At 29.1% G+C, this 116739-nt stretch overlaps 28 protein-coding genes across 35 annotated transcripts; 14 read left to right on the forward strand and 14 right to left on the reverse strand.

The window, feature by feature from the left end:
• The first annotated feature begins 19533 nt into the window (after positions 1-19533).
• On the forward strand, positions 19534-22256 carry OCT59_024875 (uncharacterized protein). The gene is made up of 4 exons (XM_066134631.1): positions 19534-20452; positions 20566-20890; positions 20999-21073; positions 21144-22256. Exons 1-2 carry the CDS (start codon positions 19783-19785, stop codon positions 20772-20774), a joined length of 879 nt encoding a protein of 292 aa, XP_065991724.1. The 5' UTR covers positions 19534-19782; the 3' UTR covers positions 20775-20890; positions 20999-21073; positions 21144-22256.
• OCT59_024876 (uncharacterized protein) lies at positions 22196-25497 on the reverse strand. The gene is made up of 11 exons (XM_066134638.1): positions 25368-25497; positions 25153-25305; positions 24687-25078; positions 24508-24622; positions 24302-24421; positions 23816-24228; positions 23641-23746; positions 23334-23552; positions 23054-23260; positions 22672-22980; positions 22196-22599 (listed from the first exon to the last, which is right to left on the reverse strand). Exons 1-11 carry the CDS (start codon positions 25464-25466, stop codon positions 22327-22329), a joined length of 2406 nt encoding a protein of 801 aa, XP_065991725.1. The 5' UTR covers positions 25467-25497; the 3' UTR covers positions 22196-22326.
• Positions 25498-25711: 214 nt separating this feature from the next.
• OCT59_024877 (uncharacterized protein) lies at positions 25712-28152 on the forward strand. The gene is made up of 7 exons (XM_025315366.2): positions 25712-25828; positions 25911-25996; positions 26058-26190; positions 26259-26461; positions 26539-26802; positions 26875-27058; positions 27156-28152. Exons 1-7 carry the CDS (start codon positions 25747-25749, stop codon positions 27821-27823), a joined length of 1620 nt encoding a protein of 539 aa, XP_025183009.1. The 5' UTR covers positions 25712-25746; the 3' UTR covers positions 27824-28152.
• Positions 28153-29657: 1505 nt separating this feature from the next.
• Positions 29658-31646, forward strand: OCT59_024878 (uncharacterized protein; the record flags this gene model as incomplete). Its single annotated transcript, XM_025315365.2, has 2 exons — positions 29658-30614; positions 30737-31646. The coding sequence occupies 2 exons, from the start codon at positions 29658-29660 to the stop codon at positions 31406-31408; spliced, it is 1629 nt and encodes a 542-aa protein (XP_025183008.1). The 3' UTR covers positions 31409-31646.
• Positions 31647-31856: 210 nt separating this feature from the next.
• On the reverse strand, positions 31857-33710 carry OCT59_024879 (uncharacterized protein; the record flags this gene model as incomplete). Its single annotated transcript, XM_025315363.2, has 2 exons — positions 31857-33431; positions 33654-33710. 2 exons carry the CDS (start codon positions 33708-33710, stop codon positions 31857-31859), a joined length of 1632 nt encoding a protein of 543 aa, XP_025183006.2.
• Positions 33711-35235: 1525 nt separating this feature from the next.
• OCT59_024880 (uncharacterized protein) lies at positions 35236-36984 on the forward strand (the record flags this gene model as incomplete). Its single annotated transcript, XM_025315362.2, has 4 exons — positions 35236-35787; positions 35891-35974; positions 36065-36618; positions 36707-36984. The coding sequence occupies 4 exons, from the start codon at positions 35236-35238 to the stop codon at positions 36825-36827; spliced, it is 1311 nt and encodes a 436-aa protein (XP_025183005.1). The 3' UTR covers positions 36828-36984.
• Positions 36849-38490, reverse strand: OCT59_024881 (uncharacterized protein). The gene is made up of 5 exons (XM_025315361.2): positions 38318-38490; positions 38162-38234; positions 37725-38077; positions 37532-37633; positions 36849-37460 (listed from the first exon to the last, which is right to left on the reverse strand). The coding sequence occupies exons 1-5, from the start codon at positions 38408-38410 to the stop codon at positions 37011-37013; spliced, it is 1071 nt and encodes a 356-aa protein (XP_025183004.1). The 5' UTR covers positions 38411-38490; the 3' UTR covers positions 36849-37010.
• A 134-nt stretch (positions 38491-38624) lies between these two features.
• OCT59_024882 (uncharacterized protein) lies at positions 38625-42323 on the forward strand (the record flags this gene model as incomplete). Its single annotated transcript, XM_066134684.1, has 17 exons — positions 38625-38795; positions 38879-39084; positions 39158-39311; positions 39388-39431; positions 39508-39547; positions 39626-39820; positions 39904-39960; positions 40037-40274; positions 40366-40441; positions 40518-40684; positions 40762-41034; positions 41108-41299; positions 41390-41532; positions 41646-41751; positions 41829-42062; positions 42196-42215; positions 42279-42323. The coding sequence occupies 17 exons, from the start codon at positions 38625-38627 to the stop codon at positions 42321-42323; spliced, it is 2361 nt and encodes a 786-aa protein (XP_065991726.1).
• On the reverse strand, positions 42213-44382 carry OCT59_024883 (uncharacterized protein). The gene is made up of 6 exons (XM_025315359.2): positions 44227-44382; positions 44038-44151; positions 43480-43966; positions 43358-43399; positions 43133-43280; positions 42213-43035 (listed from the first exon to the last, which is right to left on the reverse strand). Exons 1-6 carry the CDS (start codon positions 44372-44374, stop codon positions 42607-42609), a joined length of 1368 nt encoding a protein of 455 aa, XP_025183002.1. The 5' UTR covers positions 44375-44382; the 3' UTR covers positions 42213-42606.
• A 252-nt stretch (positions 44383-44634) lies between these two features.
• On the forward strand, positions 44635-48300 carry OCT59_024884 (uncharacterized protein; the record flags this gene model as incomplete). The annotated part of the gene is made up of 16 exons (XM_066134698.1): positions 44635-44814; positions 44880-45061; positions 45155-45317; positions 45400-45443; positions 45512-45551; positions 45628-45822; positions 45903-45950; positions 46045-46088; positions 46160-46383; positions 46456-46531; positions 46611-46777; positions 46845-47174; positions 47236-47427; positions 47496-47638; positions 47715-47820; positions 47881-48300. The coding sequence occupies 16 exons, from the start codon at positions 44635-44637 to the stop codon at positions 48222-48224; spliced, it is 2478 nt and encodes an 825-aa protein (XP_065991727.1). The 3' UTR covers positions 48225-48300.
• On the reverse strand, positions 48033-48990 carry OCT59_024885 (uncharacterized protein). The gene is made up of 4 exons (XM_025315358.2): positions 48828-48990; positions 48709-48764; positions 48573-48626; positions 48033-48504 (listed from the first exon to the last, which is right to left on the reverse strand). Exons 1-4 carry the CDS (start codon positions 48922-48924, stop codon positions 48364-48366), a joined length of 348 nt encoding a protein of 115 aa, XP_025183000.1. The 5' UTR covers positions 48925-48990; the 3' UTR covers positions 48033-48363.
• A 235-nt stretch (positions 48991-49225) lies between these two features.
• Positions 49226-50026, forward strand: OCT59_024886 (uncharacterized protein). Its single transcript, XM_025310377.2, has 4 exons — positions 49226-49321; positions 49410-49480; positions 49544-49618; positions 49709-50026. The coding sequence occupies exons 1-4, from the start codon at positions 49245-49247 to the stop codon at positions 49801-49803; spliced, it is 318 nt and encodes a 105-aa protein (XP_025182999.1). The 5' UTR covers positions 49226-49244; the 3' UTR covers positions 49804-50026.
• Positions 49809-51219, reverse strand: OCT59_024887 (uncharacterized protein; the record flags this gene model as incomplete). 2 transcript variants are annotated; one of them, XM_025325073.2, is made up of 7 exons in its annotated part: positions 49908-49970; positions 50044-50066; positions 50186-50365; positions 50431-50610; positions 50693-50806; positions 50877-51032; positions 51117-51219. In XM_025325073.2, 7 exons carry the CDS (start codon positions 51217-51219, stop codon positions 49908-49910), a joined length of 819 nt encoding a protein of 272 aa, XP_025182998.2. The 2 variants fall into 2 exon arrangements, with proteins under 2 accessions (XP_065991728.1, XP_025182998.2); XM_066134718.1 differs by having other exon boundaries at positions 49809-49970; positions 50044-50365; positions 51180-51219.
• Positions 51220-51284: 65 nt separating this feature from the next.
• On the reverse strand, positions 51285-51662 carry OCT59_024888 (uncharacterized protein; the record flags this gene model as incomplete). The annotated part of the gene is made up of 2 exons (XM_066134726.1): positions 51285-51397; positions 51485-51662. 2 exons carry the CDS (start codon positions 51660-51662, stop codon positions 51285-51287), a joined length of 291 nt encoding a protein of 96 aa, XP_065991729.1.
• Positions 51663-52116: 454 nt separating this feature from the next.
• Positions 52117-62290, forward strand: OCT59_024889 (uncharacterized protein; the record flags this gene model as incomplete). Its single annotated transcript, XM_066134734.1, has 10 exons — positions 52117-52948; positions 53055-60415; positions 60488-60679; positions 60753-61077; positions 61147-61388; positions 61467-61571; positions 61634-61750; positions 61825-61943; positions 62020-62128; positions 62195-62290. 10 exons carry the CDS (start codon positions 52117-52119, stop codon positions 62288-62290), a joined length of 9498 nt encoding a protein of 3165 aa, XP_065991730.1.
• A 118-nt stretch (positions 62291-62408) lies between these two features.
• On the forward strand, positions 62409-64036 carry OCT59_024890 (uncharacterized protein). Its single transcript, XM_025308657.2, has 4 exons — positions 62409-62755; positions 62827-63510; positions 63596-63664; positions 63725-64036. The coding sequence occupies exons 1-4, from the start codon at positions 62505-62507 to the stop codon at positions 63936-63938; spliced, it is 1218 nt and encodes a 405-aa protein (XP_025182996.2). The 5' UTR covers positions 62409-62504; the 3' UTR covers positions 63939-64036.
• On the reverse strand, positions 63971-65822 carry OCT59_024891 (60S ribosomal protein uL3). The gene is made up of 7 exons (XM_025323257.2): positions 65764-65822; positions 65482-65674; positions 64843-65403; positions 64747-64765; positions 64481-64666; positions 64297-64405; positions 63971-64232 (listed from the first exon to the last, which is right to left on the reverse strand). The coding sequence occupies exons 1-7, from the start codon at positions 65764-65766 to the stop codon at positions 64134-64136; spliced, it is 1170 nt and encodes a 389-aa protein (XP_025182995.1). The 5' UTR covers positions 65767-65822; the 3' UTR covers positions 63971-64133.
• A 90-nt stretch (positions 65823-65912) lies between these two features.
• Positions 65913-67208, forward strand: OCT59_024892 (uncharacterized protein). Of its 4 annotated transcripts, none has more exons than XM_025315357.2 (7): positions 65913-65976; positions 66046-66082; positions 66148-66227; positions 66306-66401; positions 66484-66604; positions 66769-66902; positions 66976-67208. In XM_025315357.2, exons 1-7 carry the CDS (start codon positions 65947-65949, stop codon positions 67051-67053), a joined length of 576 nt encoding a protein of 191 aa, XP_025182994.1. In that variant the 5' UTR covers positions 65913-65946; the 3' UTR covers positions 67054-67208. The 4 variants fall into 4 exon arrangements, with proteins under 4 accessions (XP_025182994.1, XP_065991732.1, XP_065991731.1 ...); XM_066134755.1 differs by having other exon boundaries at positions 66998-67208; XM_066134754.1 differs by having other exon boundaries at positions 65913-66082.
• Positions 67209-71863: 4655 nt separating this feature from the next.
• On the forward strand, positions 71864-75658 carry OCT59_024893 (uncharacterized protein; the record flags this gene model as incomplete). The annotated part of the gene is made up of 8 exons (XM_066134765.1): positions 71864-72668; positions 72745-72945; positions 73030-73336; positions 73404-73824; positions 73892-74429; positions 74503-74760; positions 74834-75336; positions 75404-75658. The coding sequence occupies 8 exons, from the start codon at positions 71864-71866 to the stop codon at positions 75656-75658; spliced, it is 3288 nt and encodes a 1095-aa protein (XP_065991734.1).
• A 987-nt stretch (positions 75659-76645) lies between these two features.
• Positions 76646-80003, reverse strand: OCT59_024894 (uncharacterized protein; the record flags this gene model as incomplete). The annotated part of the gene is made up of 15 exons (XM_066134774.1): positions 76646-76892; positions 76967-77134; positions 77210-77290; positions 77359-77660; positions 77732-77842; positions 77903-78217; positions 78289-78389; positions 78452-78571; positions 78659-78822; positions 78907-79093; positions 79155-79189; positions 79277-79316; positions 79415-79600; positions 79682-79806; positions 79884-80003. The coding sequence occupies 15 exons, from the start codon at positions 80001-80003 to the stop codon at positions 76827-76829; spliced, it is 2121 nt and encodes a 706-aa protein (XP_065991735.1). The 3' UTR covers positions 76646-76826.
• Positions 80004-80191: 188 nt separating this feature from the next.
• Positions 80192-82258, reverse strand: OCT59_024895 (uncharacterized protein; the record flags this gene model as incomplete). Of its 2 annotated transcripts, XM_025315355.2 has the most annotated exons (7): positions 80192-80438; positions 80517-80686; positions 80754-80937; positions 81024-81280; positions 81343-81572; positions 81646-81911; positions 82151-82255. In XM_025315355.2, the coding sequence occupies 7 exons, from the start codon at positions 82253-82255 to the stop codon at positions 80352-80354; spliced, it is 1299 nt and encodes a 432-aa protein (XP_025182992.1). In that variant the 3' UTR covers positions 80192-80351. The 2 variants fall into 2 exon arrangements, with proteins under 2 accessions (XP_025182992.1, XP_065991736.1); XM_066134784.1 differs by having other exon boundaries at positions 80192-80686; positions 82151-82258.
• Positions 82259-82334: 76 nt separating this feature from the next.
• On the forward strand, positions 82335-83351 carry OCT59_024896 (uncharacterized protein). Of its 2 annotated transcripts, none has more exons than XM_025315354.2 (7): positions 82335-82418; positions 82498-82549; positions 82616-82687; positions 82756-82789; positions 82858-82897; positions 82966-82992; positions 83062-83351. In XM_025315354.2, the coding sequence occupies exons 1-7, from the start codon at positions 82383-82385 to the stop codon at positions 83176-83178; spliced, it is 378 nt and encodes a 125-aa protein (XP_025182991.2). In that variant the 5' UTR covers positions 82335-82382; the 3' UTR covers positions 83179-83351. The 2 variants fall into 2 exon arrangements, with proteins under 2 accessions (XP_025182991.2, XP_065991737.1); XM_066134793.1 differs by having other exon boundaries at positions 83115-83351.
• OCT59_024897 (uncharacterized protein) lies at positions 83177-86013 on the reverse strand (the record flags this gene model as incomplete). The annotated part of the gene is made up of 8 exons (XM_025325071.2): positions 83177-84179; positions 84249-84684; positions 84761-85266; positions 85330-85485; positions 85553-85575; positions 85652-85738; positions 85806-85873; positions 85940-86013. The coding sequence occupies 8 exons, from the start codon at positions 86011-86013 to the stop codon at positions 83367-83369; spliced, it is 2163 nt and encodes a 720-aa protein (XP_025182990.1). The 3' UTR covers positions 83177-83366.
• A 334-nt stretch (positions 86014-86347) lies between these two features.
• Positions 86348-89014, forward strand: OCT59_024898 (uncharacterized protein; the record flags this gene model as incomplete). Its single annotated transcript, XM_025334270.2, has 12 exons — positions 86348-86497; positions 86571-86654; positions 86725-86860; positions 86929-87029; positions 87104-87228; positions 87288-87355; positions 87428-87728; positions 87796-87962; positions 88044-88156; positions 88230-88438; positions 88514-88654; positions 88728-89014. 12 exons carry the CDS (start codon positions 86348-86350, stop codon positions 88969-88971), a joined length of 1839 nt encoding a protein of 612 aa, XP_025182989.1. The 3' UTR covers positions 88972-89014.
• A 3752-nt stretch (positions 89015-92766) lies between these two features.
• On the forward strand, positions 92767-95066 carry OCT59_024899 (uncharacterized protein). Of its 2 annotated transcripts, XM_066134831.1 has the most exons (11): positions 92824-92919; positions 93005-93225; positions 93292-93368; positions 93452-93589; positions 93667-93732; positions 93819-93995; positions 94065-94283; positions 94347-94453; positions 94515-94577; positions 94641-94764; positions 94830-95066. In XM_066134831.1, exons 1-11 carry the CDS (start codon positions 92828-92830, stop codon positions 94995-94997), a joined length of 1452 nt encoding a protein of 483 aa, XP_065991738.1. In that variant the 5' UTR covers positions 92824-92827; the 3' UTR covers positions 94998-95066. The 2 variants fall into 2 exon arrangements, with proteins under 2 accessions (XP_025182987.1, XP_065991738.1); XM_025310376.2 differs by having other exon boundaries at positions 92767-93225.
• Positions 95033-96681, reverse strand: OCT59_024900 (uncharacterized protein). Its single transcript, XM_025330195.2, has one exon. It carries the CDS (start codon positions 96630-96632, stop codon positions 95361-95363), a length of 1272 nt encoding a protein of 423 aa, XP_025182986.1. The 5' UTR covers positions 96633-96681; the 3' UTR covers positions 95033-95360.
• Positions 96682-96860: 179 nt separating this feature from the next.
• Positions 96861-99813, reverse strand: OCT59_024901 (uncharacterized protein; the record flags this gene model as incomplete). Its single annotated transcript, XM_025315352.2, has 5 exons — positions 96861-97114; positions 97186-99055; positions 99128-99237; positions 99345-99659; positions 99763-99813. The coding sequence occupies 5 exons, from the start codon at positions 99811-99813 to the stop codon at positions 96881-96883; spliced, it is 2580 nt and encodes an 859-aa protein (XP_025182984.2). The 3' UTR covers positions 96861-96880.
• A 247-nt stretch (positions 99814-100060) lies between these two features.
• On the reverse strand, positions 100061-101561 carry OCT59_024902 (uncharacterized protein). Its single transcript, XM_025315351.2, has 5 exons — positions 101487-101561; positions 101290-101411; positions 101159-101215; positions 100988-101069; positions 100061-100897 (listed from the first exon to the last, which is right to left on the reverse strand). The coding sequence occupies exons 2-5, from the start codon at positions 101359-101361 to the stop codon at positions 100320-100322; spliced, it is 789 nt and encodes a 262-aa protein (XP_025182983.1). The 5' UTR covers positions 101362-101411; positions 101487-101561; the 3' UTR covers positions 100061-100319.
• Between the last annotated feature and the right edge of the window lie 15178 nt (positions 101562-116739).

The following is a 116739-nucleotide window of genomic DNA, read 5'->3' on the forward strand; positions in this document are numbered from 1 at the left end:
AGATCGCGATCCAATTCTAGATCCCGCAATAATAATTCCTCTTCATCCCGTTCCGACAACAATAACAATAATACTAACACTTCTCGTCCCAATACTTCTCAAAGTACCAACCGGACCAACAATAATACTAATAATCACAGGAACAATGAAAATTCTTCTGGCTCTACTCAATCTCCACATAAACCTCATTCTGTCAGTTTTACACCACCTACTTCTCCATCTGACAATTATGCCCATACACTTCCTCAACATATTATTGATGAATTAAAAGCGCAGATCAAAGAGATCGCTAAAACCCTACGTACTCTAGAGGAAACTGTCTCTTGGATGAATGATACTATCACGTCCCATGAGTATAGGCTATCTGAGCTTGAATCAATGATGAATTATGACAACCCTAATGACTCTGATTTGTATCCGCCTCGTGATGATCATGAAAATCAAAATCATTCTTATGATATAAATGGATGGGATGATGCTCCAACCCAAGACACGAATTCTGAATTCAATCTTCCTCCCCATACTTCCCCTTCTCTTATGGACACTTCTCCTGATGCTTCTTTCTCAGTCCTGAATCCTAATTCCGTCTTATCAAGAAGACATGTCCCGTTACCTAACTCCCGACCTACTATTATTGCTCCTGATGCTAATACTTCCCGTTTGCAATCGGAAATTTTTAATGTCACCAATACACAAAAGAATCTTTCTGCCCAACTTGGTTCGATTATGGAAAAATTGGACTCTTTCTCTCCCTCAAAACCCTCCCCTTTCAATGATTGAACACCAATTTATATCGGGTGCTTCACAGGGATCTCACCCCCCTGATAGTGCGCTACTTAATATTAATAGTCCTAATAACTGTCCTTCTTCCTTTTCTCCTCTTATTAATTTTGGACAAATCAATGTTAATGGTTTGTGCTCCCCTATTCGACAATTATATTTGTTAAATTATTTTCTTCATTCTTCTTTTGGCGTTTTATCTTTAAATGATACTCGTCTTACTTCTTCCAGTGCTAAATTTATTTATCAAACTGAACATTCCCAACATAATTTTAAGTCCTATTAGGCTCCTTCCCCTTCTAATTCACGACCTCATGATGGTGTTGGTCTTTTACTTCGCCATCCCTTACATAAACATGTTCAGAAGATTGATCCTTGGAAAGGTCGTCTTTTAAAATTAGATCTTTTTTTTCATCAAACTAAAATTTCTATTATTTCAGTTTATATTCCTCCTTATCATTCTATTCATTACAAAGAACGTGATGCTATTTCTGCACAACTTAATTTATGGCTTGATAGAGCCCGTTCTAATAATTATCATGTAGTTATCCTTGGTGATTTTAATGCAGATGAAATTTCACATTCACATCTTCCTCAACATCATTTGAAAATTTTGCGATCACTTTCTTCTCGATATTTTACAGATCATCAATCCCATATTTCTTCAATTTCAGGTCCTAGTTCTACCTTTTATCATCAGAATGGTTCTTCAAGACTTGATTATATTTGGTCATCACCTGGATTTCCTGCTCCCAGTCTTTTCTCTTATGTTGAATCTTGTCCCAAGTTGAATGATAACCAATTTACTGATCACCGTGTCCTCATTGCGGCCTTCGACTTTAATTCTTGTTTCGCTACTTTAGCTAAAGCTAGACTAAAACAGAAAAGCGAACAACGCACCATTTTTCTTTACAAGAATTTAAAAGAAGACACTTGGGACACATTTTCTAACGAAGTAAATTCACGTCTCGAGTTGTATTTGGCCACACACCATCCTTCCGTATCTTCACTTTCAGCTATTTCCTTAGACAAACTTTGGCACGCTTTTAAACGCTCTATTCTTGGTGGTGCCATTGATTCTCTTCCATTTCAACATGTATCTAATACTCATCATTATAAATATTCTCCGGAACTTACGATGCTTATTGCTATCAACAAATTCTTGGATAGATTATTGTTTAAATTGACCACATCTAGGACTAATCGTCCCGCTCAGATTTCACAAATGATTAATTCTTTACCTACACAATTAATTATTTTGAAATCCCTTTAACAGATTATACTATACCTATTTATAGTACTACACCACTTCCTGCTTTTGTCAAATTTTTGCGTTCACAAAAAGCTTTGGTCTCTGCTTATCTTTCCACGCTATTTCATCAACATCGTGTGGATTCCATTGAATATTATACTGCTCTTAGAGACGAACAATTCTCTATGTCACCGGGTTCCTTTATTTCTTCAGCCCTGTCAGTGGAACATCGCTCTATCGTTCTTGATAGAGTCTTGGTTGTAATTGACTCCAAACCCACGTTACTTACCAAGCCTTCAGACATCAAACAAGCTGCTATCAAACACTTCCAATCGGTTGTTACTCCTCCATTGGTTCAGCATTCTTCTATTGATGAATTTCCTCCACGCTGGCAAAGAGCATATACTCCTATTTCTGACATTGACTTGTCTTTATATACTTCGGTCTTGTCTCCTATTCTGGAAGAAGAATGGAAGAACACTATCCAGTCTATGCCTAATAACAAAGCCTCTGGTCCTTCAAAAATTTCTTATGAAATGCTCAAACATTTAACTGGAGAAGCTTTCAATTTGTCTCTTGTTTTAGCCAATGCCTGCCTTACTCATGGTGATATTCCTGCGGATTGGTGTGAAGCGCTTGTTTATCCCATCCTGAAGCCTCATGAATTTGATGCACAATTAAAGAATACACGACCTATCACTTTATTAGAAACTGTTCGTAAATGTGTGGTCAAGGTCGTTACAACTCGTCTTTCAAAAATCCTAGCTGATAATCAAATACTTCAGGGTGGTAATTTTGCTGGATTACCAGGTGGATCCACTGACATTCCTATCAAAATGCTTGATGCGATTATTCATCAACGCCGCTTTGACAAAACTGATGACCAAGAGTTATGGATTGTTTCCCAAGACATTTTTAAGGCCTTTGACTCGATTGATTTAAATATGCTCAAGTTGGCTTTAATCCGTTTACATATTCCGCCCTTGTTGATAAAATTTATTATCAATCTTTTCACAAGACGCAATAATAAAATTATTACTCATTATGGTGATACTTCCGGATATAGAGTTAGAATCGGTATTGATCAGGGTGAAATTATTTCCCCATTATTATGGGTGATATATTTAGATCCTTTGCTTACTACACTTAATCGAGAAGCTTGTGATCCCTTCCTTTTGAAATCTTCTGCGTTATTAGATTATTCCCCGATTGAATATGAACAACATAACCTTCCTGTTTCACATATCACATTTATGGATGACTCTACTTTGATTGCTTCATCTAAACGAGGAATTGAAGATCGCCTTTCCATTACAGCTGAATTTTATACTTTAAATAATACTCAAGCTAATTCAGCTAAATATATCTTTCTTTCTTCTGAACAATTCTCTCAACCTGTAGTGTTTGATCTTTTCCCATCTTCTTTAATCCAAACTTGTACTCTTACTTTAAAAGCTTTAGCTTTATTCAAGTCTTTTCGCTTTTTAGGTGTCTGGTTTTGCCTTTCAGCTTCTTCTCGCTTTGTTCATGATCAAAGTACTTCCATGGTCAAAGACATGGCTGCTCTACTCAGTCCTAAGAAACTTTTGGCACAACATGTGGCTTATCTTTATAACGTTGTCTTACTTCCAAGGCTAGAATTTCGCCTACAAACCACATTATTTGCTGAATCCACCATTAATCGCATAGTTTCTCCAATGCTTTCTCTCATTCGACAAAAGGCTGGTTTAGCCTCAGTCACCCCTCTTTCCGCGCTTTTCACATTGTTGCCGTTCTCTATTCAACAAGCATTTGGTCGATTTCTATCGTCTCATGTGGCTTCATGGCAAAGAATTTTTTCTCACCCCTTACATAAAACCTTTGCCAATTATATGATTACTTATATCCAAAGCTTCCTAGATTGTGATGCCTGTCCTTCTACTATTGACTTGGAACCATGATCCCATACATTTTCCTTGCGAACACATTCTTTGTTTAATTCTTTATTATTCTCTTCTCGATTAAATATCACATGGTCTTTATTGTTCCGACCTCCAAGAAAGGATCAACGTTCGGTGATTCCACTCTGGTCTATTTTACCTAAAGAATTATTCACTTCCATGAAAAATGTTCGAACCAATTTTGGTACTCGTTTCCTTGCCCAACTGGTTTCTCCGTGTGGCTCCAGATTTCTTTCATGGAAAGATTTACGCTTTCTTAAACGAGTTTCGAACAAAGGATCTGTGCCTACTTGGTTTACTTATTTATTTAATTTAGTTGTTATTTCTAATTCTTCTTCTTTTTTTCTTTTACCACAATTTAGAATACCTAATTCCTATACTGTTGCTTCTATCTGTTCTATAGATATTAGTCGAAATTATTTGTTTAATCCACAATGGGCAATTTTTTTTAATCGCGATACTAACTCTTTCCTTGTTGGTTGTGTGATCATTACCTATCCTGCTCCGTGAAATGAAGCTCTTATTTCACATTGGATTGCGTCATCTGTCAATGACTTATTATCAGAATTCACTGCATGCCAAGGTTGTGCCTCTGCTATTCCATGATCCTCTACTTCCAAAACATTGCTTAAACGATGTCCTTCTAAAAAGTGCTTCTCTTATGTGCCTTTATCAAGTCTTATCCGTTACCCTACGAAGCCTCGTACTTATATACATGCGGATACTCGTTCGGTCTCACTTTCCGCTTCGTTAGGCTATGCCAAATCTCTTTCTTTTTGCTCCAGTTCGGCTACCTCCTATGCTTAACCAAGTGTCTAGGATTTCTGATCTCCAACTTCCTTCTTCGGTGTCTACACTGTATATTGATGGATCCTTCCTTCCTCCTTCTAGTCATCCGACACCTTCGATGGCTTATGCATGGACTGCTATCAATTCTGATGGTTTTATTCTTGAATCTCATTATAATACCATTCCTTCCCTCTTTCCCTCTGCATTGCGTTCCGAAATTTTTGCCTTATTGCATAAATTGGATTCCCTCCCTCGGTATTCCAAGATTACTGTCGCTACTGATTGTGCTCAATTAATTTCCTTATGGTCTACGTATGTGGATGCTCCGTTCATTTCTAAAATGCTTAAAGAATTCAATCACCTTCTATGGTTTTCGGCACGAGCTATTATCTCACAAAAGAATCTGGAAGTTACTTTAATCAAGGTTCCTGCTCACGCTGACGATTCTTTGAATAACCATGTTGATGACTTAGCGAAAGCTGCTCATACAGACTCACGTCTTTCCTCTATTTCGCCTGCATTCTTGGCTCCTTGCATTTTACAATTTGATTCTTTACCTGTGGATATGAATATCCGGAAATTCATTGGAGATATTTTTGACGCCAAGAGTCTTTTGACTCTTGCTTTATTACCAAGATTCAATCTTAATTCCTCTATTTCAGATATTGATTGGGCTTGTACCAAATTTTGTTTTAATAATAAACAATTACAATCCTCCCATCGAAATGGCCGGTCTGAATTTTGTGCTTTCCGTATCAAGATTTTATTGGATATGCTTCCGACACTTACAACTCTTCAAAGATGAAAGCCTCATATCTATGATCCGAGTTGGCTCTGTCCTCAGTGCAACTCCTCTCCTGAGACTTTAGACCATTTATGGACTTGTCCGTATATTTTACCTGAATTTAGTCCTTTTAATACTTTTAAAACACTTCTGATGAACCTTAGAACCGTTTGTCTTGGAAAATTTCTCTCCGTGACTCCTTTGAAATCTTTACCGGACTCCTTCGCTGTGGAATTTACGGCTATGGATTGTTGGAACTGTGACCCTCCTTCAAATTCTTGTCTGCGACTTGCACGTGGACTTATACCGATATCTCTTACTAGTTTTCTTGAAACACATTTTTCATTATCCACTGTTTGTTCTATTTTTGATACACCTTTACATGATTTTCATTTTGATCTCTACGTGCAAATCTGGTTGTGCTGTTCTGTTTTCTTTCACCATTGGGAATCAGCTCAAGGCATAACCAATAAAATGAAATCGTCCACTATTGGACCTTCTCCTACTTCTCATCCTTCCTCGCAAATTTCTCCTGCAATTTCGACACCTTCCTTGGCGACAGCTTCCTTGGATTCCTGGGTTTCTTGGGTTTCCTCTTATATAATCCATGGGGGATCTTGGATTTCGCATTTGGATTTTTGGCGCCGCTTAACAGTTCAGCCTCTACTTAGGATTTCTTTTTGGTAACGGATTGGATCTTCAGATATGCTGGATAGTTGACTCACACTGGCCTTCGGGTAAAGTTGAGGTATGCGTTTCTGTAATAGTTTAGTTTTCTTTACTTAATTTTATTTTGTTTAGATTTCTTTACTTGTATGAATCGTGAAGCTAGTTCTTTTTGTTTTTTATGTTTAATTTTCTATATTATATTTGTAATATTGTTCGATTTGAGTTTTGTACTTTTCATTTAAAATTTATAATAAAAGATAATGTCATAAGACTGTTTGCTCATAATCACCAAATATAGGGTTGGTCACCCTATCTTAGTGGTTAGTCACTGAGACCCTCATTAAGCTTGAGTATGGTGAGGTCGCAGGTTCGATTCCTATGACCACGGAAATAAAAAGAATTTTACTGCGGACGCTACAACCAATAGCGTGAAGGTACAGGGATTAGTGTAGTTGGACTGCATCATGGTGAATTAGTGTGTACGGTTAGGCCGCACATTTCAACTAAGGGTCATGGTGTCTTTCTAACGTTCCCTAAGAGGTCATTGGTATGTTCAGAGTCCTGTCTTTAAGGTCACTGCATAGTATACCTTAGAGGTGGTGTCCTGTCCTGGTGGTCATTCTACGATACCACTGGGGGTACGGTTCGCTGTGCTAGATGGTCCCAGTAGATGGTAAAATCGTAGGGTGCAATGTCTTAATGGTAGTTGACCTTCTAATAGGTCTTAGACCAACCGTGATGTTCCTGAACAGAACAGATAGCTTGGTGATTGGGTTCGATTCCCTTCTCTGATAGGCCCTGGTTGGTGATTTCTGGTGGTTGATATCCACCATAAGGGATGATCCTGGGTAACACCTACAAGCTTACTGTCCAGGTGGTCACTACAAAGTATACCGCTTGGGGATTACAACTGTACTATTGGTGGTGTGTAATCGCGGGCTGTAGTGGTCTTTGAGTGAGACCTAGTACCTAATATGGTGGTATGAAAGGGGTCTAGATGTTTGAAGGTTATCTGATGAAAGTCCTCCGTGACAGTAGTAGTGGTGAGGGGTTTATAATAGTAGCCATTACAGTATCATGCAACGGATTAAAGGACGAGTAAGGTGGTGTTCTTCCGATCCAAAGGCCTTCGGGTCCCTGGGGTATGCCTGATTATGGACGTGCTGGATAAGTTGTCTTGGTTAATAAAGGTGGCCTTGATGACATCTAGTGGTTCAATGATGGTGAGGATACGAACGACCTACCTCCATAACCTTCAATAGAGGGTGCGGAAAGTAGTGGCCACTAAACGTACAATACACTTGTAAAATAATCACCAAATATGGACTGTCCCAAATGTGTGACTATAAAGAAAGTTGACTGTAGATTAAATTCTGTTAAAACTGATTTTATTGCATTTGCTATATTGTTTCCAGTATGATGGGTAGTAAAAGAAATAATATCTAATAAAAAGTTTTTTAGGTTCCAATTATTGTCAACATAATGAATTGTCAGACCAAGAAATACATCATTATTACATGTAGAAGTCTACATATCTGTTGTTAAAGATAATTTGCCCAGAATTGCATTTAGATCTTGTATATTTTTACGTTTTTCTTTAAAATAATCAACTACCAAAGTTTTTACTGTTTTTTTCATCTGGAATTTGATATTGAAAATCAAATTTATTGATCATTATTTTAAATCGCAAATTTTTAACAAATCATTTGTGAAATTATGCTTGTATATCGGCGGATTTGTTTACTTTTGCATAATGCTAAATTTTGAATGATTTTCATAATATCCGTCACCCAAAACTGGTTTATAATGTCATGAAATCACCTGATTGAATATCACTTGACTAAATAATAAGTCAAGTGAAAATCTACATTTGTGAAACTTAAATTATTTAACGTAAAATAGACACAAAAAAACCCATTTCGTTAACAAAAAACCCATTTCTCACCTGCATAGTATTTTTAATGTGTATTATTAGAAAGTAAGTATGTTTTAATAAAACAAAAAGTAAAATAAAAATTTATATAGACACGATAGCTATGAATATTTATAAAAGTATTCTAAGACTCATTTAATATTTAAAAAATTTTTTTTTTTATAATAACTTTCATAAAATTGTCCATTTTTTGCATTTTTCAAAACATATTATTAATTCTTATTTATCTTGCTGTAGACAAAATAGGAACTTTATATCCAAACAAATTGTAAGCATATGTATTATTGATTTTTACACAATAAAGATTTAGAAGCTATTGTATAAAGTGAGATTCCACAACAGATATTATCAGTATTGCTAAGAATAATATTTATTGTATTTTGGCTTAAAAGAATTATTTATTAAATTTATCAAATTATTGTATTAATAAAACCAAATAAAATTTTTTTAATGTTTATCCCAGGTCCTACTGCGCCATATGTAATAATTTGTGTAACAAAAGTACCTTAAAATAAACATGTTAATTAGAGGGTGAACAAATCCGCCGATATGGTGCAAAGAAAATAATTTCACACATAAATCAATTCTCTAAAATATTTCAAACTTTTTTTTTACAACATTTAGCGAAATAGCATGATATGTATTAATATATATATTTCTTTGAAGTTATGGGCTATTTCTATTATATTTTAAGCTGAATATATTTATATATCATTATCAGATTTTAGTATTAGTAAACGATTAGGCAAAAAAAGGTATATGCATTATTCTCAATATCTTTATATTTGTTGAGATCTTTAATGCATATTCCACATACCTTTATTCTCTAATATAAAGGTTTAATATAAAAGTCTGTTGTATACTTTTCTGCTTTAAATAAATTCAAGCTCAAAAAAAACATAAATGAAACATAACAAAGACTTGTATATAGAATTTATGACTATTCTTAGCTATCAGTGCCTATTTTTTTGATTACCATATAATAATCCTGTAATGTATATTTTGTAATAATTGACAATATAATTGCTATTATAATTTAATATATATTAAAATACCATATTACAATGAAATGTAAAAAAACAATAATTTTGTAATATACTATGACAATTATCCTTTTATATTAGTTATAATCAGTGTTGGCATTGGACTCATTCCAATTGATTTAATTGGACGATTTGGACAATTGGACAATTGGATATAGACCAATTGCGTCCAATTGTCCAATTGGTCCAATACACATTTGTTGGATTTGGACCATGACCAATTCATCCAATTAGGCAATTGGACGTACAATTGGACTTGGTCCAATTCATCGTCCAATCAAATTTTCGTAACACATAATGATAATTGATAAATCGTCAAACCTGAATTTCCGATAATCTTTTTTTTTAATTGCGATATTAAAAATGACGCGCGAAAAACATAAACTTAGTGGATATTTTTTAATGTTAGAAGAAAAGTCCAATAAATATAATAATTATGCAGTTTGTCAAGAATGTGTTAGGGGTTTGGATCGAGAGGAAGCGATGAAACAGAGGTTTACAAATACAAAACGTGCATGTGCAAAGCATCTTGAAAATTGTCCTTATTGGGCTGAAAGACACTCTTCGGAAGAGACTCAAGCTATAATTCAGAAAGCTATGGAGTATGGTTCGAAAAAACCAATTAAACGACAATGATTATCAATAGATAATGACTTTGATGAGGGTAAAACTGAAGTATTAACACCGCTATCAAGCACATCAACACCTTCCCAAGGTTCTTCTAATTTGAACAATTTTTTTTATAAATCATCACGTGCAAACAGCATAAGTAGCATATCAGATATTTCATTTCGAAGCTTTGGTCCCCTTGATAACTATATGTATCATGAATTGAAGCCAGAACAAATAGAAACATTTGAATGTTTACTATTAGATGTTACTGTAGCTTGTGGTTTTGCTTTTCATTGGGTTGATAATCCAGCAGTTAAAGAGCTCTTTAAATGGCTTAATCCAATGTTAGAGTTACCAGATCGTAAGCAGCTTAGCGGCAGAATTCTTAAAAAAGCATCCAATAACCTTAAAGATATTGTTCTTAATGATGCTATTAATGATGATCTTGGGATTATGCTAGCTTTTGATGGTTGGAAAAATGTTTCTCGTCAAAATTTATTAGGGTCCGTTTTATTTACTTCAGAATGCAATATGATTATATGGAAAGTTGAGGATATCAGGTGGAAAAAGATGTACTAGTGATATTATAATAGATGAAACGAAAAAATCATTTGATGAGCTTGAAAAAAAGAATATTAAAATTAATGGATTAATTACGGACTCTGCTTCAGAAAATGTTGCTGCAAGGTAATCAATAATAATTATTTTTAATTTTAGGTTTATAAAATTATTTAAAATTATTTATTAATTTTATTGATTTAGAAAACGATTGCGCCTCCAATACCGGGACAAGATATTTTTGCCGTGCTTTGCGCACCAGATGAATTTGTGTATTGGAGATATATTTAAAGAGTCATCAAGTCTGAGTGATGCTGCTGAAGGGGCTATTAGTTTAATTACTTTTTTCAGTCGGTCAAAAGTATGGCTTGGACGACTTCAAATTAACGCGCAGCTATTTACAAAGTTCATATTGCATTAGTAACCTCAGCTACTACTCGATGGAACTCATACTATTACTGTTTTGCTAGTTTATTAAAAACAAAAAGGGCTTTACGTGTATGTATTATGCAATAAAAATTTTGGGTTGATCTTTGTTTTTACTTTTTAATTAAACAATTTTATTTTTTTTTAGAATCTTGCAACGAAAATAGATGAAAAAATTATTTCTGATGGCTATGATTTTCCCGAAAAACATTTACAATGCATTTTAGATAATAATTGGTAGATTTCTATTAAAAAAATTGAAACCTTTTTAATTTCATATTGTGCAACACTTAATAAACTTCAACGACAAAATTCACGATTGCACGAAGTTCTTCACGGATTTGGTAATGTAGTTATGACACTTAAAACATTTGAAGATCAAGAATTAGCCACTACTCTTCTTTCAAAAATTGAGCGACGATGGAGAGATTGGGAACAGCCTTTCTTGTTACTATCATTTTTGCTACATCCATTTTATCGTGATACAAAATTTAATCCTGCATTAAATTTATCATTTCCTCACCTAGCAAAATGGGTTTTATATTATTATTGTGCATGGTTTAAGGAGGAACCAACAGTTTTACTAGCTGAACTTGAAGAATATAGATCAAAAAAATATCCTTATACTGATTCTATTTCTAAGCAATTTAAAAATAATATTTTAGATTATTGGAATTTTACAAAAGGTTCTTCAAAAGAATTGTATAGGGTTGCTCAACGAATTTTTTCAATTACTGTATCAACAGCTTCATTGGAACGATTGTTTTCAACAATGGGATGGTATCACTCAAAACGGAGGAATCGATTAAAGGTACAACATATTAGCATATTTATTTATATAATTTAACTACAAAGTTTTTTGCAATGTTTTTTTTGGTATTTTAGGCGGAAAAAGTGTTAAGTTTAGCCCAGATTCGTGCAAGTATGCAAAGACAACAACAGCTTTACGAGTTAGATTATCATGCAAAACAATATCAAACAACTATAACAAGAACTTCAGATAATATAGAATTTGCAAGATTAGAAAATGATGATGAAATTTTCATTCTATCTAATAATGAAGGTTCTGATACTGATAGTGAAACAAATGAATATGATAATGAAAGTATAAATAATATTTATACACAACCATTAGCATCTGCTAACGAATGGAGAAAAACAGTAATGGATTGGATAGAAATGATTGAAAATGAATTACAGGACCAAGATAATGAATTAGCAAGCATTACTGATACATATGATATTTCTATTGAAAATATTGAGCAGATACAACATCCTGCTATTGATCCGCAAGCAAAATGGGAATTAAAAAATATTTTTATAGAAAATTTAGAGTTACCAGGTTACTTAGAAGATTTTATTATTGGTAAAGCTTAATAAATAAATTTAATAAATTTGCAAATTTCGAACTTTAATAAATCATGTAAAATTTATGATGTCATTTGCTAAAATTATTTTTATTGGTTAATAATTTCAGTTGGAATTGGACTGAGTCCAATTGACCAATTGTTTATTTGGACTAATTGGTGCAAGTCCAATAAGTCCAATGTCCAATTGGTCCAATTGTCCAATAAGTCCAATTGCCAACACTGGTTATAATTAAAGCTCCTAATGGTTCGGGCTAAACAGGAGAACCGATCCGAAACCGGCTCAAAATTCGGTTCAGTTCGGTTTGGGTATTAGAACTGAAAAACCAGCGGTTCAGTTCAATTTAATCCGATTTTTTATAAAAATGCGAAAAATCAAATAGACGCTCATCTAGTGATCGTATAAAGTCGAGCCATATATCATTGGATTCGTCTCGACGAGATGTGTTGAATGGTGGTAAGATCATATCTCTAGCATCGATAGATTATACGTTAGTCCACGCTAAATGATTTATCAATAATTGGAATTATTAAGCTATCTATCGATGCTAGAGACATGATCTTAGCGTCATTTGACGCGTTTCAGCGAGACGAATCCAATGAATATAAATTCGTCCGTATACGACTACTGGATGGCGAATAATGTCAAGTTTCGCATTTTTTTAAAATTTTTGAGCGTTAAAAATTAAAAATTCCGATATATGAATTTATTCATCGTCCAATGGTCGTACAAATATGAATTAGGACTCATTGGATTTGTATCGATGAGACGAGTCGAATGGTGGTAAGATTACGTCTCTAGCATCGATAGATAGCTTGCTAATGCCAATTTTTTATAAATCATTTAGTGTGAATTAACTTACGATCTATTAAGACTACAGACATGATTTCACCACCATTCGACTTGTCACATCGAGACGAATCAAATGAATCCTAATTCATATTTGTACGACCATTGGACGACGAATAAATTCATGTATTGGAATTTTTAATTTTTAACGCTCAAAAATTTTAAAAAAATGCGAAACTTGACATTATTCACCATCCAGTGGTCGTACACGGACAAATTTATATTCATTGGATTCGTCTACCTGAGACGCATCGAATGACGCTAAGATCATGTCTCTAGCATTGATAGATAGCTTAATAATTCCAATTATTGATAAATTATTTAGCCTAGGTTAATGTGTGATCTATTGATGCTAAAGACATGATCTTACCACCATTCGATGCGTCTCATCGAGAAGAATCCAATAATATATGGATCGACTTTGTACGATCACTAGATGGACAGCTATTCAATTTTTTGCATTTTTATAAAAATCAGATTAAACCAAACCGAACCGCCAGTTTTTCGGTTTAGTTTTTACAGATTTTGGCTCTAATCCGAACCGTCTATAATCTGGACCAAACTGATCTGTTCAGAGTTTTAGTTATAATATTAATATTAAATATCATACTTGTTAATAGACTTATTAATATATATGTTATTAAATATGATATTTACATGACATGTTAAAAATTCCTATTAATATTATTTAAAAAGCATTATAAATTATAAAATACTACCAAAAAAATCACCACTGATAGCAAAGTTTATTATTTCACTATTGGTTTTATTTTTCATCGAAGCTAAATAATCTAATAAACTATATATTTTTATCAAAATATCTAATAGCTTATCTGGAAAAATCTTTAATTTTCTTACTACTTCTTTATTAAAATATATTACCGTCTTTTCTATTATCTTTCAAGCTATAAAAAAAGAACTATTGATTAAACAAGATGTCTTAAGAAATATAGTAAATAATGCCGTTAACTTAGTAACAAATACTTACTCTAATAATATATTAGCGTAAAATAAGCTTTTAATAGTTTTCATGCAGGTTGGTTAATAAGTTTTATAAAAAATAGTATTTACTAATGGCATATAATGATTGATACACTTCTAATATTAGAGTTTTGAACTTGTAAAGGCTTTAGTTAATAACTGGAAGAATTATTTAAGAATCCTTTTTCGATTGGAGTATATCTGATATAGGATAGGAGATCAGCAGTATAGAAAATTTTAATAAGGCATATATCTTACTTCTTGCAAATATCCTGTCACATATCTTTTGTATTTCTAAAGTTTCATTTTCCTGATGATATAGACTATTATGATGATAATGTTGAGGACCCTGGTATTTGAATGCAAGATACAATTTCTTATTATATCTATTGAGTTGCATTCCATTCAAAAAATTTGGCTTGCGTGATGGAAATTTTTTGCTTAGCAAATTTCAAAAATATATTAACATTGATGTTTACCACTTTACATAAACTTCGATATAGTAAGACATCATTCAAATTTTTTCATAATATATTTTAGTGGATATTTCTACTGATACGTACTATTTTTACAAGACTAAAGATACATATTATGATCATTTATCCGTCCAGTCCTTTTTAGACACTGACTACTACGTTTTCTGGTATAATCAATAACTTGATCTATCTCTTTATTAGTGATATAAGCAATATATATAAATAATATACTTTGGGTGAACATCTAACTTTTTTTGAATCATGAGTTTTTTTTGCACAAACCTATATGATGGAGCATATTCACTATCAAGATAATATAAAATTGGCTTATTCTTTATAACAACAACTTTTCAGATTTTATGAAGGTTTGGATTTCATATTGAATCAGTTACCTACCTTTGATTTTCCATACCCCTTTTCATTCCGCATTGGCAAGTAAGTAATAGGCAGTATTATCTTTCTTTAATGCTATTTCATTTTTTTTAACCAGGTGCTTTATATTTTATAGATATCTGAATTTAACTTGATCTACAGTGCAATTATTCTATAACCAACCCAATTTTATAGTTATAATGCGACATTTTTCAAAGATGTACATTAGCAAAAAATAATATTTTAAAATTCTAACCAATAATTTTAATAAAGCATATCAAGAGCTTTTAAACTTATCAGGTTAGATTAAAAAATAATAAATTTTGCTAATGTTATATAAGTTTGAAGTTCAGGTAATTTATTATGATGGGAAAAATTTGAGAATAAGTGATTTTTGTGTAACATAAAAAAAACAATCATTTGATAATACTTATTTAAATAAATCATTTTAGTTTATAAACTTACCCATGCTTTATTAAAAAAATTTTGAAAAAAAATTTAAAAAAAATTTTGGTAGTTTTTATTTATTGCAAATTATATTATGTTTATTTCTCAAAAAAGAATTACAGGAAAACTTGCTAAAAAAAATATAAATCCTATAGAAAAGTTCCTGATGATATGCTTAATCAAATTACTTTAAATAATTATAATGAATAATAAATTATATATAAAAAATTATGCATAATTCTAATTAACATTAAATATTGTATTAGCCAATCAAATGTATTTAAGTCATGTGATTTTGTATTATGTCAGCAAAAAAAAATTGAGAAAATTTTTTTATTTGCTTAATGTATTTATCTTTTAAAAGCTATCTAATTTTAAAATTTTATAAAATTCTGATCATTGGGGAATTACAAGATATAATGATCTATTATGGGATGCCGCACTGTAATATAATGTCTTTCACTAGTTTGAGTTTCCATTTTTCTGATTCTGGTTTTCAAATAAGGCGTATGGGATAATTATTTAAATAATTAATAAGCTACGTCATGCTTGTTATAACGACACGCAGGGAGTCAAGCTTGCTTATAAGATATAATAAAAATTTTAAGAGATTTGATTGGTTAATTCATTATAGCTAGGGGAAATTTATTATAATTGTCTGAAAAATTCACTATATTAAGGGTTCGCTATATCAAGGTTTGACTGTACTGGTTTATATTTAACCAATACTCTTATTAATTCAGAATTGGAAGATATTGATTTAATAGTATACTAGATTTTATATAGAATTTTTAAGAGTGTCTGATTGAAACACTTTACAAATACAACTCTTTTGTGAGACTGTGACTATATGAGCTGACTACTTGAATAGTAACATCATGTTTTTGCATTAGTCAGGAGGTTTTGCCCATAAATTCATGATTTCTGTCATATTATAAAAGCTTTAGCCATGTCAATAGATTATTTCAAGTACTATATACTTTTCTAAATGCTCTAGCAACTTCTGAACTATTTTTAGATATGCGCGGAACTGAAGTTTTATATCAGAAAGCACAGTCTATAATATTGAGTACTGCTTTATATTTTTTTACCTTTATAATGATCATGAATAAGAAATAGTATATCACACTGATGTACACAATTAGGACATGTTATTCATCTATAACTAACTCTAGAAATGTATTTCAAAAAGATTTTATTTGTTTGGTATAACTCCTGATTTTCTAAAAAAATCTTTACATTCACTTAGGCAGAATTGATATCCTTCTTTCTTATATGCATTTTTCAACAATTTGGGATTAAAATAATATCCAGTTGGATGATAATACTATATATTACGCAATATGATAATAATATAGATTTATTAAATCAGATATTTTAATAGTTAATTATTATTACATTAATTATAACTAGTTCAATTTTCTACAAAAGATTTATTTATATAGTTTATTATTTTATTAAAATAAAAGCATAAAAAAGAAAAATTAGCCAAGAAAAAAGTAATAATTACTGATTTTTTTGTTAATTAAATTAAATGAAAAAGTGCTTTTTTTATAAACTAAACTTAAAAATACAAGACAGTAATGAAATAGTAATCTATCTATTAATTTCAAATAAAGATAAAAAAAAAGAAAGAAAATCAGTTATTAAAAAGAAAGCTACACATATAATTATAAGATATTAGCTAATAAAACTTATGTTTATATATATTAATGATATTATTACTATGTATTTCCTTTGATTTAAAAAAATATAGATTTATTATACTACCTAAAAATCTGAAGTAAAGTTATTTTAGTTAAACTATATAGTAGAAAAAATAACTTTAATAGTTATATCCAATTATAAAGTTTTTAAAGTTATCATTATGAAAGTAATATAGAAGAAAAAAAGTACAAATTTGTAATTTACCTAAAAAATAAAAAGATCTTAATAATTTTATAGATAAATAATTTAAGATTAAAAACAAGAAAATAGATTATTACTATACTTTTTCTGTTTTATTATGAAATCTAAAGCCAATTAAAAAAGAATAAGAAGACTAAAAATTTTAAAAAAAAAACCCTTTGCAAAGAATTCCAGTCTAAAGAATAAAGTTATTATAAGTATTAATCAGATTTTTTTGAATACATACAAGTAATATTAGTATAAAATTAAGAAAGATAATATAAAAGAATTTTTCAACTAGAATTGCAAGTTTTAATTTTAACATAAAAAAACAAGAAGAAGAATTTCAGAATTTCTAAAAAAAATTTTATAAGAAAGTAATAAAATTAAAAGAAATACTAATAAAATTAACAGATAGAATGTAACTGTAAGGATGCTTATAATTAATTTAATAAAAAGTTAATTCTATAATTTTAGATATAGTTTTAACTTTTAATCCTTATTTTTTAGATAGAAGTTTTAGATTTCTTTCAGAATTTTTTCTTTTAGTTAATTATACACTTATACTTTTTCTTATATAGAATTTTTTTGTTTTAAAGATTAATTTTTTTTTCTTTTAGTTTGTTATTTATGAAGTATATTTTGCTTAGTTCTTGTAACTTTATAAGATAAAGTACAAGTTTTATTGATAAAATATACAACTTGATTCTTTAATAAAATAAATACTGCTTTTTTTAAGAGTAATTTTCAAAAACAAATATTGTATAATATTATTATAATTCTATACCTTATTTATGCAAATAATCCAATATACTTACTATAAGAGTAAAAAAAAATAATATTATAATTCACTAATTTTAAAATTTTAAGCTAAAATTTATTATAATTTAATTTAATTTATTTGGTTTAAACTAAAAATTATTATAATTTAATATGATTTTATATTAAATTAAACTATAAAATTCATAGTTTAATCAAATTTGAATTAGATTTTAATCAGTTTAACTAATATGAATATTAAATTATTTTTTATATAAAAGTAAATTTTTTATATAAAGTAAATTTTTATATTTTTTGTTTTATTTATATATATATATAAAGATTAGATAAAAATTTGAAAATTTAAAAATTTTAAAAACTGAATTCTAAATATTACAAAATTACAAAATAATTATTAAAATATAAAAACTTTTGCTTAACTTAATAACTTATGATAAATATTACTATGTACTAAAATAAGTTAAAGAGCATTATTTAAGAGGGTGTTAGCACCAAAATCATAATGGAATTTTTGTGGTTGACTTACAGATCATGAGATAATAATCAGAAAAAAGATTTAATATATTAATTTTTTTTTTGTTAAAAAAAAAATTTAAATGAAAAAAAATATACAATATATATAACAGATAGTATTTGTATTAAATAGGAATAATTGATTGATTTATTGCAAAATTAGCATTATCGGATCTTACTGATGTAATTATTTTCGTATTACAAGAATTAAAAAAAAAATCTACAATTATTTCAAATAAGCAATGTCCGAAAATATGACATCAGAACCATAAATTATTTGATCTAAATTACAGAAATCTTTGTTGATAGAACTGTTGATAGAGCTAAGTGCCATATATGAAATGGACATCTTTTCGAAATGGTTAAACGCTAAATTTTAGTCTTGATAAAATTCGTAGTATACGTTGAAATAGTTTTTTTCTATAACTAATAAACAAGATTTAAAAGTTTTCGAATCAACATATAAATTATAAACTAAAAAGTTTGTAAAGCGTGTTTTAAAGATGCATTAACTATAGAGACGTACACACTTTAACAATGGACTAAATTATTGAATTCCTAGAAGTTTTTTTTTGTTTCACTTATTATAAGAAGATCATAACTATTTAGACGTTTAACAAGATAACAAAAGCAAATTTCAGGTATTTAATTCGGCGAGTCTAAAATTAGATTAATATGATTAATTGGTAGATATTGCCGATTTACAAAACTGCAGTATTGTTTATTAATGAAATTATGGCAGAGTTTCATGTCATAAATTCGGATTTTTTTTTGAAATAATATGATTGGTTAAATCTAAATTTCAAATGCCTTTTTCGGCCAGATCATCGTATAAATTTACGGTTAAAGGCATGTTACATTAACATCTGATCTTTACCTTTTGTATTTCACAAATTTTCACAACTGGCGTTTGAGGTCATGATGATGTTATCGCACCGAATATCAATATTGATATCACTTCAAAATTTCCTGCCACATTATTATTACACAAGGGAGACAAATTCTTCTCGAACCAAATTTTAGCATAACATTAATAAAAAAGTAAATCTTTGGTAAATCCTTATAACTTTGATATTTCAAAGTTTTCTTCATTTTTTTTTTTAATTTTTTGTGCTAGTAAAACAAAAAAAAAGTGAACAAAGAAAAAGTTTTTATTAACCTAACAGACTCAACCTATAAGTTTTCTGGAGTTAAAGCAGAGTACTGTTGTGGTATAAATAGACTTATTTCTTAGTTACTACTATACATTTTTTCGAGTTCAAATCTCTTCAAAGTTTGAGTATAGATTGTTAAATAATACCATAGTTTCTCTACACAAATAATATGGCCCCAAATTTTTTTGGCACCACTTCAGGTGGAATTTCACAAGGATCTGATACAAACTCTAACGAGAGTGCACAATCGGGTAAAATTACTTCAGCATTACAATCTTTCTCACAGACCTGGATAGAGTGGACAACAATAGTTTCTCAGCGACATGGGTCAGTAATAAAGTCTTTCTCACTGAGTTGGTCAGAATGGATGTTAGAAGTTTCTAAACAAAAACCTCAACTACCCGAACCTCCAAATGATGTGTTGAAATTACAACAATATATTGTCAATAATCATGGATGGTGGCCAATTTTTGGCGGAGAGCCAAGGCTTAAAAGAAAACATGGTGCTTCGACTTCATTACACATCTCATCAAAAAAAACGCCCCATAATTTAATACATTATGAGCTTCCAAAACGTCGGAAAATTCATAATAATTCACATTTTTCGTCGCAATTTTCATGCAAAAACTATCTTGCTGTTGAATGGATCCCTGAAGAAGATTTTTTTCTAACGGCAAACCCACCAAGAACTACAACATCGGCATTGCCTCAAGAAAATTTCGCTGCAGTTACTAGCAGAGTCTTATTAGTACGCAGGTTGAAAGCAAAACAGGGAAATTCTTTTAAGGGTGATGCTGCCACGAGGTTTCGAAAAAGCGTTCTTACAAAAGAACATAATGGTAGATTTGACATTTTGTCTTGATAATTTTATATATAGTTTTAGAGATTTTATATAATTTGTAGATAAATAAAGTATAATTAATTTCGATTCTCAACGATCTTTTAATCATAGCTACAAAAAATTGGGGTACTTTAAAATCCCTTGTTGAAACATCAAATATAAATCATGCGATTGATGCAGATGTGATTGTAAAGCGACCATGGAAAGATGGGACAACAGATCCCGTTAAAGGTACGCTTGATGAACTCAAGCGGTTTCGACTTCAGCGTGCTGGGGATTTGGGTCTTATAGCTCGTACGTCTTATTATGATACTTGTTAATTAAAATAATTAAAAAAGAAATAGCGTTAAGATCAAAGTTGTATTTTTTTGTAATTTTTGTATAATATATATTTATTTGGAATTAATGATAAATTATATTGGATCTTTTGACACTTGTTAGTTTGTCTGTTAAATTTTTTTTTCCTTTTTGTGGTTTTTGATATCTTCGAATCATATTTTATTCTTTTTTTAATTTGCTCAACGGATTATAATTTAAATTGTAGGTTCGGTGTTCGACGCAACACGACCGGATCGAGAGCTTTTGGAAAAAGCTCGTGAAAATTATCTTACTCATAAAGGTAAGAATTAATCGTTTTTTCTTAATTATGAAAAATTTTAAACATTTTTTTTTTTACATATTTCTTTCAGGCAAATGTCGACCCATATATGTACCTCCAGTGAGAAAGGTTGGACCCCCGCCTCCACCCCCCATAAATACTAAAATTGAGACATCTATGTTTGGAGTTAACTCTTCGAATCTAAATACAGATCATCAGAGTTTAATTTCTGAGATGGAATTGGTTTTAATTCCGAATGATTTTGAGTCTGATGACGTTACTGTTGATAATCGAGATAACCGAGATTCTACTATTACATCTTCTAATTAGACCTATATTATAAGATTCAGTAAAAAGCCTAGAATGTGACACAAAATGTTTCCTGAGTATAATTTAAGTTATACCTTACTCTTTTATAGTAATATAAAGATTCCTTGGAATGTTCTATTTCTCTAGGTTTTTTTTTTAAAAAAAAAATTTAGCTAAAAGCGCCTTCAAGGAATGCTTCTGCGAATCAGAAACTTAATTATTCAAAGGATGATACAATACTTCGTCTTGGGAATATCTTGATCACTTCAGAAAGGTTTCCAAAAAATTTTTTTATTAGGAAAAAAAATTATTTGACTGATAAATTAAAAATTTCTTTTATTATTCGGTGAAATATCGGGCTCAAAAAATTGTCATTTTGGAGAGTTTTGAATGTTATTGTAATCTTCTTTATAGTACAAATTTGGTGGGAAAATTACAATATATTAAGATAACTCCATTTTATTTTTTTTTTTCTCTCTATTTTTACTGTTTATGTATATGTATATATGTAACAGCAAAAAATAATTTGTATATAGTTTTTTTTTTTAATTTAAAGTGATAGAATATTAATGTTCACCCTTTTTTAATTAATTTATTTTACTGTAGGAGAAAATCAAAACAACAAATCGAAGAAAGAAAACACATTTGGTTTAGTAATAAATTTCACTGTTTATCTTTAATCTTTTTTTTTATTTATTATATGTTGATTTGTCTTTTTTGTATATAATTCCCACTTAATTGATTTTTATTCATGTGTAGAGATTAATTTGTTATTTAAAGGAAAACTTTAATACTTTTACAATGTTTTGTAGTTTATTAATGATTGATGTATACTTTGTTTAGAATTTGTAAAATAGAATAAATTTTACATTTAAATAAAAGTTTATTACTTTTTAAATCAATTGCATTTTTAAAAGCTTTTACCAAACCAACATCAAATCAAAACCTTTTATAAATTCTTGTCGTCATATATCCATCACATCATCATCTTCAGATGAGAATTCATAGTTCTCCATGAAATCGTCAATATCATCATCATCATCCTCTTCATTCTCAAGATCCGAATCTAAATCAAATGGCAATTCGGATTTCATGGCCTTCCAAATTTCATTTTCGTCATCGCTTACTTCGCCAAGTTCAACAAAAGGAAAATCGTCTTCGGTATCTTGTTTCTTTTTCTTAACCTTTTGTATATCTTTACCAGTATGCTTTTGTGTAAAATATTTGTGGAAGAAAATCTAATGCGATATAATATAATTAAATTAGATGCAATTCATAAAAGACTACAACAGGAATTGATCATATGGTACCTGATCTACTGGCACATCTTTTAATTCCATTGACCAAAATTCTTTGGAATTTACGTTCAACTCATCCTTGGAAATTCCGGTACCTTTTTTGATTACAACTTTTCCTGGCTCTGAAGTTTTCGTAGGTTGAAGTAAAGGATTACTACCTTTAATTTTGTCATGCTTCTTTGGATTACGGAATACAAATTTATCCAAGAAATGTGTTGTTGTATGGAGATGAAGTTCCGGTTGACCACTGATAGGTTGTTCATTAACTATTTGTGTTGCATATAAAGCAACTGTAGGATGAAAATGGTTGGTAAAAGTAGTCTAAATTAAAAAAAAAAAAATTAATTCCAAAGCTTCTCGTGTAATACTTAATAGTGGATAATTCACGCTTTACCAATTCCCAAAGTCTCGATTTATCGGCGTTACTATACTGAGGATCTCGTTTTCGTGGATCATATTTTTTATTCTTTTCACTCTCCGCGGATTCATTTTTTGAACTTGAATCATGATTCTTTTCGCTCAACTTATCGTCAGTATTTTCCTCTTCGTGATTTTCAGGTCGAACAACGAAAGGACGAAGACTCGGCCGTGCAATGATTAGCTATAAGATTAAGCGTATTTTATTAATTATTAATATTATCTGATCATTAAATAAAGTTATGATAAATAATCACCTCAGCTAATAGATATAAAACACCGCAGATGAAATGTGGTTCATGATGTCCACAAATTTGTACCAATCGTTTTAGAAAAGCTTTGGTTCTTGTAAGTATGGGGTCAGATTTCAAAGCTTTATACAGAAGATTCAAATACAATGCGTGTTTCGAGCTTTTTATTAAACGGGGATCTAACAAGGAATGATATAGAGCCCGATAGAAACGATCAGAAAATGACTGAAATATATTAAAATACAAAACTCGATTAGAAATATAAAACAAGATATTGGCATTTTTAGCTTGATAAAATCTATCGAAAATATACTTCTTTCTCTGACGATACTCGGTATATAAGCATAAGTGCTTGTATGCTGATATTAAATGTTCCAACATATGTTATTCGATATAATACATCTAAATATTTTTCGTAACTAAAGGCAATCATAAAAAATTAGTGCTTAATTCACCTTAGTAAGATTTTTTATTTAATTGGAACTTACACTGTATTATTGATCTGAGCAAAATTATAAGCTCTATTAATGCCTGTTAAGAGAGCTGCAATCATTTTGGAATCAACCGCATCTTCAAATTCCGTTACGTTATTATCCTTGTTTTTAGTTTTAGAATAAGAAATTTTACTCTTTTTGATTTCTTTATCCTTTTTTTCCAACAACTTTGCAAAAAGGACAAAATAGATATCTATTAATTTATTAGCCACTTCGGTATCACGTTTTGCTAGGATGATGCGACTCAATGCGATTATTCCGTAGTATTGAGCATGACGATTGGCCGTGGGAAGCAAAATTAATTGTTCTATCTCTTGGATAACAATCTTTTTCATGTGAGGATGCTTTGGAAATATTTGATCGATAAGATAAGAAGCTTTCGACGCCACTTTCCTTTCATTATCTCCCTATAAATAAATATAAGTTTATTAGTATAAACTTTTTAACGATTTTAATAATTAATATGTTTTAACCACTTACTAGTCTATTCACCAATAATTTCAGCAAATTAGATTCTTGTTCAGGTTTCTCCATAAATAGAGTAAAAATTATTCCTAAAATTTGAAGCTTTACGTATATTACAACATCATGTGATAATATCTGTTCGAAAGGGAGTTGAATAAATAATTTACTATAATTTTAATTAAAAAGAGCAAATGGACCTATTTCTATAAAACTGTAATTACTTCGATCACGCGAATTAATTCGAAATATTTTCGTTTCAAATAATCTTCAAAACTCCATAATATTAAATCCTTACTCGATATGTTTGTCTTGTCTATAGGTTGGTCCCGGAAAAATCTATATCGCGAAATAATTTTAATTATCCATTAATGAATAATTTTACATGTTAATTCTAACTTACTTTAATTTCCGGTCAGGAGGTAATAGTAGTTCAACCATTAAATTTTTTAACCCTTCAACAGTTTGAATAGCTTCATTTCTATTTTCTTTACAAGCCATTTTAAATAACGTATCTAGCGCTTTTATTGCATGTACAGGAGATTCCTCTACAAGGACCGAAAGAGTCGATAATCTATCTTTCAAAGTTCCAGACTTTAACATAGTTGTATAAAAAGCACGATCCGATGCATTACGACGTGAGCGAATAGCTTCATATACATCGTTTTCTTTATTCAAAAGACGCAATGCATTATTATATAAATCGGAAATGTCTTTGTCAGTTAGTTTTCTTTTTTTCGAATCCGAAGGAGGTTGGATTTTAATATTATACCAAAATCGATTTGGTTCAATATTCTTAATAATAATTTACAATATTAATAAATATTTAGTTAAAAATATGTACAATAAATATATTTTATTACAATTACCAATTTAGATTTCGATTTAGAGTGACTAGAAGTTTCAATTGCTTCTTCTTCCGATATTTCCATTTCTTCTTCATATTCGCTATTTTCACAATCTTCACGATTACGATTTTTCATATCATTTATTAATTTTTTCAAATCAGTCTTCAATTCTTCCTTAAAATTAAATAGAAAATGAGATACGTAGGGTATATATGAAAAATACTCTGAAAACTCACGTCGTTATTCGTTGACAAAAATTTCTTTTCAGAATTCGATTTAAAGGCATCATTTTTTTTATTAAAAGCTCGTGCGGATTTTTTCTTGGTTTTACCCATTTAAATTTTCCGACCAAAGAAAATATAAGATGCACTTTATCCTGAATTTTTTTTTTAAAAAAAAAAACTGATTATCACTTTGATTTATCCGCAGCTCACAATATTACGACTATTACGGAAAAATTCAAATATGTTTTTGCATGCATGACGCATATATTACCGAAATCGTTCCGTAATTTTAACTGAATTTATTTCTCCTCCAATTTTTTTAATTTTTTTTTAATTTTTTTTTTACTTTTGTCTTTCCTTAAAATTTTTGTATAAAAACTAGATTTTCAAGATGGCTTCTCTCAATATGGACAAAGCAGTTCGGGGGGCCACAAAGCCTAAACGGGCGGCTCCCAAAAAGAAATACCTCGATGGTATATATATCGCTTTCTTTTTTAAGCTCTATAAATTGGCCCAATATATTATTATTCATTTTTTTCCTCCTTGTATAATAAGTGTTGATTCCAGCCACTTCTAGGGACGACACTTTAGGGACGATGTTTATGTCTCTCGATTGTAGGCTAAAGGAGTCTTCATGGACGGTAAGGTTCAACATTCTTTTTAGAACAAAATTTATATTTATTGACGTTATATTTAAAATAGGTTGTTTTCAAAAGTCTCCTGGTCGTTCACACTTTAATAAGGAGTGGTAAAAGCGATAGAGTTTTAAACCATTTGGTAAGGTATCCTGGCTTGTTAAATGTTTCAGGCTTTAAAGATAAATCAAGTGTTCATGGTATGTAAAAAATTGATTTTTTTCTTATGGTGATAATATATTAAATATATTTGTTTTAATTCGAGTAGGTGCGGAGCAAATTAAAAATATACATTCATATGCTATTTATCTTGAAGAGAAAGTAGCCGTATATCGCGAATTGAAAGTCGACTTTGCAAAGGCTACAAATGGAGAAAGTGGTGGACGATTGAAAAAACTTACTGTCGCTAAAGGACTTTTAAGAGAAGTTAATATACTACAGCGTCAATTGGATACACTGTTGAATTGCAAGGTTTGTTGTGTATCAATATTATATATATTTATGTATATTTATGAAGTCTAAAATGGCAATATTATTTTCTTTTTTAGTTTTATTTGGACGAGATTAATAATGAAATTACATTAAGTGCTTTCAGTCTTTTGGTTAAAGATTTATTAGCTGTGTTTAAATCTTTAAATGAAGGCGTCATTAGTGTTCTAGATCAATATATCGAAATGTCAAAAATTGATGCTAAAGATGCTCTTCAAATTTATAAGAAATTTGTTAAGCAGACTGAAAAAGTTGTAGAATATTTAGGAGCAGCAAAGAAAATGCAAAATCGTTTAAGCATTGTTATTCCCAATTTAAAACACGTAAATATTTGATTTTATTAAAATCAATAAATATTTTAAGCATAATTTTAACTCTTTCAATTATGATTTTAGGCACCTACTTCCTTAACAGTATCTCTAGAAGATTATGTCAACGATCCAGATTTTGAAACTAACAGGCAACAATATAAGCTTGCGAAAGAAGAACGAACCAAAGCACAAAAAGCACAAAAAACACCACCAGTTTCGAAAAAATCGTTAGAAAAGAAGCCTTCTAGTCAACCGAAAAATGATTCAAGTAAAAGATTTTTTCATTTTTTTTTAATATATTATATACAAATTTTTTTAATTTCATTATTTGTAATTAATACTCGTAAAATCTTTATCAAAATTAGTTGCAAGGTCTAACACTTCTTTACCTACTTCAAGTGATAAGGAAGTTCCAACCAAAGAAAATGATTTTATTGATTTTTTTGCAAGCATAGAACAAGAGCAAACTGTGATATTTAGCAATCAGCATTATCAGAATGCGGATACAAATATTTTACGAACGGATTCGTTGCGTTACAGTACTGCTACTAACCCTTTCTTATCCATGCAAAATCAAGGAATTCAAAGTCCAATAAGTCCAACAAGTCCAATAAGTCCAATGCAACAAAATTTAAATCAACCTACATCTATAATACAGGATACCAATCCATTTCGCTCGTCAGTATATGTACAAGATCCAGCTCCTGTATCACAAGCTGTTGTACCTTACCAGAATCCATTTCTACAGTCATTACCTTCTGCTACAAACACTTCAAATCCATTTGACTCATTATCTGGAACAAACTTCCAATCTCAATTATCTCAAAAGACCATACAATCCTCCATTTCTCCTACAACTTCAACAACTTTAGATAGTAATCCTTTTAGAAGGTTAACTATGTCTCCAGAGTTTGCATCACAACAGAATCATTTAGCAGGTTTTTCGCAATCAATGCATTCTCAAGATTCATCCACTTCAAGTTTCCAATCGACGAGTTCAACATTTTCTCAAAACGTATATTTAGGATATTAAATAATTCGGGGTTATTTATACCACATCTGTCGAAGTTTGTATTTTGTTACTTATTTTGTGCAAGACTTTGGGTGTAAAATTTAAAAATCAAAATATTTTATTGTTGTAATATAATAGATGAAACATTTGCGAGAGTTTTAGAATATCTTTAACGAAGCCAATTAATATTTTTCTTCATTAGTTATAATTAGACAATCTAAAAGCGTATTTTACAAAAACTAACAATTATTTTTATATATTTGTTTATTTGTGTTAAGATTGATCTATTTTATTAATTTCATTTTTTTTTAAAACAATCATTAAATTCAATAAAAGAATTTTACCGCCATAACAACATGAGTCTAGGTCATAACTTATAGTTTGATAAGGTAATTACTCATAAGCATTAAGCGCCATTTTGTCTAAAATAAATCAATTAGCATGATCGAATGATCCGCTTTAACAAAGTGAAACTAACATAAAAATGAGAGGTAATTGTTAACTTTAACAAATCGCGACGCGCAGTATATGATGATTGTGTGACGTGAAATATTGGTCAGAACCAACGCATACATTCCATATTCGTTACATTAGTTATTTATATTAACCTTATTTAAAAAACTATTCTAGCTACGACAACCCTAAGTTTATTTACACTTCAGATCACCCACGCCCGATATTTTTCTTATTGCAAAGCCATATAAATTACTTAATAAGACGGCAAATTAATAATTAACTCGCTAAAAAAAAATTATATAACCAATAATCATATAATGATTTACTTATCAAATTTACATATTGTATCAATTCATATCGTATTCAATGTGAACATGATGCAAGTAGCTTTAAAAGTTGTAGATTAACGATTTAAGTAATGGTGGCTTACTAAACACCGAAACATCATAATCCGTTATAGATATAAAAAAAGATGCGTCAGATGCGGATATGCAAAACTTGTCATCTTTTGGCTAAGGAATTTTGGTATTCTTTTATATACAGTATTATTTATCAACTTTGTTCGCAAAAAAAAAATAAATCTTGTCCCATTTCTTCTTTGCTCCCCTTTGCGCATTCTAAAATTTAGTGGGTCCTCTTTTTTTTCATAACCACATACACTTTTTTTTGTTCTTTATTCGACAAAAGTTCTTCATTTCATATTTCACCTTTTTACGCTTGCGCTTCTTACTTTTAAAGGGGAGTAAAAAAGAAATCCAAACCTTTCGAGGTGCTATTTTTAAAGTAGAATTATTATTTTATTAAAACAAAATTCTTGTTTTCGTTGGGACAATTTTTAATAACAATAGAATAAAAATAGAAAAACTTTGCACTATAACCATAAGTCCATAACCCTTTATTTCAAAACATACCATAAACATTATTTTGTATCCACTTTTTTTTACGCGGTTGCTATTTCTCAAAAACAAATAGTGTAAAAGAAAAAAAAATCGAAAAAAAAGGAAATAAAAAAAAGAATCCCGAATATTTCGGATATTTCAAAAGAAAAAAAAATTAGTCTGTCATTGTGTCTTTATTATTGGTATATATATTATACCCTTTGTTTCATTTTCATTTCCTCGTGTGATATTTATAATTCCTTTCTTTTATAAAGAAAAAAAATTAATTTTTTTTCTTTCCAAAATCAATTATTTAAAAATATACACACACACATATATTTAAATTTATAAGGTAAAACGAAACTTTAATTTTTTATTTTAAAAAATTTTTTTTTCTGAAAATTATTTTTTTTTTTTTGACAATTTTTCTCTCGGATCAAATAATTATCAACAGTTAAAAATTATTCAGTATCCGTAGTGACGCTAAAATTCGAATTGTTTCTTACCGAAAATCACTGATAATGTCTGTAAAAGCGATGCAAATCTTGTCCGATTCATCAAAAAGTATCGTTTCAGAAAAAGGAGCAAGATCATCTTATGATAATGTGATTTTTAATTCTCCACCAGCTGAAATTAAAAAACGACATACATGTGGCAGTGCTCAAGGAAGTCCACATCCAATGTTTCATACCACTTCTTTCTCAACATCATCTCCGTCTATACCATCATATACACTTCCTGAACATTCTTATTCTGCTCCAACTTTACAAACCAATATTCAAACCAATATTCAGAGTTCTAATGCAATTGATTCAACGTCAGATAATATTTTGACTACATCAGATCTAAAGTCGCAACAACAAAACAATGACAAAATTACTACAACCAAATCATCTGAAAAAAAGCTTTTACCATCAGATCTACCAAAAATTGCTACGCATTTTGTTCAAGAACCAACAATTTCTTCCGAATTTCTAAAGAAGTCTCAACATCAACGTGTTGCTTCGGACGATTCATTAGCGTCATTGACTGCATTACCAAGTCCTGCTACTTCAGTTAATGACTTTCCCATTGCGCATAATGTAAAACACGTGCCACTGGCTCATAAAATAAGTTCATCGCATTTAAATGTTGATAGTAAAAATTATCCACATCATCTTTCACATTTTGAAGGTCATTTACAAAACGATCATCCAGAAAAAGATCATCATACAAATCACTTAAGCGATAATGGACCAATATTTGCACATGATACATTACAACGAAGATTATCGAAATTTGGATTATCAAACACTACGGAATTAATCGGTCATTATGCGATCTTAGAGACAATTGGTACAGGGGCTTTTTCTGAAGTCAAATTAGCGGTAGATTTGAATGGTTGTAGAAATGTTGCAATTAAAATGATTTCAACGAAAGGAATTGAAGATAGTGAAAGATTAAAGACTAGCATATTGAGAGAGGTCGAAATTTTGAAGGTGAATTTAAATTATTTAATTACTTAACAATACTTTAAAAAGATCGAGATTATTTCATACTTAAAAAATTTATTCGAAATTTTTTATGAATCTTTTTTTTAACAATTTCGTTTTTTTTATAGTATATTGATCATCCAAACATTGTTAAACTTTTGGATACCGTTGAAACGTCAACACATTATTGCCTTATTCTTGAATATGTTTCAGGAGGAGAACTATTTGATTATGTAAATGATCATTACGAAAATTCAAATGAAGATGAAAGTAAACGCATATTTATTCAATTAGTAAACATTTTAGAATATTTACACGAAAACAATATTGTGCATCGTGATTTAAAATTAGAAAATATTTTAATAGATTCATCAAATCAATCATCAAATGGACCAATCATTAAATTAACAGATTTTGGATTGGCAAAGTTTATTGATAAATCACCTATATTAACAGCACGATGTGGGTCAGAGGAATATGCAGCACCTGAATTAATGTCAGGAAAACTCTACGATGGACGTAAGACCGATTTGTGGTCTTTAGGAGTTGTTTTATACGCTTTATTGGTTGGGTATTTACCTTTTAATTTAGAAGCTGGTCAAACAAGAAGACAATTTTTTAGTAGAATCCTTAGAGCTGATTTTACTTTTCCGAATAGTGAAAAAGAGACAGGTAGAAAGTCTATGATTAGTAATGAAGCCAAAGATCTTGTTAAAAAAATTTTACAAGTTAATCCTCAAAAACGTCTTAGTTTAAGCGAAATTAAAAATCATTCCTGGTTAAAAGGTGTTGCTGTTTAAGTATTAGAATTAAGATCGTTTTAGAGGGAGGATATTATTTTTTTACTTTTTTATCTTCTTTCCTTTCTTTTTTTTTTACTTAAAATAGACTATGGAGAACAATTGATACATATAACATTTTTTTTTATACGTTTAAAATGTGTGTATATATATATTACCGTTCATTTTCAAAAAGTTGTATCATTTCGTTAATATTTAACGTATCATAATAAAGAAAATTGATTTAATTTTTGAATGTTAAAAAATGTTTTTTTTTAATTGACAAAAAAAAAAATATACAACATTTTAGATACAATTTTGATTGATGGATACATTGTCCAATTTAAGTTGGCGATGTTTCCCGATTGAAATTAGTACAATAAATAAATATACACAAGAAAAAAAAACACGTAATTTACAGGTTTAAGGTAAAAAATACACAATAAGATAAAATACAAAGGTGTTTTCTTTATATAAAAGAATGTTTGTTGAAAGTATCCGTAGGATTATCATTATTAGTTTTAGTTTGAGAAGTAGAATTAGTCATAATAGAAGTATTACTACCACGTCTAGATTGAGGAATATAAGCAAGTGAAGGTAATAAAGCCTCAGAATCATCTTGACTAATTTGTCTTTGATGATACTGATTAGTGTGTTGTCTTTGTGGTTGAGTGAATTGTCTATGTGGTTGATTAAATTGTCTTTGATCTTGTAATTGTATAGGTAAAGGAGGAACATCAGGAATTTCTTCAATAATAGGAGTAGTAGGAGATGAATTATTATTATTTGTAAAAGTAGAACATTTTGAACAATTACTACCATTATTATTGTTGTTGTTGTTATTATTATGACCAGTAACCATATTAGCCCATTCAAAAAAAGTCAGCCGTTGCATTGAAACCACCACAAATTTTCCTTTATCTAATTGATAAGAAGCTGTATGTCTTAAGGTATCAGTAGGTCTTCTTATTTGTCTAGTAGGTGAATTAGGTTGAACAGAATTTTGATTATTTGATGATTGATTATGTTGTGGAGAAGTTGGAGTAGTAGGAGAAGAAGTAGTAGTAGTAAACCATGAATGAGTATTATTATTACGAGGACGATTTGAAATATTATTAATATTATTTGAACTTGTAGTTCTTTGTAATATTCTATTATAAATAGAAGAGACACTTCTAGAAGAAACTTGATTTCTTGAAGAAGGGATAGAAATTACGGTTGTAGGAAGATTATTATTATTATTTCCAATAATCCCATTACCATCTCTATTTAACCAATCCAATTCATTTTGATTAAATTCATTTAAATTCCTTCCTTCAATAACTTTAACAATTTCAGCATCAACAGTTATTAAATAAGATTGAGAGATAGTAACAAAACATAATAAAGATTCTATAATAATAATATTAATCTCATGATTAAATAAAGTTAAAACAGTTATCCCATTATATAAAAAATCTATAACTAAACGAAGAAAATTCCAATATAATACAGCAGTGAATAAACTAGTACGTCTAGATGGAGAATTATCACGACCAATTATAGAAGTTACTTCAGCTGAATTACGATTCCCATCATTTAAAATTTGTACCAAACGTATAGTAACAAAAATGTCGATTATAAAATCCAAACAGATAAAACCCAATTGAAAAAAAGTTGATTTTTCATTAACTATTTTACAAGAAATTTCAATACCTCCAGCCAAAGTAGATGGATAACGAAATATACTTATAGCCAAAATATTTAATATTGTTCTAATAAAAAATAGTCCAAAACTTATCCACCTATCCCAAGTAGAATATTCAATTTGTTTAAGTCTCCATAATAAAAAAGCTGATAATGATGATCTATAAAAAAAGTTTGATAGAGCGTTTAAATCATTTAATAATGGACATTGAGCCACTACCATTATTGTTACATAAGTTATTACGCTACGTGATACTCCGCTTAAATTAAATATTATTTTTAACATATTTGATACATTTACATTAGGATGGCCGGATTTATACAAAAATATCGATACGAAAACATTATGAAAATATGCCTAAAATTTGAAGGTGGAAAAGAGGGTGGTGGGAGAGAGAAGAAAAAGAGAGCGAAAGAAGTCGAGCGAAGAGAGTGAGAAGAAAGAAGGAGTGAAGGAAGTGAGGGAAGTGAGGGAAGTGAAAAAAAAGAAGTAGAGGAAAGAATAAAGATAAAAAAGAGAGAAAAAAGGTTAGCATTGATCATTGAATGAATTATAGTTTAATAAAGAATTTTAACTTACCATCGATGCTAAACCCAGTAAGAATGATACTAGGTGACTAAGATATTGTAATTCCATTATTTATATAAATTTCGTTTTTCGTTTTTGTGATCAACACAGAAATATAATTTTTTTGAGCGAAATTTTTTTAAGAATTTTTAAGAAACTTTTTCTTTTCGAACCGATTTAATTTGAAAATAAAAATTTAATCGGCTAATTTTTTTTATAAAATAAGAAAATTTTTTTTTTATATACAAATTTAAAACCTTTCCGTTTTGATTACAATGCAGAAAAAAAAAATAAGGGGATGGGGGGAAAAAGGATAATCAATTGTTTAAAAAAAAAAAGAAAAAAAAATAATAATAATATTTTCATTAATAAAATAAAATGAACATGATAAAATATAAAAGTAAATATATATATATATAAGTATATAAAATATATATAAAATATAAAAGATGAAATTTTTTTTTTCTTTTTTTTTTAGAAGAAGAGAAGCATCAATTGTTTCAATAATCTGGACATTAAATACTTTTTATACATTTTTATACAAATCTTAAAAAGGGAAAACACAGAAAAAATAAATTCCGAACATACATCTATTTTATTTTACCTAGTAAGTAAATATCCACAAACTAAGACAATCATAACCATTCTCTGAATTAATACGAATCCTTTTAATCGAGTTTTAAACTGTTTAAGAAAAATTTATTTGATTTCAAAATTACAATTACGGAAGTTTATTACTGTTTTTACTATAAAATGAAATATACTAATATATTTTGGAAGATCATTGAAAAAAAAGGGTTTTCCTTTTAAAAAATATGTTGCGATTGCGCCAAAACTTTATTTGTTTCCCTCCCACCCCTGTAGTAAAGTAAAATCTTTTTGATGACGAAAATTAATTTCTTTAACTCAGATAATATGAAACAATTATTATTTCGTCGTACAATTAACATAATATAAACAAGTTTAGGGATGAACAATGGATATTTTGATATTAGGGAAAATAAAGTTGCTTTTTTATTATTATGATATAAGTATTATCTTTAATGATAATAAACCTAATAATAGATTTTTGTACCATATCATGTGATCATGTGATTTTCAAAAATTCCATAATTCAATTTCTATTTCATGCCCCGAATTTTCGGTTTAAATCAGATGATGAGCCTTTATTACTTTCATTGCTTTATTTGCTCTAATCTGAAATTGAAAATTTAATTTATCTTTATTGATTCTGATTAAATGAGTAAACCTTAAATGCCAGATTTTTTCAAGTTCATAATGGCTGAGTATTTTGGGGGCTGTTCACTATAATTACTATAATCGCAATAATCTTCAAAGTACCCAATTTCCTTAGAATTTCTTAGTGGTCTTAATCTGCATATATTCGAGCATCGCGAAAGAAAAGTTGTGTGACAATATCATTAAATTTTTAACACGTTACACTTGTGACTTGTTACACTGCTGCGATCTGCATCTTTTTGAATCTTTGATGATGTGTTAGCTTTCTTACTAAGATACGCCTTTACTTAATTGTTAAAATAATAGATCTTTTTTTCGCTTTTATAAAAATCGTACGTTATTTATTAAAATAATCATGGGAGATGTTGATGTGATTAGTCTTCAACCGTTAAATCATAATAAAGAGGATAATTTTAATGCTTCACAACTGTCAACAGCAAGATCTACTTCTGTTGGAAGAGGAAGCGGTGATAGTGTAAAAGGTGCAGGTTCTGGGTTGATTTCCTCAAATTTGGGTATAAATTCATCAACTTCCAATACTTTAACTACTATACCTCCAAATGATTCGGTGATAACAATAGATCGTCCAAATAATACGGTGTCAAATTTCTTATCAGAATTAGATACGAAAAGTAATGGTGAATCACTTAATATTAGCTGGGAGGATATATTTAAAAATTTAAGTTATATATTAGCTTGGTATTTTTTTAGTACTGCGTTATCATTTTATAATAAGAATTTAATGGGAAAAGAAAATTTCAATTTAAATTTACCTTTACTTATAAGTGCAATGCATACTGGTATGCATTTTATTATTACTTCAATTTTGATGAATGGTTATTGTTCTTGTATTTTTAAAAAACCCGAAGGTAAATCCGTTTCTGTTCGTTCTTATTTTACTCGTGTGGTAAGTTAAAATCTTTTTAATTAAATAGAAGGGAGAACAACATTTCAAATGTGAGGTGATTTTTTTTTTTTTTATGATAAATCAAGTGATTATAATTAATTAGGTTCCTTGTGCCATAGCATCAGCGTTGGAAATATGTATGGCAAATGCTTCTTTTGTATTTATCACTCTAAGTTTTTATACTATGGTAAATATTACTAAAAGTAAAAATTATTATTATTTATTGTTGTTATTTTTATTATTTTGAAGTTTTATTAAATCCCTACTCTTTGATTAGATAAAATCTTCTACACCAATATGGGTATTAGTGTTTGCGTTTATATTTGGATTAGAACAACCAAGATTGATTCTTATTTTTATAATATCGATTATAAGTTTTGGGGTTATCTTAACGGTTGCGGGAGAAACAAAATTTAATTTAACGGGATTTCTTTTAGTATTAGGAGCGGCAATTGTAAGCGGATTAAGATGGTCATTAACACAAATGCTTTTACAAAAAGAAGAAGGAATGAATAATCCAGTAGCAACATTATATTACGTTTCACCAATAATGTTCATTCTTATGATTATATTATCCTTAATATTTGAAAACCCTTTATTCATATTTAGAACTTCAAAACATTTTGAAGATGTTAATACAGGGATAGAAACTTTTTTATTGATGTTTTTGGGAGGATTTTTAGCTTTTTGTATGACTATTGCTGAATTTGCTCTCATTAAAAATACTAGTACTGTTACTTTATCTGTTGCTGGTATTAGTAAAGAAATTCTTGTTATTTCTTTGTCTGTACTAATTTATCATGATGTATTAACTCCTATAAATCTGCTTGGGTATGTATATGAATTTTCCTTAATATTTAATTTGATAATTTTAACGAATGAGTGAAATTAATTTAATTTACATACATATTTTTTTTAGGCTGGTTATATCCATTTTTGGAATTGCTGGATACAATTATTATAAAATACGTAAAACTAGTGAGGATAAGAAAGGTCGTTATCATGTTTTACCTTCTCATAAAAATGAATCATTGGATTAACAATCAAAGGAGGAAATACTACAAATAGATTTATTAATTAGACATTTATTTTATAAATTGTTACCTTCAATTTTATGTATACATACAATTTCATCTTTCCATCAAAATGTTATGTAATTTTTATTAAAAAAAAAAGTAAATAACATTATAAACTTACAAGAAATAAAAAATTTACCCTTTCTTTTACATGTACCAAACTTCGCTAGCAGTTTTATCATAATCAAAAATACTTTCAATGGTTTCACCTTCCCAAATAAAACCAGAAGCATTCCTATGTCCACCTCCACCAAATACTTTGGCAATTTGTGATACATCGGCTTTTTCATCTAAACTTCTTAGACTAACAACGTATTGTTTCTCTTTTGCATCATAATTCCAAACTAATCCAAAATCCGCATCTTCTATTTTAGCTAATGCGTTCCCTAGTTCCGATTGCATTATTATACTATTTATAATATATACTACAAATTGTTTGGTAACAGATTGTGGAGGCTTATTGGGCGAAGCGGGTAATTGATTTACTGTTAATGTTAGATTACGTTTTACAGCATGTTTTTCAACCAGCTGTTTTACTACTTCATTTTTATAATTTAATATGTGTGTACCAGATTCTATTACTTTCTTGATCAATCCCTATTTATTTTCATATATAAAATTAAAATTGATAATTATTAATCACCACTATAAATCACTTTTATACAAACCTCATCTTTAACATATTGATCATAAGTTTCAAATTCCCTTGGTACGTTATGCCAATAAGCAGAAAATTCTTTCGTATTAGGCAACGCAAATCTCCACAAATCCTAATAAAAAATTTTAAATTAAAAATTATAACCACATTCCTCAATGAAACAAATAATAATAAATAATACCAAAAAAACTTAAAATGCTCACTTTATCTTCAATATGACGAATTAGTAAAGGAACTTCTTTATTAGGATAAAAAAATTCCCAAGCTAATCTAGCACCACTTTTATCCATATCAAAATGATAATTCCGTTCTTTTTCATCTCCCCTTCCAATTAATTCTCCTTTAGCAGTAATATGATGATCCACTATAATCAACAATTCGGCTTGTTTTTCAATTTCTTTAATAATTGAATTGGAATATGAAAAATCAAACATTCCAATACGTTTTCCTTTGATTTCTGAATCAGAAGGTCTTTCTGCACCATGCGCTGCTGCAAAGTAGGTCGCGTTAGCACCAAGTCGAGTCCATGCTGAATAAGCTGCACCAAATCCATCAGCTAAGAATTATATAGTAGTTTACTTAATTAAAATGATTTTTTGATTTGATATAAAAAGTAAAAGGCTATGATAGTTGTACTTACAACAATCCTTGTGATATATGATATAATTCAAACTTCCGGGATCGACATGTGATAATATTTTTCCCGAATTATTCTGTATTTTTATATTTAAATTTAATGACCAAAATTTTTTCAAAGAAAAAAAAATATAATAAGAAAATTTTAATTAATAAATACCGTTGAGGTAGACATCCTACGATATTTAAAAAATAATTTGAAAGTTGTTTTAAAAGAAAACGTAAAAGAATTTATTTGATAAACTCTAAACATAGGGATTAAGGAATTTTATTTTTATCAACGATAAAAAATATATTTGTCTACTGTTGTTCCATTGCACAAAAAGTCAAAATTGGAGGATCGTCATACTAAAAAACCTAATTTCATTATCTCATCTGAAATAATTATCAGCAAATCAGCAATGACCTTTACTCGGAAAATGGGAAAATGATTAAAAATTTAACCACGCTCCTTCCCTGTTAAAACAATGTTTCGAATCCTTCAAAATCAAACGACAAACTCAAAGATAATACTTTCTCGTAGTGAAATTAATTGTACATATAATCCAATATCAAATTTTTCTCGTTTCTTTATCTTTTCTCACGTACAAAAACAACGAGTTTTCGCGCGTAATAAGTTATTTGCTTTTTTAGCAGGCGTATGTTGTTTTTTATTTTCAAAAATAAAGTATATCGTATAAAATTTTTTTTTTTAAAAAAAAGGATTATCATCATTTAATAGACTGAAGAAGTCGAAAATGGACAACTTTATTTTGACAATTATGATAATATGAGAATTACTACTCCCGTAAGGTGGCCTATTGATGTTAGACGTTTTGTAAGTGGACCGAGCGAAGAAAAACTAATGGAAAAATTAAAATCAGGAGAGTGGATTCCTACCGAGAGTGAAATGCCTCACAATTTCAAGATTGAAGGAGTAAAAATAAGGTATGTTTAATAGAATAATGTTAATTTTCATTTTTTCCTTATCAAAATAATGAATTGAGATTACTATGTTAAGAAAAAAGGAGGATGGAATGTTTGTTGACTTTACTTTTCGAGCCAATCAATTTCAAAAAGAGAAGGCATTGGAAGAAATAATTGAACGAGTACAGACTTCTCTAAAAGAAAAACATGATGTACTATGGTTCAATGTTAATGCGTATTTGGTCAAGGTTCATATACTTTAATGATTATATTAATTAAATAATTTATTGGTAATTAATTTCAAGATGAAATTCTTTTCATTAGGGAGAGCCATTTATTGAGAATTTAGTTGATAGATACCCAGTAAGGTTAGGATATATATGGTTTAAAGTTTCTTGATCAAATATTTTTATGTATTCATTTAAAGTAATTCAATTATTGCAGCCGTTTACGGATCGAATTTCAAGGACCGGATGTTTTAACCGTAAGTATTTTATCTTTAGCTTTATAGGAAAAATTATTATAATTATAAACATAAACAAATTGACATTATATATCCCAGGAAACCCTTTATAAATATCTCGAACCATATGGTTTAATTCGTGACATAAATCTTTTTCCAGCGTCTTCTAATTATATTTCAAGATATGCATTGGTACAATACGTAAAAGTTAGATCAGCTATCTGCGCCAAAAATTGCTTACATGGAATGATTGTTGATGGCGCGAGATTTAATATCCTATATGATAGTCCCGTTGTAAGAATTTATTGTGATCAAGTTTAAACTTTTTTTAAAAAAAAATGTTGTATGTAATATGTTGACATCATATTATCAATTAGCGAATGTTCAGGATTTATAAATGGATAATAAATCATCCGACACTTTCAACAATTTCGGTAGGTTTATGTTTTAATAAGTTGAACAATATATACAATATTTGTGTATTAATAATTATACTGCTTATATTACAAGATTCCACTTATTCCATTCGTTGCTGTTGCTGTAGTCGTCGGTATAACTTATGGCCTGAATTTTATCTGCTATATCTTTGTTAGAACAAGAATTGCATATTATCACTTGTATCAACAGCTTAGGGAGAAAACAAGTGGCCTATTTACGACTTTTCGTGAAAAACCAGAAGAGGAGATTTTTAATTTTAGTACAAAAGAACAAGAAGAAAAATTACAAAATTGGTTGAAAGATCCACCAGGTACTCTTTTTTTAAAAAAGGAAAAAAAATAGTTGTCATGTGAAATTGTTTCAATAACTAAGTGAACCAACCTTATATTTGTATTGATTAGACAATTTTATCGTTTTGCTTGGTCCAACTAATAGTGGTAAAAGTGCCCTTGTTAATAAAATTTTACGAGGAAAGAGGTAAAAGTTTTTTACTTTGTCTAATTGAAATTACTTTTTTGTTGTCTAATTAACATAATTTCTAAATTATTAATAGGAATACATTATATATAAAATGTGATGATATCATCGATTCTCGAAATAAAAATGAACGTGCTTTAGAATTAGCAAAACAAGTTGGATGCTCCTCTGCATTCAACCTTGTAATTTCCTTTTCAAATTTAGGGAGTTTATTGGCTAATGAAGTTATAGGACATAAAATATGTATTTATCAATTTTATCGATGAAAATAATTATGAAACTTTTGAACATTTAATAACATGAAATGTAATATTTTTTAGTTGGATTACCTTCAACTGTTGATGATCCTGTCAAGAAAGTCCTTGATTTGGTTGAAAATGCTTTATATAAGACCAGGAGATCACGGCGCGCTCAGAATTCTGAAAATGAATTTCCTATTGTAGTTATTGATGCTTATATGATTAAGTATAAGGAAAATCATGATTTATGGGAACTTTTGATAAAATTTGCGAGTGAACTTGTTACAAACAAACTTGCTCACGTAGTATTCGTGAGTTCAAACATCGGTATTATCAATCATCTAGGAAATCAAGGTAAATTAACCTAATATTCTATCTTCTATAAACTTAGTTTATTATTAATATAAAAAAATTTTTTTTTTTTTAGCTCCTTCAATGCAAGTAAATACACTAGATTTGCATGAACCGGAAGAAGTTATTAATTTGGTGGACCAGTATGCACGTGACAAAAACATCGAAATTCCTGAAGGTTTGAAAGAAGCTGTTAGTAGCATTGGTATGCACTTAACAGATTTGGGACTTTTTATTGGCAAAATACGGAATGGAACAAAACCGGATGGTATTTAATTCATGGTTTACTATTAAATTCATTTTTTTTTTGTAATTTCTATTATTTATACCGTAATTAAATTATATATTTTCCTTGTAGATGCATTGAATAACCTTGTTAGTGAAGCAAAAGCTGATGTTTATAGAATTGCATTTCGTGACGATTTTGAACATGTAGCGAACAAGGAATGGAGTGATATTCAATTTTGGGAAATAATGAAAGGATTATCCAAAAAGGAATACGTATGTATATCAATACGTATATTTTTTAGCATAAAATATTTCATAATATGTGGATTTTTACTTTTTTTCTTCGTGTATATCTTGTAATTTGATATTAATTTGTATAATAATAGTTATTTTATGATATTGTCAAATCTTCGCCGTTATTCGATGATGATGATACTCCCATCAAAGCTATGGAACGATCTGGATTAATATCTATAACACTGTTACCAAAAGGTAAGAATTTATACATTATAATTATAGAGTTTTTATAAAATAGTTTTTAATTTATTAAATTAAATTTGTTAATTTAGAATCTACAGTTTCTATAATAAAAGCTGGTAAACCACTTTACCAAAAAGTCTTTGCAGAAATAAGTTCTGATGAATTATTTGAAACAAAAATGAAATATAAAACGGCCCAATATTATTTAACACTTGAGAATAGTAAAATTAAAGAATATGAAGACGAACTTGAAAAATTGGTTAAAATAGATAGTAAATGGAATAACAAATGGTCTAGTAGATGGTCATTTAGTTGGTTGTTTGGTAATGGTCATGAAGTCATTAATCATCGGGTTAAATTCTTGTTATTACAATTAAAGAAAAGCCTTGCACGTGCAAAGAAACATCAAAAACAAATTGATGAATTAAAACACAATTATGAATTAATACTTAATAGAAAAGGCAGTTAAATATAAGGTAATGATAAGTTATTTATTTTTATAATAGAAAAAACTTCTTATTTAACTTTTTTTTTTGTAGTTAAGAATAAAATTTTGTAATATAATTATTAATATCATGAAGTAATTTGAAACTTCATGTATAGTAATTAAAGAATAAAGGAAAAATATTTATGATGATTTGAACTAATTAGAATATTTTTTTGATAATATCTGATATTTAATGATCAATCTACCCATATTTTACAAATGTAATTCAATTTTGTGTTTGTTTTGAAGTAGATATTTGTGACTAAATTGTTCAATGAAAGATATCATTTTATTATATTGAAAGTTTAATAATTCAAGATCATGTATCTATTAAATTTATTATAATATATACTTTTAATATTTTACAGCAAAATAATTTATTAATTGAGTTTCTTTTTTTCTGCTGTTGACTTTCCAGCATCCTTATTGAAAATCCAAATGAAACAAAATAATAAGAACCCAATTCCCATAGAAGCCGCTCCAGTATAATATGGATATGCCGCTGATATAAATCTAGGATATTCATTATGTCTAAAATGTCTAATAGTTATCGTAGTAGTATCAACTATATATGTATATCCAGGTCTCTTATAATTTACTTTAAGTGTAAATACTCCATATACATCTGGCAGTTGAACATGTGCTTTGTATCTACGAGCTTGAATTTCCTGATGTTCTATTGTTGTTGGAAGTGCTGTAAGATTTACTCGAATGTATGGATCAAGCATGATCAATTCTAATTGAACATCATTACCATTAAATGCTTGCCATTGATCATTAACATACTCAGAAATGTCTATGGTATAAGTCTTGTGAAATATATAAATGAATTTTGTAAAGAAAAAAAAAATTAGATAATCAAATACCATTACATTATAAAGATTTATATGTGTATAAATATCTTACGAAATTATCTTTTATTCGATATATCTCCAATTGTTCATATTCTTCGTCTTTATAGTGTAGTCGTGAAGTAACACGGAGAACTCCTTTTTCTTGAAAGGTCCATTTTGCCAAATCATTGACAAATGCCTCATTGCCTGATTTGTAGTATCTTTAGTAATTATATCTTTGTTAGAAAATTAAATCTATTCATTAATAAAAGAAAATTTTACAAAAAAGCATATTTACGATTCAGATGATTTGGGTTTTTGAACCGGTGAGTCAAAAAATCTAAGAGAAAAATTTAAAAACTCATTTTTAATTTAATTTCTCAACACATCAAAATTTAACGCAAGATTTAATAATCTCACCGATCACTGAAAAATTCCAAACTTCCTACCAAGGTAACTCTTGCATTATTTCTTGCTTGTAGTGCTGATATAAGACCAATACTATTACCAATTGCTAGTGGTTCTCGATCCACTACCTGATCATCTCCAGTCTCATATGAGTAAGCAGTATCATTAGCCCACAGGATTCTAGTTAATAATGGTACTGGTCCTACTTTATGCCCTATGCCTCTAAATAGTACAGGAGGTCCTTCAATAACTTCTTTACTCAAAATGGCCTCATTATTAACGACATTACTTGAAACTAAAAGTGTATGCTTTCCATCGTCAGAAATATTATAATTAAAGTGATCTATTACAGAAGTATCTCGTTCGTCAATTTCAATATCGAGTTCTCGAGCGAAGTTTCGGATATTTTCTGTTATTTCTGAAGATATTACCAATAGTAAGTTGCCTCCATCATTCATAAAGTTTATGAGAGAGGTGGGATTTATGCTATCTGTTTTAACTTTAGAACCAATAATCAAAGTGTAAGCAAAAAAAACAAAAGATTGAAAACTAAAGTTAAAGGAAGAGTACCTTTTTTTTGTGCAAAATTGATAAAATGGTCGTAAACACGTTCCCCATAGGAAAATAATTCAATAGAAGGATTTGGATCTTTCGTCGTTTTATAAGTAATTATATAATCGCGTCCTAAATTCGGAAATAAAATGGAAATCTTATTAAGCATAAAATAAAAAAAGAATTATCAAAAGCTGTAGTATTCACCTTCCAAAGATCCAAAAAACTTTGTGTATAAATTTTTGTCATCTTCATTATCCAGTAAAACTAACACGCGAGGGCCAGTTGTAGATTTCGATTCTACAAGGATTAAGGCCACAAACACGAGGATAACAATGCTTAAAATTTGTCGCATTGTAAATTAGCGATCTGGTTTAAGAAAACTTTATTTTATATAAATTAATTAATCCATGCTCGTTTGGTCGTTTGGACACTGTTTGGACGTGGATCAATTTTATTGGTACAACTTCCACACATTTTATCAAATTGTAAATTCACGTGAATGTTTTAAGATTATCTAAATTCTTTGGTGAATGAATGATGACGCGAAATGAGTGATAGATTTTGCAATAATTAGTGCTGGTCACACATAAGAAAAGAATTTGTTTCGGAACGATGTTTCGAGTCCTTCAGTTTCAAACGAGCAATTCCAAAACAATATTTTCTCGCAATGATAGTATTTATAAACCATTTTTACATTTGTCTCGTTCTCTTACAATCTCCCCGCTAAAAAAGCAACGAGTTTTCACGCGTCATAAAGTTTCTACCACTGAAACAGCAACAGAAACAGATTCCGTATGTTTAATTTTAATAAAAGATAAATTTTTCTGTGAATTATTTAATCATTTGTTATTGAACAGATCGGAAATGGCCGATTTTATTATGACAATGTGTATCCCCTTAAAATAGGGTCTTTTGATATTCGGCATTTTCTAGTTAGATCGAATAGAACAAGACTAGAGGAAAAATTGAAAGCAGGAAAATGGATTCCTGCTGAGTGTGAAATGCCCTACAATTTTAATATTAAAGGTGTAGAACCAAGGTATTTTAATTTTAATTGAGTACATATTGAAAATTTATTTAATAAAAAAAATACACAATAAATTTATATAAAATAATGGGATTACTGTATTAGAAAAAAAGAGGGTGGAATGTTTGTTAACTTTGTTTTTCGAGTTGATCCAGCTCAAAAAAAGAAGGCATTGGAAGAAATAACTCAAAAAGTACAAACTTTTTTAAAAGATAAGAGTATTGTACCATGGTTCAATGTTCGTCCGACCGAGGCTTATTTAGTTAAAGTACATAATTTAATTTGAGTTAAATACTTATAAAAATTTAATAGCGTATTAAATAATTAATAAAACAAAATTTTTTAATTAGGGAGAACCATTTATTGAAGATTTATCTAATAGATATCCTGCAAGGTTAGGATGTTTGTGAATGAAATTTAAACTTTCTAATATTAAATTAATACAGTATTCAATTATTATAGCCGTTTACGCGTTGAATTTCAAGGGCCAGATATTCCAATTGTATGCGTTATCCTTATATTTTTTGATCAATCAATATTTTTATAATTGAAACAACTTAATTATATTATATTGCCAGGAAACTCTTTATGAACATTTTCGACCTTATGGCTTAATTCGTGACATAAGCTTATTGCCGGAATCTTCTAAAGATCTTCCACGATATGCAATGATACAATACTCGAAAATGCGATCAGCTACCAGTGCCAAAAATTGCATACATGGAATGTTCGTGAATGCCACGAGATTGAACATTGTATATGACATGCCTCTTGTAAGAATTTATGGAATCAATTAATAAATTACATAATATATTTCATAATTGTAAAGTATTTTTTCAACTAAATTAAATAGAAAACGAACATGGTTTACAATTGGATGGCATCTCATCCAAGAATTACCGTGAGTTAATGTTATTTTTTCTAAAGGCTTCTAAAGACTTTAATTATTTATATATATTATGTACTAATAACTAATTATACTGCTTATGATATAGGTTCCACTTATTGCTGCCACAGTCGCTGGTATAACTTATACTATGTGAGTTAATTATAACTTTGAAACATCAATTTAAATAGGATTTGGAGTTTATGAATTATAACTTTATGTAGTTTTGATCCTATCCGCGTCTTCTTCATTACATCAAAAACCACACAACGGTTCAACATTCAGGAAAATCGCTTATATCAATGGCTTAGGAAGGAGACGATTGACCGATTGATGGCTTTTCGTGAAAAGTCAGATGATAATGATGAATCCTTTGAAGATCTTAGTACTTGGAAGGAAAGAGAACAGGAAGAATCCAAGTTACGAAATTGGCTCAAAGAACCACCAGGTACTTTTGTTAAACAATAATTGTTATGTGAAATCATCTCAACGAACGATTGACTTTTTTCTTATTGAATAGAAACATTTATTGTTTTACTTGGTCCAAATGGTAGTGGTAAAAGTAGTCTTATCAATAAAATTATACAGGAAAAGAGGTGAAAATTTTACTTTTTTTCTAATTAAAATTGTTTCATTCCATGTCATGATTTATTTAATTAATGTTTTTGTTGATAGAAATAAAGTATTTATTAAATGCGATGTTATCCTTAATTCTCGAGATGAAAATGAACTTGTGTCTAAGTTAGCAAGACAAGTCGGATATTTCCCTGTTTTCACACTTATGGTTTCCTTATCAAATTTGGTTGATGGATTAGCCAGTGCAACTATTGGGCAGAAAACGGGTATTCATTAGTTTATTGACGAAAACAACTTTTATTTAAAAACTCAAATTTACGATTTTTTTTTTAGTTGGATTCTCCTCAACTACTGATACCGAAATTAAGAAAATCCTTGATGCTCTTACAATTGCTTTGCATGATATTGCACCTGAATCTTTAACAAAGAAGTCATGGTACGCTCACAAAAAATCACGCGATTATCTTGAATCTCCTATGGTTGAATCTTATGATTCAGCGGAAATTCCTATTGTAGTGATTGATGCTTATATGACTAAAGATAAGGAAAGTCATGAACTTTGGGATCATTTGGCAAAATTAGCAGCTTTGCTTGTTGAAAATAGAGTTGCTCATGTAGTATTTGTGAGTTCAAACATTGGAATTATCAAGCACCTAAGTCGAGGTAATTATACTTCATATAAATTTCTAATTTAAACTTAATATTAATGTATTTTCTTTTGTAGCTCTTCCAAATAAGACATTTAATTATGCTGTTCTTTCGGATGCTCCTCATGAAAGAGCAATTGGTTTGGTGAAACGTCATGTACATAACAAAAATCTTGAAGGATTAGAAGCAGCTGTTGGTGCGCTTGGTGGTCGTTTAACGGACTTGAAACTTTTTATCAACAAAATACGTAGTGGACAAAAACCAAATGGTATCCATTTTCTATTAAATGTATTTATATAAATATTATACATATTTATATATTGTATTATTTTATAGACGCATTGCAAGATCTTGTTGCTAAAGCAATAATTGATGTTCGTAAACTTGCATTTGGTGATGATAGTGAGGATGCAAAAACTATTTCTTGGAGTGGTGTACAGTTCTGGAAAGTAATGAAGGAATTATCTAGTGAAGAATCTGTATGATTTCAAATATTTTTTACTTTATTGTCTTTTTAGTGTAAATACTTAATAATTAATGATTTTCATATAATAGTTATCATATGATGCTGTCAAATTTTCACCAATATTTAACGGAGATGATACTCCGATCAGAGCTATGGAACAAGCTGAATTAATATCCATTACCCAGTTGACAAATGGTAAGAATTATATTAAATATTAGTTGAAAAATTTTTAATTAAATTATTTGTCAATTTTAGGACGCCCATATACTATAAAACCTGGTAAACCGCTTTATCAAGCAGCTTTCACAGAAATAATTTCTGATGGTTTGTTTGCAGCGACTATGGAACTTCAAACAGCTGAATATCTTTTATCAATAGAGAATAACAAAATTAAAAAGTTTGAAGATGAACTTGAAAAATTGGGATCATTATTTGTTAAAACAGATGGTAAATGGCTATTTGGTAGTGGACATGTACCTGAACCTGTAGAACATCGAGTAAAATTCTTATTATCATTATTGAAGAAAAGACATATACGTGCGGAAGAATATCAAAAACAAATTGAAGAACTTAAAAAAGTGGTTGCAAAAGGAGGTTAATAAATGGAAATATATAAATATAATTTAATTTATAAAATTATATCAAAAAGTTTCTTATTTTTCATTAAGCGAGTCCAAAAATGATAAACATCGTTATCAAAAAGTTTTTATATTTGATTTGAAAATATTACATTATAATTTAATGAGCATGAACATTTTCTTTTTCAGTGAATATTTGTTTTTCGAGAGATTGAGCTGCAAGAATTTTTTCAGGTGGCGGAATTTCTTCAGTTTCATAAGCCGTCAATTCTGAAGAGACATCTGCATCTATTTTTGGTGGCTTTAGCAATATAATAAATTAGGAATATAATCATTTTATTTTGATTAATAGATGAATAGAATTGTTACCTCAGAGGTGGATAAACTTAATTTTTTCACTTGGCCAACTTCTGAACCAGCTGCCTTTTTAAATAAATGATAGTGTCAACGTACTATCGAATGGATGTGAGAATTGAACAGAATGAAATTAATGTTTTAAAATTACCGCTGAAGGAGGTTGATAAGCCTTTATTTCTTTAACGTATAAATCCTGAATGATATCTAATTTGAAATAAATTAAAATTCCAATAACAAATATATGTTTTAGATTTAATAGTTAGTTACCTTTGACTGGTCCGGAAGCAGTAAAATTACGTACAATTGGGGTAGATCGTGACAAACCAAAGGTTCGTCTTAAATACCTCGAAGCTAACAAACTCATTTTTTTTTAAAAAAAAACGTATACTTTTTTTTTGGAATAAGAAAAGGTGCTCGTATAATATCCACCAATCATTAACCTGCATCTTTGATATTTTTTTTTTAAGGTAGTCATAATTGTTTTGTGAAAAACTAAACCTAAAAAAGTCTATTTCAAATTTATGTAATAGCCAAATAAAATAATAAGTGATATAAGCTGTAAATTTCTTATCGTAAAGGATGTCACATGACGATAAAATTCAATGAATGTGTAGTCAAGTCGTATTACATTCTCTAAATGAAGTACCAATAGTTTTTTTTTTGTTAATACTTTTTTTTACACCGATGTCAGAGTCTGAAAACGAACAGAAACTCGCAAGTGAACTTAAAAGCAGAATTCTTGAAACGCAAGAAAGGAACAAGTATTAACTATTTTCTCAAAGTTTCTCAAAGTAAACTGATGTTTTATTACATGTGGTGTATATTTAATTTATTCTAATTTTAAAATAGGTTAAAAAGATTACTGACAAAAAGACTTAGAGATTGTGGATGGAAAGATAAAATTAAAAAACGTTGTGTAGGTTTGTATTAAGTTGAATTAATTTTTTTTTTTTAAAAAAAAATATTTATTCTTTTATTATTAGATAAGATAAGAACTGAAGGAGTTGAAAATATCAAATTAGATCAACTTGAAGAATACGTATTAAAACATGGCCGAGGTAAAATTTTTATATATAAAATTTATTTGCTTAATATGGTCGATCAGCTCTTGATTTTTTGAATTTTTTATCGGATAAATTAATTCATAGAGGCCGTTCCAGATGACGTAAAAGTAGAAATGTTACAACAAATCTCAAGTTATCTGGACAAACATGTGTCTCAACTTGAGAAAAACATAAAATAATCATTCAGTTTCACGTGATTTCTATTTATTAAAGTCCATATAATTTGGTGTAATAAACTGAGAATTGACAAGGATAATTACAACTAGACTTTACCTTACTTTGCTTAAAATATGACCTGCAAGCATCCATTCAATAGGGATTTCTTCAAATGAATAATAATTTTGTACTAAAGTTCAAGACAATAAGAACGTATTAAATAAAAGTATGAAATTATTATTCTTGAAACGATGGACACTTACATAAAAAAGTTTACTTGAGGCAACTAGTTTAAATTGTGTGCAAAACTCGTGTATAATTCAAAAATCGGTAAAACTTTATGAAGTTATTAAGCAACTCCTTTCGGGAGAATTTCATTAATGTCATTATAAATGAAGTAATTACTTCTTTGTGGAACATAAGATGTCGATCGCGTCACAAGTGGCCGAGGATTACTATACATTATTGCTTCCATGACAGCGTCAACTTCTTCTTCAGAATCAACAACCTCTTCCTCCTTCTCGGGGACAACTACTTTTCCATCTTTCTTCGTATTGTCTTGCTTATTATTTGGCACACCATTATCTTCAATATACAAAATAAATTAATATAATATTTAAATGTAAAATGCATAGATAACGTAAACTTACTCTGAGGGCGTCCTATAGACTTTTTCTGATACTGAGCAAGTAGGATATCATATGATTGTGATCTACCTAATACACCTCGTTTCAAGGCCATCGAATGACTCTTACAAGTTAATGAACGCGTGCAAGGTGTATTATTAGGTGGCACAATTACTCCACATTGCTTATCCAGATCAATAGGTCCTAAATTAAATTAAGAATATAAGATTAACATCCGATCAAAAGTTTAGCAAAATTATTTATTAAATTGAATATAATTTGTAACCTTTATGACGTCCCGTGGTTTTCTTCTTTTCTTTTTCCTTTTTAGTCTTTTGTTTTTTCTCAGGAGATGCTTTAGCAATCGGAGAATTAGGTCTTTTTGTATCAGTTATTTCAGCTACATTAAAATTTACAATATACATTAATAAAATAGAGGCTAACAGACTAATGCGAAAATATATACGAACCTTCAACTGACTTCTTACGTTTCTTATTTGAATTATGCGTTTCTGTAGTGGAATTTTTTGTATTTTTATTGACTGTTAAGTCAGCATTTGACACTTCTGTAGGTATATCCACGTTTTGAGCTTCGAGCGCTTCTGCTTTTATTTTTTCGCAATTAGCTATAATGGATAAGTAATAATTTAACATATATCATTATTATCAGCATAAATACGGTTGAAAAAATAAATAAAAGTACAAAATACCAGAATGATCAATAAACCCGCGCGGTAAAACTTTTTTTGAACATTCGTTACAGTTTACGATACCTGATTCATCCTTCAAAGGTTTACATCCATATGTTTTCATATGTTTAAAAGCTGTTAAGGAAATTTATTACTGCGCCACGATTATCTCAGCTTTCTTTTTGGTATTCATAGTGAACTAGTAAAACAAAGGATATCATAATAATTAAGTCTGGATGCAGTTGAAGGAGGAACGCTAAGTTCTCCATTTGAAGCTAATACTGCATCCTCTTCATTGTCATCTAATAAAATAAAAATGAAAAGGTAATTATTAGTATAATTAATAGTATTAATAATAAATTATATAGGAAAGGGTAATTTCTTCATACAATCTTCGTTCAAAGTAGCATCTTTCAACTCTTTCCAAGAAGAAGGATCTGTAACTGGTTCTTCTAGAGTCGGAACATCTGAAGGAACACGAAATGTCGGAAGTTCCCAATTGTCTTCTTCTTTATTAAAGACTGATAATGAGTCGGTAGAAATTAAAGACTTCCAGCCTTGGTCCATGATTTTTATAAAAAAAAAAAATAATATATAAAATAAAATAAAAAAAAATAAAAAAATAAAAAACGAAAATAAATAAAAAATTGAGAAGGTAGTAGTTATGGATTAAATGGTGATCATATGACCAAATTACCAGCCATTACCGTATTATAAATCTATTAGTTCCGCCGATTTCAAACCGGAAAATACTTGAACATACTCGCAACTTTAAGGACACCAATTTGTCCTCATGAAAAGTCAAGCATAAAAGACAATGCAGTTTCGTGTATATACAGTTTGCATAGCTAGAGCATACTATACGCTCAATTCTTGACTGTCGTTTATTAACATATTCCCTTAATAAGTTTGCTAAAAAAAACAGATATTTCCCTCTTTAATAATCTTTTTCAGCGAAAGATTTTGAGTTTTACAGAATTTCAAGCTTAGTTTCAGATATTATAACAGAAAGATTATAATAATGTCGACTGACCAGTTTTCTCAAGCAGTGAGTGGAGCTAACACTCCACGATTCAATCCATTCTCAACAGTTTCCACGCCGTTGTTCGAACTTAGTATTCCTGGCCGCCTTACGTTAGAAAAAGTTTATCTAAATGGTCTTCATGCACTAAGACGGTTTGAAATTCGCAACGTATCACAATCTACAATATTAGTGAAATTGCGTTCTAATCTTGGTTCACAAGTCGCGTTTCAACTTAAAAATGAAAATCTTCCCGACATAGATTCTCAAAAAGCAGATTTACTAACTTCGTCTGAGCTTAATTCGGAAGAAGAACAGAATACATTATTTAATGTTTCATTAGATAACTCGTTAATTAATATTGCAACGAATACTGTTGCAGCAGCTGCAGTTAGTGCTTTTAGTGACAATGTCAATGGTCATGAATTCAATCAACTTTTCAATTCCGTGAATCATATAGACGAAATAATCATTCCTCAGGGAAGTTCACGAAAGGTAATTTTGGTCTTTCTGCCAGATGCTCATCATAAAAGCCGTAGATCTGAGGAAGATCAAAATATGCCTTCTTCAACAAATGATATTATCGGGATATCTGGTACAGGAATTTCCGACGAGAACGATGAAACAAGGATAAATAATAATGTTTTCACACAGTCGTCTGATGAAGATGAAACTCATGATTTCTTTGAAGTCAATGGACTATTGTTTTTTTTTGCCTATATTATCGACAAGCAAGAGGATGTTGAAGACATGGAAATGTCAAATATCGGATTTTCTAATACAATCTCTTACAGTACTAACTCTTTGGCCTTAACAAATGAAACTGATCAAGGTTCGATCAGTCTGATGTTTATACTTTGCTATCAATTTTATTATTAAGTAAAGACAAAGCTAATTTTATTTTATTTATATTATATCTCTGAATTGTATTCTTTAAGTCATATCTCCTCGTGATATCGAATCGATAAGTAACTCTTCTAAAGCAGATTATCAGATTACTGTTAAGTTTCGTTCTAAAGTTTGTCGTTCAGTATTATGGACCGATGTTGGAGAAACTGGAATTAATTTTGATGACTGTGTAAACGGTGGTACTTATTTCAAGGATTTTACTATATGGAATCGTTCCGAAATTGAGCTATATTGGTTTTTAAATACGGTAGATCTATCGAATTCTGAGCGTGAAGACTGGTTAAAATTTACAGACTATGATACTGGTGAATTACTAGATGATAAGCCAATACCAAGCTATTCTCATAGAAGAATTAGAGTCACATTTAAACCTCGAGAAATAGGAGAATTCAATTATGACTTACAGATTGAGAATGCAAATGATTCTTCCAATATTTTGCAAAGCAGAATACATGCAGTTGTGAGATCAGTTTTAAGAGAGGAGTCATTAGTTGTTAGTAGTGGTAACATTTTGGACTTTGGTGATTGCTGTGCAGGAGTATGGAGTAAACAACAGTTGATTTTAAAGAATGTTAGCGAAGTACCATTAGAAATTCATTTTTCTGCAGAAAGTGCGGAGGTTTTGTTCTATTTGAAAACAGACAATTTGATAGAACATAGTAAAATAGATCTAAAAGATAACGATGACCAAACAGAAGACATGACTTCCTTGCATCATCACTTTAAGGATGCTGCAAATATTACGGGTGTTACAACAACCACTAGTAATACTCCTATTAACACGAGCTCTATGGGCAGCGAAGTTAGTTCGAGACCATCATCTCCTCATGAAACCGATGGATTAGCATCCTCTGTAGAAGGACTAACTTATACAAATGAATCAGAAGCATCAAAAATGTCAAGTGGACATCACTTCAATAATATCACAGATTCAGACGTAGATAGTGTCATGATTAAAGATACCATAGAGAAAGGAAATTTAGAACAGGAGACTTCAGATAATATAGCTCAAATTGAAGAGGTGGTTTTTGGACCTGGAAGAGAAAAAACGGTTCAAGTTTCATATCGTCCAGAAAAAGATTCATCCGCTAATAATTTTAAAGCTGGACGGTTAACGCGAAGAACCTTTCGTATTATTTTACAATATGCACCTATCAATTCAAGTTCGGCAAATATAAGATTAGATGGATATGAACGCAAAATTATTCAATGTAAAGCTAGGAGCTGTACTTCCTTTATTGAAGTGAATCCTAAAGAAGTGAATTTTGGAGATACAGATGTTGGTACTCCTAAATCTGTTCCTGTTAAAATCATTAACTTATCTGAATTAGCAGCTCGGGTAGAATTGCAGTTTGTTTCAAAAGTGCTAAATTGCACTCGGGATGAAATTGTTATTCCGCCGAAACTATCAACTGAAGTCAAACTCGATATGTACCCAAGAAAGGTTAACGTTGATTATCGAAAGCAAATTACCGTTATCAATTTACAAAATCGCGATAACGATCAAATCTTAGAAGTTAGAAGTACAAATATAGACAAGAAACGGGTTACTTTTCATTCCCTGTTTTATCGAATTTTGACTTCCACTGGTGGTAATTTTATTGATTTCGGGCCTACTGTGATAAATTCTCCAAGCGTTCGAACATTCACAATTCATAATATTAGTGCAAAGAATTTGGTTCTTGAAATAACTTCTTTATTACCCGAGATAGTCATGTATCAAAAGCTCATAAAACGCGGTGATTCGACCAATTCCAGAGACCTTCGCTTGATTACACAAAATGATGCAGTTTATAACATTGCTGATAATGGAGAGATTGAACAGAATAATTCTTCTAAACTTGAAAGGCGTGAAAAACTTTTAGAGTCTATTGGAAATAAGAGAATATTAAAAAAACAACCTTCTAACATTGACATTACTAAAGCGAATTTAAATGCTAGTGGGAAGATTCAAACTAGTTTATCACATAGCTCACATACATCACTTGATTGCGCATTATCAGATTCTTCTTTATCAGGCGCAGCTTATCTTGATTTAGCAAGTTCTTCAATCTTGCGATCCCCTCGGAGACGACCGTTAAAGGTTTCACCTGGGCTTGGCAAGAGTCCTACAATTGAAAAGTTAAAGAATATCCCAATTAATTTGAACGACAATAAGATGAATGATATGTCTCAAGAAAAATTGCAAAAAAGAGATTTTGAAAATCAAAATGACGCTTCGATAAATATTTCCTCAGGAAATAGTCGGACAGTTAATATAAATGAAGAAGAAACATTATCAAATATGCCGATAGAATCACTAATTGCTATACTAGAAAAAAATAATGGTACTTCCCCACCATTATTTCCGAATACTTCTATTGAAGCAGCTTATGTTCATAAACGAATGACTCTTTTACGTGAATTACAGAATCGTATAAGAGATAATCAGATTGTTCCTATTAAAATGATAGAAATTCCGCCTAACGTGGAAAGTCAGATAATAGTAGTCTTCACCCCAAAGAGACAATTAAGACCAACAATTCAAGGATCTCCCAAAAAATATGATGCTAAGATCTTCATTCGTCTTATCGATTTTGACAGAGAAATTCAACAGCCACAATTTGATGTTTTGTTACGAGGTGATCAAAGTCAAATTCCTGTTAGAGAACTTATGGTTAATACGACTATGTGTAGTTCAATTATGTATTTAGGTCAAAAGAATATTAATTTTGGAAATATGGATAAAAACGAGCGAAGAAGTAAAAAAATCCCCATACAAAATCGAAGTGAAGTTCCCTTATTATATAACATCCGAAAATCGGGATCATTTTCTTCAGATTGCATCGTGTTTTATACCGGGCGTATGGGAGTTGTTCGTGGGTATGGTAAAAAAGTAGTAGAATTCACATTTAATCCAAGTCTTCCCGGACAATTTCATGAAAAGTTAGTAATCGAGAATATCCAAGATCGAGATAATGATCAGGTGCTTTCGGTTAAGGCTAATATAAAGAAATCACCCAATTTTTTTATCAATTCATTGAATATGAATTTTGGAGCTTGTTTCATTAATGAAAATGCATTGCAAGATCAGCACTTCACGATTACCAATATAAACAAACTATCTCGTATTACGTTAGAGGTTCGCGTTGATCCACAAGATCTTAAATTTGAATGGTGCAGCGGTGAACTAAATTTTGCACTTCAGGAAGACAATGATGGATCTTTAGTAAACAGTGGACTTCTTAGCGAAGAGGCGGAAGAAGAAATTGAAAACCTTGAACAGAAAGTAAAAATTGCAAGACGTAAAGGACAAGAAGAAAAGGTGAAAAAAATAGAGAAAAAGTTGGCAAGGTTACGACGAGGTGAACCAATAAAGGAAGATACTTCATTGGAAAATAATAACGAGGATGAAAGGTCAGATATTCTTAGTGATGGACAACAAACTCCAGTTCCTAAATACAAAAAAACACAAACATCAATCATATTTACTATGGAACCTCGTACATCAAAAACAATTTATATTTATTTTAAAGCTAACACGATAAACATTGATTCGCTCCAACTGGAGGAAGGAAAGATACTTCAAAGGCCCTCTCAAGAAACGATTACTAGTCAAATTTTTGTTCATGAACATAGAAACACGGATGCAATGAAAACTGTCGTTTTTAAAGCTACAGTTTATTATGATCATTCTAGTTATACAAAAGCATTTTCAGATGAGACATCTAATAATATTGAAAATAAGTCAGAATCAAGTTTAACAAGTTTTGCATCAATTAAAGAACTTTCTCCACATGTAGATTCAGTCGAACACGTGGAGACTTTATGTGAAACCGACCATTTGATTTTGGAACCAACGATATTAGATATAGGGAGACTCGAAGTCAATCAGAATCATAACTATTACTTTAAATTGTTAAATCGAAGCAATCGCCCGTTAAATTATGAAATTGTTGTTTCAGAAGAGGAAGAAGGATTTTTCCAGATTAGCCAAAAATATGGAACATTATCACCTCAAGAAACTCGTCGCATAGATTTTTCAGTTGTTGCCACAGTAGTTGGAAGACAATCTCACAAATTATTAGTACGAAATAGTTCGACAAAAGTGGAATGCATTTTCACTCTTCATGGATATGTACATTATTCCCAGTATTTACGATTTCCATCGCTTGGTGATGATGGGCAATCTGAATTAAATTTAGGTTATTGCTACGTTGATCCTGGACGAAAATTTTCGCAAGTAGCACCTCTAACCGTAGAAAATATTTCCGATGATGATGTTTATATTACTGCTCAAAGTAATTTATCATTACAAGTATCCGTTTTTCTTGACGAAGATGGAACATGTGGACAAGTATCCAAAACTCTATTAAAAAAGAAATCGAAGACCACTGTTTGGGTTGCTTTACATCCAAATTTATTAAGTGTTGTTCCTACAGCAAGAAGAAATGCTAATACAGGAACAGCAGCTGGGAGTTCAGTAAGTGGAACAAACAATACAGACCGAAATGCGATTGCCAATGGTGAATGTCGCGAGTTAATTGGTGGTATTAAATTTTCCGTACAAGTAAAAGAAAGCACGTATTCATCATCTGCGCAAGAAACCAATGAGATGGAATTAATAGAAGCCATTACCCAAACTGTCAAGTTCACTTCTTTAATAGGCCGATCTATATTATCGGTATCAGATAAGCTAATATCACTTGGGTCCACTGCGTCTATTGATGAGACATTCCATGGTTCTTTTACCATTCGTAACATGTCTAGTCGTTTACCACTAGATTACGAAGTCAAGTGTCCTAGCGGAAATATTATATTAGATCGTACGTATGGAACTTTGGACGGGTGGGAATGTAAATTCAGTCAACGTGAAACTCTCAGTCAGAAAGTTGTTCCTGATGGTACTGATATTTTCCCACGTGAGAGTGAGTCTGATGATAAATCAATTGCCTTAATTAATTTTAAATTCATCACATCAAAATATGGATTATTTAGAGATAAAATTATTGTTACCAACAAAAATAATACGAGTCAGGTTGTTGAAGTAGAAGTTCGTCTATTCGTTGATAATAATACTCTCGGATTTTCGGCTACATCAACAATTGTTGAAAACATAAATGATCCTAATAAATTGCCTTTACTTTCATGGGAAAATATCTCCACAACAGTCATTAAACCAGATCCAAAAGCGCAAAATTCTACCTTAGAATGTAGTGAAAACATATTGGATCTCAAAGCTGTTATTCAAAAAGGGTATCAAGCAACAGCGGTTCCGTTATATGAAGTTTGTATCGAGATATGTAATAAATCGTCAACTCAAATTAGCGTTAGACCATTAAGTGATTTAGATATTAAGATTAGATGGGGACCCTTTACAGGTACAAACATTATTGAAAGCTATGATAAAGAATCAAATGTAATCGATCTGTTTCATGAATGTGGACCTATAATTGAATTGAATTCTGGTTCCAAAGCACATCTTTATGTAAGTTGTCCTCAACCTAATTCTTTAACTAATGAAGAACTAAAATTAATTGAAGATGGTAAAAAAGTGAACGTCCAAGGTGTGCTGCTCCTATATGACATCGTACAAGAGCTTACATTAAAATTGGTAAATTTAAATGCCAATTTCTGTGTCCCAAAGGGCGAATTAAGCACGGCAATGATAAATCTTGGAAAGATAAGACACTCTAATTCTTCGATATTTCAATTCACTTTACGTAATTTATCTGAAATTCCTTTACATTATGAATTACAAAGTCCCGATTGTATTGAAATATTAGGGATAAATGATGATGGGTCAAAGGCGCAGAATAAAGGAGTTATTGCTTTGAAACGTACAGTAGAACCACTCGTTGATCAGATAATAACAGCAGTTCTGAAGCCTCGTAGAATTGAAAATTTTTCTGCTGGGGAAAGAACATTTTCCGTCAATGTTCTAAACATGTATAATCCTTACAATAAAATGACCTTGGATATACAAGCTACGCTCACTTTATTTGAACTTAAATTTGATCGCTTAATTCAGGGTGAACTTGTATTGCCTACTCTTTATCATCCTATTCCTCGATCTGATTTTCCTTACGACGCGTGGTTCACAATTCATAATATAAGCGAAAGGGATATTCGTTTCGAAATTGGAGTGGAACTCTCACCTTATATTTCTAATTTTATCAAAATTGACGTACTCTCGAGGTTTTCGAATTCACCATTAGTTGGAAGTGTTTCTATTAGCGCTCACGGTTCAATTGAAGTTAGAGTTTGTGCATTTCCAATTGAAACCAGCCGTTTACCTCAAGAATCTTCATACATAAACTCTGATGGTTTTACCTTTGGAAAGCTTTGTGTAGCCACAAAACAAAATAATGAAGATGATACAGTGGCTGAGATTATACCGATACGTGGTTTTATTAAAGAATCTCCCACCTTTTCTGTTTCAACTAAGAAGATACGTTTTAAGACGGAATTATATTCTTCCGATAGTGAAATTACTAACGATGATATTAGTAAATATCCGCTTATTCAAAGAAATAAAATACATGCTCCGAATAAAACTGAAGAGATAAAACCACCTGATGATTCTGAAGATATCTTGCCACAGAGAGAATATTTAATAATAACAAATTTATCAAAAAAAATTTCATTGTCTTTTAAAGTAATAATAGAGGGACCAATGGAACTTTCAGCTAAAGAGGTTATCGATGTTTCCCCATTAGAAGGAACTATTGAACCTGGGAAAACGTTCAGTTTAAAAATTGAACTCGTAGATTCTACGATAGCAGTTTCGGAAGACATTAAGATTCGTATTAGAGATATTAATTCTTTATCTAACGATCACGACAAGATTGTTCTTGTCGGTATTGAATCTGTTACTCGCGAATCTCGTAAAAAAACCAGAATTGAAGAAATTCCTGATTCAGTGTCCGAAGAAGCTGCGGAACCTCGTTTTCACTTATTTAAATCTACTCAAATGGGACACTTGTCAGGTTCACAAGAAAAACCTTATTCTTATCAAGATATTTCCCCCGATTTTCCTTTCATAACTTTACGTGGATGCAAAAGAATTGGTGAAGCCACAGATGTTGGTGGTCGTTATGAGCTTGATTTAGGACAACAAGATATTGGTTTGACTTCTATAGTAAAGAAACTGACTCTTGAAAATACCACATCAAAACGTATCTCATATGAAATTAAAACTGTTTCAGCTATTGATAAGAGCTGGCTAAATATAAGTCGAACTGAAGGTACTTTAGAAGCATTAGCTGATGAACATCATCGTCAATATACTGATGTTCATGCGATAACTTTAAGTTTTTCAACGAGTACTCGTAACGTTTATTCGACATATCTAATTATTAAAAATTTGGATAATCCTTCAGACATCAAGACTATCAGAGTTATGATGGAGGCATGTATTAAATAAAGTTTTTTTTAGATAGAATTATAGATTTTATCGATAATTAACTTTAACGCTCTTTAGGTTGTTGCTAGACAAAATTTAAAAAGAGGCACAAATATTTCATTAACTAACAATCATGTTTTTGATATTTACGTAAATGGCGTGGACAATAACCAAAAATGTGTAGAAATGTCTAATTTATTTTATGGTTCTGAATATACTGCCCGTAGCATGGTTATATATAATAGGGAAACTGTACCCTTAGAATTTACGGTAGGCAATATTTTGGTATCTTTGAAGGTTTTGTCATTTTATTGAAGTACTCAAGAAATTATTGTTCTTTCAGTTTCAAACAAATATTGATCATGATGATCCAACAGAAATACTATTTTCTACTTCAAGAATGTCGGCTAAATTATTTAAAACACTTACCATTGAACCAGAAAGCAATGTTCGAGTTTATATACGATCAAGACCTCTACCTTCCCGAGAAATACAAAAGCTTCTTGATAGTGGTAATCAAAGAGATCCGGATTTAGTAGAAACGAAAATTATTGAAATCTATGTGAACTGTAGGCTTGTCAAAGATTATCAGCAGACTGTAATACTTAAAGCAGAATGCAGGATGCCATCTTTACAGGTTAATTATAATGAAATGGAAGCTTTAATGGGTATGTTATCTGTATTTGATATTTAATATTTTGATTTATAATTTACGTGGTTTTATCGAATTCTATCAGGCAAAATATGTCGTAATAAGGATGATGATGAATGGAATTTCCAGTTTAATCCAGAATTTCGCGAAATAAGGATCAATAATTTACTCGATAAACCTTTAGAATATGAAATTGTTAATGACACAATGTATTTCAATTTGGAATTTTCCAGTGATGTCAAAGAAATAGCTCCCAAAGCGTTTCATAATATTTTGGTACGACCTAATTTAAAATCTTTGACTAAGCACGCTGAAAGCGTTCGAAGAGTAAGTTTCATTTTAATCGTATACTAAGGAAGATTCAATATTTATCCTGTATAATTACTTTATTAATTTTATTTATAGGAAAAATATATACAAGAAATTGTAACAGTATATAATAGGAACCGTCCTTCTGAAAATTATTGGATTTCTTTAAGAATGAGTTTTGGTTATATCTCAAAATTTCAGGTACAGTTACGTGATTTGAAGCAATATTTGATTATCAAAAACTAATTCGAGTTTGTTTTTAGTTTGCGTCTGGTTATAAATCATCATATACCTACAGCGTACTCGAAAATCATACTGTTCGCTTCCTAAGTAATTTTAACAGTAATGCACAACTCTTTGATTTAGTTGAGGATAATGAAGTAATATTATATACTTGCATTTATTGAAGTCGCTTTTTTCTTGCAAGCTTTAAATTAATTTTTATCTAAATTAGGACAAAAAGAAAATAACTGATCTTGAGATTCAATATTTATACATCGTCGATCAACTAGTATATTATGCAACGATCAAAAGTGGTGAAAATTGGTTCCAATTAGCTAGTTTACTATTTGGGTAAATAATTTCTTCTTAATATCATTTTCATGATATTTATACCTAACATTATGTATTCTTTTTTGATCACTTTAAGAACTGTTTTAGAGAACAAAATATTTCAAAAATATCGACCATCTTATCTTAAACATTCTGATCTGACAAAGAACGAAGAAAGAGTATGGTCACCTATATTAGCAAAATGGGTATGTATAAAGGCATTTTAAAATAAATAAGATAAATTTCAATATTAACCTTTTTCTTTAATATAGGTTTCTCCTTTGAATTATTTTATTTCATTTTTCCCTTATAGAAACCCTATACTCGAAAATCTTAGAGAACTTCATAAAAACTTAATCATTTCTTAATCTCAATGATTAGATTTTAAACCCAATTTTTGTAATTAAAGTATAAAAATGTTTAAAATATATTTATGTCATATGATGACGTACTGATGACGCTAAATCATATTAACAAATGTGATCGAAAATTAGTTACAATACGAATTCATTTTAATTTCTTTAATGATATAATGTAACGTTTCTGTATTGTAAACAAAAAGTTTAGGGAAAATATAATAAAATGGTTAAAAGAAACCAACCCAAAGTTTATGATCCTTACGTGTACCATAAACCGCATAGTATTAGGTGGAAAGGATCGGTTTTGCCTAGAGTACTTCCATCTACTTTGGTGGTTACAATAGTAGCAGTTATTGTAACAGTACTTTATGAAAAAACCGACGTCAAGTTAGGTATAGATTCAACATTTATTCCAATACTTGGGTTCGTCGTAGGTCTTTTGCTTACTTATAGAACAAATACTGCATATGACAGGTAATGCAACTATTTATTCGTGTGAAAAATCAATTGTTTACAATTGAAAAAGTTCGTTTGTTCTTTTTTAGATACTGGGAAGGAAGAAGATTTTGGTCAGTTTTGGTCGTAGCTATAAGAAATCTTACAAGAACTATTTGGATAAACGTTAAAGAAGACGAAGGCACAAAAGATATCTTAGAAAAGAAAACAGCAATAAATTTATTATTGGGATTTGCTGTAGCCACAAAGCATTATCTTCGAGAAGAAGAAGGAAGTAATCATGAGGATTTAAAATATCTTATATCAAATATAAAGAGTAGTTTACCAGGATTTGCACCTATTGAAGATCAAGATTTAACAGAGAATAAAATTAGAGAAAATTTAAAGTTAGGAAGACAATCAAGCTTAAAGATGTTTAAACCAAAAGTTAAACCACATCAAAGACGGAAAGGTACCCCGATACCTGTGAGCCATAATTTACCTTTAGAAATAACACTTTATCTTTCTTCATATATTGATACTCTAGCACAAAAAAAAAAAACTGATGTTCCAACTACAAATTCTATGTATGCTGCATTAAATACCATGGTAGATTGTTTGACTCAATTTGAAAGAATTTTAAGAAGTCCTATTCCATTGGCTTATTCTATTCATTTGAAACAAACTGTTTGGATATATTGCCTTAGTCTGCCTTTTCAATTAATTAAAAACCTTCATTATATTACTATTCCTGTTGTTTTTCTGGCGTCTATGATTTTGATGGGCATCGAGCTGTAAGTTAAACCCTTTATCTTCAATTTTTCATCATATTAATAATTTATTTAATTTAATTTTTTTTTTTAAAAAAAAAAAAAAAAGAATCGGTGGTGAAATTGAGAATCCTTTCGGTTATGACGAAAACGATTTGGAACTAGACTCTTTCTGTTTGTAAGTGTAAAAAGTTTAAGAAAATGATAATTTTCCTTTAACTAAATTTCTTATTTGTAGTTTGATTAAACGTGAATTGGATAAAATCACTTCCAATCCACGTCCAACCGTGGAATCTTGGGTATATAATCAAAATAATTACCCATTTGGAGATGATGTTACGGGAACTGAAGCTCGCAAACTTTCAATAGACGATGTTCGCTCTAAACTTTCCAGTTCATCATCTAATAATGATGGCAATAAATCATCCTTGGATATTTCTGTTCAACAATAAATCTTATTCAGAAATAGAACTATAATTAATTTGTGTACTATTATTTAGTAAAATTTATTTAAACATTGATTAAAAAAATTAAATTTCACCAAGATTAAAATGATTGAATATTACATATTATAAACAATTTATCAATTTATTTAAAATGTAAAACACAATTCTTGCCATTAATTTAATTTTAATGAAACGACTATACTATTTTTCAGCATCTTTTTTGAGAGTACCAAGGTAAGCGTGTTTTTCTTCTGGAGTTTGGAAACGCCCATGTCCAAATTTGGAACTCGTATCGATAAACTTGAAAGAAGAACCATTGTTAATAGATTTAATATGCAAAAAAAAGCAATAATAAGATTAGTACCTTAAGTGAAACTTTCTCCAAAGCGGAACGTTTTGTATGGGTGATTAAAGTTTTTCTTAAAGTAAGAACACGCTTCTTAACTCCAACACATGAGCCCTTGATCATAACGCTGCACAGGAAAAGTAAAAAAGAAATTAACGAATTGTAACTTTTTTATCTATTTAAGAAATAAATTATTACTTACAAGTCTTCATTAACAATACCGTAATGCGGAAAACCACCCAATGGTGTGATTTTTTTCTTAGTATTGTCGTATTCAGTTGATGCATTATTGTCTTCACTCTGTTTACCAATACGATAAATTTTTTTGTTGACTTCCGTTCGGTGATGATATCCATTTTGACCAGCACGTGGAACAGAATACATTACTCTTAATGTATTATTAATTTTTTAGAATGTGCGGGTTTGTAAAAAAAATATAAAAAGAGAGATGCTAATAATGTTATTTACCTTGAGGGATGCCATGCACCTAAAGAATATTGACTTGGAAAATTAGTGATCACGAGATAACTATTTTCCTTGAGAAGAAGAATATAAAATACTTACCAATACAAGCAACTTTACGTAAACCTTTATGGGTTTTACGCGGAAGTTTCTTCGTTCCCCAACGATGAGTGACCCCTTCAAAACCTTTACCCTTGGTGACACCAATAATATCAATAACTTCATCTTGTTCAAATACTGAAGAAATTTCCACATCTTTTTCAAAATGACTTCTAGCCCAGTCAACTTTATCTTTAATAGTGCCACCATTTAATTGAATTTCCATCAGATGAGCTTTCTTTTGTCGAATTTTAATTTTACGAATTTGTGTATGAACTAATACTCTTACAACTTGACAATACTTTTTAATTCTTTCCAATTCTGTATCGATTTCTTTATTTTGTTCAGAATATTTTTTAGCATACTTTGTAAATGCTTTCTTTTTTGATTTATACCAGTTCTTATAAAATCTTCTTTTGACTTCATCACTCAAGTGTTCTGCCCATACTGTGGTCAAGGTACGTAATCCTCTTGGTGTTTCAACGTATCCGACTACACCTACAATCTTCAAAGGTGGTGTTTCAATGATGGTGACAGCTTCAACTATCTCCTTCTTATGCATCTCTATTTTAAATTAAAATAATTTAAACGCTTGTTTAGATTACATCAGTCAAAGATTAAAAATATCATTCAATTACTTACTTGAGTTAGGACGATCCAAATCACGAACAATATGGGTCATACCCGCCTTATAGCCCATAAAAGCGGTCAGATGAACAGGTTTACTTGGATCATCTTTTGGAAAAGACTTGACTTTACCTCGGTGTCTTCTTGCTCGTTTACGCGGAAGAAATCCCAAAGAGCCATGACGGGGAGCCTCAAATTTTCTATGAGACTTTATATTATTCCAACAAATAATTCATTATTAATGAGATATAAAATTTAATGGATGGATTATTTAATTTTTAAATAAATCATACATACCATGTTGCTCTTTATTTTATGGTATTGGGAAGAGAGGAAGATCGAGGTTTGAAAAATTTGCTTTAAAAAAAATTTTTGAAAGTCGCACGAAAATCACTGGATCCAGATCTGTTAGGTAACAGCCATAATTTTTATAATCTACAATTTTGAATATAGGTACTGATTGAAAATATATTTTTTACCATGAACCCTGAAGTATATCCGATCGAACTGGTAAATATATATATAAGTCTTTTTAAATTTATTCATTTCACATAATAAATAAAACACATTTTTTCTAAGACAGTAGATCGAACGGCTGTCGCAGATATTCTACGTGGTAAATATTATATTATTTTAAACAATATTTATCATATTTATACTAAAATTTCTTTGTTTATAAAGGAATATTACATACTATACTGTTTTATCGTGTATTTGGAAATATTAAACCGAAAGAAGTGGATGTATTAGATATCACATATGTAAGTCACTCACCATAATTTCGTTTTACAGGTCATTACTGACGATAAGTAACATTGATTTCTAACGTTTTTATTTAGTCTGCCATAGATGACCCAGAAATTGAAAAAAAAGTTGATGATAATGTAGATCAATTTATGCGTATCTTAGAAACCCAAGGAAATCAAAAAGGACAAGTTAAATATCTCGTTCTTCTAGTTCAAAGTTGCCTTACAATATCTTTTTATCTTATTCTTCAAATAATTTAATATCTCGTAGATTGCTGTAATGTTTCATGAAAAAAGAACAAAAAAAGCTTGGTTTTCTAAATCAGAAGAAGAAATATGTTGGGAACAATGGGCTGTTACCATAAACACTGTTATATGTCGAACTGATGGCGGTAATTACTTATATTTGATTGTTACCCTCATCTTTAAACTCTAATGTGTTGTCTTTATCCTTAATTTATTTTATTTTGTTAAAATTAACCTATTTACTTTTTACATGTTTTTCGATTTTCTTCAATACAACAATTATTTAATTTCTGAATATTGATTCATTTAGAAACATTAAGAATTCGAAAAGAAATGAGCGCTCAATTAACAACATGTTTTTTAAACATTATACGTTTCATTAATGATAAAAAAGATCATATACCTCCTATCACAACTTTAGAGGCTAATCCGTTTCCCTTTCAAGTATGTACATATAATACCATTATTTAAATTTTTAAATTACATTTATCAATTCGTTAAATATTTTTTATAATAGATTGTTATTCCTTCTACAACAGATACTTGGGGTACAATGTTAAAAAGAATGTTAGCAGATCCATCACAACAAATTTAATTAATAACATTAAAAGAACCATAATTTATTAATAGTAATCTTGAAATATTAAATATTATTTATTTATTTATTAAAAAAAATAAAATAAATCAATAGAAACAGGCAAGAAAGTAAAAAATTATACATTAATTCTCAAAAATTAATGCTATATTAAAATTTAATAGTGTTAAAAATGTTTTGACTTTTAATTCACAAAATTAGCATTTATGAGATTTGGAGTATTATAACTATTGAACAAAATAAAAAACATTTTATAGTAATTTAAGGCAAACTTGGCATAGTGTTATAGTAATATTGTAATATTCAATTACAAAATTTTCTGAAACCCCCACTTCTACTGTGCAATAGAAATGTTCAGGCAATACCAGTATAAAAGTATGCCAAACAAACCAAAAAAAATAAAATAACAAAAAAAGCAACAAATGAAAATAAAAGGGTACAGTTAGTAATGAAACTTTTTACCAACAACTACACTTCTAAAACTCAGACAATCTGAACATTCTGTCAAAATCATCAAGATACTTAGCATTAATCTAATTTCAGTTAAAACCATAAGTTTGTCAATACCATCCAAGATCTTGTTAACTGATTCATATTAAAATTCTTTTGCAAATATGCAAATATATAAATTCATAATCTTATTTTACCTTTTGATGGCAGTTCAAGTACCTTTTTCAATTATCAGTAAATTAGTTAAAGCTGAATGCCATACTTATAACTTTATCCAAATTAGCCTACAATTTATAGTACATAATCAACTTGCAGGTAAGGTTACTGGAGAAACTAAAGGGTTTTGGCAAGTTGGTAAAATGCCAAAATAGCGAAACTTTACCAAATTTATATAAAAGTCTTACTAAAAAGCTAGCAAAAACTCTGGAGAAAAGTGAAACCTAATTAAACTTATTATAAATACCAAAATTGCCAAAACTTTGCCAAAATTATAATAAAACTATAGTAAAATTTTGGAGAAACTAATTATGATTTTGGAGAAGTTTAGGCAAGTAACCTTTATAAATTAAAATTAGTCAAAGTTAGAATTAGAAATTAACATAGGATTAGGATTAAGATAAAGAAAGTTAACTAAGTATATATAATTCATTTATGCAATTATTTTCTTTTTTTAAAGACTTAAAAATAAGTACATGTAAATATTTTATAGCTAAAGTATAGAATTAAACCATATGTATTTTTATTCAAAGATATTCACAATCATATACTCCATTAAGATACAGTTCATTTTACCTTAAAAGAACATTTATTAAAGAAAAAAAGATATGGAAAAATTTATGGATTAGCACATTATGTAATACAATTAGCAGTTGATAATGATAATTAAGAGCTAACTTAATAGATAAAACAAGTTGCCTGCCTAAACCTCTCCAAAATTCTACGATTAGTTTCTCCAAGATTTTACTATAGTTTTATTATAGTTTCAGCAAGGTTTTGGCAGTTTTGGCATTTATAATAAGTTTCGTCAGGTTTCGCTTTTCTCCAGAGTTTTGCCAACTTTTTAATAAGACTTTCATATAGTTTTGGCAAAGTTTCACTATTTCAGCATTTCACCAACTTGCCAAAACCCCCTAGTTTCTCCAGCAACCTTAGATGAAACAATATATTAAACCTATGAAACAATTTAATAACCCTTTAATTTAAGTTAATAATTTATTTGTTAATAATTATACTTGAAAATCAAATCAGCTGTAGAAGTACTAAAGGAGAATTAGAATAAAAGGTACAATTCATACAGTTGTCATTCTTGTGGTAATTGAAATGATACTTCTCATAAAATTCATTAAAATACATATTAATTGCAATTATTATTTTATTTACTTAATTAGTATGTAACTGATATAAATAAATTAATAAAATACATTTGCGATTTTAAATCTTTTTTATTTATAATACTATTAATACTATTTCAAATAAATTTTTATTTTTTAAGATTTTTTGCAATTGTCCTATTAATTTATATAGTAATAAATATTAAAGCTGATTTTTATATCAATTATATTTAATTTCAAATTATCAATTGTATAAAATATGAAAGTAACTTTAAATTAATTTTTAAGTTTACTTAGACATTCAAAGTTTGTGATTATTTACCGATTATTCTTACATTTTAAATAATGACATGTAAATTAAACTTTTTTTTTTCCGGTAAATCACGTGACGTGATTAATTCTGGCCAGAATTAAATGAAATTAAATAAAATTTATAATAAATCAAACGATTTGGTTGTAACCACTTTTACATTAATCATATATTGTGACGATTTTTACCAAATATGATCAGATCTGCCACCCTTTTTTTAAAAAATAATTTTTTTCTTTTTGAACAGAAAAAATTAAATTTGAAACGCTTTTATCATCCAGCTGTATGTTGCATATTACGTAGTCATTAAAATTCAAATACCCGTGTAACATTCTATACGTTGGTTCATTTACTTAATTATCACGAAAATAATGAATATCCGATTGACAGTAAATAAATATTAATTATGAACATTTATAACACTTATTTTGTTTGTTTTTAATCAAAAATTGCTTTATTAAATGGTTAAAAATATAAGATTTACCACATTCACATAGAAATAAATAATTGTCGCATTATTTATTTATTAAAAAAATATTTCACTGAAGGAAGTGAATGAATGCGTCAGATACCTTCTAATTCTTCAAAATAAATAAAGTAACAATTATTACAGTAAGGATAAAGTAAAAAATTAGTTTCTTTATGCGTGCTAAAAGTTGTTCAGAACAAGAACAAGAACGACAGTTTAAACTGTTAAAGTACAATTGGAAAAGATTTCCGACTGCCTTTACCAAGTCATATAAAAATGAGCCACCATTATTTATTGTTCCGGAAAGATAACCATGCGCGTGTCTAATCTTCCAGAATGTTGTAGGCGGGATGTTTAAGGATCGAATAATAAGTAACATTACGAGAGACATTTTCTCGATAAAGAATCTTGACATATGCGCGTAGAATGCAAATGATTTTGTGAGGGAAGGCATTTTAGCCAGGGTTAATTTTATTTATAAGTTGTATTCTTATCTTTTTTTTTTCAAAAAAAAAAGAAAGAAAATGAAAATGAAAGCTTAGAAATTTCAGAATTTTTTTGATTTTTTCGGTTTTTTTTTTTTTTTGGTGTTTGGATGTTCGGAACACCAATATATAACTTTTTGGAAGGAACTTAGACCATAATCTTGGTATCAAGTTTTTTTTGTATTTATACCAAACTTCCACATAGTCCCGAAAATAAGCACCCCTTTTTTGCACATAATGCCGGCCAAGGCCTCATAATTTCGGCCAAAATCGGCATAATGCGGGAAAGGGTGCTTATTTTCGGGAATATACGGTAATTTGTTTGTACGCCAATTAAAGCTGCATTATATAAAGAAAATTGAAATTATCGAAATATTAATCTCGTATGAACAAAGTAAATTAAAAAGGTATACTAAAGTTTGTGTAAAATTTAAAGTTTTGAACTTCTGTTTATAGTACAAAGAAATATTTTATTAACTGATTGGTTTTAACAGAATTATAATTAAACAAAAACCTTGTTAAATTTTATTGTATACTAACTACTAACTTTAAACATACTGTAGGTTTTAACAAAGCTTTTTAACAGCTGGCTAAACTAAAATAATAAATGAAACCGATTTTAACATTTTGCTACAGATAAGTCGGTATCACTAATCTCGTTAATCGTTTACTGATTGGTCTAAACTACGATAAAAAGAAAAAAAACAATAATTTACTCGACATCATTTACATGCCACACGTCAATTACAATATTACAAGCCGCATTGACCGTACTGTTGTAAATGTTACTGGTCCGGAAATTGAGACAGTTTCCTGTTTTTTTGTCCATTGTTTAACTTATGTACCAAGGGGAGAATTTTTTATGTACCAAAGGGTATTTTTGCACGTGATGAACCTTCGTTACGAAGAGTTTTAAGTTAACGTACAGTACGTTATTAAGTTAACCTTTCAAATAACTAAACACATATTATAATTTCTTTCCTAAAAGTTTGTTAAAGGTCTTTATATTATATAAATTATTCATCTTTTTTCTAAACACAATAGAAAATCTGTTAAAATTATCCCAAAATTTTGTTATTTATTTTAGTAATATTAAAAAGTAATTAGGTTTGTAGAAAATAGAAAGGAATGTTTGGTTATTAATGTTAAAATAAAAAAGAATTTGATTGTTTTATAATAAAATTTTTTAACAAAAGAAAAAATAAATATATTGTTAAAGGATTATATTACTTTAATCTGAAATATCATTTATATTATTAATTTTCAACTTAAAAACAGAAAGTCATATTACATGTCCATTCAATTTTAAATGCAAATATATCGTTTTTGATTAAGGAGGTGATGCTTTTTGATTATAGAAGTTAGTTGTACAAACTGTTGTATCGTTTTTGATTATTGAAAAAATAAATGTATCATTTTTGATTATTGAAAAAAAAATTCTATCATTTTTGATTATTGAAAAAAAATGTATTATTTTTGATTATTCGATAGTATCACGTTTTATTTATTTAATTTATACTTAACAAGTTAATGTATCATTGTATAACATTTAACGCGTTCACATAATACTTTTCACACGACAAATGGTTCAATTCTTTTTCTTTTCCAAAAATTTTGATTTCTCTTTTGATATTTTTTTCTTTATTATATAATAGTTTTTATAATATATTTTGCGTTTTATAACCTTGTTTATATTTTTTACGTGATAATTATTTGTAATAATTTTCTTTCTATAAATTTGTGTAACGTTACTATATATTATAATATGGAAACTTACGAAAATCAAATCAAATACAACGATGATGGCTCAGTAAATGTACCATTTGGTCGTGCTGCAGAATGGTATATATCAAATGCAAATCTTTTAAAAAATTATCGCTTAAAAAATCAAAGTAGACAAGTTACTCCTAAACTTGTTAAAGCTGGAATCTTAACGGTAGAACGTGTACAAGGGGCAATAGATTACTTAGCATGGAAAACTAAAACTGGAACGGTAAAATCAACAAATCGTATTGATGATGTTTTAGTTTTAACCAGTTTAGGAAGAGATCTGGTTTCTCAAATTGAATTAGGATTAGCCAAAAACCAACAATGTTGGTATTGGGTTATGTATTGTTCAGGTGATGGAGGCAACTGTCAAAGATTATGCGGTAGTGTTGGAAAATGTAATGAAAATTGTGAAAATTATAATTTACGAAATAATTTGAAAAATGGAAATGATATGCACCATTGTAGTGTCAGAGTTATTTCTGAATGTCGGTTATCTTGGCTATCATTAGAAAATCCATTGCGAATTACCATTCAAGGAACTCATCGTACATTTTACAATAATAATATTCCTAAAATTTCAAGAATAAATTTAACTTATTCTGTCAGAGATTCGATAGCATTAAGCAGAAGAGCAGACCACAGGACAGCCAAAGGGATAAAAGCGAAATTATTAACATCACTTAATGGTGCATCAGAAGAAGTAATTAACAATGCATTAGCAAGCCAACGTATAATATGTAATAATGACAAACTCCGGCAATTTGTTGCCAGAGATGATAAGAAATTAAAGGATGATACTGGTCCTTCGACTCAGCTTCGATAGTTTAGTAAATAATATATTAAAATCTCAAGGTTTTATATTATATTATCAAATAGCAGACATTAATCAACCAGCTGATTCACCTGACCGATATTATCAACTTACAATTTCTGATGAGTTTTGGTTAAAAAATGCTCGTGATTACGGTAAAATCTGTATCGGAATAGATGGTAAATATGATTTAAATTTGGACCGCGCACCGGTATTATCAATTGTTACTGAGAATAGTGCTGGTTGCGGATTGCCTGTTGCATTTGGTAAGTAAAATTTGACATATATTAAATTATTTAGTATATAATTTATTGTAATTTATTAAATTGTAAATAAAATATATATATTAGCGCTATTTAATAAGGAAAATCATCATACTATAAAATTGGCTATTGACGCTATTAAAAAAAATATCCCATGTGATAACGAGTTCTGTGAACACAAGTGGTACTATGAAAATCTTTTATCTGGAAACGGATTTCAACGAGTTCGTGAATGTCAAAACAATAATTGGAAGCCATATATCTTAATTGATAAGCATAGACCATCTAAACTTGCTATCCAAAATGCTTCACATAAACCAATTTTATGTTGGTTTCATATTATGAAAACTTTTAGTGAAAATTTAAATAAATGGCAGATACCTGCAAAATTCAGGTAAGTTATATATTATATTAATTTTTTTTTATTAAAATTGATAACTAATTAATTATTTATTGTTTAGATATCCAATAGCATTAGCGTTTAAAATTGTAGGTCGTAGTCGAACTGAAGAAACTGCCATTGAAATGGCTAAGAAATATATCGAATTTATTAACACTCTTCCATTGGAAAAAACTAAAAAAGATAAATTAATAGATGATTTATCTAAAAATTGGATGTGCACGGAGTGGAAATTAAGTTTTATTGATGCTGGTCGTATTTCCAAAAACATTACAAACAGATTTCCATGGACTACGAACAATTTTACAGAACGGATCAATAGGACAATTGAAGCAGTATATAGTGGTAAACAAACACCATTGACATTTGTTGAACGAATGTATGGAATAAAATTTCAAAGTGAAACTATTGTAAGTCATGAAGATTTAAATAAGTTTGAATCTGGTTTAGTTACTTTATTCAATACTCAAACGATTGAACAGGTAAGAATTTTTTCGTTATCATTTTTAAATAATATTATTAAATTAATTTATTTTAAATTATTTATAGCAAACTAAAGATGATATGATATGTTGTGATAAACTTCGAAGATTAAATCAAGGAAGATTAGATTTTCTTCTTAATATGGTTAAGATATCATCAGACCAAAATACTTTTCTTGTTAAAAAAAAATCTGATGATTTATTCGTATCTTCTTATGATGATAAGCCTTTGCGTCTAGATGAGGAAATTGTACGAAAATTAAATGATATGATCAATTTTCTTATGAAATCTTTATTATCCGAAAATGTAATATTAGAACAAGGATTTCATATATGTAATGTTATTACTGGTGAATGTACATGCTGGGAATACATATGGAATAGTTCATTACGTGATAAATGTAGGCACTGTCATGCAGCCACTTTGCTTATAGAAACACAACAAAAAGGACATCTAGAAGTTGTAAACGAAGCAAAGAAAAATCTTGTTCTCTATTTTCGTAATAAGGAACGAGTAGTTCCCGCGTCTATAAAAAATAATGTAATATATCAAGGTGACATGGAAGATTCTTATCAAGAAATTATTAGATTATATAATATGCAAGGTAAGATGTTTGAAATAATTTTTTAAAAATTATTATTGTTATTTATTATATTAATCTTACTTTTGCTCATTAGGTAATAAAATATTTTATCCACTTAAACGGTCATCTCAGGAGATTAAAGATCCATTTCGGCCAGCAGAATTAAGTGAAAGAACAAAATCAAATTTAGGCGCACCTCCTAAATTATCTGCTAAACCTCGATCGTCCCATAGAATAAATTTACCAAACCAATCACAATCTGGTAATACGTTTTCTATACAACAAAGGAAAACAAAACAAATTCGAAATCTTAAACGAAAACGAGAAGATAATTTATCTTCAATTAGTACTGGTAAAGATATATATTTAACGTAATAACATTAATATCTGTATTATTAATTTCTTTACCTATATTTATTTAATAGATAGAAGAAGTACATCTTCATTTGCATCATCATCATCGTTTATAATGCCAAGCCCACCCCGCAATGTATTTCAATATCTTCCAGAACTGCCATCTAATGATGATTTAAACTTGGATTTAGAATTTGATTTAGTACCTAATTCTCACAATTTATGCCCCTATTGTGATAATATCCTACCAGATATTTTACCAGAAAAGATAAAAGACCAGTTACAAAATCTACAAAACAAGCCAATCACAGAAGAAGAACGTTGGTCTTTTTGTATAATGCATCATGGTGAATTGAATATTGTTCCACATGGATTATCAAAAGGATATCCTGAATATATCGATTTTAATGTACTTCCATCACGCATAATCAAATTTGAAAAAGATCTCATTGAAATTATTAACGGAAATATTTCAAGTTACTATTGGGATATTGCATCTTCAATATATAAAGAAGTCGGATATAATAAAGCCAAGGCGCCAATGATGCTCATGAATCGATTTGAAGTTTTTCAGGTTGGTAATTATCTGTTTGAATATAAATTTTGTTTATATTTTATTAATTAGCTTTACTAATTTACAGCCAGGTTATTATGGGTTTAATGGGTTATATACTATTGTTAATACTTTAATAGAATTGTTTGTTAACTCTAATAATCTCACAAAAGACAAAACGTACCCATTAGACCCTATGGATTTTATTTACGAAGTTCTAGTACCAGAAGTAACATTACGTCTGATTCAAGAGGACCGTAATAATAGTATAACACTTGAAGATGCGAAAGAAATTTTAATGATAGTATTGAATTTGGAGTTTATATGCATAGCAATGAAATAGATGATTGATTAATACTATTGTCTTTTAGTTGTAATAAAGACAAATTTTGAGAAAATAAGGATTAAATTTATGACATATGAATGTTGGCAATTCTTTGTTTTAAATGGCTTAATAAAAATATACAAGAAACAGTAAATAGTAAGGAAACAAAAATAACGATTAATAAGTTTAGTAATTTGAAATTATTTAGTGAATAAAGTCTCCGATATGTACAGTATGTCGAATCTATGCATGTGACCATGTGATACTATCGAATAATCAAAAATGATACATTTTTTTTCAATAATCAAAAACGATAGAATTTTTTTTTCAATAATCAAAAATGATACATTTATTTTTTCAATAATCAAAAACGATACAACAGTTTGTACAACTAACTTCTATAATCAAAAAGCATCACCTCCTTAATCAAAAACGATATATTTGCATTATATTAAGATATATTTATTTGTTTACTACTGTACCGGTATATCTATTATTATTTTTATATTATCGCCGTTTTCGATCATTGATTAAATTTCGTAATAATAATAAATAATAACTCCCCGATTACAAAAATAAAATCACGTTTTACTATAATACTATGCCACCATCGTACAAACTTTATTAATTTTTTATTTTTGTTATTTACATATTATAAAAATTTTGAATTTATTATATTTTATATCCAAATATATGGATTAATTTCTGTATATTAAAATTAATTTGAACTTTAATATCACTTATAATTTTAAATAATAAGCTTTACAAGAAAAAAATAGGATCGGGTGCTTGTTTTCGTAATTTCGTAAGTATACGATATCAAATATTCCGAGTTGACGTAATAAGTATGATAATTAATTTAGTTATGCAGCACAGAATTACAAATAAAAACACAAAAAGCAAAGACCTTATCATTTACTAAATAAATTTGTCATGGCACTCCGGCTCAGCTCACAGTATTTAAGTACTGTAGGAAATTTGATACTGTATTGGATCTAAATATTTATTCGTATGATCATGAGGTAATCCTCTTTGCTTAAAAGATTATTTGATTATTTCGCAATTTATTAATTTCTTACATTAAATGAGTAAGTACGTACAGTAAGTTTTAAATTTCAAATATCAACAATAATAATTAAATATTATACAAGTATACATTTTTATATTACTGTTCTAACTTTATATATCATTCATCATCTTCTTCGGAATTTTCTTCTTCAGCTTCTTCAAGCCATTTGACAAAAGGTGCAATCTAAAAATAGAAGTTGTTAATAAAAATAAAAAGTCTTATAATGCTAATATTAATAGTGTTGAATCGAAATATACCACATCATGTATTTTCGAATAAATTTCTGGTTTTCCCACTCCTCCCTTAGAACGTTCATCATAATACCATTCTAAAATTGCGTCTTCTTCTATTACATCTATTTCGTACAATGTTCGAAGTGACGGTGCAAATATTTTGCTATTTATATCCGTCTTTGCACAATATTTCTATAAAAGATATTAAATAGATATGAATCAGTTAAGGCTTATATGATAAATGAATAAGGAAAAAAGACTATTTACTTGTAATGTAAATAAAGCATCAGTTTGATCATCCTTAGAATGGACTAATTTTCCAATGAGCGGTCCCCAGCGAGTCAATACCTGATTGTTATAATATTAATATATTATAATAATAATAAAATGACATTAGCTAGAATAATTCTACCTACGTCTTTAGTGCTAGCCAATAATTTATCAGTATTAATTTGATTCAATATTGATGGTATTACTACAATTCGAGTATCACGAAATGAAGTATTTGAAGCCATACGCAAAGTATTCAGTTCTAAAGATGCTATTTCTATAGTATGACCTTCCGAAAATGCACGTTCGACCGTTTGTGCAACTTCCTTCGAGAAAATTTCTAAATTAGATGGTTCGTCAGAATCACTTTCCTCATCGGAAGATCCTTCACTTATTACAGATGCTGTCGACTCGTCGTCAGTAAATGATAAGTTGGACAAATCATATGCTAAAATATTTGACATAATGTTAATTTGAATTTACTAATATCGTAAGGGGATGAACTAATTGATACTTTACCGAGAGTTGTAACTTTTATATTTTTTGCTTCATCATCATCTTCTACATCGGACGTTTCATCGTTCCATATATGACCTTTTCCATTTTCTCCAATTAATTTAATATCATAAGCTGAAATTCAACAATATATTAATAATTATTTATAACAAATCCAATTTAAACTTTACTTACAATCATCTTTCTGATTATCCTTCACTAATTTTATATTTTGAGCGTGTAAAAGTTGGTTTATCTCTTTATCTTCTTTATCTTTCGTATCATAATCATCATAATCTAAATTTTGTTTATGCCTGGTCAATTTGGTGTACGAAGGCAGAGTAATCTTAGGTCCAATAATTACATTGTAAGAGAGTAAACATCCCTTGTTGACAATTACATTTTCTTCTAATACAACGTTATTCGCTAAAATCGACCGCGATATTGAGCAATTTGCGTTTATGGTTACATTATCCCAGATGTATGCTCCATCTATTTTAACATTCGGACCTAATAAGGAAAAATATCAAATGATTACTTAAATTCTCGCAAAAAAAAGATAGAATAAAGTATTAAATTACCTATATTAACTCTTCGTCCAATTACAGAGTTAGTTATCTTTACATTTTCTGCAATTTCAGTACCGGAACCAATTATAACCTTTTCGCCTAAAACGCAAGATCTAAAGCAAATAGTTATCAATTCGAATAGGGGATGTGTGATTCATTTAATATTGATATTAACCTTGAAAGCGATACATTTTGTTCTTTATAAATTTGTCCACGCATATATTCATAGCTATCTCCCTCTTGTAAATTACTATCAGGAACAATAGGATAGGTCCAGCGGGATAAAACATCTTTACTAGATTTTTTTTTTTAAGGAAAATTTTTTTTTTTTTAATAAAAAATTCAAGTTCTCACAAATCATATGATTATATTTGTTTATTACCTAATAGCATCGTATGTTTGTAAATCACGAACTCTTGCAGCATATGCGTCCTTTACGATATGACAATATATTGTCTTACCCAAAAGATCTGATGTCAAAATACCGTAAACGAAATCCTTCCGGATATCTTGATAATCAAAATTTTCGGTAAATAATGCTAGGACCTATAATGAATAAATAAACACTCGATAATTATCCTTATCTCCTTGGAAAGTTTAAAGCAAATTACAATGACTAACTGTTCTTACCTCGATGGAACAAATATCAATTTGACAATCGACAAAATCATTACGTATTTGAACGTTAGAATGTTTTTCGAATACCTCCATATCCATAATCATATTCCTTTTGTGTGGGTATAATTCCGCAGATTCATAATGAACACATTCTTGGGTTTTCCCATCAAGAACAAAAATTGACGATTCTCCTAAGGATCTTTATAAAATAATATATCAAATTAAAATAAAATATTTGACTCACAATAAAGTAGACTCACCTAGTTCTATGAAAAGGACTGGCTTCTTTCACAACCTAATTCAAAGTCAGTCATAGGAAATACGACAATTAGTTTAATTCAGTCTAAAATATCTCTTACTATATTTCGGAAACATTAATTACCATTGTCATGATTAGATTTTTGTCAATATTTTTTCGAGTTCTTCATAATAAAACATGTTTAACATTTAATTCAATGTAAGTAAAAAATATTACCAAGGCCAAATATATCTAACATTGCAGAAAATCTATTTATCCCACCTATGTGCATCTAAAATTTTGTCTAAATGAATGTTTGATACAACATCACCGCTAATAAGAATAAAATCTGAACTAATCAACTGTTTTGCGTCTAATTCTCTTAAAACATCTCCAATTGAACGTGCTTCGGGCGTAACAATGGGAATTATTTTAAATGGTGAATGTGATCGATTCCATTTTGATGTGCTAAGATAAAAAGAATGATTAAATCAACGTAAAATTCGGCCACATCTTATAAACGTTATCTATAATAATATGTATATTCACCTTATATAATTCTTAATTTTTTCTGAATGTGCTCTACAAAGAATATAAACCTCTTGTACACCGGCAACAGCAAGACATTCTAATGTATATTCAATTAAAGGTGTGTTGCAAAGAGGTAATAAACACTACAGATATAATAATTCGTTAACCAAATAACTAACCGCAAATAAAAATTCTAAAAAAATAATAATAAACACCATACTCGCGGCATATCAAGAGTTATCGGACGAAAGCGCTCGTTAAAGCTGTCGGCTAGAACTACAGCTTGTAAAGCTGTTTCAGCTTCAATATTTTTCCCCGTACTTTTGGTAGTTGGCGCCATTCTAAATATAAAATCTCACTGACTCTATATTATTAATCAAAGTGAAGAATTAATTCCATTTATCTTTCTTATTTCAGTGCCAAAATAACATCAAAAATAGTTATGATAAAAAAAAAAAAATTGATAATGCGCCACGGACGTACTATGAAGATCGGAAGATCAGATCTATTTTTGTACAGTTACAATATACGAATTCGTATGTTCAAAAAAAATTTTTAATTTACTCGGGCAATTTTGGAGATATAAAATTGAGGATACAAATGAAAGATTTATGAACAATACACAAGAATGAATTATATCTATCAATAATTTTATCTATTAGTCTTTATGCTTAAACAAGAAGAAAATTTAGTAACTTTTTGTGTGCACCACGCTTGGCCCGTGATCATTGTAATCAACTTTGTTAATAAACCCTTTAGGATCAGGAAATGAAAGCTTAAATGCAAATAAAATATTATGTAAATTAGAGCAATTTAATAAGTCGAATGATAGAATAAAGAGTTAACAAGATACCTTGGCTGTTATAGAGGCGCCCAAAAACCCAGCCAAATCATTTCTATCTTTAAGATTTGTAAAATATTCTGGAATTTTTAAGAATTTTGCTTCTTTTACCTGATATTCTCCACTATTATCAGAAAATGTAAGATATGGTGCTAAGTCGGTTTTAATACGTTCTTTTAAACCTTTTATTTAAAAGATAATAATGATTTTAATACAGTGAAAAAGATTTAAAAATAACCCTTTGCTAACCTTTCATGATGGATGATCCCCCGGTAAGCACAACATTCTCCCATAGTAAGTTACGCTTGTCTGGTTCACAGCTAGATATGGTCAAGTAAATCGCTTCTGTTAATGACAAAACTCCTTCCTTGTTAACCAACATTGGGTCAAAGATAGGCTCTGTAACACGAAAACGTTCCGGACCAACTGTGAACTAATAACCATTAAAAAAGGTTAATTTCTCATGATTCACTCGCAAAAGATTTCTTGCGCCCAGAAATGTTGAAATGTTTAACGAACTTTTCTCCCTTGATATTCAACTTCCATCCTCGCAGGTTTATCTTCCAAGTTGTTAGCATCTAACAAAACTTCGCAAATATCTGCTGATTCTTTAAGTGCTCTTGCAATATCTATATCAGGTGTATCTCCATATTCTTCAATAAATTGAGAGTCTGATAAAAGTAACGAATGAAAATATTCATCAAAATCTTGGCCGCCAATCGGAATAGTTTGTATTGCATGATGTTGAATTGAACATTCTAATATTGGAGTTATTTCTAAATTGAAAATCAAATGTTAATAAAAGCAATTAACAAAAGATCACAATGAATTATCGTACCTGTTTTCCCATAACCGATGTCAACAACCAAACCATTAAGGCTGCCACATCCGTACAGTGCCATTAATGCTTGATTAGCTATGTAAAGTCCAGGAGAATTAAATGTTTCAAAAAATATTCGTGCAATTTGTTCATATTGCACTTTAGTCCAAGTACTTGGAACTGTAACAATTACCGGGCATTCATTACGCGATCTCTTGATATTAAATTCCTTTAAAAGAATATGTCGCCTGTTCATAAATGAGTCATGTAAGCATTATGACAAAACCGCTAAAAAAAATCGTTATAATAATCTAAACGTACCATAATGCTTCTAATTCATCCAAATTTTCCATATTTCCACGTTTTATCGGAAAAGAAGTCACGATATTGCCTTTATATTGTTCCTTGAATTCTTTTAATTGCAAACCACAAATATATCTTGGTTCTTTAGAATTCTTGGTTGATGTCGCTTTTTCTGGCGAATTTGATGTTGATTGCTCAGGATTCTCCGTACCTCCCTGTAACATCTCGGAATCATGCTTTTCAACTTCCGTTTCGGGTATTTTTCCGACTTCAGTTTGAAGAAGCTACAAACGATTCAGTTTATGCTAAGTTGTTGGCCATAACCGAAGTTCATTCGATTCTTTACAAATTTGCTAATAAATTTACAGCAAATAGCTGACTATACTAGCACACTATAAACAGGAAGCGAATCTTAAGAAAGTATGACTCGATCAAATAAAATCCGCGTTATAAAACGCGTGTAAAACACCAATAGACTTGCCGAGTAGCCAAAAAATAAAAAATCTCAAAAAAAAGCACTTACCACGGAAGGAAGCTGGTTCGTATCAGCTACGCCTATTCCTGCCTTTATTTTCCAAGAGCCATTTTCAATAACTACGTAAGATTCTTCCTTCAAAGAGAAATGCATTTTGATAAGATATATAAGATATAACACTTTGATCTGTGTACTTGTATTATAGGATGAAAAATGATTGGTTCAGATATCTGACAAAAATAAACTTGTAGATAATCATAAAGTTGCTTTATAATTAACAATGAGCAATAACAATCAAAGAATTCAAAATCGAGAGGTGAATGACTTATGTTTCTTTTTCTTTTTATTTATCAATCATAAATTAATTCATGGTATTATTTTGTTTTAAATTTAAGTTTTTGAAAGCGGCGACATGGCAAATTGTAAACGATATTTGTAACGAAGAAGGTATGATATATTCTACTTCACTTCTCGGATAATATTTATATATATCGTAATTAATTGGGTTCTTAGCCGACGAGTTGAACGTAATTCCTACTCAACAATTTATCGCGTCATTGACCGAATTGGTTTACAAGCAAGCTGGTAATATCTATCCCTCTCATTTATATTTCAATAATTTTTACTGAAATTCTTTATTCTCGCTTATTTAGAAAAACTCGCCACGAACTTGGAAAATTTTGCAAAGTACTATAATTTATTATGAATATGATCTTTTATTTATTAAATTATTTATTATTTATATCGTTAAATAGTCATGCGAATCGATCCACGATATCAATAAACGATGTAAAGGTAACTAAAAAATTTTATTGGCCTTTTTTTCTTCACATTTAATTCATATTCTATTTAAAACGATAAAGCTTTGCAGTCGACGTAATGATGAATTGGTGAGCGTTTTTCTATCCTTTATTTATAATAAATTTTAAAATATGATTAACATGTTGTCACTAATATAGAATACGCATATTAATGAATTTGCCAATTCCATTATTGAACAACGTGTTACAAGATCTTCAGTAAGAAAACCACTTAATCAACAAGATTCACTAAATGATAATGAGAACAACGATTAAATGTTACAATATCTCTTATACAAGTAATAATATTTCTTTAAAGAAGTAATTGATAAATGTCTCTAAAAATTCTAGGATTGCACGAAATAGAAAGTAACTCATTTATACAATGTAATCGATTGTATTTACATATTAAATACCTTAATATGCATATATTAGTTATTATCATCTAAGACATAAGTAGATGACTATTTTTTCGTTTCCGTATTTTCTTGACTAGTTACTGCTGTTCCCTCTTTTAGATGAGATATTAAAGTATCTCGTCTTCTCTTTAAAATTTGATCTTCATTAAGAATATTTTGTTGCTCCCACAAAACACATTCACGTTCGTTTACAGGAGACAATACAACTTCAGATGTGGAAGTGTGCATTGGAGATGATAGTTTATGTGAATTTTCAGTAATATCTGAGAGCGAATGTGAAACATGGATACTTGACTTTGGTGATGTAGAAGGATGATGAGAAATTTCAAGAGGAGAAATATTTCTCCTTCCATTCCGTTGAGTTTTGGTTATGTCATTTATTGTAGAAGGTCGAGACGAAAACATCAACCCTTCTTCATCGTCATGTGCAATCCTTTCATTTTCAACTTTCGAATCTGGTGCTTTTTCTAAACTTTGAGATAACCATCTTGCAATAACTCTTACAGCGCCTGAACTCTCTGGCAATAATGCCAACATTTGTAAAAACGCGTGACTAATGCCTTGAAGGATTTTTACTTCTACCCAATCATCAGTATCATCAGACTTGTCTACGCTACTCATTCTTAAATTTTCTCCAAACTTAGCACTGTTCTGTTTTTTCCTCATCTTGGCTTCTCTTATACGTCCCGCAAATACAACAGTATCATCTACCAAAGGATCTTTTTCTCCACACATAAGATAAACTTTTGGAAATTGTGCCAACAATTCATCAGGTCCAACAATAGGAGATAGCAAATAATCCGAGGTGAAATCAGGACAATTATTAGGACCAAGATAAAGAATGGCCATTGCCCGCATCTAACAACGAAAAAAAAAGTTAAATATACAATAACAAATTAACTTTACAACCCAAACGAACAGCTTTACCAGGTCAGGATTAAGAATCCTGTCATTAAAATAACTCATACGACTCGTCATTGCCAATCGTGTTCCTATTATAGGACGAGAATTTCTTTCATTGAGATGTCGAGTCATATCACGACCATCAATATATTTAACTCTTTCTTCAATTGTCTTTTCGTCTTCTCTCGATCCAGAAAAACCTCTACTCCATCTTCTCTTTTTTTTAATATCTGGTACTACAGCCAAAGGACTTTTATGTCGTAAATGATCTTTAGATTCTAATAATCCATGAATGGAAGGAGTAGATTCTGCTCTTATAACAGAAAGTTGAGACGGTGACATCCAACATGTAATGTCAAAATTCAAACAAGGATAAATAAGAATTAAAGCATTAGGATGCGGAAGGGGCGTTGGAGATTCAAGTATTTTGAACATTACCGATGTTACAATATTTCCGCCACTTTATTTTGTTTGTAATAAGAATAATTAATAAATTAAAAAATAACTACTTATAAACGGGATATCATAATACTTACGCAGAATCTCCGACCATTACAATTTTAATTTGTTTCCTTTTGCTGCCATCTTTATTTGTCCATCCAGACATACCTATAGCTTCACCGTTACTTTCCATAATACTTTGATAAACATCAAAACATTCCTCCAAAGCATAAGGGTATGGAAACTCTGGTGCTTTCGCATAGTCTATACTCAAAATAGGGACATGAGTCTTTTTTGCCCAATGACATAAATAATCCTCATGGCAAGGAGGGGGCATCGTAATAAAACCACCTCCTGGAAAATCGAGTATAAGTTTATCACTATTTTCGAATGACTCTTGTGTACCATCATAGTAAATATAACCTACAACTGGTTGTGAACCATGAGGATTATTTTTTGGACGAGGAATAAGAATTTTTTTTTGGCATATAGTCAAACGTGGACTCAATAACTTGATCGCAGCACGTAATATCGGATTAAGTGTCTTTTCCCAAGAAACTCGTAGACACTCGACAGTTATTGTAGCGCGTATTCTTCGAGCCTGAAATAGAATGTTTAAATAAAGTATCCAAAAAAATGAAGATAGCCATTAACGACTTCTTACCTTTTCGTCTGCCTGATCAGCAAAAATCAAATAGTATATAGAAAAAACTATGGACATTATATCCCTGAGAAATTTAGGACGAATCGACATTGCAGTCCAAAATCCGGCATCAAGTGCGGTTAAAATCCATGTTGCACGATAAAAATTACGACTGTACTATTATATTATAAAAGTTTTTTAGCATTTAAAGACAAAAAATATAGAATTAATTTACAGTACATACAAGTCGGGAAAGTGGTTCAGGTGCTTTTGTAAACGTTAAAAAAATTGTTAGCAATATATTAAAAAAAATAAATACGAATGGAAGACATTAATAACTTACCACCAAGTCCTATCATGCGGTCAGCATTCTTTAGCATATATAAGACTGTCAAAGTACCAGCAATTAATTGAAAAGGAGTAAACCGACCTAAATATATGAAGCTTGTTAATACTAAGGATATCGACATAACAAGAGCAATTAAAAAAAGACTTACAGAGTTTCTCATTCAAATTTCGACAAAATTTAGGACCTCTGCTATCTGCTTTGTGTAGGTACAAAAACCTGAAAAAGAGAAATTACAAGTAAGATAAATGTCAAGTTAAGAGAATATCAAGTTTGAACCATTACCAGACAAAGGATACTAAAAATACTTGAAAACGTTTCCAAGAGGGAGAAGGCCTTCCTAAAAGGTGATCAATCATATTCTTTAAATTCTCTTCTCAATAGCGTTCAAGAGTAAGTTCGGTGATAGCCATATGATTTCGATCATCTAAATCATGTTAAATAATGAAGTAATTACCTAATTTTTTGAGTGGATCATACAAATGATGTGATGTTTGTTTCCAGAAATATCCACCATAAAGATAAATAAAGAACTTCGTACAACATATAAGTTTGTTGACAAATATACTAGTTTTTTAAATTGAATCTTGCAATCCGCGCAACGAATTTTAATTTTTTTAATGGATTTCTTACTAAGAGATTATATATAACGATAATTTAATATTTCACTTAAAAGATTTTCATATTTTCAAAATGCCCCGAACTTTACACGCCGAGACAGTTCTAGGACAGTCTCTCTTCCAAAAAATAAGTAACTGTCGCGTACTAATGGTTGGAGCCGGTGGCATCGGCTGCGAGTTATTAAAAAATTTGGCAATGTCTGGTTTTCGTCAGATCGAACTGGTTTGTCTTTATTGCTTACCGTTTAATTTGTACACGTGTAATATTAATCTGAAAAAAACATAATATATGGCAGGTTGATCTGGATACAATAGACCTTTCAAATTTAAATCGGCAATTTTTATTTCAAAAGCAGCATATTATGAAGTCTAAGGCAGAAGTATGTCATTAAAATTTTATTTTATTTTCTAGAATTTTCGCGTTTTAACAATTCTTTTGTTAAAAATTAGGTCGCGCGTGAATCCGCGTTAAAATTTAACCCTAATATAAATATTATTGCGCACCATGCTAATATCAAAAGCCCTCGTTTTAACGTTGAATGGTTTAAAAGTTTCGATATTGTAATGAACGCGTTAGACAATCTTGGTACTAATGTTATTTATTAATACTTATAATATTTTTCAATATATTAAATTAAATTTAAATTTATTCAGATGCTAGACGTCATGTAAATATGATGTGTTTAGTTGCCAATGTACCATTAATTGAATCTGGTACGGAAGGATATTTGGGTCAAGTTACTGCCATTAAAAAGGTTTGTAATTATCAAAATTTTACTTATTATTATTATTAATTGACGCGTTAATTTCAGTTTATTATTAATTTTAGGATGAAACCGAATGTTATGATTGTCAACCTAAACCAGTAAGAAGAACATACCCAGTATGTACAATTCGAAGCACTCCCAGCCAACCTATTCATTGTATCGTGTGGGCTAAAAGCTATCTTTTTAGGTTTGTCCGCTCTATGAAAATATTCTATTTATATTACGTCATTTTAACAAATTTTTTAGTCAGTTATTTGGATTACCTGAAGATGATGATGATGAACGGTTAGAAGCAGAAATGACTCAAGAAAACGGTAAATTTTATTCTTTACAACGAGTTTCATTTATATATTTCTAATCATTATAATCTTTTGTATTCTCTTCAGTAAAAGAAATAGAAAATCTTAAGAAAGAAACGCAAGCGTTAAAGCAAATTAGAGAAGCAATGGGAACGGCTGATTATCCTCAGAAGGTTTTTAAAAAGGTTTTTACAGATGATATAAATCGTTTGCTCAGTATGGAAGATATGTGGCAAAACAGAAAATCTCCTGTGGCATTAAAATATGAAGAAATAGAAAAACTAGTTACAGAAGGTAACTCACAGTTAAATAACACGGAAGAATCTAATACATTAAAAGACCAACGTGTATGGAGTTTAGCGGAAAACTTCGTTGTATTCTTAGACAGGTTTGTTAAATATGCTATATATATTTTTGACTTATTATTATTTATTTTTATATTTGTTTATATTTAGTGTTCGACGACTGAGCGAAAAATTGATGAAAGAACAAGCAAATAACCCAAATGCTTCTCTTTCATTTGATAAGGATGACCCTGATTCTTTGGATTTTGTAACAGCAACATCCAATCTACGGTCAATTATCTTTGATATTGAACCAAAATCACAATTTAAAGTTAAAGGTAAGAAATAGATCTTATTTTACACAGATTCATGCCGAAATGTTACATGTTAAATACTCTTTTTTTTTCCCTAAACTTTAGAAATGGCTGGTAATATCATTCCAGCTATTGCAACAACCAATGCAATAATTGCAGGAATGATTGTGATGCAATCATTTAAAATACTTAATGAAAAACTGAATGAGTGTAAAACTGTACATATTAAAGTATTTTGATTATAATATTTTTTATTGAGTATTTTAAAAATAAAGTTTTATCGTATTTTAGATATTTTTTGACGGTTCAAGACGACCACAAATCTTTCTTTCTGAATCATTAAATCCACCAAATCCAGAATGTCGCGTTTGCAACAATACACATATTATTTTGAAAGTAAACACCAAAAAGGCAACTTTACGTGATTTTCTCGATAAAGTTATTCACGGACGAAATGATGATATGGATATTGGTGAAGTTATAGTAGAAGAGGGAGGAAGGTCTGAGATTACTTTCAATGTGATGGTTATAATTTTGTACTATTGTTTTGTTAAATCTAATTTTTTTATTAACAGGATTATATATGATGTTGAGTATGATGACAATCTTGATGCTACTTTTGAGCAACTTCAAATTACTGATGGTAAATTAGTTTCGGTAAAGCCGGATGATGATATTGACGAACAAAATTCGTCCATTTTTGCTATTTCTCATAGGTATTACATTTTTTTTCCCTGAATTTCCTTGTAATTTAATTTGATATATCTAATACTTATTCTAAATTAATAGAGATTTTGAAACGCCTAATACATGGTTTCAAGTTGATGGTGAACCTTTTGCTACTAGAAACAAGATTTCTGTCACAAAATCTAATTCATTTTCTAAACAAAAAAGGAAGCTGGAAGAATCCGAAGTTGATACTTTTGAAGGATTATCCCGTAAACGTCCTGCAATGAACGAGGAGATTTTAGTGGAAGACGATGATATTATAGTTACAGATAGTGGAACTCAAAAACTTATTGTCATTGATTAGTTTGTCATCTTTCATCTAATAAAGCAATGTTAAGAAAAGTGTCTATAATTTAAATTATTACAAAACCTTAAATGTTTATTAAATTATATATATAAAACGTATTTACAACATCAAATTTAATCTATAAAAGTAAAAATATATTCAAGAAATATTTGTAAATAAATATTGATATAATACAAAAAGAAAGAAAATTCTAATTCTAAATGACAAAAAAATGTTGAATCTTAATTTTATCAAATTTCCTTATTTAATATTTTCATCATAATGTTTCATTCATAATTGCTACGAAAATCATATACATTTTATACATTTTACACTTAAGCAATTCAAAGGTAACGTTTAATGTGCACCACATCTATAGTAAAAACTTTATAAAGCCATAAAAGGGAGATATTATATCATAGTATAATGACGTGAAAATTTCATCGTCACAAATAAAATCTATATATATCTTAAACGAATTTCACTTAATTTATTATTGTGCGGACTGTGGAATTACAGCGGCACCATCATAATCTTTTTGATGTTTGGAAGGATTTGAAAGCTCACTAATATATGATGCCTTTCGTTTTTTGTCAGGTTGCTTTTCCAGATCTATAGAGTCATACCCCCCTCCAGGGCCCGTAGGACCTAAATCACTAGGCCCTCGATTGCTTCTTTCAAGCAAGAGAGATTTAAGGAGATTTTTCTATTTAAATCATAATTAATATACTGCTGCTTATTGAAAAATAGTGACAACATAGATTTAACACTAACCTCAATCTCTAGCTTTCTAACTTGCTCTTCAAGTAATTCACGTCGATGACGTAATTTACGCTCATTAATAACCTCATTTTCAAGCTGACGCACACGATCTTCAAGGTAATCATTACGTTCTTTTAATTGTATTTCTAAAGTTCTTCTATTTACCATATCAATATCAGATTCTATTTTAATTTGATCTTCAATTCTCTGCTGAGAATCTTGAGAATATTGAATATAACGTGCAGATGAAGTCTTAACAGATTCAACAGGAAAAACTATTTGCCCATGTGAAATTCGATTCGAATTATTAACGGGATTATGTATAGATTGTTGTTGATTTGAAGAAGTTTTTTGCATCTGAATTTTTTGCTGCCATTGTTTAATTTGTTCTTGTGATTGCCTCTGAGATTCTGAGTGTATTATTGGTGATTTATTCACTTGTCTTTGATTTGAATCCACACCATTTTTATCAATTTGTTGCTTTTGCTGTGGCGGTGGAAGTGGCTGTTGTTGTTGAGGCTGAGATTGTAATTGTTGCGGCTGCTCTTCAGTTTGTTGTTGTCCATTTGCTGACGGTTGGTATAGTTTTTTCTGTGGTCCACCACAGAAACTTTCTGCGCGTAAATGTCTGTTCAGGGCATCTAATCTCGCAAAACTTCTCTTACAATGTGGACATTGATAGGGCTTTTCACCCGTATGTAATTTTGCGTGTCTTTTCAAATCGTGGTGTCGACGGAAAAAGTGCTGACATACTTCGCATTGAAAAGGTTTTTCTTGGGAATGAGTTAATGCATGTGATTTTAGATTATGTTGCCGACTAAATGTTTGATTACATTCTGTACAAACGTATGGCTTTGACTTTGCTGGACTAGGACTTTGAGGCTGCCCAGAAGTAGTCAATTTTCCCTGAGGATTTACAGAAAACGAATTGAATAAACCCGTAGGTGAGCTACCCTTTTGTGTTGGTAAAGGAGTAGGAGGAGAAGTTAAATTACTAGAATCGGAGCTATAATTAGCTGGTGATAAAATCGGGGAACCGGATATTGCTCTCTGAGAATTAGGCGTTAACATATTTATATCTTGTGAAGAAAAATTGTTATTTTGAGGAGTCGATTCGCCAGGAGACGAAGTGTGTATCTCTGGAACCTGAGAGGAGTTTGCACCGATACTAGATAAGTTAGAAACTTTGTTTGGAGAAGAATCTTGTTTAGAAATAAGAGAAATAAGATGCTCTGTATTTTGAGTTTGCGGTTCGGCAGGTTGAATACGAAATGAATTTATAGAGGAGTTCGAGGGGGAAGTTGTCGAAGAATCTGTGTATAAAGGCAAGTCTTCTTTCGTTGAATCATTTTTAGGTTCAGAGTTATGATTTGTTTCAATTCCAACATCCATTTTTTTTGCGTTGAAGAAATTGCTGTGGCTTGAAATGTGGGTTGAGTGGGAGGCGTGAGAGGCAAAAGGAAAATGCCAGGGGTATTTATTAGACGATTATGAATTTGTGATCTTCAATCAATGATTGATGAAAAAGGAATAGCGCTTGTGGATGGTGTACTGGTGAAACTGGTGAACAAAACCAATAAGGCAAGACGTTTCCCGGTGGCGTTCGTCTTGTGTACAAAACTTATAAACTATAAATATATTATAAAATAAAGGCCTAAAATACCTAATATAGAATGGAAAGAAAAAAAAACGCCCGTAATATCCCATCTATTTATGGTATATTTTCTATACTTGAACATTGTAATGAAAATGTAATGTTCTATAAAATACTTCGAATATTTTGCTACAAAGAATACTATTTTCAAGACTTTTTTTTTCGGAAGAATTTCTAAATAATTATGTTGGTAAAATTTTTTATTTTTAAAAAATTCAGGTTAATAAACAAGGATATTACGCTTGAGGGCTTATTTCTTTGAACGGTGCCACGGCGCTGTGCAGTCTAGCCATCCATGTATTAACTAACACACAGCCACCAATTGCTTTTACGGGTGTTAAAAACAGCATCATCTGGACCGTAAGATCGAGTGATCGGAAAAAAAACACGGTGTGGCAGTGTAGTATTATTATCGGGAACAGTTCTTTGTTTTTTTTTTGTTTAAAGGTGCAAAGATGCGAGATTTAAATTATATTCAAGCGGCTGGCTGTGAGAATCAAAGCCGAGCCCATTTCGATTGTTATTCTGAAAATAATTATTATTTCAATGGAAGAAATTCAAACAGCAAAAATTACTTTTCCGGGAAATATCCATAAAAAGCTTTGCTAATGAGCCGCACTAAAGAATACTCTGTATGCATTCATTGGTTGTAGTAAATGTAACACTACCGTATTTTGAGGCTTGCTTCTCGGGTATATAATCATTTGGTAACTTACATAATAACTCGCCCACAATGCCTGGCTCGATAGGGCTGGAGCAAATCTATACTTGCGAAAAAACTGTTATTTTTCAACCCGAGGGGTTTTATTAAAAAAATTTGCCTTCCTATAAAGGCAATTTCAAGATCTCGATTAATTTTTTAATCGCTTATATAAATCAAATAATTAGGGTGGCTAAGGGCATAATCGTCAGTTAATTTACATCATTAAATTCGGAAACGGAAAGTATATATCGGGTAAGATCAATCTAATGCCGAAATTTTAATTCGTCGTTCTCTAAGTTTGATAGAGTTATAAAATATTCTTTATGGTTCTTCTGAGTGTCTTACCGATCAAGATTCCGAGCAGAAAGAGTCTCTTGAATTTTGATAACAAAAAATTTATAAACTTAATTTATGAATTTCTTCCGTGGAAAGAAAAAAATGAATGTAAATTAGTAGAACATTTAAATCACATGCAAAAAAATTGTTAACCTCTAACCTACTTTACCTAATTTTACTAAAAAATATAAGCAAGTGGCGTAATAAGATGACACAAATTTTATGTCATAATGATGTATTTTTACCTGTTATATTCCTGACTGCATTAGCACTTTTACCGTTAAAAATTATGCGCAAGTTCCTTAATTACTAAATCTGGAACTTAGGAACTGCCAAATCCAAAATTTTTCCGTTTTTTGATCTGCTTTGACTCTGATTAGATTTCTTCACGTGAAACTAAATTACGCGCGTCGCAAAACATGCAAGAACTTACAACAAATCCACAAGGAGGGCTCGCGAATATCAAGACGGGTGAACCTATAGTTTATAACAAGGAGACGATAGCTGACTTGTATCTTTTTATAAAAGTGACGCGTCAAATTTAAATCTATAAACTCGATAGCATAGACACCTTAACTCTCTTTATTGCGTTAAAGTATGGAAGAGAAAGGGATTCAAATGGAAAAACAACATAAGAGAAATGATGTAGCGAAAAAATTCTTTGAACGAGGAAATAAAGGGAAAGTAGAATATGTCCTTAATTCAAATATATCAACATATGATAGTTCTCAAAATATCAAACAATGTAAAATAGTTTTAATAGCGGATAAACAGGTTGAGAGCTATCGATATATGTACCAAACGCGAATACTTGAAGGTATAATATTGAATAATTATCTATAAAATCAATTTTTATTCATTGACTTCTTATTTAATTCTGTAGAATTAGATGTTAGATTTTCTAGTTTATCAACAATTATAAAAAATCATGAAGTTTTTGATGCATTCCACATCAATCAAGTAAGAAACGTGACTAAAACCTTCGGCTGAAAGTTTTGAACAGCTATTGATTTTGGATGAACTATTTCTAAAATATTTTTTAGAATATAATTGGCAGAATCTGTTGTGATTCAGAGGGAAAGCTTAATGATGAATCTGTCTTGCTAGAAATCCCAGAAAAACGAAATCGGTTGAAATTATCGCTCAATAAAATTGAATCATATGCCTTATTTTCTGGACAGGTATTTCTCTTATTTCTCTGCAAATCGCATTTTATATGAATTAACTTTTTTTCTTCTTTTAAAAAAATTATAATTAGATAGTGGGTGTTAAAGGTACTATGAAAAACGAAGAAAATTATTTAGAAATAAATAATATATTTGAGGTAATATATATCATTTTTTAAATTTTATTCGAATTTTATAAACTTTAGATAACTTTATTATTATCTTTATTATCTTACAAATATAGGTACCCTTATTGCCTATGTATAAAAGTCCATTCGGCGAATTAGTTGAATTAAATGTAAAACCATTAAATATAGTGGTTGCAGCCGGACCATTTACTTTTGATGTTGGATTTGGATATGAACCTTTCAATGAGTTACTTATTAAGATGGAACAAGAAAAACCTGATCTCCTAATCTTGGTAATTTTTTTTAAAAAAAATAAAGTGATTTGTAATAACTTTTATGCTTTTTATTAATTATTTACTTAGTTAGGACCGTTTGTGAGCGAAGATCATCCTCTTTTAATAGAAAAGAATACACCTAAAACCCCCGGTGAACTTTTTAAAGAACATGTTACTGATAAATTGAGTAAATTTATAAAGGCTTCGCCTGGTGTATCAATTGTCATGGTTCCAAGCACCAAGGATCTATTTCACTGTTCATTTGTTTTTCCACAGCCTCCATTTCCCAAATCAGGATTACCAAAGGTATTATTTATCAATTATTTACTAAGTAGAAATACATTATTAATTAAATGATAAATTCTTTAGGATGTCATCTGTACATCTAACCCTGCTCAATTCCGAGTAAATGAGATAACGTTTGTTATTGATAATGTTGATATCTTATTTCATCTTGCCTCAAATGAAATTGAAAGGTATATTAAAATTGTATTTAAAACTTGAAAATACGCATAAATTAATTTGTTAAATTTATAGAAATGCGGCACCTGCTTTAGATCGAATGGGAAGGTTATCACGTCACATATTGATACAAAGACAGTATGTATCTTCAATTTAGTAAATATGTAAAACAATTTCTTTAAAGAGATTCTATTTTTTTAGTCTTTATCCATTATTTCCTACATCACCTGAAGTAAATCTCGAATACAAGAAATCTAGTTTTCTTGAATTACAAAATTTGCCCGATATACTGATTCTTCCCTCAAAACTTAAATATTTTGCGAAGGTAATTACTTTTAAATATTGCGCACTTTCGGATTGAATACTTACAATAATTTTTTTTTTTAATAGATTGTTGAAAATGTTATTTGTATTAATCCCGGTTATCTATCAAAAGGCGAATCTGGCGGAACGTATGCAAAAATAACTATACATCCTTTACAACAGACACTTATGGAAGGTGCATTTATAGAAAATTTAGTTTCTAAAAGGGCCAGAGTTGAGATAGTTAGAGTTTAGTAATGTACTTATCTATTCCAAATAATAATAAGTTTAATAGATTTTAAACATTAAATTGTTATATTGTGTATATCATGAGATACAGAGTATTGAGTATACAGTATAGAAAGTAAATAGCATAATTAAGTTATCCTCCTCCATACATAAACCCACAAATCTAGTGAACTAAACCAATTATTCATGATATACAGATAAAGGAACAAAAACGATCTATTTTCTTGCTATCTCATATCAAAATATACATGTATATAACTCTTACAATAATAATAATTACCTTAAATATTAAAAAACATAATTTTTTTTTTTCGTTACATTATTCTATTCAAAGTTAATTTCTATAAGTTTACTTATCATCCATATTTTTCATGATAACTGATAATGCCAAATCATGTCTGTAATATAATCATCTCTTGTCAAAGGATTATCATCTCCCCCAAAAGCCTGTATTTCCCACAATGTATAAGGATGTCTTTTGCGATTTGGACGACCTTCTATTTCATTGTAATTCTGACGAGCATATTTTTCTCCTACTTCACTTTTTGGGAATTTTGGTGCGGGAGGTAAACTCTTGAAAATTTCACTTATAGTCGGACGATTAAAAAACATTATCTTAGCTCGTTCTTTAGCTTTTTTAATAGCATCTGCACAGGATAATATTGGGGTAGTGTCCAAATTGTACTTAACTTTCTTTCTTTTTTGTGACAATGGTAAAATAGATCTCGACAATGCCACGCCAACTTGGAAATCATCGTCATCATCATCGATTTCCTTTTTACGTTTATCAGATTTTTCAACGGTCGATCTAGCCTTAAAGACTATTGAACTCTGGAAATCATCATCATCATGATCAAGTATGGAAACGTTATACGAACGTGAAACGACAAAAGATAATTTCGGATTCTCCTTAGATATTGAGTCCGTTTTTGATAGTTTATCATTAGAAATTGGATTAAAATAATTCGTTAACTTCTTTTCTTTATGACCTATATGTGGTGAAGTTTTTCCTGGTCTTGGAATTATGCTTGAAGACAGGTAACTAGGAGGATCTCTTCCATATTTTCTTTTTAATTCTTGTAGAAATTCTAACATTTTATTTGGTGTATATTTATGTTTTCTACCACACGTCTTGAAATGATTAAGTTTTCCTTTCTCGGTCTTGGCTTTGAAAGTTATATTACAACATGGACATACCATAGCAATGGCAAATAAAGAATGTTGTTCTTTGTTTTCACTCTGTTTCGCGTCGAATTTCTTAACGGAAATAGAGTTTGTTTCAATCTCAATTTTATTGTCGAGGCATGCATTAATATGTAATTCACGAGTGTTAAGTGAACAATAACTAAGATTCTTTCCACACACTATACAAAACTCTGTAGTAGTTTTGTCTTGCTTATTTATATTGTTAGTGGTCGCAGTACTCCTTTGAACAATCATTTTTTCATTAGTTGAGTTGGTAATGATGGTAGTATCAGCTGTCGGTATCATCGCGTTAGTCTTTTTATTGGTCATATTTTCTTTTCCTTTAGGATGTACCGCTGAACATTCTTTTTCAGGAAGTTTACGCTTTAAAAGTTCTTTGATTCTCTGTTTTCTTTCCATATTTAGATAAATTTTAGATAAATGGTTTATTGGCATGCAAAAGTGAATTAAATAATTAATAAAAGAAAAAGAAAACGCGCTATCTGATCTGATATTCTTTCATATCACCCTTATACAATCACATCAACATGTGACGGTAATTTCAGCCAATTTTGTAATGAATGTTATGTAATTCCTAATTCATAATAAACTTAATTTTCTAATATTTTATATAATAGAAGAAAGTTGAATATTAAATGCAGTATCATCACATACTTTTTAAAGAAGAATCTCTATTTTTTTATTTATTTTAAAGGTATTTTGAGTATAAGTTCTATAGATTTATTTACATTTTTTATTAGAGACTCTATTTTTTTATTTGTTTTTTCGGTTATTCTCATATTTTGAGTCCCTTTGAGGTTATTTAAATAATCTTCAACGGTAAATGCCGCATTTCTTTTTGGTGTAATAAAAATAGAGGATACCGGATTGTATGGAGAATATCGTATTGTAGGTGATATTGTTTTTAAATTTTCTTTCTAAATAATAGAGAAATTGGTATGTAAATCAATTCTTTACAGAGAATAAAAAGAATAATTTTTTTTTTTACCTTATTCTCTTTTGTTTCGATATTTTCCGCTAGTTCGTTTAATTGTTCATCGAACTTCTCTTCGTTATTTAGTTTTCCTTTAGTTTTTTCATTTGTTATAATATCACCCATTTTATAAATTTCCTCAATTGATTTGACATTATTTACTTGACCATCAATTATGTCTCCCTCATCTGTAATAGTTTCGTCTATAATATTAAGTTCTTCCATATGTGTAATAATATTTTGTTCGTATATATTAAATTCTTCCATATCTGTAATGACATTTCGTTCACTTTTGTCAATTATGCAAAGTTCCTCCATATCTGTAATCATATTTCGTTCATTCTCATCCATGATCGTACTATTTGATTCTTTATTTACAATAATATCAAGTTTCTCTTCATTTTCTATAATGTTATTACGTTCCCCCTCATTTGTAATAATGTTATTTAGTTCCTCCTCATTTGTTATAATGTCATTCCGTCCCTTCTCATTTGTTATAATGTCATTTCGTCCCTCCTCATCAATAACATTACTTTGTTCTTCCCTATTTATAAAGACATTTTCTCGTTCATCTTCTTCCACGCGCGTTAAAACATAATTTAGTAGATCTTGGCTCATAAGATGTTCCTCATTTTCGCTAATATTACTTAATTTTTCATTGATTCCTTCCTCAACTGAAAAATTCATCGATTTTTCCTTAATTTCTTCTCGTGTTCTTCTAAGTTTATCAACAGACTCGTCCCCTTTCGTTTGATCATTATTTATTAGTCCGATAATCTCTTCCTCGTTGGTTTGAGCATTATTTACTTGTTCAACAATTCTTGTTCCTTCTTCGTCTGTGCTGTTATTGTCAACCTTTTTTATTTGCTCATCAATCTCCTCACTTTTTTCGATAAATTCTGCACGTTCCTCAATTCCATTTATACTAATAATGTTTGGTAATTCGTCAATTCTTTTTTCGTTTATATCAGTAATATTGTGTGGTTCGTCTATATTCTCCTCAGTTATATTAATATTTTTTGATGGTTCGTCATTTACATTCTCATCTATACTAGTAAGTGATTCGTTCACATCCATATTAATTATCCTTAGTAGCTCGTCCATATTCGTACCAGCTATCATTGGAATTACTTCTTCATTTATATTAATAATATTTAATGATTCGTCAATTTCATTCTCATCCATACTAATAATATTTAATGGCTCGTCCATATTCGTATTAATTAACATTGGTTCGTCAAAAATTATTTCTTCATTTATATTCTCATCTACACTAGTAATAATTAGTGGGTCATCCACATTCATACTAATTATCATTAGTGATTCGTCAATTACTTCTTCATTTATACTAATAATATTTGATGATTCGTTGATTCTCTCATTACTGATACTAATATTATTTGGTGATTCGTTGATTTTCTCCTCATTTACACTAATTATCATTGGTGGTTTGTCGATTATTTCTTCATTTATACTAATAATATTTGATGATTCGTTGATTCTCTCGTTACTGATACTAATATTATTTAGTGATTCGTTAATTTTCTCCTCGTCAATTACTTCTTCATTTATACTAATAATATTTGATGATTCGTTGATTCTCTCATTACTTACACCAATATTATTTGGTGATTCGTTAATTTTCTCCTCATTTACACTAATTATATTTGATGGTTCGTTTAGTGATTCGTTAATTTTCTCATCTATTTCAAACCTCACATTTAATTTTTTATTTTTTTTAGTACGAGAAGTAAGATCAACGACCTCTACATCATTTTTATTATCGACATCTGCATCCTTTTTATTTCCACGAGATTTTTTCGATTTTGAAGGGGTTTTAGCAAAAAATATACAGGTATCGCCTCCTCTTTTACGATGTTCCTCCCTTTTAATTTATTAATTAAGTGAATAAAAAGTAATAAAAAAGACGCTATAAATAAATGAAAAAGATTCTTACACAGGATCATCGTCAGGTTCCCAACAATCTAGTTCGATCCCACAATACATACAAAATACATTATCTTCTGAAGTATAAGTTGGGGCAAAATAAAATCCAGCTTTCGCCATCTAACATTTTAAGAAACGCGTTAGAAATAATAAAAATAATAATAATAATAAATAAATAAATAAATAAATAAATAAATAAATAAATAAACTAAAATAAATTTAGATACCTTTTTGCTCGTTATAGCCCAGCCTTTCTTACCGTCATGCGGCCACCAGTTTTTAAATGTTTTAAACCTGATATCACACATATTTTTGGAATTTGGCCATTGAGCCTCATTATCCCAATTAAAAGGTATGTTATTATCGAGTTCTTTTTTAATATGTTGACAAATAGCCCAAACACAATCAGGAGAATTAGTGAAGTGTTCTTCACATGGAACATCATCTGGACGCCAACAATCCATTGATTTGTGACATAAGTAACATGTCACATTATCTGGGGATTTTTTTGACGGATTAAAATAAAATCCCGCAAGCGATAACTTTTTTTTTTTAAAAAAAAAAAAAAAAAATGTTAACTTCAATTATTTTTGTATCAAAACGAATGCAAAATAAATTAATAATAGTAATAATGATAATACATACAGTTTCAGGAGTTGGCTTATATCCATCGGACGATTTGTATGGCCATTTCATTTTTTTACTCGTAAAAGATTTCAAACGGTTATCATACAAATACATACTCATATTTGGAAACTTTAAGAAAAGCGTGTAAAAATATTTGAAGATAAAAGAGAATATTATTGAAATATTACTAGAATATTTAAAAGTCAAGAAACTTTTGTTTATTCAGAAAGAGTTCAGAAAGAGAATGTTTTCGACGCGAAAAAGGTCAACTGATCCTTATAAATAAAATTATTTCACGTGATTAAATTTATTACGTCACGAGTATGTTCTGAAATTTCAACTTTTTATTATTATTTACTCATATCTTACAAAGAAAAAAAAAAAGAAAATTTTTTTTTACCGTAATAATATATAAAAAAAACTAACTATATAAATTATATAAAGAAACTAAAAATTTTGAAAGAAAAGAAATATATTTACATAATTTCTTTCATTTTTTACTTTACAAAAAAAAAAAAAATATATATATATTTTTATATATTTTCTACTTTAGTGTTTTTTTTTCTTTTTTTTTTTTAAATACTTGACTTTAATATAACCGAAAAAACGGAATGAGCCGAATTAATAATTATTTTTGAATTTTTCGTATCAATAATTTTTGTTTCATAAATAATTTCTTTTTGATCTTCTTTATGATCAATTTCTTGATCATCATGAGATTTCATACTTGTAATATTATTATCATCATTATTATTATAATTATCATTATTAATGTTTTTGTTATCATCACCATCATCAATTTGTGATTGTGTATTTGTAACATGAAAGTTTACCATAAAATCAACCCTAACTTCATAATTATTTGGATTTGCTATAGCTAAACATTGAATTTCATTGGTAATAAGTTTATGTTGTTTAGTATTCTTTGAACAAAATTTCACAGGTTCAAGACAATGCATTAAAGGTTCAACAAAAACTTGTTCAATTTGAGGATTATTTTCAAGATCTTCCATTTGTGCTTTTGAAAGAACGTAGGATAAAATTCCTCCTAAAGGTGGTTTGGTTATGGTCGGTATTGGCATTTTTGAAGCGTTACCTAATATTGTACGTGTAAATACTTTTTTTGATTTTTCAATTACCGAAACATCATACGCTAAAAAATGATTATGATGATGATGATGATGTTAATTACGTGTAATAATACGTGTGCGTATATGCTATTAATAGCAGAGAATTTACTTACACATATTATTCGTTTTTTCTTTAGCACACATGTATATGGTCCATCCGGCAGGCATAGAAGATGAACCAACGTATAAATGAGACTATAATAAAAAGATTTCGTTAAAGAATATATTAACCACCAGTAAGTAAGTATATTCCACCAGTATATTCTACCAGTATATTTATTTACCTTTGACATTTCTTCCGTATTTTCATAAAATGAAATATGTGGAGCTCCATACCAAAACTAAATTAACGGGTTGAAATCATTAATTATTAATTACTTATTGAGACAAAATTAAGAGTAACAACAATATTTACCTGAAATGTAATCAATAATACCACACACAAAGCGAAATAATAATCACAAGTTCTATCACTGAGCAAAATCATTATTGTTTTTATTTATTCAAATAATTTTTATGGGTCTCCTTGGAGCGGTCCTAAAAAAAATAAAAATTTAAATTATTTGATACTTTTGATGATTTGATTTTATATATATATATATATATCCTTACCTTTTATTGTCGTTAAAAAAAAAATTAATAATAATAATTTATAATGGTCGTAAAAAAATTGTCATAAAAATTATTTAAAAAAAAAACACTTGAATTAAAGGGTCTTTATCTTTATTATATATGTCAAATTGGTAACATAGATGTAGTGAATCTTTACACGAAATACAAAGATTATCACTTATTGTAACCAAAAATAAACAGTAATTTCCTTAATATTTTTCCCTACTATTTTAATTTATCCTTTTAGAATTTTGCATTATCTTTTAATCTATTTTTGGCATATTGTCCCCGAAAAAGAAATTGATAAGGAGAATACTTTGAATGTATTTACATATCGATGCAATATAGATATTTTTAAAAATTTTTATTCATTTATCAAATAAAATTTTAGATCACACCAAAATCGCCCAATTTACTATTTCTTATCATATCATTATAATACTTTATTAAGATAAACAAACTTTACTAATTTTGGTATATGACAATGTGTTACCGCCTATTCCGTTTATTATCAAAAAGAAAAAAGAGATTGTTGAATACAATCTTCTTTGCAGAGTCTTCATGCAGCTTTTTTGTCACTTGTGAAAACCTCATTCAAATAATAATAAAAGTGGTCCTAACCGAAACTTTGTTCATATGCATGACGGTTAAAATTATCTTCCACGAATTCCGTAATAGGATTAATGCAATTTTTATCGTAATTAATCGTTACCCGTATTCCGTCCGTGTCAAATGCTGCACAAAATTACTAATCAGCATTCAAATATATATATATCTATTATAAAATAGCTGTTTAAGTAGTTTATAAAGTTATAATGTAATTCAGCACATAAATAAGTATGTATAGACTTTACGCTAAGAATCGTTAGTAAAAGAGATATGAATTCGACGATGCGTTGTTCACTTCCGAGTTACGAGGCATATGAAGGAGGATCTTCGAGAGAATTGTTACCCATATATGATATATTATTCTTGATTATAAACCGGAATTATATTCCGAATTGGGCTGAGATTGTTTTTATTATCCGATCATTTAAGGTTAACTAAATGTTTACCACTTAATTCATTTCTGGTACTCACATACTCAAAACAGTTTGACAGAAATATACATTAATTAATAATCTTATTATTATACTTACGTAGCATTTTTTTTTGATATTATATCTATAAATAGTAACCCTCAAATATTATTTATAGAATATCATTATTATTATTTATTTATTATTTTTGAAACATTTCTTTTACTTCTTACAAATATTGTATATAAATGATATATTTTCGACAAAAAATCATAATTATTCCTTATAAAATTGATTAATAAAGTAGTTACTAATATTATTGTTTCAAATTTTTATGTGCAAATGTAATTTGTAATGTTACAAGTATAAAGAAATTACCAATTTGTTTATGCTATTAATTTGCAAATTTACCTAAAAGTATTACTAACTCTAACCTTAATCGTATTTCTTTTTGTACATTTTTCTTTTTATTATAACCCCTACTTTCTCCATTTCGCATTTAACCTACTAAAATTTAGAACCTCGTCATTTGGTATTTTCGTTATAAAGAAATTTCCTTTGGTGATTTCCAATATTTCCGATTGCCGTTATAAATTTCTCACGTTACACGACATCGGTAAAACTTTCACTTTGGGTGTCATAGTATATATGATGTGAATATGTCAAAAAAAATCAGTAATTCAAAACTCGGTAAAATCATCGCCGGCAAAATGATCCTGTTGGTAAAATAATTGATGAAATGATTATCGGTGAGACCCTTAGTATACATTATCGTACATTCGTACTGCTTCTCTGTAAAAAATTTTATCCGTAATTCTCCGTGAATATGATACATTTATGGAAATAACATGAAATAAAAAAAAAACGGAATAAATTTTTTATGGGACGAACTAATGATTTTGGTTCTTTTTCTTCATTGGCTCATTCAGCCATTCCCATTTTCACACCCAAACCCGCTAAAAATTAAAAAAACTTGCCTATTTGGGATGAACCCCCGGTTGGGAAAAAAAAATTTTTTATGGGACGAACTAATGATTTTGGTTCATTTTCCTCATTGGCTTATTCAGTCATTCCCATTTTCACACCCAACCCGCTAAAAATTAAAAAAACTTTGCCCGATTGGGATGAACCCGGTTGGGAAAGAAAAACTGATTATTAAAAAAATTTAATAACCGTTTTTTTTTTTAATATTTGTTATCTATTTTTTATAAGAATGAAAATGAACTGCATTAGAAATTTAAAAGTTTAAAAAATTTAGAAGTTGTAATTTGTAATTAAAAAATGGTAATTATTTCTCAACAAACTAGTGTCCAATTTATAAAGAAATTTTGGAATTTTGAAATTATGGGTTGTCAAAACAAATGAATAATTATTATTTTATCAAAAGTTTAGAGATTAGTTCAGACGAAACATGTTATTGTGGTTATTGTGATTATCCTGCTTATTTTTTCCAACTTAGGAATACATTGACTTGCGTCACGAAAAATCTCACCCTATGATATCGCTATGCTATCGATTTGAGAACAAATTATCCATACATGAAGTTAAATGCTGATGTAATGGTACAATGATCTCTTTACATTATTATTTTTCGACAAAAGTTCCTTCGTCACGTGACTGCGTGAAGATTCACAGTGAAATTCGATTAACGATAAATTAAAAGTTTGGAACTGGAATTTTTCCGGATCAAATCATATATTAAGATAGATAGTTTCGATATATTAATAAAATCTCGATAATAGAACAAACGGTTTGATATATCAGAATAAATAAACGAACCTAATTATAAAGTTTTGATTTTATTGCTATACATTATTATATGAACAGAATTTTACATGATTTAAAAAATTTTTTGCCTTATTGATTATAATAATCAAATTTTAGGATAATCAAAAGTTAAATTTTTATAGGTATAATATTTTAAATTCAATATGTAATAATTTGTAAAGAAAACATGAAAAAAGGTTTGATTTTATTACCATTGATATTCGTAGAGCGGACAAATTTGACGCTGCCATGAATAAATAACGATTTTTACGTTTAGAGTCTTAAAAGATTCTTATTATAATGTTATCATACGTAATAATCAGGTGCGAATTGGCACTTTAAAACTTTGTCAATTATGATCGCATCTTTATAAATTTATAGCACAGAATTTTATTAAATAATAAAATAATTTTTTATTAAATTAATTATAAATTACATACAATCGTTCAGATGTTAAACATAAATCGATAATTTATTATTTATATTATTATATTAAATAATTAAATTAGCTCTTCCATTTTGAAATTTCTCATATTCACACCCAACCCGCTAAAAATTAAAAAAACTTGCCCGTTTGGGATGAACCCGGTTGGGAAAGAAAAACTGATCATTAAAAAAGAATTTAACAACCGTTTTTTTTTTAATATTTGAAATTATCTATTTTTTAAAAAAATGAAAATGAATTGCATCGCAAAGCGTTAGGAATTAAAATTTAGAATTTTCGAAGTTGTAATTTGTAATTAAAAATGATAATTATTTCTCAACAAACTAGTGTCCAATTTATAAAGAAATTTTGGAATTTTGAAATTATGGGATGTCAAAACAAATCAAAAATTTAGAAATTAGTTCAGACGAAACGTGTTATTGTGGTTATTGTGATTATCCTGGTTATTTTTTCCAACTTAGGAATACATTGACTTGTGCCACGAAAAATCTCACTCTATGTTATCGTTATGCTATCGATTTGAGAACAAATTATCACACATGAAGTTAAATGCTGATGTAATGGTACAATGATCACTTTACATCATAATTTTTTTTATTTTTCGACAAAGTTCCTTCGTCACGTGACTGCGTGAAGATTATGATTAACGGAATCTCGGTTATGGAACTGAATTTTTATCAGAATTTTCTGGATTATATTAAGATAGTTTCGATAATGGAATATATTAATATATTAGTAAAATCTCGATAATCGAACAAAAGGTTTGATATATCAGAATAAATAAACGAATAAATAAACGAACCTAAGTAATTATAAAGTTTTGATTTTATGCTATACATTATATGAACAGAATTCACATGATTTAAAATTTTAGGATCATAACCAAAAGTTAATTTTTATAGGTATAATATTTAAGTTCAATATGTAATAATTTGTAAAGAAAACATGAAAAAAGGTTTAATTTTATTACCATTGATATTTGTAGAGCGGATAAATTTGATGCTGCCATGTATAAATAACGATTTTTACGTTTAGAGTCTTAAAAGATTCTTATTATAATGTTATCATACGTTATAATCAGGTGCGAATTGGCACCTTAAACTTTATCAATTATGATCGTATCTTTATAAATTTATAGCACAGAATTTTATTCAATAATAAAATAATTTTTTATTAAATTAATTATAAATTATATCAAAAAAAAGCTTAACCGGTTAATAACCGTACAATCGTTCAGATGTTAAACAGAAGTCGATAATTTACTATTTATATTCATATATTAAATAATTAAATTAGAACAAAATAGCTCTTCCATTTGGAAATTTCTCTTATTCACACCCAACCCGCTAAAAATTAAAAAAACTTGCCCGATTGGGATGAACCCGGTTGGGAAAGAAAAACTGATCATTAAAAAAATTTAATAACCGTTTTTTTTTTAATATTTGTTATTTATTTTTTATTAGAATGAAAATGAACTGCATTAGAAATTTAAAAGTTTAAATAATTTAGAAGTTGTAATTTGTAATTAAAAAATGGTAATTATTTCTCAACAAACTAGTGTCCAATTTATAAAGAAATTTTGGAATTTTGAAATTATGGGTTGTCAAAACAAATGAATAATTATTATTTTGTCAAAAGTTTAGAGATTAGTTCAGACGAAACACGTTATTGTGGTTATTGTGATTATCCGCTTATTTTTTCCAACTTAGGAATACATTGACTTGCGTCACGAAAATCTCACTCTATGCTATCGCTATGCTATCGATTTGAGAACAAATTATCATACATGAAGTTAAATGCTGATGTAATGGTACAATGATCTCTTTACATTATAATTTTTTTTTATTTTCGACAAAAGTTCCTTCGTCACGTGACTGCGTGAAGATTCACAGTGAAATTCGATTAACGATAAATTGAAAGTTTGGATTTTTATCGGAATTTTTCCGGGTCAAATCATATATTAAGATAGATAGTTTCGATATATTATAAAATCTCGATAATAGAACAAACGGTTTGATATATCAGAATAAATAAACGAACCTAATTATAAAGTTTTGATTTTATGCTATACATTATATGAACAGAATTTACATGATTTAAAAAATTTTTTGCCTTATTGATTATAATAATCAAATTTTAGGATAATCAAAAGTTAATTTTTATAGGTATAATATTTTAAGTTCAATATGTAATAATTTGTAAAGAAAACATGAAAAAAGGTTTGATTTTATTACCATTGATATTCGTAGAGCGGACAAATTTGACGCTGCCATGAATAAATAACGATTTTTACGTTTAGAGTCTTAAAAGAATCTTATTATAATGTTACCATACGTTATAATCAGGTGCGAATTGGCACTTTAAAAATTTCGTCAATTATTGCATCTTTATAAATTTATAGCACAGAATTTTATTTATTCAATAATAAAATAAATAATTGTTTTATTAAATAAATTATAAATTACTATGTACAATCGTACAGATGTTAAACAGAAATCGATAATTTATTATTTATATTATCTGTTATTATATTAAATAATTAAATTAGAACAAAATAGCTCTTCCATTTGGAATTTCTCATATTCACACCCAACCCGCTAAAAATTAAAAAAACTTGCCCGTTTGGGATGAACCCGGTTGGGAAAGAAAAACTGATCATTAAAAAAATTTAATAACCGTTTTTTTTTTTAATATTTGTTATCTATTTTTTATAAGAATGAAAATGAACTGCATTAGAAATTTAAAAGTTTAAAAAATTTAAAAGTTGTAATTTGTAATTAAAAAATGATAATTATTTCTCAACAAACTAGTGTCCAATTTATAAAGAAATTTTGGAATTTTGAAATTATGGGTTGTCAAAACAAATGAATAATTATTATTTTGTCAAAAGTTTAGAGATTAGTTTCAGAAGAAACACCTTATTGTGGTTATTGTGATTATCCTAGTTATTTTTTCCAACTTAGGAATACATTGACTTGCACCACGAAAAATCTCACTCTATGCTATAGCTATGCTATCGATTTGAGAACAAATTATCATACATGAAGTTAAATGCTGATGTAATGGTACAATGATCTCTTTACATCATAATTTTTTTTTATTTTTCGACAAAAGTTCCTTCGTCACGTGACTGCGTGAAGATTCACAGTGAAATTCGATTAACGATAAATTAAAAAGTTTGGAACTGGAATTTTTCCGGATCAAATTATATATTAAGATAGATAGTTTCGATATATCAATAAAATCTCGATAATCGAACAAACGGTTTGATATATCAGAATAAATAAACGAACCTAATTATAAAGTTTTGATTTTATGCTATACATTATATGAACAGAATTTTACATGATTTAAAAAATTTTTTGCCTTATTGTTTATAATAATCAAATTTTAGGATAATCAAAAGTTAATTTTTATAGGTATAATATTTTAAGTTCAATATGTAATAATTTGTAAAGAAAACATGAAAAAAGGTTTGATTTTATTACGATTGATATTCGTAGAGCGGACAAATTTGATGCTGCATGAATAAATAACGATTTTTACGTTTAGCGACTTAAAAGATTCTTATTATAATGTTATCATACGTAATAATCAGGTGCGAATTGGCACTTTAAAACTTTGTCAATTATGATCGCATCTTTATAAATTTATAGCACAGAATTTTATTCAATAATAAAATAATTTTTTATTAAATAAATTATAAATTATGTACAATCGTACAGATGTTAAACAGAAATCGATAATTTATTATTTATATTATTATATTAAATAATTAAATTAGAACAAAATAACTCTTCCATTTGGAATTTCTCATATTCACACCCAACCCGCTAAAAATTAAAAAAACTTGCCCGTTTGGGATGAACCCGGTTGGGAAAGAAAAACTGATTATTAAAAAAAATTTAATAACCGTTTTTTGTATTTCAATAGTAATTTATTAATTAGAATTTCGAAGTTGTAAGTTGTAATTAAAATTTAGTGATTATTTCTCAACAAACTAGTGTCCAATTTATAAAGAAATCTGAAAATTTTGAAATTATGGGATGTCAAAACAAATGAATAATTACTTTGTCAAAAGTTTAGAAATTAGTTCAGACAAAACACGTTATTGTGGTTATTGTGATTATCCTGGTTATTTTTTCCAACTTAGTAGGAATATACTGTATACATTGACTTGCGTCACGAAAAATCTCACTCTATGCTATCGCTATGCTATCGATTTGAGAACAAATTATCATTCACGAGCTAAATGCTGATGAATTGGTACAAATGATCTCTTTACATAACAATTTTTTTATTTTTCGACTTAAAATTACAAAAATTCCTTCATCACGTGACTGAGCGAAGATATTCGAAATAACGGAATTTTAATAAATTGGAACTGAACTTTTTTATCAGAACTTTTTCTGGAACAAAATCATATATATTAAAGTAGTTTCGTTATAATGGAATATATATAGTGGTGATAAAATCTCGATAATCGCTATAACGAAACATACAGCAAAAATCGGATATCAGAATACATGATGATCTACGTAGATGAACCAATAAAATTAATCTCGCATGACAAAAAATAAGACGATAAATAATAGATACACTAAATTATAGCTATATCGCAGGTCGAAGAGATATGGTTTACAACTTTACATGAAGTTTATTCTAATAGAAACTTTTCCAATTTCCATGTTGTATGCCAGATTTCAACGAAGTTTCCAGCTTTCGTGGAAATGTTATGCAAATTCAATCACGTACACCAAGGTTTCCATAGTGGAAACCATACCACTTTGACCAGTGTATTAGGTATACAATGTATATAAGTACATTCTTTTTTGATTTAGTTAATTTTAAAATGCAAAGTTATAATGAATTTATTTAAAAATAAAATAAACGAATTACAAAATTCGGTAGATGTTATAATGTTGCCGAAAAAAATGTGAAAATCACATTTTATTTTTAAACCTCTCCATTTGGCCTCCCACTTACACACCCAACCCGCTAAGAATTAAAAAAACTTGCCCATTTGGGAAATATAACCCGGATGGGAAGAAAAAACTAATTATTAAAAATTTAATAACTGTTTTTTTTTTGATAAAGATTTTTTTTTTTTTGAAAAGAAAGGTATAAGTTAAAAAATTGATTATTACTGAACAAATTAATGATCTATTTATAATGAAATCTAGAAAATTTGAAATTATGGGATGTTAAACATTATGGGGTGTCAAAAACTCAAAAGTTTAGTTCATAACGTTATTGTGGTTATTGTGTCTATCATGATTATCATGGTTATTGTTACTAAACTTAGGGACGGAATACATTGACTTGCGTCACGAAAAATCCTACTCTATACTATCAATTTGAGAACAAATGAAGTTAAATGCTGATGTAATGGTATAAATGATCTCTTTACATGATAATTTTTTTATTTTTCGATTTGAATTCCTTCATCACGTGACTGCGTGAAGAGATTGACGGAATCAATAAAATTGAAAGTTTGGAACTGGATTTTTATCGGAATTTTTCTGGATCAAATCATACATTAAAATAGTTTCGATATAATGGAATATATTAGTAAAATCCTGATAATCGAACAAACGGTTTGGTATACCAGAACAAATATTGTTACACATTATATGAGAACAGAATTTTACATGATTTAAAAAATTTTCGACTTATCGATTATAATAATCAAGTTTTAGGATAATCAAAAGTTGGTAAATATTAGTTCAATACTATGTAATAATTTGCAAAGAAAACATGAATTTTATTACTATTGATATTTATAGAGCGGGACAAATTTGATGCTGTCATGAATAAATAGTAACGATTTTTACGTTTAGCGTCTTAAAAAATTCTTATTATAATGTTACCATACGTAATAGTAATCAGGTGCGAATTGGCACTTTAAAACTTTGTTAATTATGATCGCATCTTTATAAATTTACAGCACAGAATTTTATTCAATAATAAAATAATTTTTTATTAAATAAATTATAAATTATGTACAATCGTTCAGATGTTAAACGGAAATCGATAATTTACTATTTCATATATTAAATAATTAAATTAGAACAAAATAGCTCTTCCATTTGGAAATTTCTCATATTCACACCCAACCCGCTAAAAATTAAAAAAACTTGCCCGTTTGGGAAGAACCCTGTTGGGAAAGAAAAACTGATTATTAAAAAAAATTTAATAACCGTTTTTTTTAATAAGAATGAATTTTAAAAATTTAGAATTTCGAAATTTGTAAGTTGTAAATTAATGATAGTGATTATTTCTCGACAAACTAATGTCCCATTTATAAAGAAATATGGAAATCTTGAAATTATGGGATGTCAAAACGAATGGTTATTGTCAAAAGTTTGACAATTATGGTTATTGTGTCTATCATGGTTATTGTTTAACCTAGGAATACATTGACTTGCGTCACAAAAAATTCCACTCTATGCCATCGATCGATTTGAAAACAAATTATCAATCATGGGCTAAATGCTGATGAAATGGTGCAAATGATCACTTTACATCTTTTTCATTTTCAACACCAAATCCTTCTGAATGAATTGACAAAGATAAGACGCTAAATAGTAATTTAGATACACCTGGTGCCTTACATAAAATAATAATAAATTAATAAATAATTTAGATACACTAAATTTTAGCGTATATTAGATATACAATGCACGTCTAGCTAGTTAATTTTAGTTATTTTTAAAATGCAAAGTTTTATAATTTTATTGTTACACATATAAGAACGGAATTTCACATGGTTTAATATGAGTTCCGGTATATCAATAATTTTCAAAATCTTTATATAAAATGTTCTTTATTCAGTTCAATATGCAATAGTTTGTAAAGAAAACATGAAAAAAAAGATTTTATCACTACCAATTGTTTGAAGAGTATTTTAATCTGTCTAAGAACGTGGACGCTGCCTCAAAGTAAAGTTCTGAACAAATAACGGCTTTTATGTTTAGCGTCTTCTTAATATAATGCTAATGCTATCATAAGTGATAATCAATCGCGAATTTGCACTTTGAAAGTTTTGTCAATTATCGCATCTTTATAAGTTTATAGCACAAAATTTTACTAAATAATAAAAAATTATTTATTTAATAAGTTATAAATTATAATACATTCGTTCTGATGTTAAATAGAAATCGATTGACTACTTGAATAATTTATTTATATGCGTATATTTATTTATTAAATAATTAAATTAGAACGAATATAAAATTTTTGAAAAATAATGATTCTTTTTTTTATAGTTCTTCTATTTAGAAATTTCTCATTTTCACACCCAACCCGCTAAAATTAAAAAAAACTTGCCCATTTGGGAAGAACCCGGTTGGGAAGAAAAACTGATTATTAAATTTAGTAACCGTTTTTTTTTTAAAAGAATGAATTTTAAAAATTGATTATTAAATAATTGATTATTTCTCAACAAACTAATGTCCCATTTATAACGTAATCTGGAAAATTTGAAATTATGGGATTGAATGATTACTTTGTCAAAAGGTTAGAATTTGCAATACGTTATTTGTGGTTATTGTGTCTATCATGATTATCATGGTTATTGTTTAACCTAGGAATACATTGACTTGCGTCACAAAAAATTCCACTTTATGCCATCGTTTTGAGACATAAGCTAAATGCTGATGAAATGGTACAAATTATCTCTTTACATGATAATTTTTTTTATTTTTCGACTTAAAATTACAAAAATTCCTTAACCACGTGACTGAGTGAAGATGCAAAGTGAAAGTCGACATAACGGAATTTCAATAAATTGAAACTGGCTTTTTTATCAGAATTTTTTCTGAAACCAAATCATATATATTAAAATAGTTTCGATATACTGTATATTGGATAATCAAACAAACAAGTCGTAATAAAATAGATCAGAACACGTGATGACTGATCTACATGACATTTAATAAAATTATTTAATAAAAGACGTGTAGATATTAGATGTTACCGATGTAACTAGAAACAATGTGAAATTTTACAAAAAATTTCGTTTATTTTTAAAACTTTTCATTTGACCATTACACACCCAACCCGCTAAGAATTAAAAAAACTTGCCCATTTGGGAAATATAACCCGCATGGGAAGAAAAAACTAATTATTAAAAATTTAATAACTGTTTTTTTTTTGATAAAATTATTTTTTTTTTTGAAAAGTTATAAGTTAAAAAATTGATAATCACTGAACAAATTAATGATCTATTTATAATGAAATCTAGAGAATTTGTAATTATGGGATGTCAAAACATTATGGGGTGTCAAAGACTGTCAAATTTTTATCGTTATTGTTGTTATTGTCTATCACTATAGTAGGACAAATTGATATTGCAAAAAAACCCATGAATTTTTAATAACAAGTGATAAAATTTATTAATGATCTGTATAACTCTTTAAAAATTCGCTATAGTCTATAGCGAGGGTATTTGTTCTGACATTTAAATTCGAATTGCAAAGTACAAAGGTTTTAATATAAAAATTCACTATCATATCAAAATTATTTATTATAAAAAATCTGTACTGGACCTTTTCTTCATTATAGCAAGTTATTCACTATACAAAAATTCGTTATAGTGAGGGTGAACTGTATTGTACGTTTGATATATGATTAAGTTATTTTATTAATAGACAATATGTAAGATATGAAAGCAACAATACATTTTTTAAGTCATCTAAGTGGAGTCGTAGAGTCATGTGATGCGGGTTCCTAAAGCTGGCGACAATAACCATCATGATAATCGTGATAGACACAGTAACGCTACGAACTAAATGTTTGACAAAGTAATCTTTCATTTGTTTTGACACTCCATCCATAATATTTTGACATCCCATAATTTCAAAATTTCTAGATTTCAGTATAAATATATCATTGGTTTGAACAGTGAACATTAAAAATAATAAATTCCTTTTTTAAAACAAAAGTTTTTCATCAAAAAAAAAAAACGGTTATTAAATATTTAATAATCGGTTTTTTCTTCCCAGCCGGTTCTGGGCAAGTTTTTTCAATTTTTAGCGGGTTGGGTGTGTAAATGAGAAATGGCCAAGTGGAGAGTTATAAAAATAAACGAGAGTTTTGTAAAATTCCACATTTTGCATAATATCTACAGAACGTCTGTAATTTATTTTATTTAAATTTTTATGTTACATAAATTTAGATACAATAGTAATTAACAAACTTTTAAGTGACTAAATTCTTAAGCGAATTAAAATATATTTACATCGATATTGATAAAATTCTTTACATTACATTTTTTCCAACCTTTTTTTTATGTTCTTTACAACCTTATCAGATCGAACTTGATATAGAAAATATTGTCTATAAAATCTTAAATTTGATGATTATTATTATAGTCGTAATAACTATTCGATCATAAATATTGAATTACAAATATATGCAGACGCTTAGGTTTTAGGTTTTTTTGTATTTATGCGCAAAATTTACATATACTAGGTTATCAGCCATATTTGTTAACAAAAATGCCAGTTCTAAAAGCGAATTATACGTAGAAATACTCCGCTTATAATTGGTTACCATCAGGAGTTTAAAAGGGTGTAGATTTGCAAAATTACACGTATGTAAAAAATCACGCAAATTCACGACACCTACGTGGGTATACGGGCGTGTAAAATCACAAATATTCTTAATAATGAGAATTCCTATATTAATTTAATAAAAAAATTTTTGTATTTTTAAATATAAGGGGAATACACGATAAAATTCTTCTCTTCCTTTCTTTTTCTTCTTGTTCCCTTTATTTCTCTCTCACCTCTCTCCTTTCCTTCATTTGTTATTTCTTTCCTTAATATTTTTATTTACTCGGCATAATTTTTTTATATTTATTTATTTATTTTTTTTTGCTTACCTTAGGATCGAACTGATTACCTTGAGTTATTTTATTATATATCATATCTCGCAACTTAACCACTATGCTATTTAACTTTTTTTATAATTTACAGTATTATATTTTATATTTATCTTAAAAATCATACTTTGAGTAAGTTACGCAAAATTGCATATTTACATGTTTTTTTATATCATAAAATGGTGTAACTATCTATTTATATAAATCCACACTACTTTTTTAAACCAAATTTATCAAAATATTTCGAATTGTTGTATTTATGTATGGATTGCTTAAAATCATATGTTTGTACAATTTTTTAGCATGTGAATATCCGAAACTACTTGTTTATGTAAATTTACACAATTTTTTTTTAGATGGAAATTTGTTGAAATATTTTAGACTGTGATTTTATATATAGAATACTCAAAATTATGTATTTATACAATTTTTCAGAATATAGATTTTTGAAACTATCTGTTTATAAAAAATCTATGCAATTATTTTAGACACGAATTATCAAATAGTACTATATTTTAAGTGTAAATTAAACAATATCGCGTATTTACGAGTTTTTTCAAGGTGTAAATTTTCGGGATTACCCATATTTGATAAATCTACATTAATATACACATAATTTAATCTCCTGATGACTGTTGTGCTTGAATCCATTAAACAAATACTCATTTGAATAAAAAATCAAATAATGTACGATTCTTTACCAATATAAACACACATCACTTAGCCACGCATCAATTTATCAATTATTAATATTTATTTTATTTATTTTTGAATTAATATATTATAATACATAATACCTTCTTCCTATAAAAAATTTTCTAGGAAAAATTCCGATAAATGATCATTTTTCTAGTTTTCATTCCAAAAAAAACTTCAATTTTTATAGGGCTTATTACTGTAATAGTCGATTATTATTTAACTTACGTGATGAATGATTTTGTTGGAACTACAGTCAAACCTCTATGTACCGATGTGGTTGTTTTAGGGAAAAAGTATCGGTACATTGAATTATCGGTACACCGGGGATCGGTACATAGAGGTTTGACTGTATCCTTAAATAAAATATTCTCCGTCTCCATGAAAAAATCACTATCACGTGACTTTTGGTGGTACATAAAATTGGCGAAGTATGTGACAAATAATCGGTGACAATACTTTAGCTAGGATTTCACACATTGAAAAAGATTCGAGAACGGAGGGGTGTGACTTGGAATGACGATTATTTTCCATGTGGTCACGTGAAAGTGAAATTTTTATGGTGACGCTTGGAAATTTTTACTAGCAAAAGTCGAAATTAAAACCAATTATTATCATGTAAAGAGAAATCATTTACCAGAATTTAGTTCATGAATGATAATTTAAAATGTTGACATAGCGTTTGATTTAGCTTACAAAAATCTAAAGATTGATTATTATTGATTATTTCTTCTAAATACACCTAGGTTACAAACCAACTTACCAACTTTGACTTGCACTTTAATTTATTTACTTTTTGCAAATTGAATTTTTATTTCAAGTCTTTCAACTCTTTTTGTTGTTGTCTTTCGGAATCAAGATTATTTTTTTTGTGATACAAGTCGAAGTTAGTAACAATAACCATGATAATCGTGATAGACATAATAACCACCAACACCCCATAATGTTTTGTACATCCCATAATTACAAATTCTCTAGATTTCATTATAAATAGATCATTAATTTGTTCAGTGATTATCAATTTTTTCACTTATAACTTTTCAAAAAAAAAAAAAATAATTTTATCAAAAAAAAACAGTTATTAAATTTTTAATAATTAGTTTTTTCTTCCCATGCGGGTTATATTTCCCAAATGGGCAAGTTTTTTTAATTTTTAGCGGGTTGGGTGTGTAATGGTCAAATGAAAAGTTTTAAAAACGAAATTTTTGTAAAATTTCACATTGTTTCTAGTTACATCTAATATCTACACGTCTTTTATTAAATAATTTTATTAAATGTCATGTAGATCAGTCATCACGTGTTCTGATCTATTTTATTACGACTTGTTTGTTTGATTATCCAATATACAGTATATCGAAACTATTTTAATATATATGATTTGGTTTCAGAAAAAATTCTGATAAAAAAGCCAGTTTCAATTTATTGAAATTCCGTTATGTC

This window comes from Rhizophagus irregularis, chromosome 5, assembly GCF_026210795.1.
Source record: "Rhizophagus irregularis chromosome 5, complete sequence".
Classification (NCBI taxonomy): Eukaryota; Fungi; Glomeromycota; class Glomeromycetes; order Glomerales; family Glomeraceae; genus Rhizophagus; species Rhizophagus irregularis.

Excerpts from the sequence above, each read along its gene's own strand:
- OCT59_024886 (XM_025310377.2), top strand. The coding sequence starts at position 49,245 with ATGTCAGAGTCTGAAAACGAACAGAAACTCGCAAGTGAACTTAAAAGC. Across the intron at positions 49,481-49,543 it reads AATTAAAAAACGTTGTGTAG|ATAAGATAAGAACTGAAGGA; the intron begins GTTTGTATTAAG and ends TTTTATTATTAG. Across the intron at positions 49,619-49,708 it reads CGTATTAAAACATGGCCGAG|AGGCCGTTCCAGATGACGTA; the intron begins GTAAAATTTTTA and ends ATTAATTCATAG.
- OCT59_024883 (XM_025315359.2), bottom strand. The coding sequence starts at position 44,374 with ATGCGACAAATTTTAAGCATTGTTATCCTCGTGTTTGTGGCCTTAATC. Across the intron at positions 44,152-44,226 it reads GTTTTTTGGATCTTTGGAAG|GACGCGATTATATAATTACT; the intron begins GTGAATACTACA and ends TTCCGAATTTAG. Across the intron at positions 43,967-44,037 it reads CAATTTTGCACAAAAAAAAG|TTAAAACAGATAGCATAAAT; the intron begins GTACTCTTCCTT and ends TTGGTTCTAAAG.
- OCT59_024890 (XM_025308657.2), top strand. The coding sequence starts at position 62,505 with ATGGTTAAAAGAAACCAACCCAAAGTTTATGATCCTTACGTGTACCAT. Across the intron at positions 62,756-62,826 it reads ACAAATACTGCATATGACAG|ATACTGGGAAGGAAGAAGAT; the intron begins GTAATGCAACTA and ends GTTCTTTTTTAG. Across the intron at positions 63,511-63,595 it reads ATTTTGATGGGCATCGAGCT|AATCGGTGGTGAAATTGAGA; the intron begins GTAAGTTAAACC and ends AAAAAAAAAAAG.
- OCT59_024892 (XM_025315357.2), top strand. The coding sequence starts at position 65,947 with ATGAACCCTGAAGTATATCCGATCGAACTG. Across the intron at positions 65,977-66,045 it reads AAGTATATCCGATCGAACTG|ACAGTAGATCGAACGGCTGT; the intron begins GTAAATATATAT and ends ATTTTTTCTAAG. Across the intron at positions 66,228-66,305 it reads ATGTATTAGATATCACATAT|TCTGCCATAGATGACCCAGA; the intron begins GTAAGTCACTCA and ends GTTTTTATTTAG.
- OCT59_024899 (XM_066134831.1), top strand. The coding sequence starts at position 92,828 with ATGCAAGAACTTACAACAAATCCACAAGGAGGGCTCGCGAATATCAAG. Across the intron at positions 93,996-94,064 it reads AACCTGATCTCCTAATCTTG|TTAGGACCGTTTGTGAGCGA; the intron begins GTAATTTTTTTT and ends TTATTTACTTAG. Across the intron at positions 94,454-94,514 it reads GCCTCAAATGAAATTGAAAG|AAATGCGGCACCTGCTTTAG; the intron begins GTATATTAAAAT and ends TTAAATTTATAG.
- OCT59_024891 (XM_025323257.2), bottom strand. Across the intron at positions 65,404-65,481 it reads TTTGGATCGTCCTAACTCAA|AGATGCATAAGAAGGAGATA; the intron begins GTAAGTAATTGA and ends AATTTAAAATAG. Across the intron at positions 64,233-64,296 it reads TGGAGAAAGTTTCACTTAAG|TTTATCGATACGAGTTCCAA; the intron begins GTACTAATCTTA and ends TCTTCTTTCAAG.
- OCT59_024896 (XM_025315354.2), top strand. The coding sequence starts at position 82,383 with ATGAGCAATAACAATCAAAGAATTCAAAATCGAGAG. Across the intron at positions 82,790-82,857 it reads AACTTGGAAAATTTTGCAAA|TCATGCGAATCGATCCACGA; the intron begins GTACTATAATTT and ends ATCGTTAAATAG. Across the intron at positions 82,898-82,965 it reads TATCAATAAACGATGTAAAG|CTTTGCAGTCGACGTAATGA; the intron begins GTAACTAAAAAA and ends AAAACGATAAAG.
- OCT59_024881 (XM_025315361.2), bottom strand. The coding sequence starts at position 38,410 with ATGTTTAGAGTTTATCAAATAAATTCTTTTACGTTTTCTTTTAAAACA. Across the intron at positions 37,634-37,724 it reads TTCGTCATATTGAAGATAAA|GATTTGTGGAGATTTGCGTT; the intron begins GTGAGCATTTTA and ends ATTTTTTATTAG. Across the intron at positions 37,461-37,531 it reads ATCAATATGTTAAAGATGAG|GGATTGATCAAGAAAGTAAT; the intron begins GTTTGTATAAAA and ends GAAAATAAATAG.
- OCT59_024885 (XM_025315358.2), bottom strand. The coding sequence starts at position 48,924 with ATGAGTTTGTTAGCTTCGAGGTATTTAAGACGAACCTTTGGTTTGTCA. Across the intron at positions 48,765-48,827 it reads TGCTTCCGGACCAGTCAAAG|ATATCATTCAGGATTTATAC; the intron begins GTAACTAACTAT and ends ATTTCAAATTAG. Across the intron at positions 48,627-48,708 it reads CTTATCAACCTCCTTCAGCG|GCAGCTGGTTCAGAAGTTGG; the intron begins GTAATTTTAAAA and ends TTATTTAAAAAG.
- OCT59_024875 (XM_066134631.1), top strand. The coding sequence starts at position 19,783 with ATGGCCCCAAATTTTTTTGGCACCACTTCAGGTGGAATTTCACAAGGA. Across the intron at positions 20,453-20,565 it reads TCTTACAAAAGAACATAATG|CTACAAAAAATTGGGGTACT; the intron begins GTAGATTTGACA and ends TTTTAATCATAG.
- OCT59_024877 (XM_025315366.2), top strand. The coding sequence starts at position 25,747 with ATGGCTTCTCTCAATATGGACAAAGCAGTTCGGGGGGCCACAAAGCCT. Across the intron at positions 25,997-26,057 it reads TAAAGGAGTCTTCATGGACG|GTTGTTTTCAAAAGTCTCCT; the intron begins GTAAGGTTCAAC and ends TATTTAAAATAG. Across the intron at positions 27,059-27,155 it reads TCAACCGAAAAATGATTCAA|TTGCAAGGTCTAACACTTCT; the intron begins GTAAAAGATTTT and ends TATCAAAATTAG.
- OCT59_024902 (XM_025315351.2), bottom strand. The coding sequence starts at position 101,361 with ATGATTTTGCTCAGTGATAGAACTTGTGATTATTATTTCGCTTTGTGT. Across the intron at positions 101,070-101,158 it reads ATACGGAAGAAATGTCAAAG|TCTCATTTATACGTTGGTTC; the intron begins GTAAATAAATAT and ends TTTTTATTATAG. Across the intron at positions 100,898-100,987 it reads AGAAAAAACGAATAATATGT|CGTATGATGTTTCGGTAATT; the intron begins GTAAGTAAATTC and ends ATCATTTTTTAG.
- OCT59_024876 (XM_066134638.1), bottom strand. The coding sequence starts at position 25,466 with ATGGGTAAAACCAAGAAAAAATCCGCACGAGCTTTTAATAAAAAAAAT. Across the intron at positions 25,079-25,152 it reads CTAAATCGAAATCTAAATTG|AATATTGAACCAAATCGATT; the intron begins GTAATTGTAATA and ends ATTATTATTAAG. Across the intron at positions 23,261-23,333 it reads TTTTATATCTATTAGCTGAG|CTAATCATTGCACGGCCGAG; the intron begins GTGATTATTTAT and ends TTAATCTTATAG.
- OCT59_024900 (XM_025330195.2), bottom strand. The coding sequence starts at position 96,632 with ATGCCAATAAACCATTTATCTAAAATTTATCTAAATATGGAAAGAAAA.